A 144,179-nucleotide genomic window follows, 5' to 3' on the forward strand; every position below is an offset into this window, starting at 1 on the left:
CGCGAGAGATTGTTCAGGCCCGGGATGGGCCAAGGGGGTTAGTGATAGCTCCTGAGCAGGTGAACAGAGGAGTTTTCTAAAAGGTTGTATAGGACGGAGCCCTTGGAGGATGAGTTGGATATGAGGGATTTCTTGGGAGGGGGAGGAGGTGTGTCTTAAAGTAGGAGAGGAGGAGGGGGCTGATGTGTTAGGCAGGTCGGTTCGGTATGGACTGCACTTGATGCAGCAATGCGAAAAACAGACCTCTAACACTGTAGAAGATCCAACACGGTTTTATTGAACAATAGAACTAACATACATATTTAACTGTGGGTCGACACTATACTGAACTGACTGGAGACCTTGTACTAGCCTGACCAGACTTACTAGCTACCGCATGGTGTTTGCACTGTGCTAGTTCGTGGACTCTGACTGTCTCAGTGGCTGGGTCCCGAGAGAGCGGGAAACCTAGTGTCCTCTGGCTTTATAGTGGTGGAGTCCTGTCTGGTGATTGGCTGCACTGTGCTGTGTGCTTACTGGCCATCCTGTGTGTCAATCACTGCCTGTCTGCACTTCATTATATACATGCATGGATATTATGACAAGGGCAGGGTTGATGGGGCCAGTGAGGATTGAGGAGGATTGGACGACGGTAGGGAAGATGCAAACGGGTAAGGCACCGGGGGCTGGAGGGATTCCCGGTGAGATTCTATGAGATGTTTTTAGATACGTTGGTGCCGCCGTTTGAGGTTGGGGTGGCTAAGGGGACGCTCCCAGAGACGATGAGACAGGCATCTATTTCGCTGTGGAGTGTGGGTCATATCGACCAATATCCCAGCTAAATGTGGATGTTGAGATTCTTGCCATGGTGTTGGCGCTGAGGTTGGACGGGTGCCTTCCGCAGGTGATTGGGGAGAGTCAGACAGGGTTTGTAAAGGGTAGGCAGTTCTCCTGAATGTGCGGCGCTTGTTAAACGTGGTCCTCTCCCCATCAGAAGATGGGGAGCCAGAGGTGGCGGTGACGCTGGATGCGGAGGAGGCGTTTGACCGAGCAGAGTGGAGTCATTTGTTTGCGGTATTAGAGCGGTTTGGGATTGCGCCTAAGTTTGTGGCGTGGGTCTAATTGTTATATAAGGATCCTAAGGCGAGTGTTTATACGAATGAGGTGAACTGGGGATAATTTCAGCTGCATGGGGGAACAGGGTAGAGGTGTCCCATGTCCCCCCCCCCTTGTTTGCACTGGTGGTAGAGCCCTTGGCCATTGCGCTGTGGTGTTCAGATAAGTGGAGGGGAATAGAGAGGGGGAGTGTGCATAAGGTGTCCCTGTACACCAATGATCTTTTGTTGTATATTTCTAACCCGGGTGTGACGGTGGGGGGGTATAATGGGGCAGCTCAAGAGGTTTGGAGCATTTTTGGGAGATCATAGATTATCATAGAATTTACAGTGCAGAAGGAGGCCATTCGGCCCATCGAGTCTGCACCGGCCCTTGGAAAGAGCACCCTACCCAAGGTCAACACCTCCACCCTATCCCCATAACCCAGTAACCTCACCCAACACTAAGGGCAATTTGGACACTATGGGCAATTTAGCGTGGCCAATCCACCTAACCTGCACATCTTTGGACTGTGGGAGGAAACCGGAGCCCCCGGAGGAAACCCACGCAGTCACGGGGAGAACGTGCAGACTCCACACAGACAGTGACCCAAGCCGGAATCGAACCTGGGACCCTGGAGCTGTGAAGCAATTGTGCTAACCACCGTGCTACCGTGCTGCCCCTGCAGATAAACTGAATTTGAAAAAGAGCAAGTGTTTTGTTGTTTCTTTACCGGGGGCGGGAGCCGGCTTGGGGGGGCATTGCCGTTTCCTGTGGCGACCACTCACTTCAGGCACTTGGGGGTGTCGGTGGCTGGAGACTGGGTGTTTTGTGGGAGGATTTTGGAAGAGGATGTGGCATCGCTGGAGGGGGTTAAGGCCAAGTGGGAGGAGGAGCTGAGGGTGGCGCTGGAAGAGGGGTTGTGGTGTGAGGTGTTGTGGAGGGTGAATGCTTCAATCTCTTGAGTGAGGCTGGGGTTAATACAGATAAAGGTGGTGCACAGGCCCGACCTGACGAGGTCGAGGTTGTTTGAGGGGGTGGAGGGCATTTGTGAGCGGTGTGGGATGGATCCGGTCATATGTTCTGATCCTGCCCAAAGTTGGAGAAATTTTGGAGGTTGTTTTTTAGCACCATAGATTATCATAGAATTTACAGTGCAGAAGGAGGCCATTCGGCCCATCGAGTCTGCACCAGCTCTTGGAAAGAGCACCCTACCCAAGGTCAACACCTCCACCCTATCCCCATAACCCAGTAACCCCACCCAACACTAAGGACAATTTTTGACACTAAGGGCAATTTATCATGGCCAATCCACCTAACCTGCACATCTTTGGACTGTGGGAGGAAACCGGAGCACCCGGAGGAAACCCACACACACACGGGGAGGATGTGCAGACTCCGCACAGACAGTGACCCAAGCCGGAATCGAACCTGGGACCCTGGAGCTGTGAAGCAATTGTGTTATCCACAATACTACCGTGCTGCCCACCATGTCGCCGATCCTGCAGGTGGACATGGGGCCCAGTCCCCTGGGAGCGCTGGGGCAGATGTTTTCGCCTTCGCCACACTCATCGCTCGCAGGCGCGTACTGTTGGGGTGGAGGTCAGCTTTCCCCCCCCCCCCCCACCCTGGGCCTCAGTTTGGCTGGGGGACCTGATGGAGTTCCTATTTGCCCTTGGCCTGCTGCAATGTTCCAGTGAAGCCCAACACAAACTGGAGGAACAGGAACTCATCTTCTGATCAGGCACGTTACAGCCTTCCGGACTTAACATTGAGTTCAACAACTTCAGACTGTCTCCTTTTCCCCCACCCCGTCCCACGTGGGCCGTGTTCCCGGTTCCTACTTGTCTTTTGACACACTGCACACCTTTGTTCTGCTATTAACACATTCTGATCTCCTAATGTGCCACTTTCAGCACCTTCCCAGCCTTAATCACCTGCATTTACATTCCTTTTGTCTTTATGTCCACGACATCTTTGTCAATCTCCACCTATCGCTGGCCCCATATCCAACCCCACCGCTCCACACCTCCCCATCCTCCACAACTCCCATCCTGTCCCCAACTTTGACAAAGAGTTATCCAGACTCGAAACGTGAGCTCCCTTCTCTCTCCACAGAGGCTGTCAGACCTGCTGAGATTTTCTGTTCTTGTTTCAGATTCCAGCATCCGCAGTAATTTGCTTTTATGTTGTCCCGACATTATTGGTTGTCAGTGAAGCCCGAGGAGGTTACCTGTTGGAAGTCAAATATTCAACCACCGTGTTCTGGCAGCTTTCATACGTGTGGCTCTGTTGGCAGCAGCTCCAAGGCTGTGTATGTGACAGGCTGCCCCCTTCCCCTAGAATCCCTACGGTGCAGAAGGAGGCCATTCAGCCCATCGGGTCTGCACAGACCATCCGAAAGAGCATCCTACCTAGGCCGACTCCCCCACCTTATCCCCGTAGCCCCACCTAACCTGCACATCTTTGGACTGTGGGAGGAAACCGGAGCACCCGGAGGAAACCCACGGGGAGAACTGGGCATTAAAGAGTTTGCCAGATTTCAAGACACTCTACCTGTATGGCCAGAAAACCCAGAAACCTGACTGGAGTAGTCACATAAATACTGCGGCTACAAGAGCAGGTCAGAGGCTGGAATCCTGCGGAGAGTAACTCACCTCCTGATTCCCCAAAGCCTGTCCACCATCTACAAGTCACAAGTCTGGAGTGTGATGGAATACTCTCAGCTTGCCTGGATGAGCACACTGTGTGTGTGTGTGTGTCTCTCTCTGTCTTTCTCTCCTTGTCACTATACACAGTAAGAAGTCTTACAACACCAGGTTAAAGTCCAACAGGTTTGTTTGGAATCACTAGCTTTCGGAGCGTAGCTCACCTGATGAAGGAGCTGCTCTCCGAAAGCTAGTGATTCCAAACAAACCTGGTGGACTTTAACCTGATGTTGGAAGACTTTTTACTGTGCCCACCCCAGTCTAACGCCGGCATCATGCCTGGGTGAGTGCAGCTTCAACAACACTCAAGAATCTCAGTACCATCAAGGACAAAGCAGCCCTGCTCGATTAGCACCCCATCCCCAAACTCCCAGCACCACCTTCGATATTCACTCCCTCCACCACCGACGCACAGTGGCAGCCGTGTGTACCATCTACAAGATGCACCGCAGCAACTCGCCAAGGTTCCTCAGACAGCGCTCCCCCAACCCCCGATCTCTACCACCTAGAAGGACAAGGGGCAGCAGATACCTGGGAACCCCACCACCTGCAAGTTCCCCTCCGAGTCACTCACCATCCTGACTTAATAATAATAATCTTTCTGTCACAAGTAGGCTTACATTAACACCGCAATGAAGTTACTGTAAAAATCTCCTCGTCGCCACACTCCGGCGCCTGTTCGGGTACACAGAGGGAGAATTCAGAATGTCCAATTCACCCAACAAGCACGTCTTTCGGGACTTGTGGGAGGAAACCCACGCAGACATGGAGAGAACGTGCAGACTCCGCACAGCCAGTGACCCTATTGGCCGTTCCTTCACTGTCGCTGGGCCCAAATCCTGGAACTCCCTCCCTAACAGCACTGTGGGTGTACCTACCCCACGGGGACTGCAGCGGCTCAAGGCGTGGCTCAACACCGCCTTCGCAAGGGGCAATTAGGTGAGCGACGCCCACATTCCTTGAATGTTTTTTTTTAAACCCACACACTCACCTCTCCTCTCACAGTGCACAGAAATCCAAGGAAAAGTAGCCAAACTTAACAAAGAAAAGCAAGCTTTATTATACAACCATGTTTCTGGGGGTTTTTTTCTAAGACAAGTTATTTTTTTGACAGATTTGTGTCCAGCCTCCTTCCACTGTCCAAAATAAAAGCTGACCGACCATCGACATCAATATAAATAAACGTAAAACTATCCCCCTGTTCCATGGGAGAAGTCCCTCAGAAACCTATCCCTATTATAAACATTATTATCTTCGCCATTACTATCTACAGATATTATTTTACATCTGTACATTTAGCCAAAAGTCTTCTTGTCCTCCTTACGTCGCACTCCGCACTTAGCGCCTCGGTTTCTTGCCCACTGAGTTGCGCCCATTGTTACGATACAGGGACTGCTTCTCCGGGTTGAAGCCGCAGTATTTCAGGGTGTGGGCGCCGTCGCCGTGGCCCGGCAGAGCGGGCAGACGTAGTTGCGCAGGATGGGGCACAGCACCCTCCCGCCCTCCGCCTTCAGCGTGTGCGAGGAGTACACCTTGCGCGACTCCCCGTTGTGCTTGCAGAAGGTGCAGATGCCACTCGCCTTCCTGGGCGGCTGCTCCGGCCCCGCGCTGCTCCCGTCCGAGGAGGGGGTCCCCCTCCTCCACCACCAGCGGCCGGAAGGCACCTCCGCCGGGCGGGCCGACCCCGCCGTGCTCCTGCCCGCCGCTGCCAGGTCGCCAGATCTCCTCGACCCTCATCGACAGCTGCAAGTAGTCCTTCCATAGATCGAACTCCTGGTCTGCAGGAGGGCGTTTGTGGTGAATTTCTCCATGGCTACTCTCCAGCTGCAAGCACTTTTTAAACAGTTCTCCACCACAAATCATTAAAGGTGGAGAAGGGAGGGGTTCTGGCACTGAAATAACAAGGGGGTGTGTGTGTGCACAGGAGTATTTTAATTTTAAAACCCAGCTTGTTGTATCTTCTAGTCCCAGGATACTAGACAGATGACAGGTTGACAGACAGATAATTCTGCACACTCTCTCTCTACACACCTCCCCAAGCCCCTGACATAAGTGCCAAGCTAATACATTATTAAATTGAATAGAAGTGCCTTGTTTTCTTGCATTTCTTCACGTTGTGAATGCAGAATCAAAAATAAGACAGCGAGATTCATGTGCAATGAATTGCATTCGCACATAAATCTGCAGAGCAGACTGCACGTCTGCTGAGGTTGCACTGTGCAGTTGTGTGTGTGTGTGTTGGGAGAGGGAGGTGGGAGCTCGGATTAGGCTGCAGGAAGGGAAAAGCAGCAAACAATGTAATCCCTTAAATATCCACGGGGCTCGCAAGCACAGAGCCACCTCGTCTGACTGTTTCACCCGGACCCAAGAGCAACCCTGCCACGCACTGAACAGCGGACAGGGCGGCGCCAATTCCGTCAGCCCACGGCCAAAGCCAATGGAAGAGCATGCCAAGTGCGGCCGCCGCCAATTTGCGCACAGCAAGATCCCACAAAACAGCAAGGCGATCACGGCCGGAGAATTTCTTTTATTTCCCGGCCGCATTGGTTGAAGGATGGGCCAAGGACACTGGACGGAGGACTACCTCCCCTCCCCCTCCTCAACTCGCCACGGGATCTTGTCCTGAGGGTGGCCGGACAGCGGTTAAAGTCTCATCGTTCCAAAAGACAGCACATCCGAGGGCGCAGCACGCCCTCAACTCCCGGGTGCCGTGCTCCAGTCTCCCGAACGGGACTCCATTCCCTTGCGTAAGGGGCTCTCAGCAGGCCCGAGAAGGTGAATTCAAACGGCAATTTATTTTAAGCCAGAAGGGAAGGCCGCAACGCGACGTACAGCACAAAGGCCCCAACCGGGACTACCGATCAAGCCGGTCCCAATCCGGGCCGGCTTTCATGAGGCGATTACACCGAGCCCCGGCTAATGGGCCGTCGCCTATTGGCGGAAGAGCTCGCGTTCCACGAGCCCCACGGGGAGATCAATCAGGCCGTCCCCGTGAGTCTCGTGAGGGTCATTAAACCTCGGAGCTGTGGGCCCACTGCAGCTTCAGTTCCTCATAACTGAACTCCCCTCCTTGGTAAACACCCTCTCCCCCTGGCCTGGCCATTCTTCCCATGCAGCATTGTACATCACGGTTGCCACTTCAGGCACATGTGGCAAGCTGGTTCTATTCCTGCTTAATACATTGAAAAACGATCAACGTCATACGCCCTGATGTGGCCGACATTCACCTTCATCTCACGGAGCGTGCATGTGAACTTTAAACATTTTTAGAGCATGAGGACTTAAGAAATGGGAGCAGGAGCAGGCCATTTGATCCCTCGAGCTTGTTCAATAACGTCATGGTTGATGTTCGGCCTCAATATCGGCTGCTCCGCACGTATCTGCGGAATACCTTAAGGGTCATAAATCTATCCATCTCACTCTTGAATATATTCAATGGGTATCTCCACCTCTCTGAGGTGGAGAATTCCAAAGATTCACAGGCCTGTGCGTGAAGAATTCTCTCCTCACCTCTATCCAAAATGGCCGACAATCCTGGGACTCAAAATGGCCGACAATCCTGGGCCTCAAACCTCCAGTTCTAAACTCTTCAGCCAAAGATCGAGTCACTCGGCATGTTTGGTTTAGCACAGGGGCTGGTTTCGCACAGTGCTAAATCGCTGGCTTTGAAAGCAGACCAAGGCAGGCCAGCAGCGCGGGTTCAATTCCCGTACCAACCTCCCCGAACAGGCGCCGGGAATGTGGCGACTGGGGGCTTTCCACAGTAACTTCATTTGAAGCCTACTTGTGACAACAAGCGATTTTCATTTCATTTTCATTGTGGTAAAATGGTACCGTGAACAGCAGAGTGTGGGTGTTTTTGACTGTTGAGAGGTGTTAGTTCATTTGTCGATGGTTAAGTAAATATTCACCAGTAAAGTTAATCCCTTTACCTGCATGTGTGTGTCGGTGTTTTCAACGGAACTTGGTGCATGTGACAGTCACCGACTGTAGCAACACCTAGTCAGTGACTTCCATCTCTTGCTATCGCGAGCTCCTGTTTTCTTAATATCTCAAATGGCCGATGTTCCAGTGGAGGATACGGGCGGCACGGCGGCGCAGTGGTTAGCACTGCTGTCTCACGGCGCCGAGGACCCTGGTTCGATCCCGGCTCTGGGTCACTGTCCGTGTGGAGTTTGCACATTCTCCCCGTGTCTGTGTGGGTCTCATCCTCACAACCCAAAAGATGTGCAGGGTAGGTGGGTTGGCCACCTTTAATTGGAAAAAAAAAAGAATTAGGTACTCTAAATTTAAAAGAAAAGTTCCAGGGGATGATGAAGGAAACGCTTCAAAGACACTCTGAAGCTCGCCTCGAAGCATTGACATCAATGACTGGGAGGAGGTTTCGACAACCGTTCAAAATGGTGACAACTTCGTTGTCCATCAAGCTGACTTTCAGTCACTCACAACGTCTCCAGGATGAGGCAGAGAGGAGGCAGTGAAGGCCAAGAAAATGGAAGCCGTTATATATAACCCCCACGAGACCCACTGGGGGTGACCTGATTAATCTCCCATGAGCCTAGTGGAATATAAGCTCACCCCTCGAGGTGTGGTGACCCTCAGGTTAAATCACCACCAGTCAGATCCCCCCCCCCCCCCCCCCCCCTCAAAGCAGCCTCTGGTCATCTGGGACTAGGGCGACTTTATCCAGGAACAATATAATCTGATTAGGGCAGCACGGTAGCATAGTGGTTAGCACAATTGCTTCACAGTGCCAGGATCCCAGGTTCGATTCCCGGCTTGGGTCACTGCCTGTGCGGAGTCTGCACGTTCTCCCCGTGTCTGCATGGGTTTCCTCCGGGTGCTCCGGTTTCCTCCCACAGTCCAAAGATGTGCAGGTTAGGTGGATTGGCCAGGCTAAATTGCCCTTAGTGTCCAAAATTGCCCTTAGTGTTGGGCGGGGGGGGGGGGGTTTGCTCGGTTACAGGGATAGGGTGGAGGTGTTGACCTTGGGTAGGGTGCTCTTTCCAAGAGCCGGTGCAGACTCGATGGGCCGAATGGTCTCCTTCTGCACTGTAAATTCTATGATCTATGATCAAGCAGCGGTGGTGGTGGTGTTGGGGGGGGGGGAGCCCTTTAAGATTAAATTGGGGGTTCGAATGTCTGGATCAGTTCAGGTAAAGGTTAAATTGTATTCAGTCCTGGAGACCAGAGCCTTGGCCCTATCCTCTGAGAGGGGCAGGTTCAGTGAAAGCCTCCAGACTTCACGGCTCCGCACTGCCTCGTCCCTGGAGAGGTATTCTATACATTGTTGCTTTGCGTACACTTCAGTTTCAAACAAAACTTTCCTCCAACTTTGCACCAGCAAAATTTCAATTCTCTTAACAATTCTATCTGAGCAAGGCACGGTTTTCGAGAGTGGGGTGGCCGGGGGAGGGGTGGGGGGGGGGAGGGGGGCAGATAATTTGAAATGAATTAAAATTAATCGGTGGACCACTTTCGAAAATGTGATGCCCAAGTTTGAATTTGACAGAGGAAGGGCACAGACTGTTCACCTTTCTAATGAGCTCATTCATATTAACTGCTTCTATTTTAGCTGATAGATATTGGCTGGGGTATCAGTGGGAACTTCCCCCCCACCCCCCCCCCCCCCCCCCCCCGCCCCCCCCACCCCTACTCGTCTCTGAATTGACGCCAAAGGATTTTCTAAATCCAACTGAGTGCAGTTGAGGTGTTTAACGCCTCCCCCAAAACTGGGCCCAACAGTGCAGCACTCCTTCAGTACTGTGTTGGGGACACCAGTTTAGATTTCCTGCTCAACTCCTGGAGCAATGATACTGTTACTTTTCGTAATCCCAGTTCCTATTTTAATGGTCCCATTTCTTTTTAAAATTTAGAGTACCCAATTAATTATATTTCCAATTAAGGGGCAATTTTAGCGTGGCCAGTTCACCCACGCTGCACATCTTTGGGTTGTGGGGGTGAGACCCACGCAGACACGGGGCAAATGCGCAAACTCCACACGGTCAGTGACCCAGAGCCGGGATCGAACCCGGGTCCACAGCGCAGTGAGACAGCAGTGCTAGCCACTGCACCACCGTGCCGCCTAATGGCTTCATTTTAAGCTTTTTCATTGAATCCCTACAGTGCAGAAGGAGGCCATTCGGCCTTTTGAATCTGTACCGAGCCTCTGAAAGAGTACCCTACCTGGCCCCACTCCCCTGCCCCATCCCCGTAACCCCAACAAACCCTTTGGGCACTAAGGGACAATTTAGCACGTCCAATCCACCTAACCTGCACATCCTTGGACCGTGGGAGGAAACCGGAGCACCCGGAGGAAACCCACGCACACACGGGGAGAAGATGCAGACTCCGCACAGACAGTCGCCCCGAGATGGAGGTGAATCCGGGTCCCTGGAGCAGTGCTAACCACTGTGCTGCCTGTGGTGAATGTATAATTACGGATAATTCACCAGTGCACTGTGTTATGTTATTAACCTTGTGGGTTCTACCTATGGGCCATTGTGTGGCTTCACCCACAGGGGATATGTTGGGGCATGTACGGGCTCCGCCCATGGCTCCACCCCCCTTTACAGGAAGTATAAGAGCTGCCGACCTGCGGGGCCGCCTTCAGTGTTGTACCGGTCGCAGGCAGGCTCAGTTCTAAGCTGATTAAAACCACGGTTTACTTCTCCACGTGTCTTCGAGTGAATTGATGGTCGCATCACTGCCCTTTCTGACTTAGAGTTATACCCCCTCCTACCCCACCAAGGTACTACAAAATGGCAATGTCATTTTACATTGTAATAGGTGGCCACATTTTTAAAAAGCACTTTGCTGGCTGCAATAAGCACTTTGGCAATTCCTGAGGTCATGAAAGGCGGTCACACTGTAATTAAACATTTCCCCTGTGGAGGTGCTGCAACGCCACCCATGGCAGGAGGCTAGAGCTGCAGTATGGGAAGTTTACATCGGACTTCCCATTACTCTACAAACGAGGAGGCATAGGAATTTAGAATGAAGGCGTGAAGATGGGAAATATATGCTCTGGACTGAAATACATATCCACAATTTACCATCAACAGCAACTTATACTTACGTGGCACCTTTAATATAATATAAGACCAGAAGATGGAGGAGCAGAAATAGGCCATTCGGCCATTGAGTCTGCACCGCAATTCAATGAGATCATGGCTGATCTGATATCATAAAATGACGCAAGGCTCTTCACAGGAGCGTTCTGACACAAAATGTGACACCGGGCCACGCCCAATCGGCAAGCCTCCTTCAACAGCGCCTCCCAAGCCCACGGACCGCGACCATCTAAAAGGGCGAGGGCAGCAGGCACAGGGGAACACCATCACCTGAAAGTCCCCCTGCAAGTCACACGGCATCCCGACTTGGAAATGCAACGGCCGCTCCTTCACCGTCGCTGGGTCAAAATCCTGGAACTCCCTCCCCAACAGCACGGTGGGTGCACCTACACCACACGGACTGCGGCAGCTCGCCCGCCACCTCAAGGGGGCAATCGGTTATGGGCAACAAATGCTGGTTGATGGCCAGCGACGCCAGGAAAGAATGAAAGAATGTGCGGGTGTTATCCATTGAGCAAGGCGACAGTGTGATGTAAAATAGAAAGTTTTCAGTCTTTCCGACTCGGGCAGCCTTGCTGCGTGTGCCCCAGCAGTCTCTGTACGACTCAAGCTTTGCAGTGTCCACATTTTCTCACTATCTCCGATAAATGAACACAATGTTTCATGGGCCACTTGGAACAGAAGACGTCACAACTACCTACGCCTGCTGCGATCCAAAACCTTTTTTCCAAACAAGGATCGAGGGAAAGAGACACACTGTGACATTAAAGTCACGCGGGCTGCGCAAAAAAATGAAGTTATATTTTTAATGCCAGCTCCGCCCGTGCTGCCTTTGGGCGGTTACATTTGTACTAGCGAGGAACACATTCATCCTCCCCTCTTCCTACATGTACAAGGATGGCCTGCCTCAAGGCCGCAGGCCACCCCTCCAGTCGGAAAGATCTGTTGCCAGTTTCCTGAGCTCCCAGGGATGGTGTTCTGCACGCGCAAATGCATCACTTCTCTCGGCTAAGCAGGAACCGCAGCGGAGATAAAATAATGAATGCCCAGTCCCACGGTTCATTTCAAACAGTTAAACGTGGATTTGAGTCCCACCACCGCAGATTGGTGAAATTTGAATTCAATAATAAACTCTGGAATCAAAAGTCTCAAGGTGACAGCCCAGGGCAGTGCGACAGCGCAGTGGTTAGCACAGTTGCTTCACAGCTCCAGGGCCCCAGGTTCAATTCCCGGCTTGGGTCACTGTTCTGTGCGGAGTCTGCACGTTCTCCCCCGTGTCTGCGCGGGTTTCCTCCGGGTGCTCCGGTTTCCTCCCACAGTCCAAAGATGTGCAGGTTAGAGTGGATTGGCCGTGCTAAATTGCCCGTGGTGTCCAAAAACGATTGGGTGGGGTTACTGGGTTACGGGGATAGAGTGGAGGTGTGGGCTTAGGTAGGGTGCTCTTTCAGGGGCCGGTGCAGACTCGATGGGCCGAATGGCCTCCTTCAGCCCTGTACAGTCTATAATTCTATGAATGAAACCATTGTCGATTGTCGTAAAAACTCATCTGGTTCACTAATGTCCCCTTTAGGGAAGGAAATCTGTCGTCCTTACCCGATCTAGCCAACATGGACTCCAGACCCTCAGCAATGGGGTTGACTCTTAAATGCTCCTCTGATGTAGCCCCAAGCGAGTCACTCAGTTCAAGGGCAATTAGAGATGGGCAATAAATGCTGGCCCAGCCCAGCGATGCCCACATCCCATGAATGAATGGAAAAAAACATAGAGTTACATCAAATTTGAAAGCACGGTGTGTTGTCCTTGAAGGGGCAGGTGTGGTGATTGTCTCTTTAAGGGCATCACAACAGATTAAGGGTCACATGACCTGTGCTGTCCTTAAAGAGACAATCACCGCACACGGCAAAAATCTTGCTCCAACAAACGTTGGAGCTCCAAGCTTCCTGCACCTTACTCTATCTAACCCTATCACCATAACCGTGCAATTCTTTCTCCCTCACATAACCATCCAGTTTCTTCTTCAATGTATTGGTAGTAATCGCCACTCTATATGGCAGCACGCTGGCATACTTGAGTCAGTCTCGACTCCAGTGGCTGGGTTATACAAGTCAAATGGACGATGACTGCATTAATCCTAAAGAGATGCCCATGATAAGCTTGCTATGGGCATGGGGCCAACCGGTTGCCCACATCTGCAATACAAGGATGCCCAATACAAGCGAGAACTCAGGCTAACCGGGACCGCATTCGTTATGTGGGAACTGTTTCCTGCTGACTGGGGTGTCATAGTCTCATAAAGTTTTGCAGCACAGAATGAGGCCCTTCGGCCCATCGTCTCTGCTCCGGCCGTCAAGCACCTATCTATTCTAATCTCATTACCCAGCACTTGGTCCGCAGCCTTGTGTGTTGTGGACATTCAAGTGTTTCTTCAATGTTGTGAGGGTTCCCGCCTCCACCACCCTTTCAGGCAGCGAGTTCCAGATTCCCACCACCCTCTGGGTGAAAAGGTTTTTCCTCAAATCCCCGCTAAATCCCTTGCCCATTACCTGAAATCTATGCCCCCCCCTGATTATTGATATCTCTACTAAGGGGAATAGTTCCTTCCTATCTACTCCAAGTAAGTCCCTCACAATTTTCTGCCTCTCGATCAGGTTCCCGCCTGAGCCTTCTCTGCTCCAAGGAAAACAACCCCAGCCTAACCAGCCTCTCTTTGGTCTGGAGGCCAGCCAGGGAGGGGGTGTAAGAGGAAGAGGGAAGAAGAACCTACCAGATGGTGGAAAAGAGAGTGTGGCAGAAGGGTAAAACATCAGTCGATCTCAGGCCGATGCTATCCCATCCGTGCCAGCCTCAAGGAGGGGCCTGCCATTCACAAATTGGCCTCGATGGTCACAGGTGATGTTGAGTCCAGAAATTACGTACACCCCGGGCGCAGTCTTGGGAGGGATGGATGCCTGCATGAATGTGGCAGAGGGTGCCACTTGCAGTTTCTCCTCCGTTCTGCATGGGATTTTTTTTTTTTTAATATTTTATTGAAAATTTTTGGCCAACCATCACAGTACATTGTGTATCCTTTACACAGTAATATAACAATATAAATAACAATGGCCAGTTTTATAAACAAGAAATAAATAATATATAAACAAAAACAAAACTAAATGGCAACTGCCTTGTCCCAGATAAATATTCTCCAAAAATATGTTTTAACAGTCCAATATACAATTATCTATAACAACAACCTATACATATTATACTTATATATTAACATCCCTGAGAATCCCTCTGGTTCCTCCCCCCCCCTCCCCCCCCCACCCCCCCCCCCCACCCCCACCCCCACCCCCACCCCCACCCCCACCCCCCCCCACCCCTGGGCTGCTGCTGCTACCTTCTTCTTTTCCATTCCCTCTATCTTTCTGTGAGGTATTCGACGAACGGTTGCCACCGCCTGGTGAACCCTTGAGCCGATCCCCTTAGGACGAACTTAATCCGTTCCAGCTTTATAAACCCTGCCATGTCATTTATCCAGGTCTCCACACCCGGGGGCTTGGCTTCCTTCCACATCAACAGTATCCTGCGCCGGGCTACTGGGACGCAAAGGCCAAAACATCGGCCTCTCTCGCCTCCTGCACTCCCGGCTCTTCTGCAACCCCAAATATAGTCAACCCCCAGCTTGGTTCGACCCGGACCCCCACTACCTTCGAAAGCACCTTTATCACCCCCACCCAAAACCCCTGTAGTGCCGGACATGACCAGAACATGTGGGTGTGATTCGCTGGGCTTTTCGAGCATCTCGCACACCTATCCTCTACTCCAAAAAATTTGCTAAGCCGTGTTCCAGTCATATGCGCCCTGTGTAACACCTTAAATTGTATCAGGCTTAGCCTGGCACATGAGGACGATGAGTTTACCCTACTTAGGGCATCAGCCCACAGCCCCTCCTCAATCTCCTCCCCCAGCTCTTCTTCCCATTTCCCTCTCAGCTCGTCTACCATAATCTCCCCCTCGTCTCTCATCTCCCTATATATGTCTGACGCCTTACCGTCCCCCACCCATGTCTTTGAGATCACTCTGTCCTGCACCTCCTGCGTCGGGAGCTGCGGCAATTCCCTCACCTGTTGCCTCGTAAAAGCCCTCAGTTGCATATACCGGAATGCATTCCCTTGGGGCAACCCATATTTTTCGATCAACGCTCCCAGACTGCATGGGTTTTATTAATGACGACCTTTTATTTATGATAACTACTGTCGGATGCCCCCACAAGTCAAAACATCTCTATGTCTACCGTCTCAAGCCGTCTTTTGGTAAGACTTCCTGAGAAGACGAAAGGCCGGATATAAATGCGAGGTATTTAGGTCTGCAGAGGTCAGTTAAATGCCACCCACGGTAGATTGCACAGCATGGATTTTGGAGCTTGTCACCCATAAATGGGCGGCACGGTGGCACAGCGGTTATCACTGCTGCCTCACGGTGCTAAGGACCCGGGTTCGATTCTGGCCTTGGGTGACCGTTTGTGAGGAGGTTGCACATTCTCAGGGTGCTCCGGTTGCCTCCCACATTCCAAAGATGTGCAGGTTAGGTGGATTGTCCCTCAGAGTCCAGGGATGTGGGGGTATGATGACAGGGTGGGGGAGTGGGCCAACGTAGGGTGCTCTCTCAGAGGGTCGACGCAGACCCGACGGGCCGAATGGCCTCCTTCTGCACTGCAGGGATTCTATGGTACTGTTGAAATTACTCTTCGATGGGTCAACAAGGATTAGGCCTAGTCTTTAATGTCTCAATGGGGTGGGCACGGTGGCATAATGGGGTGCCTCACGGTGCCGAGGTCCCATGTTCGATCCCGGCTCTGGTTCACTGCATGTGTGGAGTTTGCACATTCTTCCCGTTGTTGCGTGGGTTTCGCCCCCACAACCCAAATATGTGCAGGCTAGGTGGACTGGCCACGCTAAATTGCCCTTAATGTAAAAAAAAAATGATTGGACATTCTAAATTTAAAATCAGAAGAGAAAATAAAATTAATAGCTCAATGGCAGTGGGTGGACTACAATTCCCAGAAGCCAATGGGAGATGAACTACGACCCCCAGAAGCTACCGCGGGTCACGCCCCGCCCACTGCTGGACGTCATGACGTTTTGTGTTTTGAACGTGGCCCGGAAGTGGGGGTTAAAGGCCCTGCATGGGGAGGAGCTGAGCTGGAGCTACAGGTAAACACCTCACCTGTTACACCTGGGCAGCAGGACAGGGAGAGAAACACATTTACAAACTCTGCTTTCTTTCAGAAGGAGCTGAGGGAATTATCCATTTAATTAAATTAGATTAAATTATAATTCAGGAGGAAATTGAAACTGTGACAAATCAGACTGCTAAGTCAGCAACAGAGGGGTGTAGCCTTGCTAACTACTGCCAGCAGACTCGGGCCTGATCACAGTCTGTGCCGAGTCTGCTAGTTGCTGCTTCGCCGAGATGATTGTCTGATGTGGCACCTCACGCCGCCGAGGACCCAGGTTCGATCCTGACTCCGACCCCGGGTCACTGTCTGTGTGGAGTTTGCACATTCTCCCCGTGTCTGCGTGGGTCTCACCCCCACAAACCCAAAAAGATGTACAGGGTAGGTGGATTGACCACACTAAATTGACCCTTCATTGGAAAAAAAAAAGAATTGGGTACTCTAAACCCTGCTGCCCTTCGAAGTGCTGCATGGGGATCTGAGAGACTCCCGGGACTCCCGTGCAAATAGCAACATACTTATGGGAGTCCCTGCGTGTGCTCACCCATCCCTGTAGTACTGAACAATCCTTGGATATCTCAGTAAGCTCCAGGGACTTGTTAAACAGCCCTCTAAGTACTGGCACTCTCCTGGGGATCCCCTATAAATATTGACACACTCCTCGAGACTCCATGTCAATATTCACACACTCCCAGGGACCCTCTGTAAATACTGATGCACTCCTGGGATCGGCTGTAAACAGTGACACACTCCCAGACACATCCTGTAAATGCTGCCACACTACCCGAGATCCCCTGTAAATGCTGACACACTCCCCGGGGACCCCCTGTAAATACTGACACACTCCCCGGGACCCCCTTTGAATACTGACACACTCCCCATGGACCCCCTTGAAAATACAGTCACACTCCCCGGAGACCCCCTGTAAATACCGACACACTGCCCAGGGACCCCTGTAAATACTGACACACTCCCCGGGCACTCCCTGTAAACACTGACATACTCCCCGGGGATCCCCTGTAAATACTGACACACTCCCCGGGGACCCCCTGTAAATACTGACACGCTCCCCGGGACCCCCTTTGAATACTGACACACTCCCCGGGGATCCCCTTGAAAATACAGTCACACTCCCCGGAGACCCCCTGTAAATACCGACACTGCCCAGGGACCCCTGTAAATACTGACACACTCCCCGGAGACCCCCTGTAAATACCGACACACTGCCCAGGGACCCCTGTAAATGCTGACACACTCCCCGGGGACCCCCTGTAAATACTGACACACTCCCCGGGCACTCCCTGTAAATACTGACACACTCCCCGGGGACTCCCTGTAAATACTGACACACTCACCGGGGACCCCCTGTAAATACTGACACACACCCCGAGGACTCCCTGTAAGTACTGACTCACTCCCTGGGGACCCCCTGTAAATGCTGACACACTCCCCGGGACCCCCTGTAAATACTGACACACTCCTCGGGGACCCCCTGTGAATACTGAGGCACACCCTGGGGACCCTCTGTAAATACTGACACACTCCCCGGGGACTCCCTGTAAATACTGACACACTCCCCGGGGACCCCCTGTGAATACTGAGGCACACCCTGGGGACCCTCTGTAAATACTGGGTGAAATTCTCCGCCTCGCGACGCTGCAAACACAAACCCCTCTTGGGCGTAGAATCAGACGTCCGGCCAAAATCGAAATCTGCACCCGGCGGCGATTCAGGCGCCACGCTCCGGTCCCTCACTGGTGCCGATAACGGGATTTGCGCCCCGTGCCGGGGGCGGCATGCAAAACCGGCATTTGCATGCATTTAAATGTGATTGGCCCTTTTGTCCCAGTTTTCTCCGGGCCTTCGCGATGCTCCGTCTTTCTCACGTGGCGCGGTTACCTACGGGCATTGACAAATGGGGACTGGGGTCCATGGCTGCAGAGGGGGAAAGAGAAGGTGAGCAAAGTTCGAAAAAATGTTTAAAACTTGCACTACATGCTGGGGGTGGCTGCCGGGGCTGGGAGGGGTGGGGGTGGCTGCCGGGGGTGGGCGGGGCGCGGGAAGAGTAGCCAAGAGAGCGACGTGGTGACAGCTCGGAGGATTCGGGGTGTGTCCCTGGCATTGGGGTGGCCGGGCTTAGGTCGCCGTTGCTGCAGGATTTGTTTTAAACGCACCCTTGGTGCCCGTTACAGGTCTCTGGCTGACTGCTCACTGTGTGTTCTGTAAATGTTCACAGAGCCTCTGATCATTTGAGGCCCACCCAGGCCGCCCCTGTGGAAAGCCTCAGACCCCAGCTGACCCATCACCGGGATGGGTGTGGCCAAGTTCAATCAGTGTCGACCAGGGTCTGCCACTCCTCACTGCACTCGTCAGAGGCGCAGCCCCACTGCAGAGGAAGCAGGGGAATAGCAGAGCTCACCCCAAACAAAGGACACAAGCACCGTGGCTGCTGGCACCGTCCTTGGCACACTGCCCCTCTCAGGGCAGAGGCCTCGCCAGTGACACTACCAGCTAGCGCCCACCCCTCAGGACCACCAGCAGTCCCCAAGCCCTGCCTGTCCACTGCGCCCCTGCCCCGGTCAGGTTGTCAAAACTTGTGTGTCACACCCAGGGCCCACATCACACGGCAGCTACACTCCCAGCAGACGCATAAGTCCCTTCCTCACCCCCCCTCTGTAGGACCTGCCCACTCACAAGCCCGAAGCATGGAGGCGATTGGTGGCACACAGTGTAGCCATCTGGGATGGCCACGTCCCGATTACAAAATGGACACTCACAAAGAATGCAGGGAAAATTGGACAATCCTAAGAAACAAGCAGGTGCAAGGTCTGTCTGTTGATTAGAACCTTAAGCTCTCAGACAGGACAGAAACTGCTAGAAACTGCTAAGCAATCTACATACTAATGAGCCATCTCCGGGGACAAAAGGGAAACATTTAGATACACAATGTTAAGGCAGACACCCCGGCGCCAGAAGAGGCTAAAACAAAGCAGACCAACGGTCACCGGGACACGCCCAGCGATCAGGGAACCACCCCTCTATTGGAGGAAGATCGATACAAATGGGAAAGGCCCAATTAATTGAGGCCAAGTTCAAGGCCCGCCCAAAAGCGCACAAAGCCCTTTTTAGTACAAAAGGTATTCCCCAAGAGAGAATCTTTCTTCTTTGGCTTTGGCTCTCAGCGAAGAGAGACCTGCCTAGCAGCTACAGCAGACCAAGTAAGTTCCAAGTCAACGCACGCTACGAGATAGACGCTCCTAGTTGCTACCCTGGAAACAGCTCAACCCAGCAGCCTCAGAACCGAGCAGCGGCCATTGTTCCTCTGACTGAGTGGGCACCCGAAGCTAAGTATAGGCTTTAGTAATAGTGATAGTTTAGTTTGTAGAGTTTATGCATGAGTAGATTTGACTGTGTGTAAATAAATGAGCATTGCTTTTGAACTTACTAACTGGTGTATCGAGCCATTGATCAGTATTCGGTTCTGAACCTTGTGGCGGTGTCGAAAGATACCTGGCGACTCTTGAGCAAACGTAATTAAACAGAGCCAAATTAAGAGACGACAGCCAAGATTAGCAACAACGGTGACCCTCTCCACCCCACAACCAGGTGCCACCCTGCTGGCGAGATAACACACGGCCCCCCCATTGAGGACACCCACAGTAGACGGCACTGGGGGAACCAGGACAGGGGTGGCAGAGCCTATCGCTAACACAGGTTGCAGCAGCCACCGGTACTCCTGGTGACAGGGACGGTGGTGAGGGCAGAGGCTCCCACATCACAGGCCCGGTGCCACTCACTGCTGGGACGGGTGTAGTGTGGAAGGTAACATATTGGGGGGAAAGACTGAGGGGTGCAGGTGGGTTTGGGGGGACATGTGGAGCTGGAGTGTAACTCAGGGTGACCATATGGCCTGTTGGATCTGGGTGGGCGAGGGAATACTCATCTTGCTAGCATGCCTTCACTTTCCCCCCTCTGCAGAGAATGGATTTCGGAGTACACCCAGCAGTACTCACTATTTACCTGGCCGCAGCTGCAATTGTGGACGCACGGAAGCTGGAGACATAGGGCCTGTTCCGTCCGGGAGGACCCTGCACAAGAGCAGCCTGCCCCAGGAGGACAGGGACCAGCCGGTGAGGCTCCAGTGCCGGCTGTCCAACAGGCCGAGGAGGAGATGTGAAGGAGACGCCGCCTGAGAGCAGGTATATACCGCAGGCACCTGCCCTTCAAGGAGATGCCAGACCGCCTGTGCCACCAAAGACTTTGGCTGACCAGGGACGCCCTGGTGCACCTGGCATAGTGGGGGTCTGGAGGGGGACACCAGCTCCCGGTGACCGGCAAGGTGACGGTCACCCTGAGCATTTATGCCTCTGGGCTTTTCCAGGGTCTAAGCAGGGCAGTCTGGGACCTCTCAGACATGAAATGAAATGAAAATCGCTTATTGTCACAAGTAGGCTTCAAATGAAGTTACTGTGAAAAGCCCCTAGTCGCCACATTCCGCCGCCTGTTCGGGGAGGCTGGTACGGGAATCGAACCGTGCTGCTGGCCTGCCTTGGTCTGCTTTCAAAGCCAGCGATTTAGCCCTGTGCTAAACAGCCCCTGTTTGTGCGAATGCCCCAGACATTCGCACACACGGGCATCCGCGCTGTGACGGATGCCCTATGCGCCCAGGCGTCAGATTATATAATCTTCAGACTGGACCAGGCACACCAGGATGCCCGGGCAGCAGGATTTGTTGCCATCCCAAGCATGCCCCAGGTCCTGGGTGATTGATGGCACACATGCCCCCTACGAGCACCAGCTGATCAGTCAGAAAGTCTTCCAACTCCCCAAATGTGCATTGGTGGGTGACCACCAGCTGCACGTCTGCACCCGATATGCAGGCAGCACAACACATGCATCCTGGCGCACACATCGATTCCCGGCACCTTCTAGGCGCTCCCTCGGGTGAGGGGTTGGCTCTTGGGTGATGAGTGTCACCCACTGAGGCCATGGCTAATGACGCCTGTCCGGAGACGCCAGGAGACCCGTTGTAACGACGCCCATGCGGTAAACAGGAACATCAATGAGCGATACACAGCCGTGCTCAGGATTCACTTCCGATGCCTGGAACGCTCCGCTGGGAAGCTCCAATGGAGCCCCAGGGGGGTCTCTCACACCGTGCTGGCCTGCTGCATCCTGCACAACATCGCGCAGCAGAGGGGGACATGCTGGGGGAGGAGGAAGAATGCCAGGCCTCATTTGACGTGGAGGGTGAGGAGGATGGCCAGGGAAAACTGGGCATGGAGCCTGGGCTGGCAGGGCAGGCTGCCCAACGTGTGCCCCAGGGCCACTACACACAGGACAACCTCATCACCTCCAGATTTGCCAACTAAGAGGCCTGGCCTCGGGCAGTTCCGTTGCCCTGTCCCATCTTTCCATACTCCCCATAGCCCCACCCCCTTTCAAGTGGTGCCCCCTCCCCATAGCCGCTCTCACCTTCCCCGTCTCTCCTTCCTTCACTCCATCCCATCACCCCCACCGGGGGTCCGACCAGAATCACCACAGGGCGTTGGCCCTGGGTTGGCAGTAACAGCCGGTCTTGTCCACGGGATGGAGGATGAAGGCGACTCGCTCTGGGGTGAGCTCTGGTGCTCCTCATCGTTTGACAAAGTCTGACTCCTACCTTCAGGATCGCATTCCACTGTCCGCCCAGACGTCCCCTGCACGTGCGCTGGCCAATCTGTCTCAGGGGCCCAAATATTCTTTGAGGTGGTGGGGGCCGGGGCGGGGGCGGTTATGGAGATGGTGAGTGGTGATGGGTCACTCACTGGGTAAGCTGTCCGACAGGGCGGCCTCGCCCTTCTAGCCCCGTTCCCTGCCGCCTCTCACGCACTCCCCAGAGACCCACCCCCGATAAATACTGACACATTCCCCTGGGGGGTGTCCTGTAAATACTGACACACTCCCCGGGGACCACCTGTAAATACCGACACACTCCCCGGGGGCCCCTGTAAATACTGACACTCCCCGGGGACCCCCTGAAAATACTGACACACTCCCCGGGACCCCCCTGTAAATACTGACACACTCCCCGGGGACCCCCTGTAAATACCGACACACTCCCCCGGGAACCCCCTGTAAATACTGACACTCCCCCGGGAACCCCCTGTAAATACTGACACACTCCCCGGGGACCCCCTGTAAATACTGACACACTCCCCTGGCACACCCTGTAAATACTGACATACTCCCCGGGGGCCCCTGTAAATACCGACACACTCCCCGGGGGCCCCTGTAAATACTGACACTCCCCGGGGACCCCCTGAAAATACTGACACACTCCCCGGGACCCCCCTGTAAATACTGACACACTCCCCGGGGACCCCCTGTAAATACCGACACACTCCCCCGGGAACCCCCTGTAAATACTGACACTCCCCCCAGGGACCCCCTGTAAATACTGACACACTCCCCCCCGGGGACCCCCTGTAAATACCGACACACTCCCCGGGGACCCCCTGAAAATACTGACACACTCCCCTGGCACCCCCTGTAAATACTGACACACTCCCCGGGGGCCCCTGTAAATACCGACACACTCCCCGGGGGCCCCTGTAAATACTGACACTCCCCGGGGACCCCCTGAAAATACTGACACACTCCCCGGGGACCCCCTGTAAATACTGACACACTCCCCTGGCACACCCTGTAAATACTGACACACTCCCCGGGGGCCCCCTGTAAATACTGACACACTCCCCGGGGACCCCCTGTAAATACAGACACACTCCCCGGGGACACCCTGTAAATACTGACACACTCCCCGGGGGCCCCTGTAAATACCGACACACTCCCCGGGGGCCCCTGTAAATACTGACACTCCCCGGGGACCCCCTGAAAATACTGACACACTCCCCGGGACCCCCCTGTAAATACTGACACACTCCCCGGGGACCCCCTGTAAATACCGACACACTCCCCCGGGGACCCTCTGTAAATACTGACACTCCCCCCAGGGACCCCCTGTAAATACTGACACACTCCCCCCCGGGGACCCCCTGTAAATACCGACACACTCCCCCGGGGACCCCCTGTAAATACTGACACACTCCCCGGGGACCCCCTGTAAATACCGACACACTCCCCGGGGGCCCCTGTAAATACTGACACTCCCCGGGGACCCCCTGAAAATACTGACACACTCCCCGGGACCCCCCTGTAAATACTGACACACTCCCCGGGGACCCCCTGTAAATACCGACACACTCCCCCGGGGACCCCCTGTAAATACTGACACTCCCCCCAGGGACCCCCTGTAAATACTGACACACTCCCCCCCGGGGACCCCCTGTAAATACCGACACACTCCCCCGGGGACCCCCTGTAAATACTGACACACTCCCCGGGGACCCCCTGTAAATACCGACACACTCCCCGGGGGCCCCTGTAAATACCGACACACTCCCCGGGGGCCCCTGTAAATACTGACACTCCCCGGGGACCCCCTGAAAATACTGACACACTCCCCTGGCACCCCCTGTAAATACTGACACACTCCCCGGGGACCCTCTGTAAATACTGACACACTCCCCGGGGACCCTCTGTAAATACTGACACACTCCCCGGGGACTCCCTGTAAATACTGACACACTCCCCGGGGGCCCCTGTAAATACCGACACACTCCCCGGGGGCCCCTGTAAATACTGACACTCCCCGGGGACCCCCTGAAAATACTGACACACTCCCCGGGGACCCCCTGTAAATACTGACACACTCCCCGGGGACCCCCTGTAAATACTGACACACTCCCCGGGGTCCCCTGTAAATACCGACACACTCCCCGGGGACCCCTGTAAATACTGACACACTCCCCGGGGGACCCCTGTAAATACTGACACACTCCCCGGGGACCCCTTGTAAATACTGACACACTCCCCGGGGACTCCCTGTAAATACCGACACACTCCCCGGGGACCCCCTGTAAATACCGACACACTCCCCGGGGACCCCCTGTAAATACTGACACACTCCCCGGGACCCCCCTGTAAATACTGACACACTCCCCGGGGGCCCCTGTAAATACCGACACACTCCCCGGGGGCCCCTGTAAATACTGACACTCCCCTGGCACACCCTGTAAATACTGACACACTCCCCGGGGGCCCCCTGTAAATACTGACACACTCCCCTGGCACCCCCTGTAAATACTGACACACTCCCCGGGGGCCCCTGTAAATACTGACACACTCCCCGGGGACCCCCTGTAAATACTGACACACTCCCCTGGCACACCCTGTAAATACTGACACACTCCCCGGGGACCCCCTGTAAATACCGACACACTCCCCGGGGACCCCCTGTAAATACTGACACACTCCCCTGGCACACCCTGTAAATACTGACACACTCCCCGGGGGCCCCTGTAAATACCGACACACTCCCCGGGGGCCCCTGTAAATACTGACACTCCCCGGGGACCCCCTGAAAATACTGACACACTCCCCGGGACCCCCCTGTAAATACTGACACACTCCCCGGGGACCCCCTGTAAATACCGACACACTCCCCCGGGGACCCCCTGTAAATACTGACACTCCCCCCAGGGACCCCCTGTAAATACTGACACACTCCCCCCCGGGGACCCCCTGTAAATACCGACACACTCCCCCGGGGACCCCCTGTAAATACTGACACACTCCCCGGGGACCCCCTGTAAATACCGACACACTCCCCGGGGGCCCCTGTAAATACCGACACACTCCCCGGGGGCCCCTGTAAATACTGACACTCCCCGGGGACCCCCTGAAAATACTGACACTCCCCTGGCACCCCCTGTAAATACTGACACACTCCCCGGGGGCCCCTGTAAATACCGACACACTCCCCGGGGGCCCCTGTAAATACTGACACTCCCCGGGGACCCCCTGAAAATACTGACACACTCCCCGGGACCCCCCTGTAAATACTGACACACTCCCCGGGGACTCCCTGTAAATACTGACACACTCCCCGGGACCCCCCTGTAAATACTGACACACTCCCTGGGACCCTCTGTAAATACTGACATGGTCTTGGGAGTTGGATATTCTGAATTCTCCCTCCGTGTACCTGAACAGGCGCCGGAGTGTGGCAACTAGGGTTTTTTCACAGTAACTTCATTGCAGTGTTAATGTAAGCCTACTTGTTACAATAAAGATTATTATATTAAAAGTCCTTCAGTTAGATCACTCCTCATTCTTCTGATCTCCACAGAATGTGGACCTTATTTTGTCAACCTCTGACCCTCGGACATTCCCCCTCAACCCAATTTAGTGAATCTTCGCTGTACCTTCACCATGGTAAGTAAATACTTATGAAATAAAATAACAGGCTAGAATCTAATCAAGGGGATCAGTGTGGTTTATATATAGAATAACAGATACCCGGGAGTGGGTTACAGACTGGAATCTAATCGAGGGGTTCGGGGTGGTTTATTTATAGAATAACAGATACCTGGGAATGAGTTACAGACTGGAATCTAATCGAGGGGTTTGGAGTGGTTTATATATAGAATAACAGATACCCAGGAGTGAGTTACAGACTGGAATCTAATCGAGGGGTTCGGGGTGGTTTATATTTAGAATAACGGATACCTGGGAGTGAGTTACAGACTGGAACCTAATCGAGGGGTTCGGGATGGTTTATATATAGAATAACAGATACCCGGGATTGAGTTACAGACTGGAATCTAATCGAGGGGTTCAGGGTGGTTTATTTTGGAATAACAGATACCCAGGAGTGAGTTACAGACTGGAATCTAATCGAGGGGTTCGGGGTGGTTTATTTTGGAATAACAGATACCCAGGAGTGAGTTACGGACTGGAATCTAATCGAGGGGTTCAGGGTGGTTTATTTTGGAATAACAGATACCCAGGAGTGAGTTACAGACTGGAATCTAATCGAGGGGTTCGGGGTGGTTTATATATAGAATAACAGATACCCGGGAGAGAGTTACAGACTGGAATCTAATCGAGGGGTTCAGGGTGGTTTATATATAGAATAACAGATACCTGGGAGTGAGTTATAGACTGGAATCTAATCGAGGGGTTCGGGATGGTTTATATATAGAATAACAGATACCTGGGAGTGAGCTACAGACTGGAATCTAATCGAGGGGTTCGGGATGGTTTATATACAGAATAACAGATACCTGGGAGTGAGTTACAGACTGGAATCTAATCGAGGGGTTCGGGGTGGTTTATATATAGAATAACAGATACCTGGGAGTGAGTTACAGACTGGAATCTAATCGAGGGGTTTGGAGTGGTTTATATATAGAATAACAGATACCCGCGAGTGAGTTACAGAGTGGAATCTAATCGAGGGGTTCGGGGTGGTTTATATTTAGAATAACGGATACCTGGGAGTGAGTTACAGACTGGAACCTAATCGAGGGGTTCGGGATGGTTTATATATAAAATAACGGATACCCGGGAGTGAGTTACAGACTGGAATCTAATCGAGGGGTTCAGGGTGGTTTATTTTGGAATAACAGATACCCAGGAGTGAGTTACGGACTGGAATCTAATCGAGGGGTTCAGGGTGGTTTATTTTGGAATAACAGATACCCAGGAGTGAGTTACAGACTGGAATCTAATTGAGGGGTTCGGGGTGGTTTATATATAGAATAACAGATACCCGGGAGAGAGTTACAGACTGGAATCTAATCGAGGGGTTCAGGGTGGTTTATATATAGAATGACAGATACCCGGGAGAGAGTTACAGACTGGAATCTAATCGAGGGGTTCGGGGTGGTTTATATATAGAATAACAGATACCCGGGAGAGAGTTACAGACTGGAATCTAATCGAGGGGTTCAGGGTGGTTTATATACAGAATAACAGATACCCAGGAGTGAGTTACGGACTGGAATCTAATCGAGGGATTCGGGTGGTTTATATACAGAATAACAGATACCCGGGAGTGAGTTACAGACTGGAATCTAATCAAGGGGTTCGGGGTGGTTTATATACAGAATAACAGATACCCGGGAGTGAGTTACAGACTGGAATATAATTACAGTGTTTATTACTGTGTTAATTACAGAGAATAACACTTGAATCCAATGAGGGAGAGGGATTGATTTTACTAAAAGAAACTGATAGATAAGAAAACCTTTCCAGCTCCCCAGAGGATAGGGTGTGGGTGGGTGGAAGTTAGTGATGATCCCAGTGTCTTTCCAATGGCCCTTGGTTGGAAAGTGTGCGTGCCGCGGCACTTTGGGCATTGGTTTGAACTGTGATGCCCCCCGTAGTGGAATAGCATGCCGACGCACACACCGTCTGAGCCCAGAGGCAAAGGGGTGCAGAGCCGCGGAGCAGTTTGAACTCCGGAGCCATGAGAGAGAGAGAGATGCCGTACAGATTTTGGAACACAAAAAACCCCCAGCTTGTTCTTCAGTTTTCTTTCTTTTAATAAATTCAGAGTACCCAATTCATTCATTTTTTTCCAATTAAGGGGCAATTTAGCGTGGCCAGTCCACCTACCCCAGCACATTTTTGGGTTGTGGGGGCGAGGCTCACGGGGAGAATGTGCAAACTCCACACGGACAGTGACCCAGGGCAGGGATTGAACCTGGGACCTTGGCGCCGTGAGGCAGCAGGGCTAACCCAATGCGCCACCGTGCTGCCCGTTCTTCGGTTTTCTGTTGGACGCGCTGTTCGTGCCCAGATACAGATGGCAAATCAGCAGCTCCCTCACAATCCTCCAACTGTTAACGTACACGATCCGGAGCTGACCTTGCTATCAATACCTTGTATCCAGTATTCAAGAACACCAGAAACTTGCCTTCGTGTGGTCCCTTTCACAACCTTGGAACGTTCCAAACTGCCTTCACACCCAGTGAAGTACTCTAGAAGCCCAGTCACTGTCACAACGCAGGGGACGCCTGGAGCTAACTTGTGCACAGCAAGCTCCCGCACGCCAGCCCAACGGCCTCCCTTCTGTGCGGTAACCAGCCTGCGAGGGACAGAACCAGCCTCACAGGGCCGAAGGGCCTCCTGCTCTTCCTGTATTGCTTGCATTATGTGAGCACAGCCTCCCCTGTGTAGGGGAGAGGTGGTTAACAGGCAAGAATGGGTTAATGTCTCAAAGCGAGTGTCCCTCACTCCACACTCTGTAGCTATGTTGAGCTTTTTATTCTCCCTAACAAGCCCTGGCAGATCAGAGTAACTCTGCCGTCCATATATAGGCATGCCGTGAATTCTGCCTCATGATAGGCTCTTGGCGTCTCGTAAGTGCCTGTCAACAAATGGCCTACCTCCCCTTTAGCTTTTGCAGATATTGTTAAACCAGGAAGGGTACTACAGTATTCCGGCTTTCCAAATGCAGAGCCTCCCTGGCCACTTTCACCTTGAACGGGGGGCGAAGGGGGAAGGATTTATAGTCGGAAAGATGTTACGGGAAGCAGTTTGCCGCAGAATCTGAATCATTTCGATCTCCCTCCTTCCCCTGCTAATCTGTGTGTGTGTGCGCGCACATATGTGTGTGTTTAAGACCTTCCCACTTGTGGCCTGCAGCAGATGGCAAAGCAGGGGCCTAGATTAACAGCAACCCTGGACAGGAGTCACCGCACTCTGCTACCTACTTCTGTGTGATGAAGGTAAGAAGGGGAGTACCGGGGAGGGGTTAGAAAGAACTCGCAAGTTAAAATCAGGAAGGGGACAGCTTTCGGTGCGTCCCAAATTTATGATTCTGTTGCCACTAGTAGCTCGGCCCCCAAGCTGTTTGTTGTGGGATGCTTAACTCCCAGTCCCTTTCCAGAACTGGCTTGCATCTCCCTTTATATTTCTGTGTGTAGCGTGCCCCCCCCCCCACTTCCCTGCATCACCTCACACCAACCCCACCCCCCACCCCCCTCCTGCCTCCCCTCCCCCATCGCCACCTTGAAAAAGAAAATGTCACTTGTTTTAAACATGTCTCGTTCCTCGGCTGTGCGCAATATTTCTGACCTATCTCTTCTGGGCTCCCCCCCCCCCCCCGCCCGGTCAAACCCCAGTGTTGGCATCTCTCCCTCTGGTCCTGGCCTCAAGTGAGTGGGGTCTACTGCCAGTCTTCTCGACGTGCACCTGACTCCAAAATGGCACAGACACTGCAGCCGGACTTTCTTGAGGGTCGGAGGGGTTTTACGCCTCGACGGCCCGCCACGGGGGAAAAAACTACCCCGAACCAAGCTCCAAGTCACTTCTAATTGGAAAATAAAACCTCTTGAGCGCACAGATTGTAATTCTTTGACGCAATGTGCTCCTATTTATAATCATCTTTATTATTGTCACAAGTAGGCTTACATTAACGCTGCAATGAAGTTACTGTGAAAAGCCCCTCGTCGCCACAGTGCGGCGCCTGTTCGGGTACACTGAGGGAGAATTCAGAATGTCCAATTCACCCAACAAGCACGTCTTTCGGGATTTGTGGGAGGAAACCGGAGCACCCAGTGGAAACCCACGCAGACACGGGGAGAACGTGCGGACTCCACACAGACAGTGACCCAAGCCGGGAATCGAACCTGGGACCCTGGCACTGTGAAGCAACAGTGCTAACCACTGTGCTACCGTGCCGTCCCCTCACCGTTGCTTTCCCCCTCTACTTGTGCCGAGGGGGGGCGGGGGAATAAATAAAAGGCTTCTTCCCATTGGAGCTGAAGGGGCAAGTCTAGGGAGGGAAGGCGATGATTAATTGATGCTCAGTTTGGAAGTCTCAGGGTGGCGAGGGGGCGGGCACTGGGAGAGATGTCACCATCTCGCTAACGTCCTGGGAAGGCAAAGCTGGATGCAGTTTGGGCGGTGGGGGTGGGGGCGCGGAGAGAGAGAGAGGCTAAATAACACAGAGAACTACACTAATCGATCTACCCAGAGAGACTGTGTCGGAGGTGATGACTGTGCTCGAGGCTGAGATTTCAAGATGGCCCCTTCGTCCTGGGTTGAGCGAGGGATTGTTAAGGTGGGGGAGGGGGCGGGCGTTGTGGAGTCTGAAGTGGGGAAATGACCTTTGCATTTAACCCTTGCAGAAGACACCCCCGGCGTACTTCAAATACTGACCCCCCTGAGGCTCCACTGGGCTGACCCCCCCCCCCCACTCTGGAGAAGTGGCAGTTTGCAGCAGGAGATAAACAGGGGTCTGGTAATCTTTCCCCCCCCCTCCCCCGCCCAAACCCCCGATGGTCCATTGTGGTAACAAGCCCAATCCAAACCCAGGTCACAACCCCTCCCGGCAAGGATTGCAGCTTCTAAATCGAAAAGAAGAAATGTTTGCATTTATATAGCGCCCTACATCACTGACAAATACCTCGGAGCGCTTTCCAGCCATTGAGGTCCCTTTCGAAATGTCGCCGCTGTTGTAATGCGGGGATTACGGCCAATCTACACACAGCAAGATCCCACAAACGGCAATGTGGTGATGACCAGACGAACCTTTGTTTTGCGATGGTGATTGAGGGATAAGGATTGGGCAGGACGGAGAGGGGGGAGATCTTGCCCCATCCTCCTTCAAAATGGCGCCATGGGATCTTCAACCGCCTGAGCGGGCAGACAGGGCATCGGTCTAACATCTCATCCAAGATGTATTTCATCCGAAAGACAGCACCTATGACGGCGTAGTTGCCCCAGCCCTGTCTCCTGTTGGGGTACAGTTCCCCAGGCCCTGTCTCCTGTTGGGGTACAGTTCCCCAGGCCCTGTCTCCTGTTGGGGTACAGTTCCCCCGGCCCTGGCTCCTGTTGGGGTACAGATCCCCCGGCCCTGTCTCCTGTTGGGGTACAGATCCCCCGGCCCTGTCTCCTGTTGGGGTACAGATCCCCTGGCCCTGTCTCCTGTTGGGGTACAGATCCCCGGCCCTGTCTCCTGTTGGGGTACAGATCCCCCGGCCCTGTCTCCTGTTGGGGGACAGTTTCCGAGGCCCTGTCTCCTGTCGGGGTACAGTTTCCCCAGGCCCCGTCTCCTGTCGGGGTACAGTTTCCCCAGGCCCCGTCTCCTGTCGGGGTACAGTTTCCCCAGGCCCTGTCTCCTGTTGAGGTACAGTTTCCGAGGCCCTGTCTCCTGTCGGGGTACAGTTTCCCCAGGCCCTGTCTCCTGTTGGGGTACAGTTTCCCCAGGCCCCATCTCCTGTTGGGGGACAGTTTCCGAGGCCCTGTCTCCTGTCGGGGTACAGTTTCCCCAGGCCCTGTCTCCTGTTGAGGTACAGTTTCCGAGGCCCTGTCTCCTGTCGGGGTACAGTTTCCCAGGCCCTGTCTCCTGTTGGGGTACAGTTTCCCCAGGCCCCATCTCCTGTTGGGGTGCAGATCCCCGGCCCTGTCTCCTGTTGGGGTGCAGATCCCCCGGCCCTGTCTCCTGTCGGGGTGAAGTTCTTCAGGCATCGCTTGCGCACCACCAACTCCGGCCATTCTTCACACCAGCGCAAACAGCAGTCAGAGGGGAGGAGGATAAAGCCTAGATTCAACCTCACGATTCCATGCACTGAGCTCACAGTCTTCGAGCTGAAATCAAAGGGGCAGGATCAGACTGAGCGCAGACACGTATACTCCTTACCCCCATCCCACAGACAGCGAGAGGAAAATCAGGGTGAGGGAGATGCACGAGCCACCCCTCCCCTCCCTCACACCAATCGAACAGGAGCCAGAAAATAAGTTACCACTTCCAATCCCAAACCCACGTCCTATCAGCCAGAGATGGGTAAAGCAGGTTTTCTATTCCCACACCAACATTTCCTTGGCTTTAAGGGGAAATGTTTCCTTCATTGAACCCCTCTGCATTCTCTACAGTTTGATTGACATCCCATTCGTTTCCTCCACCACCGACGCACAGTAGCAGCCGTATGTACCGTCGACAAGTTTCACTGACAAGACTCCCCAGTCTACAATTGTGATCAAGAACCCCAATTTCTGTTCCCCTCCCTGGGACACCACGACATCTGCACCCCCCCCTATCCGCAGCCCAGCCATGGCCAGCTAGCTCAGGACAGACAGGGATCTGGACTGGTTGTTTCCAGCTCTGTATGACTCAGCTACCCATTAGATGATGGACGTCACGGCAGCACAGTGGTTAGCACTGTCACCTCACAGTGCCAGGGACTCGGGTTCGATTCCGATCTTGGGTAACTGTGGAGTTTGCCCCTTCTCCCTGTGTCTGCGTGGGTTTAATAATAATAATCCTTAATAGTGTCACAAGTAGGCTCACATTAACACTGCAATGAAGTTACTGTGAAAAGCCTCTCGTCGCCACATTCCGGCGCCTGTTCGGGTACACAGAGGGAGAATTCAGAATGTCCAATTCACCCAACAAGCGCGTCTTTCGGGACTTGTGGGAGGAAACCGGAGCGCCCGGAGGAAACCCACGCAGACACGGGGAGAACGTGCAGACTCCGCGCAGACAGTGATGCTCCGCGAATTGAACCCGGGACCCCGGCGCTGTGAAGCAACAGTGCTAACCACTGTGCTAACGTGTCGCCCACGACCTTCCAGAGGATTCCGTGTGTCCTCCGGTTTCCTCGCAGTTCAAAGGTGTGTAGGTTAGGTTAGGTGGATTGACCATGCTAAATTTTTCCCTTAGTGTCCAAAAGGTTATGCAGATAGGGAGGGGGCACGGACCTGGGTAAGGTGCTTTTTTGGAGCGGTGGTGCAGACTCGATGGGCCGAATGGTCTTTGCACGGTGGTGATTCTATGATTCTATTCAATAAATGCTGCAGGACCAATCGGGAATCCAAATAAATAAGTGTCTGCTCCTAAACTGGAATCTAAATTATTTTAGTCTTCTTATCCCACACCTAATTGTTTCCCTCCTTTTCTAAGGGGGGTGTTTTTTTATTGGGGTACAGTGGTGATGTTGCTGGATTAGTAATTCAGAGACCCCAGGCTAATTCGCTGGAGACATACGTTCAAACCCATAATGCTGGTGGAATTTAATTCAATTAATTTAAATTTTAAAAATTTAGCGTGCCTAATTCATTTTTTCCAATTAAGGGGCAATTTAGCGTGGCCAATCCACCTACCCTGCACATCTTCGGGTTGTGGGAGCGAAACCCACGCAGACACGGGGAGAATGTGCAAACTCCACACGGACAGTGACCCAGAGCCGGGATCGAACCTGGGACCTCGGCGCCGTGAGGCAGCAGTGCTAACCACTGCGCAACCGTGCCGCCCTAAATTCAATCAATTAACACTAGACTCAGTAATCACCAATTGGCCGTTAAAAACCCGTCTGGTTCACTAATGCCCCTTTAGGGAAGGAAATCTGCCATCCTTACCCGGTCTGGCCTACACGTGACTCCAGACCCCACAGCAATGTGGTTGACTCTTAGCTGCTGACCCAGCACTCAGCTCAAATGGACTCGGTTTTTTGAAGGACAGGGGACTTCTGCCCCAGTGCCCTGGCCTTGGATTGGGGTTGGGGGGCCGGGAGCAGGACTGGAAAATGGAAAAATCCCGCCCGATATAAATATAAGTCCTTCTTTTCCTGCCTGTTCATATGTGTGAATCGGTTTGAGGTTGAGGGAGAGGTGGGTACCCAGCACTGGTAGAATCAAACCCCAGCCAAGGGTCCATGCTTACAGGAAAGGGAGGGAGAACAAGGTAGGCCAAAAATGCCCTGGGTCTTGTTAACCCCTTGTGACCCTCGCGTGCATCCAGGATTCTCCACTGATTGCACGTACATAGAAACAATCACAGAAAATAGAAGCAGGAGGAGGCCATTCGGCCCTTCCAGCCTGCTCCGCCATACATTACGATCATGGCTGATCATCACATTCAATACCCTGATCCTGCCTCCCCCCCCCCATATCCCTTTATCCCTTTAGCCCCAAGAGCTAGATCCAATTCCTTCTTGAAATTAATGTTTTGGGGCAGCACGGTGGCGCAGTGGGTTAGCACAGCAGTCTCACGGCGCCGAGGTCCCGGGTTCGATCCCGGCTCTGGGTCACTGTCGGTGTGGGGTTTGCACATTCTCCCCGTGTTTGCGTGAGTTTCGCCCCCACAACCCAAAGATGTGCAGGTTAGGTGGATTGGCCACGCTAAATTGCCGCTTAATTGGAAAAAAGCAATAGGGTACTCTAAATTTATATTTAAAAAAAGAAATGTTTTGGCCTCAACTACTTTCTGTGGGAGTGAATTCCACAGATTCACCGCTCTCTGGGTGAAGAAATTTCTCCTCACCTCAGTCCTAAAAGGTTTACCCCTTATCCTCAAACTATGACCTCTGGTTCTGGACTCCCCCACCATCGGGAACATTCTTTCTGAATCTACCCTGTCTAATCCTGTTGGAATTTTATAAATTTCAGCAAGTTCCCCTCTCAATCTTCTGAACTCTAATCAATATAATCTGAACCAATTTAGCCTCTCCTCATATGACAGTCCCTCCATCCCAGGAATGGGGATAGGGTGGAGGTGTGGGCTTAGGTAGGGATGCTCTTTCCAAGAGCCGGTACAGACTCGATGGGCCGAATGGCCTCCTTCTGCCCTGTAAATTCTATGAAAATACCCTCTCCTTAACCTGGGGCTCCTCCAAAATTCTGCGACCCGTCTTCTGACTCACACCAAGTCCCATTCACCCATCACCCGGTGGCCAGAGACCAACAGGAGGTCCAGGTAGAAGAGAGTAGGGATAAATGGGGAATTTCTAAATTGGCGGGCTGTGACTCGTGGAGTGTGGCAGGGATCAGTGCTGACGCATCAACTGTTTACTATTTATATGAATGACTTAGATGAATAGGCAGAGAGTAACGTACCTACGTTCGCTGATGATACAAAGCTAGGTCGGAATGCAAGCTGTGGGGAGGACACAGAGAGGCTGCACAAAGATGTAGGCAGATTAAGTGAGTGGACAGCAACACAGCAGACGGAATCTAATGCTGGTGGGTGTGAGGTTATTCACTTTGGTCGTAAGAACAGAAAAGCAGAATATTTTTTTTTTTAAATTTAGATGCACAATTCTCTTTTTTTCCAATTAAGGGGCAATTTAGCGTAGTTCGATCCTGGCCCCGGTCACTGTCCGTGTGGAGTTTGCACATTCTCCCTGTGCCTGCGCGTGTCTCAGCCCCGCAACCCAAAAAAATGTGCAGGGTTAGATGAATTGGGCCTATTCCAGTGCTTCAGGTGACCCTTAAAGACTCTGGTCTGAACAATAACAGGGCGTTCTCTTGGGTTCCTGGCCAACATGCCTCCCTCAATCAATGCCAACAAGAACGGAGTGAGTGGTCATTTACATCCATGCAATAAGCAAAATTACCCAATTTTCCCCACCATAATAACAGTGGTTGTACTTCAAAGAGAAAAGCAATTCACTGTGTGCGCAGACCGGTGACATGCACGTTCTTCATTGCACTGTCCAGTGCAGTTAACCTCTGGAAACAGATATATCACAAAGGGCCATGGGGCTCACGATTAGATACATAGGCCAGCACTCAGTCCAATGTACATTATAAACACAGGCTCAAGCACAGTATACACTATATAAGCACAGATCCATACCCAATCTGATCTACATTGTATAAACCACTGGCCCATTCTCAATCTGATCTACAGTGTATATACACAGGCCCAATTCTCAATTCAATCTACACTGTATAAACACAGGTCCATTCCCAATCCGATGTGCACTGTACAAACACAGGCCCATGCTTAATCCAATTACAGTATATAAACGCAGACCCATTCTCAATCCGATCTACACTGTATAAACGCAGGCCCATTCTCAATCTGATCTACGCTGTATAAACACAGACCCACACTCGATCCAATCTTTACTGTCTAAATGCAAGTGTATTCTCAATTCGATGTACACTATAAACACAGGCCCACACTCAATCTGATCTATGCTGTATAAACACAGACCCACACTCAATCCGATCGATACTGTATAAACACAGGCTCAAACCCGATCCAGACTACACTGCATAAACACAGACCCACACTCAATCCATGCTACACTGTATAAATGCAAGTCTATTCTCAAGCCGATGTACATTGGAAAAACACAGGCCCATTCTCAATACAATCTACACTGTATAAACACAGGCCCATTCTCAATTCAATCTACACTATAAACACAGGCTCTTTCTCAATCCGATGTGCTCTGTACAAACACAGGCCCATTCTCAGTTCAATCTACACTGTATAAACACAGGCCCACTCTCAGTCGAATCTACACTCTGTAAACGTAGACCCCCACACAAGCAGATCTACAGTGTGTAAAAATATCAGTACCCAGTCTGACACACACAGGATTAACAATGTCCGGTTGAACATGTAGAAGATCAACATTGCAAAGCACAGTATAAATGTTCCAATCGATGTTCTTAGTCTTTAAGAATACCTTCTATCTATCGGATTCTGGCCTCCATCATGTAAAGGAATAAAGACCGGCTATTTATTTAGCACCCTCCATGAACTCAGGGTGTCCCATAGCGCTTTACAATCAATTAAGTCATTTTTTTTGTGTGGTCTGTAGGAAACATGGAAACTAATTTACGCACAGCAAGCTCCCACAAACAGCAATGTGATAATGATCAGAGAATCTGTTTGGTGAAGTTAGAATCCTTTATATTTAACATGAAGAGAGGTTCAACTCAACAGCTCACCTGAAATGCTTCACTCCTTTTTAAAAAAATGTATTTTATTACAAACATGTATCAAAACAGGTTGCAGCAAATAAAACACCCTGGGAACCATATTTCCCAACAATCAACTAGACTTTTCCCCTTTTCACCCCCCCCCCTCCCCCCGACCCCCCGCAACGAACAGCTCCTCAAACACGGTCAAAAACATCCCCCACTTTTCCGGCTTGGGTCACTGTCTGTGTGGAGTCTGCACGTCCTCCCCGTGTGTGCGTGGGTTTCCTCCGGATGCTCCGGTTTCCTCCCACAGTCCAAAGATTTGCAGGTTAGGTGGATTGGCCGTGATAAATTGCCCTTAGTGTCCAAAATTGCCCTAAGTGTTGGGTGGGATTGCTGGGTTGGAGTTGTTGTGGAGGTGTTGACCTTGGGTAGGGTGCTCTTTCCAGGAGCCGGTGCAGACTCGATGGGCCGAATGGCCTCCTTCTGCACTGTAAGTTCTATGTAAATTCTATGATCTGTAAGCCTTGAGTGTAATGATAAGTGGCATTTGATCTGGGTGTGTGGATTTATACTGCGTGAGAAGAGAGAGTGCTGCTTGGTGGGCAAGTGGACTCTGATTGGTAGAGGAGTTGACATGGAGAGGGCATCAGGGAAGAGTTAACTGCCAAGCTGTTGCCTGAATTCAGAGCAGGCAGGTCGACTCTGATTGGTCAAGCCAGCACCCTGAAGAATGACCCAGAGAATGGCTGTCCCCCAAGCTTTTGTTTAATTGGAAGAGGTGCAATGTGTGGCCGTGTTATTTCTGTTAGCGCAGGGCAGGGGCCCTGTGTGTGAATATATATAGCTTCCTGTATGTGGACCACAGTCTTAGCCCGACAGATAATCTCAAACTGATTGCCAGTGTAATTCTCAGCCCAGTCAGGATTCTTCAGCAAGTGCTGGTTTGTGCCAATGTTTATGATCCACAAGAGCCTCCTCCAATTTTTTTTTCTCTTATCCTATCAACATATTCTTCTGTTACACTCTCCCTCCTTAATGTGTGTCTCTGGCTTCTCCTGAAATGCATCAGTCACTCCCTGCGTGTGAGTTCCAAATTCCCTGGATGAAGACATTTCTCTCGAGTCCTTTGTTGAAGTTACTAGTGACTATCTAAGTCTTACTTCAGGACTTCTCTCTCTCTCTCTCCCTCCCTCTCTCTCTCTCTCTCTCTCTCTCTCTCTCTCTCTCTCTCCCCCCCCCCCCTTCTCTTTCCTGGAGGCATGACGCCCTGGCCGATTCCAGCCTTTCATGATAGCTGTAACCCCTTGGTTCTGCCCTCACGCTCGTGAATCCTGTTTGCACCTTCTCAAGTGCTTTTGTATCTCTCTGGCGACCAAAACCACGCACAGAAGGGCAACAGGGTAGCCCAGTGATTAGCACAGTTGCTTCAGAGCTCCAGGTCCCGGGTTCAATTCCTGGCTTGGGTCACTGTCCGTGCGGAGTCTGCACATCCTCCCCGTGTGTGCGTGGGTTTCCTCCGGGTGCTCCGGTTTCCTCCCACAGTCCAAAGATGTGCAGGTTAGGTGGATCGGCCATGCTAAAATTTCCCTTGGTGTCCAAAAAGGTTAGGTGGGGGTTACTGGGATAGGGTGGAGGTGTGGACTCTTTCCAGGAGCCGGTGCAGACTCGATGGGCCGGGTGGCCTCCTTCTGCACTGTAAATTCTATGATTCTATGACATTCCAGCCAAGGTTTGATGCATGTTTAACATAACTTCAACAAGGCCATTCAGCCCTTCAAGCCTATTGGGCCATTCGTTGAGATCTTGTCTGATCGTCCACCTCAGGGACTCCTTCCTGCACTATCCCAAAATACCTTGATCCCTTTAGTACAGGCAGCCCTCAGACATACGGCATAATTCAATGGGCCGAATGGCCTACTTCTGCTCCTATATCTTAAGGTCTACTTGGTTCCTGTCAAGTGACTCAGGCGACTGTTGATGCCTGCACGCCTTAGCGCAAGTTCCTCGGTTAGTGTGGGATACATAACAAAACCCCTTGATCACTATCCGTTGCCTGTTTAGCCTTGAATACCTGCGAGGCTGAGCACGTTTAAATAGAGTATAAATGCACTAAAATCGCAACGGTTATGTTAAAAATATTTAACAGAATAAAACACTTGGTTCGAACCCAATGAAGATTGGGGCTGGCTTAGCACAGTGGGCTAAACAGCTGGCTTGTAATGCAGAACAAGGCAACAGCGCGGGTTCAATTCCCGTACCGGCCTCCCCGAACAGGCGGCGGAATGTGGCGACTAGGGGCTTTTCACAGTAACTTCATTGAAGCCTACTTGTGACAATAAGCGATTATTATTATTAAGATGGTCAGACCTGTCCGGTCATACAGATGGACAGAACGCCGATGCGCCTGTACAAATGTCCTGGCGCGGCACGCAGAGTCAAAACCCAGGTTGTAACGTCGAAGTGGGGTGTCAATTTATAAACATGGCAAGTGCCACTCGGACGCCGTTAAGTTGAGGACAGCCTGTAGCCCGAAATCTGTTGATCGCTGTCTTGTCTTCTCAACAACTGAGCTCATGGGCTGGAGACTTCCAAAGATTCACAACCCTCTGGCTGAAGAAATCGCTTCAGAATTCAGTCCAAAATGGCCGCCCCCTCATTCTCACACCTCGAACCCCTAGGTTTAGACTCTCCATCCGAACTTGCGCACGGTGTGGGGGATTGTCAGTGGACTACTAAGCCAAAAAGCCAGGGTACACTCCTGGGGACCCAGGTTCGAATCCCACCACAGCAGATGGTGCAATTTGAATTCAGTAAACATCTGGAATTAAAAGTCTAATAATGGCCATGAAACCATCTGGTTTAATCTGCCGTCCTTACCCCAGTCTGGCCTACATGTGACTCCGGACCCTCAGCATCGCGGTCAACTCTTAAATTGCCCTCTGAAACGGCCGAGCAAGACGCTCAGTTCAAGGGGCAATTAGGGATGGGTCGAAAATGCTGGGGCCCGGGCCCAGCGACGCCCACATCCCACGAATGAATAAAAAACCAAATCCTCCCAACATCTGCCTTTAAGAATTTGATACGTTTCAATGGGATCGCATCTGCTTCCAGACGCCAGAGAACACAGGTCTCGTCAAACTCAACCTCTCCTTGTAGGATAATCCCCTCGCCCCAGGGACTCAGGCTCGGGGACCCTTTATTGTGCTCCACCCAAGGCGAACGCGTGCTCCCTTTATGGCTGTCAGCGCATTGCTGGTTGTGGGATCTTGCTGTGCGTTTAATTGGCTGCAACGTTCCCCTGTATTCAGCCTGCACTTCATTGTCTGCGTTTAAAATCGGTCTTTCTCATCAAGCTATTGAGTCCTCTGTCCTAATATCTCCTCAAAGTGGCAGTGCCAAGCGTTGCCTGATTATTCTCCTGTGAAGCAGATTGCGATGTTTTACTATGTTGAACGTGTTAGAAAAACACCAGCTGCTGTTGTTGTTTAAACAACTGATTTATTCTGTGGAGAATGTATCATTGATGTGTGTGTGTGCACGTGTGTGTGCGCGTGTGTGCATGCGTGCGTGCATGTATGTGTGCGCGTGTGCGTGGAAGGGGCTTTAGAATATTGCACCTGTGAAGTCAACGCTGATGCGTGAGCTCGTGGTGCCAATGCTTTGCTCAGGGTGGTACTGAGATTCATAGCCGGGATCAGCGTAGTGCTGCATCCCGAATCAGCTGACCACAGACAGGAGGACGGGGTGGGGGGGGGGTCTCCGTTTGGCCTCTCCGATAGGGAAAGAGGGGGAGGGGCATCACGATCGGTGTCAGGAACGTGGACTCAGTGACATAAGAACATAAGAACTAGGAGCAGGAGAAGGCCATCTGGCCCCTCGAGCCTGCTCCACCATTCAATGAGGTCATGCCTGATCTTTTATGGACTCAGCTCCACTTTCCGGCCCGAACACCATAAACCCTTAATACCTTTATTCTTCAATAAAACGATCTATCTTTATCTTAAAAACATTTAATGAAGGAGCCTCTACTGCCTTTGTCGAAGAGCGGCTGAAGGGCCAGCCCAGGCGACAGCCGTGACTCGATGGGCAGCCCCGCCCCCCCCCCCGGCCCCGCCTCAGTTAGAAGGTTGTGGCATCGAGTCCCACTCTAGAGACTTGAGCCCCCCCCCCCCCCCCCCCCCCCCCCCCCAACCCAGTGACCGCCAACGTCCCGTGAAATAAATTTTTAAAAGTAAAATAGAATCCGGGCTGGCAGTCCCAGTGTGGCACTGAGGAAGCTCTGCCCTGTCAGAGGTGCCGTCATTCAGGTGAGCTGTTAAACGGAGGCCCTCTCTGCCCTCTCAGGTAAGTGTTCAAATAAAGTCCCGGGACTCCACTTCACGTAGCATAGAATTTTCGGATTTACAGTGCAGAAGGAGGCCATTCGGCCCATCGAGTCTGCACCGGCTCTTGGAAAGAGCATCCCACTTAAGTCCACACCTCCACCCTATCCCCGTAACCCAGTAACCCCACCCAGCCTTTTTGGACACTAAGGACAATTTAGCAGCATGCCGATCCACCCAACCTGCACATCTTTGGACCTGCGGGAGGAAACCGGAGCAGCCGGAGGAAACCCACGCGCACACGGGGGGGGAGAACGTGCAGACTCCGCACAGACAGTCACCCAAGCCGTGAATCGAACCCGGGTCCCTGGAGCTGTGAAGTAACTGTGCTAACCACTGTGCTACCGTGCTGCCCGTGATCCCAGGGCAGACAAAGCTATGGGCCGAGTGCTGGAAAATGGGATCAAAATAGTTAAGTGGTTGTTTCTGACCGCGCAAATGGGATGGGCCGGAGTATACTGGAAGACCAGTATCGTTTTTAAAACATTTTTCCAATTAAGGGGCAATTTGGCGTGGCCAATCCACCTTCCCTGCACATCTTTGGGTTGTGGGGGCGAAAGCCCACGCATACACGGGGAGAATGAGCAAACTCCACACGGACAGTGACCCAGAGCCGGGATCGAACCCGGGTCCTTGCGCCGTGAGGCAACCGTGCTAACCCACTGCGCCCCCGTGAAGTCCTACTCCCCACCAACCTGACCAATATTCACCCCTCAACCGACATCATTTAAAGGGAGATTATCTGGTCGTAAAAACATTAGAAATAGGGGCAGAGTGGGCCATTCAGCCCTTCAAGCCTCCTTCTCTCCCCCCCCCCCCCCCCCCCCCCACCGTCAAACATTGGTGTTCGTGGGGGCTTGCTGTGCACAAATTGGAGTCACGTCACCAACACTACAACATGTGTTAGGGCAGCACGGCAGCGCAGTGGTTAGCACTGCTGCCTCACGGCGCCGAGGTCCCAGGTTCGATCCCGGTCCCGGGTCCCTGTCCGTGTGGAGTTTGCACATTCTCCCCGTGTCTGCGTGGGTTTCTCCCCCACAACCCAAAGATGTGCAGGGTAGGTGGATTGACCGCGCTAAATTGCCCCTTAATTGGAAAAAAATGAATTGGGTAGATTTATTTTTAAAAAATAAAATAAAATTTAATTTTAAAAAACATTCCAACAGTGCCGAAGCTCCAAGAGAGTTTTCTTGGCTGTCGGGATTTGGGATGTCGCGGGAAGACATAACTTAAATGCAAGTTTTTATTGCCCTTCAGTCTGAGTGAGGCTGTGGAGACCGATCGACATCCTTCTACAGCAGCGGTGGGTAACCTGCGACCCGGGGGGGGGGGGGGGGTGGGGGTCACAAGCAGCCCATCTGGGGTCTGAGTGCGGGCCCCACGAGACGTTTTGTTGACCGTTGTCGGTCCCCCCCACCCCCCCCCCCCCCCCCCCCCCCGGCAGGGTCGCCACATTCCGCTGATTTCCGTCCATGTTGTTTCTTTCCTACCAGTATGAGTCATCGAGGTCTACAGCGCGGAAAAGACCCTTCGGCCCATCACATCTGCTCCGGTCAGAAACAACCACCTAACTATTCTAAACCCATTTCCCAGCACCCGGCCCGGAGCCGTGTCTGCCCTGGGATCGCTAGCGCGCATCTAAATACTTCTGAAATGTTATGAGGGTCTCTGCCTCCACCACCCTTTCAGGCAGCGCCCCGGCGGCGCCCCCCTCAGTGGAATAGCCCCACCGCTGCTGAAGAGCAGAGAATTCAGGAGACCCCCCCCTGCAACGTTTTTAGGGCTTTATTTCCCCACTAAGAACCTGGAGACCCCTTTCATCCTGTAAAGACACCCGGAGAGGATTATTTATTTTGTAAATAGCAGATTTTTTTTTTTAATATATTTTATTCAAAATTTTTGGCCAACCATCACAGTACATTGTGTATATTTTACACAGTAATATAACAATATAAATAACAATGGCCAGTTTTTTAAACAAGAAATAAATAATATATAAACAACATCAAAATTCAAAAACAAAACTAAATGGCAACTGCCTTGTCCCAAATAAATACTCTCCAAAAATACAATTCAGCAGTCCAGTATACAATTACCTATGACAACAACCTATACATATTATACTTATACACTAACATCCCTGAGAGTCCTTCTGGTTCTTCCCCCCGCCCCCCCCCCCCCCCCCCCCGCCCCCCGCCCTGGGTTGCTGCTGCTGTCTTCTTCTTTTCCATTCCCTCTATCTTTCTGTGAGGTATTCGACGAACGGTTGCCACCGCCTGGTGAACCCTTGAGCCGATCCCCTTAGGACGAACTTAATCCGTTCCAGCTTTATAAACCCTGCCATGTCATTTATCCAGGTCTCCACACCCGGGGGCTTGGCTTCCTCCCACATCAACAGTATCCTGCGCCGGGCTACTAGGGACGCAAAGGCCAAAACATCGGCCTCTTTCGCCTCCTGCACTCCCGGCTCTTCTGCAACCCCGAATATAGCCAACCCCCAGCTTGGTTCGACCTGGACCCCCACCACCTTCGAAAGCACCTTTGTCACCCCCACCCAAAACCCCTGTAGTGCCGGACATGACCAGAACATGTGGGTGTGATTCGCTGGGCTTCTCGAGCATCTCGCACACCTATCCTCTACTCCAAAAAATTTACTGAGCCGTGCTCCAGTCATATGCGCCCTGTGTAACACCTTAAATTGTATCAGGCTTAGCCTGGCACACGAGGACGATGAGTTTACCCTACTTAGGGCATCAGCCCACAGCCCCTCCTCAATCTCCTCCCCCAGCTCTTCTTCCCATTTCCCTTTCAGCTCATCTACCATAATCTCCCCCTCGTCCCTCATTTCCCTATATATGTCTGATCCCTTACCGTCCCCCACCCATGTCTTTGAGATCACTCTGTCCTGCACCTCCTGCGTCGGGAGCTGCGGCAATTCCCTCACCTGTTGCCTCGCAAAAGCCCTCAGTTGCATATACCGGAATGCATTCCCTTGGGGCAACCCATATTTTTCGGTCAGCGTTCCCAGACTTGCAAACGTCCCATCTACAAACAGATCTCTCAATTGTGTTACTCCTGCTCTTTGCCATGTTCCAAATCCCCCATCCATTCTCCCCGGAGCAAACCTATGGTTATTTCTTATTGGGGACCACACCGAGGCTCCCGTCTTTCCCCTATGCCGTCTCCACTGCCCCAAAATTTTCAGAGTAGCCACCACCACCGGGCTTGTGGTGTATTTCTTCGGTGAGAACGGCAACGGCGCCGTCGCCATAGCTTGTAGGCTAGCCCCCCTGCAGGACGCCCTCTCCAATCTCTTTCACGCCGCTCCCTCCTCTTCTCCCATCCACTTACATACCATTGAGATATTGGCGGCCCAGTAGTACTCACTTAGGCTCGGTAGTGCCAGCTCCCCCCTATCCCTACTACGCTGCAAAAATCCCTTCCTCACTCTCGGGGTCTTCCCGGCCCACACAAAACTCATGATACTCTTCTCAATCCTTTTGAAAAAAGCCTTCGTGATCACCACCGGGAGGCACTGAAACACAAAGAGGAATCTCGGGAGGACCACCATTTTAACCGCCTGCACCCTCCCTGCCAGTGACAGGGATACCATGTCCCATCTCTTGAAGTCCTCCTCCATCTGTTCCACCAACCGCGTTAAGTTTAACCTATGCAATGTACCCCAATTCTTGGCTATCTGGATCCCCAAGTAGCGAAAGTCCCTTGTTACCTTCCTCAGCGGTAAGTCCTCTATTTCTCTGTTCTGCTCCCCTGGATGCACCACAAACAACTCACTTTTCCCCATGTTCAGTTTGTATCCTGAAAATTCTCCAAACTCCCCAAGTATCCACATTATCTCTGGCATCCCCTCCGCCGGGTCCGCCACATACAACAACAAATCGTCCGCATACAGAGATACCCGGTGTTCTTCTCCTCCCCTGAGTACTCCCCTCCACTTCCTGGAACCCCTCAATGCTATTGCCAGGGGCTCAATCGCCAGTGCAAACAATAATGGGGACAGAGGACATCCCTGCCTCGTCCCTCTATGGAGCCAAAAGTACGCAGACCCCCATCCATTCGTGACCACGCTCGCCATCGGGGCCCTATACAGCAGCTGTACCCATCTAATATACTCATCACCAAAGCCAAATCTCCTCAACACCTCCCACAAATAATCCCACTCCACTCTATCAAATGCTTTCTCGGCATCCATCGCCACCACTATCTCCGCTTCCCCCTCTGGTAGGGGCATCATCATTACCCCTAGCAGCCTCCGTATATTCGTATTCAGCTGTCTCCCCTTCACAAACCCAGTTTGGTCCTCATGGACCACCCCCGGGACACAATCCTCTATCCTCATTGCCATTACCTTGGCCAGAATCTTAGCGTCTACGTTCAGGAGGGAAATAGGCCTATAGGACCCGCATTGCAGCGGGTCTTTTTCCTTCTTCAGGAGAAGCGATATCGTTGCCTCTGACATAGTCGGGGGCAGCTGTCCCCTTTCCCTCGCCTCGTTAAAGGTTCTCATCAGTAGCGGGGCGAGCAAGTCCACATATTTCCTGTAAAATTCAACTGGGAATCCATCCGGTCCCGGGGCCTTCCCCGCCTGCATGCTCCTAATTCCTTTCACTACTTCCTCCATTTCAATCTGTGCTCCCAGTCCCACCTTCTCCTGCTCCTCCACCTTAGGAAATTCCAGCTGGTCCAGAAAACACATCATTCTCTCCTTCCCATCCGGGGGCTGAGCTTCATATAATCTTTCATAGAATGCCTTGAACACTCCATTCACTCTCTCCGCTCCCCGCTCCATCTCTCCCTTCTCATCCCTCACTCCCCCTATTTTCCTCGCTACTCCCCTTTTCCTCAATTGGTGGGCCAGCAACCTGCTCGCCTTCTCCCCATATTCGTACTGTACACCCTGTGCCTTCCTCCACTGTGCCTCTGCAGTACCCGTTGTCAGTAAATCAAATTCTACGTGTAGCCTTTGCCTTTCTCTGTACAGTCCCTCCTCCGGTGCCTCCGCATATTGCCTGTCCACCCTCAGAAGTTCTTGCAGCAACCGCTCCCGTTCCCTACTCTCCTGCTTTCCATTATGTGCCCTGATTGATATCAGCTCCCCTCTAACCACTGCCTTCAGCGCCTCCCAGACCACTCCCACCTGGACCTCCCCATTATCATTGAGTTCCAAGTACTTTTCAATACACCCCCTCACCCTTAGACACACCCCCTCATCCGCCATTAGTCCCATGTCCATTCTCCAGGGTGGACGCCGTTCTTTTTCCTCCCCTATCTCCAAGTCCACCCAGTGTGGAGCGTGATCCGAAATAGCTATAGCCGTATACTCCGTCCCCCTCACCTTCGGGATCAACGCCCTTCCCAAAACAAAAAAGTCTATTCGCGAATAAACTTTGTGAACATAGGAGAAAAACGAAAACTCCTTACTCCTAGGTCTGCTAAATCTCCATGGGTCTACTCCTCCCATCTGCTCCATAAAGTCTTTAAGCACCTTGGCTGCTGCTGGCCTCCTTCCAGTCCTGGACCTCGATCTGTCCAGCCCTGGTTCCAGCACCGTGTTAAAATCTCCACCCATTACCAACTTCCCCACCTCTAGGTCCGGGATACGTCCTAACATGCGCCTCATAAAGTTGGCATCATCCCAGTTCGGGGCATATACGTTCACTAAGACCACCGCCTCCCCCTGTAATTTGCCACTCACCATCACGTATCTGCCCCCACTATCCGCCACTATGGTCTTTGCCTCAAACATTACCCGCTTCCCCACTAGTATAGCCACCCCCCTTTTTTTCGCATCTAGCCCCGAATGAAACACCTGCCCCACCCATCCTTTGCGTAGTCTAACCTGGTCTATCAGTTTCAAATGCGTCTCCTGTAACATAACCACATCTGCCTTAAGTTTCTTTCGGTGTGCGAGTACCCGTGCCCTCTTTATCGGCCCGTTCAGCCCTCTCACATTCCACGTGATCAGCCGGGTTGGGGGGCTCTTTACCACCCCCCCTTGTCGATTAGCCATCCCCTTTTACCCAGCTCCTCTCCCGGTTCCCACGCAGCTGTGTTCCCCCCAGGCGGTGCCCTCCCGCCCCGCCCACCCCACCCCATACCAGCTCCCTCTTCTCCCCAGCAGCAGCAACCCAGTAAATCCCCCCCCTCCCACCCTCCCCGCTAGATCCCCCACTAGCGTAATTACTCCCCCCATGTTGCTCCCAGAAGTCAGCAAACTCTGGCCGACCTCGGCTTCCCCCCGTGACCTCGGCTCGCACCGTGCGACGCCCCCTCCTTCCTGCTTCCCTATTCCCGCCATAATTATCATAGCGCGGGAACAAAGCCCGCGCTTCCCTTTTGGCCCCGCCCCCAATGGCCAACGCCCCCAGCTCCTCCACCTCCCTTCCTCCTTCCCCCACAACCTGTGGAAGAGAGAAAAGTTACCGGATCGCAGGATTAACAACATAAAAATCATCTCTCCCCCCTTTTTCTCCCCTCTTCACCCCCCATATTCGCCCCACCGCTTTGTCTCAAACGTTCTTTTTTAATAACCCGCTTATTCCAATTTCTCTTCAACAATAAATGTCCACGCCTCATCCGCCGTTTCAAAGTAGTGGTGCTTCCCTTGATATGTGACCCACAGTCTTGCTGGCTGCAGCATTCCAAATTTAATCTTCTTTTTATGAAGCACCGCCTTGGCCCGATTAAAGCTCGCCCTCCTTCTCGCCACCTCCGCACTCCAGTCTTGATATACGCGGATCACCGCGTTCTCCCACCCACTGCTCCGAGTTTTCTTTGCCCATCTGAGGACCATCTCTCTGTCCTTAAAACGGAGGAATCTCACCACTATGGCTCTGGGAATTTCTCCTGCTCTCGGTCCTCGCGCCATCACTCGGTATGCTCCCTCCACCTCCAACGGACCCGTCGGGGCCTCCGCTCCCATTAACGAGTGCAGCATCGTGCTCACATATGCCCCGACCTCCGCCCCTTCTGCACCTTCAGGAAGACCAAGAATCCTTAAATTCTTCCTCCTCGCGTTGTTCTCCAGCACCTCCAGCCTTTCCACACATCGTTTATGGTGTGCCTCGTGGATCTCCGTCTTCACCACCAGGCCCTGTATATCGTCCTTGTTCTCGGCAGCCTTTGCCTTCACGACCCGAAGCTCCCGCTCCTGGGTCTTTTGCTCATCTTTTAGCCCTTCAATCGCCTGTAATATCGGGGCCAACAGCTCCTTCTTCATCTTTTTAAGCTCTTCCACGCAGCGTTTCAAAAACTCGTGTTGTTCAGGGCCCCATATTAAACTGCCACCTTCCGACGCCATCTTGGTTTTTGCTTGCCTTCCTTGCCGCTGCTCTAAAGGATGCACCGCAATCCGGCCACTTTCCTCTCCTTTTTCCATCCGTATCCAGGGGGGATTCCCTTCTGGTTTACCACACAGTGCTTTTAGCCGTTTAAAATTGCCGTTGGGGGCTCTTATAAAGAGCCCAAAAGTCCGTTCCACCGGGAGCTGCCGAAACGTGCGACCTAGCTGGTCATCGCCGCACCCGGAAGTCTAAATAGCAGATTTTGAGGTGGAATTGACGATGTTATATTATGTGTATTTTTTTTTTGGAGAAGTGGGGGGGGGGGGGGGGCAGAATAAATTATTTAAAAAGATATCTATCATATCAGTATTTCGACACCTTTATATTCCCTCTGAACGAGGTAATCTTTTACATGCTTAAGCCAAATGTTGAGTTGAAAATTAAATGGAATAAGATTGTGTGGCAACCTCATTGTTTGTTTTGTAATATTGGGATTAAAGTGTAGTATTAAACAGTAAACAGTTTACCGGTAATGTTTGCTGACAGCAGGCAGAGTTTTAACTTAAATAGAAGGAGAAAGAGTTTGATAAACTCAGCAGGTCTGGCAGCATCAGTGGAGAGGGAAACAGAATGAATGTTTCGAGTCCGTACGACCCTTCTACAGAACTCATTTAACTTGTTATTTTGCACCCGACCGTGGTGATCGATGGGGGGTGTCACATAGAACTCATAAAGTCAGTTTTACAGCACAGAAAGAGGCTCTTCGGCCCATCGTGTCTGTGTCGGCCGTCAAGCGTCTATCCATTCCAATCCCATTTCCCAGCACTTGGTCCGTAGCCGTGTGCGCTGGGGCGTTCCGAGTGCTGATCGAAATGCTTCTTAAATGCTGTGAGGGTCTCTGCCTCCACCACCCTATCAGGCAGCGAGTTCCAGATTCCCAGCACCCTCTGCGGGAAAGGGTTTTTCCTCACATCCTGTTGCTCTTTTTAACCTTAGTCTATTTGCTCTGTTTAGGACACCTTTGCTCATGAGTCGCCAGGTATCTTTATGATACCGCCACGTGGTTCAAGTTCAGGTTATGATTAATAACGCAGCATACCGCTTAGTAAGGATTAAAACAACGGTCATTTATTATATACAACAAGCAATATTAATACCCTAATACTACTATTTATATAATAAACCTATCACTACTGGCCAATACTTAACTTAGGAAGAGCCCACCAGGTCAGGGAAACAAATAGCTTGTCCAATCAAATCTGGCCCGCGGGATTCAAAAGGCTGCTACAGGTCGGTGGCTAGGTGTCTCGACCGGATAGCGATTGTTGGATTCAAACTTACACTTGCCGGTGGCTGGTCTTGCGAAGGTCTCGAGCAGGCGAAGAGGAGAGAGAGCGACATCTGAACTTGGACCTTCACTTTTATAGGGCCCAGGGGCTTCCCGCCTCCCGGGGCGGCCATTGACCCTGAGTCCCAAGTGATTGGATTCTGTCCCCAATCCCTGGGGTCGATGTGTCCAATGGTGAGGCGATTCCTCGATCGGGCGGTGGTCGCTCACCTGTCTTTGTTTCGGCCACTGCAGGTGCCGACAGGTCTGGCCCGGTATTCAATTGCTAATATGTTGCAATTGTTCCCGGGGATAGCCGATTTAACTGTGGATGTCTGAATAGATTAGGTGTAAACAGTCCTGAATGCAACTGCAGATACCTGGGTTGATGGGCTGTTGATAGCCCTGAGTATCGATCTGGGCTACCTTCCCAGAGCTGAATATGCAAAACTGTCTGCAGCTGCCTGCTTGTGTCTTCTTGGCTGCTTTTCCTAACAGTCTTTCGGGTTAGCCGTTTTAAACTGGGTTTTGGCCAGATTAATCGGAACGCAGCCATTTTACATGGCTACAATCCCCTCTAAACCTCCTGCCCCTTACCTTAAATCTCTGCCCCCTGGTCACTGACCCCTCTGCCAAGGGAAATTTCTTCCCTGCCCACTCTATCTATGCCCCTCATAATTTTATACATCTCAATCATGTTCCTCCCTCCCCCTCAGTATCCTCTGCTCCAAGGAAAACCCCAGTCTATCCAATCTCTCTTCATAGCTGAAACTCTCCAGCCCAGGCAACATGCTGGTAAATCCCCTCTGCACCCTTCCCAGTGCTGTTATATCCCTCCTACAATGTGGAGTCCAGAACTACACACAATACTCTAACTGCGGCCTAACCAACGTTTTATACAATTCCAGCATAACCTCCCTGTTCTTAAACTCTATCCCTCGGCTAACAAAGGCAAGTGTACCAGTTGCCTTCTTAACCACTGTATCCACCTGCTCTGCTACCTTAAGGGACCGGTCGGTGTACATGCACACCAAGGTCCCTCTGATCCTCGGTGCTTCCCAGGGTCCTGCCGTTTATCCTGTATTCCCTTGCCCTGTTTGTCCTGCCCAAGTGCATCACCTCACTTATCCGGATTGAATTCCATTTGCCACTGATCAGCCCGTCTGACCATCCGCCCTATATCCTCCTGTAATCGAAGGCTCACTATTTCCTCACTACTTACCGCCCCACCAATTTTCCTATCATTCGCGAACCTACTGATCAACTTTCCTACATTTTTTAAAATATAAATTTAGTGTACCTAATTATTTTCTTTTCCAATTAAGGGGCAATTTAGCATGGCCAATCCACCTAACCATCAGACAAGTAGACACGGGGAGAATGTGCAAACTCCACACAGACAGCGACCCAGGGCCGGGATTTGAACCCGGGTCCGCAGTGCTGTAGTCCCAGTGCTAACCACTGTGCCACCGTGCTGCCCTTCCCTTCCTACATTCATGTCTAAACCATTTATTTATTTATTTATTTTAAATTTAATGTACCCAATTCATTTTTTCCAATTAAGGGGCAATTTAGTGTGGCCAATCCACCTCCCCTGCACATCTTTGGGTTGTGGGGGCGAAACCCACGCAGACACGGGGAGAATGTGCAAACTCCACACGGACAGTGACCCGGGGCCGGGATCGAACCTGGGACCTCGGCGCCGTGAGGCTGCAGTGCTAACCACTGCGCCACCGTGCCGCCCTATGTCTAACTCATTTATATAAACCACAAACAGCAAGGACCCCAACACTGATCCCTGCGGGACCCCAACACTGATCCCCGCGGGACCCCACTGGACACAGGGATCCAGTCGGAAAAACACCCCTCGAACATCACCCTCTGCTTCCTGCCACTCAGCCAATTTTGGACCCAATCTGCCAAGTCTCCTTGGATCCCATGGCCTCCTACCTTCACCAACAGTCTCCCATGTGGAACCTTAACAAGAATCTTGCTGACGTCCAAGTGGACTACGTCAAATGCACTTCCCTCATCTACACACCTGGTCACCTCTTCGAAAAATTCAATCTCGTTGATCAGACATGACCTCTCCTTAACAAAACTATGCTGACTGTTCCTGATTAATCCCTGCCTCTCCAAATCCTACCAACTGTCCTGGTTTGAGACAATTCACACCTCTTTAACCTCTGATTATCCCTCTCTCCAGTCGCTCGGTCTGGACCTGTAAAGACTTAATCACCTGCAAAGACTCACATTCAAAGTATCATCTTGCATCATCGACGTTGTCTCTAGATGTAGTTGTGGAACCCACCTCTTCATTCACCTGAGGAAGGAGCAGTGCTCCGAAAGCTAGTGATTCGAAACAAACCTGTTGGACTTTAACTTGGTGTTGTGAGACTTCTTACTGTCTCCAAATGCAGATCAATTTTGTCTCTCAGAATTGCTTCCAATAGCTCCCCCACCACTGAGGTTAGACTGACTGGCCTGTAGTTTCCTGGTTTATCTCTTCTTGGAGACTGAAGCGATTCGCCCCAACAGCGAGGGTGAGTGAAGTGAGGGGCGAGTGAAGTGAGGGGCGAGTGAAGTGAGGTGCGTGCTGATTGCTCACAACATTGGCTGTGAGAGCCGTGCGCTTCCTCGGTGGCTAAAATGTAAACATCTCTTGTTTTTACCATTTGAAGTTGACAGTTCTAGAAGCGATTGAGGATTTTCTATAACTCGTTGTGAAATATTTGTGTTGAATGGGATCATGGTGAGCGGACAAGCTCAATTTCAGTCCTGAGGCCTACTCACCCTCCTAGGTGGCCCATCAGCGCTCTACAGGCAGGGCAGGCAATAGAGGTATGGAGGGGTCTTGGCGTATGGGTGAAGAACGAGCCTTCCTGCGGTTCAACAGCTCTGACACTCTCTCTTTTGTTTTGCAGACGAGGAGAAAATTGGAAAGATCTCCTTCGACGTGAATGACCCTGAAGCGGGCCAGTGAGAGCTGGGGCCTGGCGAACGCAAAGGATGGAGCAAAACACTTTTTCTCGCATAAGACTCTGGTGCCCCAGGCCTCTTGGCACCTACTCCCAGAGCAAGCAATGCTGCATCAGTGTCAAAAAGACGATGGGCGATCCCAGGTCCAAGGAGAATGAGGCCTCGTGCTCGGAGAACCTGCCCCCCGCTTCCGCCAACCCCGGTGGGGGCACGACCCCAGGGGACGGGCAAGGGGAGGAGGGGCGGGTCATGCTGGACACCTGGTACGTCATCAAGCCGGGCAACACCAAGGAGAAGGTCGCCTTCTTCGTGGCACACCAGTGCGGGGGCGGCGGTGGCCGGAGCAACGCGGTGAAGGTCAAAGGCAACTGGAGTATGGACGGGACGAAACCCAAAAGGAGGCGGAAGTCGCATGACCCGACCAAGGCCTGCCCAGCAAGGCCGAGGGAGCCCTGCAGGCTGGCCGAGAGGCTGTGCGTCTGCTCGGAACCCGTGGAGCCGCCCTGCGAGAAGGACCCGGTTTCGGTGGCGGAGATGGTGGCGCGGGTGGAGCAGCGGGCGACCGCCCCCCCGCGAGGGCAGAACTGGCCGCCCCCGGAGCCGTGCGAGGGTGCAGCGGTCGACACCTCGCCCCCACCGCCGCCAATGGTAGTCCCCGAGGAGCAGGAATCCGGCCGGGGGCAGGAGGGGTCCGCCGACACCCGGCGGGTGGCTGAAGCCATCGCCCGGATCGAGTCTGCCCAACGAGTGGGCGAGGAGGCCGGGGGGCGGCGGAACGGGCTGGCGAAGGGCGAGGGGGCCAACGGCGGGGGGCCGGCGGGGGGGGAGCGGACCACCTGCTCCGCCGGCGAAGTGCGCATCGCCTTCCGGGTCGCCAGCGGTGACGCCCGGTCGCCCGCGGAGGCCCAGTCTGCCGGAGGGGGGCCCGGCTGCATCTTCATGAGCTGTAACCACACCGTCTGCAGTGGGGCCATGGAAAAGATCACCTGTGACCTCTATCATATCGTCAGTCCCTCCTCCTCCTCCTCCTCCGCCCCTGACTTCGCACCCGGAGGCAGTGGCAACAGCAGCCTCGCCCGCTCCCAGTCAGATGTAGAGATGGCGACGTCCCACCCAGTTGAAGAGCCACGGAAGGACGGCCCACCTGAGGGCGCCGCCGCAGCCAGCCTGCCACTTCCCTCGGAGAAGAATGCGGCGCGGGACTGCCTGAATGGCTTCCACGTGGAGGTGGTGGTGACGGGCGGCGTGGACCAGTGCGTCTTCTTTGGCCGGGAGGGCTCCCCGGGTGACAAGGAGGACACGGTCTGCGTGACGGTCAGTGCCCCGAGCCAAGATTCCAAGTGTCTCGCCTGCGAGGACCCCCCGCCGGGACAGCTCTTCTTCCTGCATTCTCTGGCCCAGAGTCCCGAGGCTGACCCCTCAGGGGAGGAGCCCTCCGATAGGAAACCCTCCCCTGCCAGGTCGGCCCACCCGGAGACCAAGGAGAAGGCCGTCCTGCTGAGCCCCGATTCCGACCCGCAGGACGCCTCGCTCTACTGCCTTTACCGCCACGTATCGCACGACTTCCTGGAGATCCGCTTCAAGATCCAGCGGCTATTGGAACCCCGGCAGTACCTGCTCCTCCTCCCCGACCACGTGACCCTGAAGATCCTCAGCTACCTCCCCACCCGGGCCCTGGCCGCCCTCAAGTGCGTCTGCCACCACTTCAAGGCCGTCATCGAGGCCTACGGGGTGCGGGCCACCGACTCGCGTTGGAACCGCGACCCCCTGTACCGCGACGACCCCTGCAAACAATGCAAGAAACGCTACGAGAGGGGCGACGTCTCGCTCTGTCGCTGGCATCCTAAACCTTATCACCACGACCTGCCTTATGGACGCTCCTATTGGATGTGCTGCCGACGAAAAGACAGGGACACGCCAGGCTGCCGCATCGGGCTCCATGACAATAACTGGGTGCAGCCCAGTGACACATTAAAGAGGGAGGAGGGGAGGTAAAACGAACAATCCAAAATGGACGCCTGAGGAAAGCTTTTTTTTTTAAAATCCTCGCCCTCCCTCCCTCCTCCATCCTGTGATTGAACATTCTGGCTTCTTGTGTGCTAGATCTATTTAATTTTTGTTCTGTTCGAAGGGGGTTTGTGGATCGTATGGTTATGAGATTTAATTGTGGAGAGCATGATAAAGATTGTGTTTTTTTTTTTCTCTTCCCTTGTTATCCAAATATATTGAACCGTAATTTAAGATCAATGAAAGTGCAGCTTCGTTCATCCGCTCCTCCGCACCCGCCCACCCCCCCACCCCACCCACCAGGGGAAAATCCTCCTGAGCGGCCTCCTTTAACGACCACCTGACCACTCCGCCGGCCCCCACCCCGCTTCCTCTGGCGCCATCGGTGCACACGACTCGCGCAGGCGGAAACAAAGTTAGCGGATCCGAACCTTCCCTCTGCCGACCTCCCTGCTCCCCTCCCACCCACACCTCGCCCGCCCGCGGCGCAGCTTGTGCGCGACCAAAGACTGCAGGCCGTTCCGAGTCGGAAGGCCTGAGGCCTGGGCTCCAGGTTTCGAGTCCCACTCCAGGACCTGTAGCCACGGAGGAGTGTTCAGGACGAGGTTCGGCAGTTTGATCAGCGTCACTCGGTAATACAGAAGCTGAATATTGCTGAAAAGAGGGCCATGTTGCTGAAGTTTTCTGCATTGCACTCATCAGGACAAATCCTATAATTTCAATCTATAACAACAATCTATACTGCGGGAGACTGTTGTGATCCTTTGAAATTTGGTATTCTTGCATTAGTCTTGATGAGTGCGAGACTGAAAGCTTCAGCAGCACACCTCTTTTTAGCAATGATCCGGTTACCCATCCTTGTAACACTTGCCCACTCTTCGCCAGAGCGGGGGGGAGGGGGAAATGTGCGTGAAGATACGAATAAATCTGAGGTCAGTCCTTTCCCCATTGATAGTGGGCGCCAGGCGAGCATGGCATTAGAATCGGCCCTCCAGAACCCGTCAATGGACGCCTGCAGAGAATGGGAGGGGAGGGTTGGGTGGGTGCAACACTGGAAACCCCCCCCCAGCCCTCCTCAACCAGGAGGAAGAGAAACACCTTCAGAAAACGAGAACATGGGGCAGCACGGTGGCTCAGTGGGTTAGCCCTGCTGCCTCACGGCGCCGAGGTCCCGGGTTCGATCCCGGCTCTGGGTCACTGTCCGTGTGGAGTTTGCACATTCTCCCCCTGTTGCGTGGGTTTCGTCCCCACTACCCAAAGATGCGCAGGGTAGGTGGATTGGCCACGCTAAATTGCCCCTTAATTGGAAAAAATGAATTGGGTACTCTAAATTTATATTAAAAAAAAGAAAATGAGAACATGAGGGAACACGAGATAAACAAAATGTTTATATTTATTGCCCAGAATTGATTTGAAGTGAAATGGCAATCGGCATGAAACATGGGTCACAAACGCTTATTGCATCCAAACCATATTGGTCACCATAGGTCGGCCATTTTGGGGAAAATTCAGCTCGACAGATTATTTGAAAGGAATTATGAAAAGGTTGGTCTAAATTCAGCCAGTCAGCCAGAAACTAAATGGCAGCGGATTTGTCCTGGTGGGAATGTTTGACCAAGGCATTTGTTTACCACTGCACTCTCACCATCCTTTCCTAAGATCCACAAGTTAACAATTCCATAGTGGGGGCAGCACGGTGGCGCAGTGGTTAGCACTGCTGCCTCACGGCGCCGAGGACCCGGGTTCGATCCCGGCCCTGGGTCACTGTCGGTGTAGAATTTGCACATTCTCCCCGTGTCCGCATGCGTCTCACCCCCCCCCACAACCCAAAGACGCGTGGAGTAGGTGGACTGGGCACGTTACTTGGCCCTTAATTGGAAAGAAATAATTGGGCACTCTAAATTTATAAAGAAAAACAATTCCATGGTGGGAAGGGTGGGGGTGGGCCTCGCGTCGTCACCCTCGTGGTTGACCCAGCGCTGGACATTGGGCATTGCGGGGCCCTCTACTGCTGACCTGACTGGAGTTCACAGGCCAAAGGTCAGAGCTCGGGCCCTGTTGTCTGTTTTGTGTGTGTGTGTGGGGGGGGGGGGGGGGGGGGGGGGGGTGCGTGGGGAGCGCAAAACCTTTGCCGCCGAATTATCGAGGGCGCGCCCCTCTCCGTGCCCTTTCAGGCTGCCTGGCAAATCGACAATACAACACTTACCTCACCACTGAAACCACAATTAAGCACTACGAAACGAAATGAGACACTGTGCCACACACGGGGATGTCAGGTTAGATGACCAAAAGCCCGGTCAAAGGAGATGGTTTTGCGAAGTGTCTCGGATGGAGAAAAGAAGAGGCGGAGCGCTTCAGGGAGAGAACTCGAGAGATGGGGGGGGGGGGACTACACTACTGAGGGTGGAGAAATTAAAACCCAACAAACCGACTCAAAACGCTTACGTCCCCTATCCTTCTGACCCTAACCCGCCTCTAAAAACCCTCACTCTAAACACGGTGCGCCTGATTTTGGTCTTAGGCATGTAAAATATATTCTCTTGAAGGGGCATATGTGCTTTTGAGTTCCAATCAGAACTGCCAGGTGGGGATCGACAATGGAGCCGGATCAATCCAAACCATCAGTCAACGAAAATACATCACAAGTGTTACATCCAAATATCTCGGCACAGATTCCCTGGTTTGGCACAGTATCAGAAGTAGGCTCGAGTCAGTGGCCTGTCACTGGGAAGTTAAAGATTCCCTGAATGTTTTTTTAAAAAACATATCTGGTAATAAACTTATTTTGTTTTTGCAATGATGTAATGGTTGTATTGTTTAGGGTATTTAACCAGAATTCAAACAGGTTATCTGGCCACATGCACCAGTGCAATGGCGTAGGGAGATTGCTGCAATGCCAGGGGTTCAGCTAAGACGTTAAGCGTAGGCCGGAACGTTCTGGGGTCATGCCTCACTCCAGAGTCCTGATCATACCACCTCGGCGGACACTCCGAGCGTCACCCCCTGAGGGGATGCTGCATCGTTGGGTGTCCTGCCGGGGGGAGACACTAAACGGAGAGGCGTCTGCCCTCTCAGCCAACTGGCTGACGGCACGCGTGACCTCTACCGCCTGGAGGGGCAAGGGGCAACAGGCGCATGGGGGACCCCGCCACCCGCAAGCTCCCCTCCGAGCCACTCGCCGTCCCGACTTGGAAATATATCGGCCGTTCCTTCACCGTCACTGGGTCCAAATCCTGGAACGCCCTCCCGAACAGCACAGTGGGTGTACCTACACCACAGGGACTGCAGCGGCTCACGGAGGAGGCTCACCCACCACCTTCTCAAGGGGCCATTAGGGATGGGCAATAAATGCAGGGCCCGGCCAGCGACGCCCACATCCCATAAATGATTAAACATAAAATATTGGCATGCAAAGCGGGGTGGGGGGGCATTCTCCTCCGTCTCCTGACCAGAATTCCTCCCTCAACTAAACCCATCTCACCAAAAACAAAAACCAGTTGAACTGCCCATCAATCTTCTTGCTGCCTGTGGGATCTTGCAGTGCACTGAGTGGTTTGGCTACACAGCAGTTATTGCACTTTACGCGAGTGAGGGGATTCGAGTTAGAACATACAGTGCAGAAGGAGGCCATTTGGCCCATCGATTCTGCACCGACCCACTTAGGCCCTCACTTCCACCCTATCCCTGTCACGCAAAAACCCCTCCTAACCTTTTTTGATCACTAAGGGCAATTTATCACGGCCAATCCACCTAACCTGCACGTCTTTGGACTGGGAGGAAACCGGAGCACCCGGAGGAAACCCACGCAGACACGGGGAGAACGCGCCGACTCCGCACAGACAGTGACCCAGCCAGCAATCGAACCTGGGACCCTGGCGCTGTGAAGCCACAGTGCTAGCCACTTGTACTACCGTGCTGCCTACGGTTAGTTCAAGATACAATCTAATTGCTAACGTTTGATTATTCTTTTAATCCAATTTTGGTATCCGACTTGCCAGGTTGTGAAAATCGCTTTGGTGGGTGGAAGTGTCTGCGAGTGGCTCCCAATACTGTCTGCATTGCGACAAGGCCGAGATGAGGCTCTCGGGCGGAGCGGTGTTGCGGGCGGGCAATGGGGGGCTGGGGACTCGCCCCCATATTAATACCCTGCCGTACTAACCTCAAATGATGTGACGGTGGGTTGGAGTTGATTACAATTATTCCAAATGTTATTGAACAAAAGTGCTGAGCATCCCCATCCCCGGGTTCCTCCGTTGTGACAGAGGTGGATGCCGGAAAACCAGCTAAAGGTCTTTGACTCGGTGCAATGCAGGACTGGATGAGTAAAATAGTATGATGCATTTAAGGGGAAGCTGAAAAAACAGGTGAGGAGGGAAAGGAATAGCGGGATATGCTGATAGGATGAGTTTGTGGAAAGTGGTTCATGTGCAACATAAAAACCAGCATGGAGAACTTGGGCAGAATGGCCTTTTCTGTACGTTCTATGCAACACCAAACAATTTGCCTGAAGAATTGTCGTATCAGAATTGTTTGGAAGCTCATTTTTCACAGCCATATTTTGCTCACAGGATTTCAGTCCAGTGTCCCCATAACCTTTTCCATCATAGACTCTGTAACCTCTACCGCCTAGAGGGGCAACAGGCGCAGGGGGAACCACGCCACCCGCAAACTCCCCTCCGAGCCACTCGCCGTCCCGACTTGGAAATATATCGGCCGTTCCTTCTGTTAACTTTCTGGAGTTAACAGATTGTATGAGATGATTAAGTAATTTAATCGCTTCTCTCAGTAAATTTCTTCTCTCACGTTCCAGTTGCGAGCTTGGAACTACATCTCAGCTCCATCTAGCCACCTTTGTACCAATCCCTTCATAGTCTTGGCGTTTAAAAATAAACTAGCAATCACAGTTTTCACGTCTTGAATTGACGGGGTTAGAATTGGAGGAAAGCTCCCTCTACACTGTCCCCATCAAATACTCCCAGGACAGGTACAGCACGGGGTTAGATACAGAGTAAAGCTCCCTCTACACTGTCCCCATCAAACACTCCCAGGACAGGTACAGCACGGGGTTAGATACAGAGTAAAGCTCCCTCTACACTGTCCCCATCAAACACTCCCAGGACAGGTACAGCACGGGGTTAGATACAGAGTAAAGCTCCCTCTACACTGTCCCCATCAAACACTCCCAGGACAGGTACAGCACGGGGTTAGATACAGAGTAAAGCTCCCTCCACACTGTCCCCATCAAACACTCCCAGGACAGGTACAGCACGGGGTTAGATACATGGTAGGCCAGGTGTTAGATTTGGAGGTAGGTGAGCACTTTGGGGACAGTGACCACAATTCGGTGACGTTTACGTTAGTGATGGAAAGGGATAAGTATACCCCGCAGGGCAAGAGTTATAGCTGGGGGAAGGGCAATTATGATGCCATTAGACATGACTTGGGAGGGGTAGGTTGGAGAAGTAGGCTGCAAGTGTTGGGCACACTGGATATGTGGAGCTTGTTCAAGGAACAGCTACTGCGTGTTCTTGATAAGTACATACCGGTCAGGCAGGGAGGAAGGCGTCGAGCGAGGGAACCGTGGTTTACCAAAGAAGTGGAATCTCTTGTTAAGAGGAAGAAGGAGGCCTATGTGAAAATGAGGTGTGAAGTTTCAGTTGGGGCGCTTGATAGTTACAAGGTAGCGAGGAAGGATCTAAAGAGAGAGCTAAGACGAGCAAGGAGGGGACATGAGAAGTATTTGGCAGGTAGGATCAAGGAAAACCCAAAAGCTTTCTATCGGTACGTCAGGAATAAAAGAATGACTAGGGTAAGAGTAGGGCCCGTCAAGGACAGGGATGGGAAGTTGTGTGTGGAGTCTGAAGAGATAGGCGAGATACTAAATGAATATTTTTTGTCAGTATTCACTCAGGAAAAAGAGAATGTTGTGGAGGAGAATGCTGAGACCCAGGCTATTAGAATAGATGGCATTGAGGTACGTAGTAGGGAAGAGGTGTTGGCAATTCTGGACAGGTTGAAAATAAATAAGTCCCCGGGGCCTGATGGGATTTATCCTAGGATTCTCTGGGAAGCCAGGGAAGAGATTGCTGAGCCTTTGGCTTTGATTTTTATGTCATCATTGGCTACAGGAATAGTGCCAGAGGACTGGAGGATAGCAAATGTGGTCCCTTTGTTCAAGAAGGGGAGTAGAGACAACCCCGGCAACTATAGACCGGTGAGTCTCACGTCTGTTGTGGGTAAAGTCTTGGAGGGGATTATAAGAGACAAGATTTATAATCATCTAGATAGGAATAATATGATTAGGGATATAGTCAGCATGGCTTTGTGAAGGGTAGGTCATGTCTCACAAACCTTATCGAGTTCTTTGAGAAGGTGACTGAACAGGTAGACGAGGGTAGAGCAGTTGATGTGGTGTATATGGATTTCAGTAAAGCGTTTGATAAGGTTCCCCACGGTAGGCTATTGCAGAAAATACGGAGGCTGGGGATTGAGGGTGATTTAGAGATGTGGATCAGAAATTGGCTAGCTGAAAGAAGACAGAGGGTGGTGGTTGATGGGAAATGTTCAGAATGGAGTTCAGTTACAAGTGGTGTACCACAAGGATCTGTTCTGGGGCAGTTGCTGTTTGTCATTTTTATAAATGACCTAGAGGAGGGCGCAGAAGGGTGGGTGAGTAAATTTGCAGACGACACTAAAGTCGGTGGTGTTGTCGACAGTGTGGAAGGATGTTGCAGGTTACAGAGGGACATAGATAAGCTGCAGAGCTGGGCTGAGAGGTGGCAAATGGAGTTTAATGTAGAGAAGTGTGAGGTGATTCACTTTGGAAGGAATAACAGGATGCGGAATATTTGGCTAATGGTAAAATTCTTGGACGTGTGGATGAGCAGAGGGATCTCGGTGTCCATGTATATAGATCCCTGAAAGTTGCCACCCATGTTGATAGGGTTGTGAATAAGGCCTATGGTGTGTTGGCCTTTATTGGTAGAGGGATTGAGTTCCGGAGTCATGAGGTCATGTTGCAGCTGTACAAAACTCTGGTACGGCCGCATTTGGAGTATTGCGTACAGTTCTGGTCACCTCATTATAGGAAGGACGTGGAAGCTTTGGAACGGGTGCAGAGGAGATTTACCAGGATGTTGCCTGGTATGGAGGGAATATCTTATGAGGAAAGGCTGATGGACTTGAGGTTGTTTTCGTTAGAGAGAAGAAGGTTAAGAGGAGACTTAATAGAGGCATACAAAATGATCAGAGGGTTAGATAGGGTGGACAGTGAGAGCCTTCTCCCGCGGATGGAAATGGCTAGCACGAGGGGACATAGCCTTAAACTGAGGGGTAATTGATATAGGACAGAGGTCAGAGGTAGGTTCTTTACGCAAAGAGTGGTGAGGCCGTGGAATGCCCTACCTGCAATAGTAGTGAACTCGCCAACATTGAGGGCATTTAAAAGTTTATTGGATAAGCATATGGATGATAATGGCATAGTGTAGGTTAGAGGGCTTTTGTTTTTTGACTTCCCATGTCGGTGCAACATCGTGGGCCGAAGGGCCTGTACTGCGCTGTATCGTTCTATGTTCTATGTTCTATGGTGTCCTTGATATGTATGTCCCTGTCAGGCAGGGAAGAGATGGTCGAGTGAGGGAACCATGGTTGACAAGAGAGGTTGAATGTCTTGTTAAGAGGAAAAAGGAGACTTATGTAAGGCTGAGGAAACAAGGTTCAGACAGGGCATTGGAGGGATACAAGATAGCCAGGAGGGAACTGAAGAAAGGGATTAGGAGAGCTCAGAGAGGGCATGAACAATCTTTGGCGGGTAGGATCAAGGAAAACCCCAAGGCCTTTTACACATATGTGAGAAATATGAGAATGACTAGAGCGAGGGTAGGTCCAATCAAGGACAGTAGCGGGAGATTGTGTATTGAGTCTGAAGAGATAGGAGAGGTCTTGAACTAGTACTTTTCTTCTGTATTTACAAATGAGAGGGGCGATATTGTTGGAGAGGATAGTGTGAAACAGACTGGTAAGCTCGAGGAAATACTTGTTAGGAAGGAAGATGTGTTGGGCATTTTGAAAAACTTGAGGATAGACAAGTCCCCCGGGCCTGACGGGATATATCCAAGGATTCTATGGGAAGCAAGAGATGAAATTGCAGAGCCGTTGGCAATGATCTTTTCGTCCTCACTGTCAACAGGGGTGGTACCAGGGGATTGGAGAGTGGCGAATGTCGTGCCCCTGTTCAAAAAAGGGACTAGGGATAACCCTGGGAATTACAGGCCAGTTAGTCTTACTTCAGTGGTAGGCAAAGTAATGGAAAGGGTACTGAAGGATAGGATTTCTGAGCATCTGGAAAGACACTGCTTGATTAGGGATAGTCAGCACGGATTTGTGAGGGGTAGGTCTTGACTTACAAATCTTATTGAATTCTTTGAGGATGAAGGTAAAGCAGTGGTTGTAGTGTACATGGATTTTAGTAAGGCATTTGATAAGGTTCCCCATGGTAGGCTTCTGCAGAAAGTAAGGAGGTATGGGATAGTGGGAAATTTAGCCAGTTGGATAACGAACTGGCTAACCGATAGAAGTCAGAGAGTGGTGGTGGATGGCAAATATTCAACCTGGATCCCAGTTACCAGTGGCGTACCGCAGGGATCAGTTCTGGGTCCTCTGCTGTTTGTGATTATCATTAATGACTTGGATAAGGGAGTTGAAGGGTGGGTCAGTAAATTTGCAGACGATACGAAGATTGGTGGAGTTGTGGATAGTAAGGAGGGCTGTTGTCGGCTGCAAAGAGACATAGATAGGATGCAGAGCTGGGCTGAGAAGTGGCAGATGGAGTTTAACCCTGAAAAGTGTGAGGTTGTCCAAATTGGAAGGACAAATATGAATGCGGAATACAGGGTTAACGGTAGAGTTCTTGGCAATGTGGAGGAGCAGAGAGATCTTGGGGTCTACGTTCATACATCTTTGAAAGTTGCCACTCAAGTGGATAGAGCTGTGAAGAAGGCCTATGGTGTGCTCGCGTTCATTAACAGAGGGATTGAATTTAAGAGCCGTGAGGTGATGATGCAGCTGTACAAAACTATGGTAAGGCCACATTTGGAGTACTGTGTACAGTTCTGGTCACCTCATTTTACGAAGGATGTGGAAGCTTTGGAAAAGGTGCAAAGAAGATTTACCAGGATGTTACCTGGAATGGAGAGTAGGTCTTACGGGGAAAGGTTGAGGGTGCTAGGCCTTTTCTCATTAGAACGGAGAAGGATAAGGGGCGACTTGATAGAGGTTTATAAGATGATCAGGGGAATAGATAGAGTAGACAGAGACTTTTTCCCCGGGTGGAACAAACCATTACAAGGGGACATAAATTTAAGGTGAAAGGTGGAAGATATAGGAGGGATATCAGAGGTAGGTTCTTTACCCAGAGAGTAGTGGGGGCATGGAATGCACTGCCTGTGGAAGTAGTTGAGTCGGAAACATTAGGGACCTTCAAGCAGCTATTGGATAGGTACATGGATTACAGTAAAATGATATAGTGTAGATTTATTTGTTCTTAAGGGCAGCAGGGTAGCATTGTGGATAGCACAATTGCTTCACAGCTCCAGGGTCCCAGGTTCGATTCCGGCTTGGGTCACTGTCTGTGCGGAGTCTGCACGTCCTCCCCGTGTCTGCGTGGGTTTCCTCCGGGTGCTCCGGTTTCCTCCCACAGTCCAAAGATGTGCAGGGTAGGTGGATTGGCCATGATAAATTGCCCTTAGTGTCCAAAATTGCCCTTGGTGTTGGGTGGAGGTGTTGAGTTTGGGTGGGGTGCTCTTTCCAAGAGCTGGTGCAGACTCAGGGGGCCGAATGGCCTCCTTCTGCACTGTAAATTCAATGATAATCTATGATTAATCTAGGACAAAGGTTCGGCACAACATCGTGGGCCGAAGGGCCTGTTCTGTGCTGTATTTTCTATGTTCTATGTTCTATGTAAAGCTCCCTCTACACTGTCCCCATCAAACACTCCCAGGACAGGTACAGCACGGGGTTAGATACAGAGTAAAGCTCCCTCTACACTGTCCCCATCAAACACTCCCAGGACAGGTACAGCACGGGGTTAGATACAGAGTAAAGCTCCCCCTACACTGTTCCCATCAAACACTCCCAGGACAGGTACAGCACGGGGTTAGATACAGAGTAAAGCTCCCTCTACACTGTCCCCATCAAACACTCCCAGGACAGGTACAGCACGGGGTTAGATTACATGGTAAAGCTCCCTCTACACTGTCCCCATCAAACACTCCCAGGACAGGTACAGCACAGGGTTAGATACAGAGTAAAGCACCCTCTACACTGTCCCCATCAAACACTCCCAGGACAGGTACAGCACAGGGTTAGATACAGAGTAAAGCTCCCTCTACACTGTCCCCATCAAACACTCCCAGGACAGGTACAGCACGGGGTTAGATACATGGTAAAGCTCCCTCTACACTGTCCCCATCAAACAATCCCAGGACAGATACAGCACAGGGTTAGATATAGAGTAAAGCTCCCTCTACACTGTCCCCATCAAACACTCCCAGGACAGGTACAGCACGGGGTCAGATACAGAGTAAAGCTCCCTCTACACTGTCCCGTCCAGACGGTAAATCGTTTAGGAAACATTCTCCCCGTGTCTGCGCGGGTCTCACCCCCACAACCCAAAGATGTGCAAGGTTAGGTGGATTGGCCACGCTAAATTACTTCTTAATTGGAAAAAAAGAATTGGGTACCCTAAATTTTTTTTAAAATCGGTTTGGTTTATATACATTGGAGTTTAGAAGTGTGAGAGGGGATCTCATAGAAACTTGCAAAATTCTAACAGGATTAGACAGGGTAGATTCAGAAAGAATGTTCCCGATGGTGGGGGAGTCCAGAACCAGAGGTCATAGTTTGAGGATAAGGGGTAAACCTTTTAGGACTGAGGTGAGGAGAAATTTCTTCGCCCAGGGAGCGGTGAATCTGTGGAATTCGCTACCACAGAAAGTAGTTGAGGTCAAAACGCTGTGTAATTTCAAGAAGGAATTAGATATAGCTCTTGGGGCTAAAGGAATCAAGGGATATGGGGCGAAGGCGGGATCAGGGTATTGAACTTGATGATCAGCCATGATCATAATGAAAGGCAGACCAGGCTCGAAGGGCCGAATGGCCTCCTCCTGCTTCTATGTTTCCCTTCCCCCCTCATGTGGTCATATAAATATATCTATGCTATTGGCCTCAACTTGGCCACACAGTAGCGAGTTCAACATCCCCCCCACCTTTGATGGATCTACCCACCGAGTCTAGGTTGTAGACACGGGCTTTCCATTTGTCTGTGACGCCGCCCATGGTCGACACCACCTCGGCTCTCGCTTGAAGAATGGAGAGAGGATTAACGGGGGGAAGGCGAACGCCTCTTGGAATCGTACATAGCAAGAAGCAAAGTCTGTCATCCAGGTAGCAGAGAACCCAAATTGGCCACTCTACCTCATCCGGAGATGCTGATTACCCCTCATTCAATGGTATCAATGACTTGGCACTGTATCACTATCATTGGGTCAAAATCATGCAACTCCTCCCAGTGCATTTCTTATGGATCGGGGAGTAAACGATTTAAGGTAACCGACAAAAATAAATCTAAAGAGGATGGGGTGAATGGAGAAATAATACAGCGCATTATGATGGTCTGAAGTGTGGTACCAGAGAGGGTAGTGGATGCAGATCATTAATCATTATCGAAAGGCATTTAAGGCGGCACTGTGGTTAGCACTGCTGCCTCACAGCGCCAGGTTCCCAGGTTCAATTCCGGCCTTGGGTGACTTGTGGAGTTTGCACTTTCTCCCCGTGTCTGCGTGGGTTTCCTCCGGGTGCTCTGGGTTCCTCCCAAATGTGTAGTTTAGGTGGATTGGCCGTGATCAATTGCCCTTTGCTGTCCAGGGATGTGCAGGTTCGGTTATGGGGTTATAAAGAAAGGGCGGGGTGGATGGCTGGGTGGTAGGGTGCTGAATTGCCCCTTAGAGTACGAAGGTTGGGTGGGGTTATGGGGACAGGGTGGGGGGAGTGTGCCTAGGTAGGGTGCTCTCTCAGAGGGCCGGTGCAGACTCGATGGGCCAAATGGCCCCCTTCTGCACTGTAGGGATTCTCTGATTCTAAGAAAAAGTTAACATTTGCAAGGCTACAGGAAGGGGCGGAGAGATCTTTTAAGTGAGCAAATGCAGGCGGGATGGATGGCCACCTCCTGTGCTGTATGATTCCTATCACTCCCGACAGCACTCAGGTGTACCTACACCATAGGGACTGCAGCTGCTCAAGAAGGCGGATCACCTTCTCAAGGGACAATTAGGGATGACCAATCAATGGCAGCGAGTCCCCGATCCAAGAATGGATAAAGAAAAACAGCCAGGTATGTAACTATGAGTGCAGCGCTCTGCACAGACAGTGCCCCAAGCCGGGAATCGAACCCGGTTCCCTGGCACTGTGAAGCAACAGTGCCAACCGTTATGCTACCGTGCATTTAAGAAGTATTTAGATGTGAACCTGCGATCCCAGGGTGTACAAGAATATGGGGCCAAGTGCTGGGAAATAGGATTAGAACAGTTAGGTGGTTAGACATAGACATAGAATTTACAGTGCAGAAAGAGGCCATTCGGCCCATCGAGTCTGCATCGATCCTTGGAAAGAGCACCCTCCACTCTATCCCCATAACCCAGCAACCCCACCTACCCTTTTTGGACACGAAGGGCAATTTAGCGCGGCCAATCCACCTAACCAATACGTCTTTGAACGTCTGGGAGGAAACCGGGGCACCCGGAGGAAACCCACGCAGACACGGGGGAGAACGTGCAGACTCCGCACTGACAGTGACCCAAGCCGTGAATCGAACCCGGGACCCTGGCGCTGTGAAGCAACTGTGCTAACCATTGTGCTACCGGTGCAGACGTGATGGGCCGAAGGGCCTGTCCCGTTCTGTAGGCCTCTATGACTCTATAGGGATAGGTGATATTGTGACTGGACTGGCAATGCAGAGATCCAGGGTAACGCTGAACTGGGTTCGAAACCTGCCACTGTAGGGGGGGAGGGGGGGTGACATTTGAATTTGTGATGGAAAGACCATGGGTGGGTGGGAGTGGGACCCCCACCTGGTGACCCTTTAGGGAAAGAAATATGTAATTCTGGCCCACATATGACTCCAGATTCACAGCCCCTAGTCTGCCACTGTGGAGGTGCCATGAAAAGCCTATTTTGCAGCATTGCCCAAGTTGCAGTAAAGTCAGCCTTAGAGGAGGTGGTGCCTCGTGAAAAGTAGACAACACCCACAGTAAACTGTCATCATTCTGCGTCGATGCTTTGAACAGCATAAAGTGGAGGGGAGGATGTTTAAGAAGAGGTGGGGTTTTAAACAGAGAAATTGACATGAAATCAACCAGGAGGAACTGAGATCTGGGAACCACACTGAAAGAGAGAGATATTTTAAACGTTTGCCTGTTCCTTCCTGGGTGCGAGTGTGCCTTTATTTTTAAATTGCAGGTCTGATCCGATTCATTGATCGAGATGTCCAAGTCAACCAGGAATCAGCGCGCCCCCCGCACCGACAGGCGCCCCTATCTGGCCAAGATGTCCCGGCTCGTTCTCTGGCTCCTGGCTTCCTTCGCCCTGGCGGTGCTTTGCATCTTCTGGGGGCTTCATCTCACAACCGATCAGCCGGGAGAGCCACTGGAGGACTGGACCCGGAGGAAGGTACGTGGCTTCCAAGGAGGAGTTGGCAACATTAAAACTGCAACAATGTGACTCGGCCGAGATACACGTTTCATTAAGGAATGTTGCTCTGAATTTAAAATCCCAACCTTAAAACTCGTACACTTTTCTAAAATCAGTTTAATTTATATCATTCAGATTGTTAGTTTTTATTTTAAATAGAAGTTGCTTCAATTCTGTTGCAACATATGTTGTAACCTATTCCTAATTACACAGGGACATCTTTATGTCTTGTATGGTTTTCTTTTAATACATTTAGAGTATCCAATTAATTTTTTCCAATTAAAGGGCAATTTAGCGTCGCCAATCTACCTACCCTGCACATCTTTGGGATGTGGGGGCAAAACCCACGCAGACAGGGGGAGAATGTGCAAACCCCACATGGACCGTGACCTGGAGCCGGGATCGAACCTGGGACCTCGTTGCCGTGAGGCAGCAGGGCTAACCCACTGCGCCACCCATGTCCTGCATGTTTGAGGGTTATGGTTTGAATCTTCTGGCACCCTTATCTATGAGATAGAATGCCTACAGTGCAGAAGGAGGCCATTCGGCCCTTCAAGTCTGCTCTGACCCTCCAAAAGAGCATCCTGCCTAGACCCACTTCCTCCACCCTAATAATGTAACCCCACCATTTTTTAAATAATTAAAAAAATAAATATATTTAGAGTACCCAATTCATTTTTTCCAATTAAGGGGCAATTTAGCGTGGCCAATCTACCTACCCTGCACATCTTTGGGTTATGGGGGCGAAACCCACACAAACACGGGGAGAATGTGCAAACTCCACACGGAAAATGACCCAGGGCCGGGATTGAACCTGGGACCTCGGCGCAATGAAGGGTGGGTACTCAGTGGCCATGCCTGAAGGTGTGTACATGTACGCCTTCCAGATAAGGAAGTTAGGTGCCACTGTGTCTGGTAAACAAGTATGATTAACAGGACAGTTCTATTGATTCTGGAGATGGCCTTTTATTCATGTTATTTGCATCAACCTGTGAAATCGTTTGAAGTCTGTAAACCGTTTTGCTGCAACTTTGTTTGATCTGTTCTGCAGCCTGCTTGCCCATACCCTTGACCACCTTTCCCAGCATCCCTTGCTGGATGCCATTTTAGGTGGCCACACTGCTCTTCTATTCTAGCCCCTCTCGACATGAATGCTAACATTGCATTTGCCTTCCTAATTGCCAACTGAACTTGCACGTTAACCTTCAGAAAATCATGGATCATAGATCATAGAATTTACAGTGCAGAAGGAGGCCATTCGGCCCATCGAGTCTGCACCGGCTCTTGGAATGAGCACTCTACCCAAGGTCAACACCTCCACCCTATCCCCATAACCCAGTAACCCCACCCAACACTAAGGGCAATTTTGGACACTAAGGGCAATTTATCACGGCCAATCCACCTAACCTGCACATCTTTGGACTGTGGGAGGAAATCGGAGCACCCAGAGGAAACCCACGCAGACACGGGGAGAACGTGCAGACTCCGCACAGACAGTGACCCAAGCCGGAATCGAACCTGGGACCCTGGAGCTGTGAAGCAATTGTGCTACCCACAATGCTACCGTGCTTCCCAACAATGCTACCGTGCTTCCCAGGTTCCTGAACTAGGACTCCTGAGTCCCTTTGTGCTTCTGACTTCGGAAGACTTTTCCCCATTTAGAAAATGTTCTTTGCCCCTATTCTTCCCGTCAAAGCGCATAACCTCACACTTTTCCACATGGTATTCCATCTGCCACTTCTTTGCCCAATCTCATAGAATTCTTTCACAGTGCCGAAGAAGGCCAGAGGTAGGTTCTTTACGCAAAGAGTAGTGAGGCCATGGAATGCCCTACCTGCTACAGTAGTGAACTCGCCAACATTGAGGGCATTTAAAAGTTTATTGGATAAACATATGGATGATAATGGCATAGTGTAGGTTAGATGGCTTTTGTTTCGGTGCAACATCGTGGGCCGAAGGGCCTGTACTGTTCTATGTTCTATGTTCTAAGGCCATTCAGCCCATCGAGACTGCACCGGCCCTTGGAAAGAGCACCCTACCCAATCCACACCTCCACCCTATTCCCCAGTAGCCCCACCTAACCTTTTTGGACACTAAGGGCAATTTAGCATGACCAATTCACCTAACCTGCACACCTTTGGACTTTGGGAGGAAACCGGAGCCCCCGGAGGAAACCCACGCAGACACGGGGAGAACGTGCAGACTCCGCACAGACAGTGACCCAAGCCGGGAATCGAACCTGGGACCCTGGAGCTGTGAAGCAACTGTGCTAACCACTGTGCTACCGTGCCGCTGTCCTAGACTGTCCAAGTTCTTCGGGTTCCTCAACATTACCTGTCCCTCTACATATCTTTGCATAATTTGCAAGCTCAGCAATAATGCCCTCAGGTCCTTCTTCCAGGTCATTAATGTATACCATGAATAGGTGTGGTCCCAGCACTGATCCCTGCGGAACACCACTAGTCACCGGCTGCCATCCTGAAAAGGACACTGAAATGTTTTGTCCGATAATTCGCCAATGAAGTGCCTGGGACGTTTTACTATCTTTAAGGTGCTATATAAATGCAAGTTACAGTCCCCAATTCCTGTGTTTAGGTTGAATGAAAATTAAGTTCTTAAAATACTTTTCTTTTTTGAACAGTTTGAACACAAACCAAAGAATGTCATGTCAACTCAGGTGAGGCACCTCACCTCACTCATCGACTTCCAGCGCTTATGGAATGTTTTCTTGGTGCCAATGCTAATCGAGCGATACCCGGGGTCAAAGGGCATCGAATTTGTCCGACAGGTATGTTTGCAGCCAAAATGTTTCCTCCCTTTTTTGTTGTTGTTGATGTTTCAGAATCAACTTGACAATTTTCAAAGGGGCACCTGAAAGAGAGAGAACTCCGGTCTCAAACCAAGAGGAGATAAAAAGAAACTGGTGCAATTTTAGATCAATTTCCAATTCACCGCTTTATCATAGAATTTCATAGAATTTACAGTGCAGAAGGAGGCCATTCGGCCCATCGGGTCTGCACCAGCTCTTGGAAAGAGCACCCTCCCCAGGGTCAACACCTCCACCCAATCCCCATAACCCAGTAACCCCACCCAACACTAAGGGCAATTTTGGACACTAAGGGCAATTTATCATGGCCAATCCACCTAACCTGCACATCTTTGGACTGTGGGAGGAAACTGGAGCACCCGGAGGAAACCCACGTACACACGGGGAGGATGTGCAGACTCCGCACAGACAGTGACCCAATCCAGAATCAAACCTGGGACCCTGGAGCTGTGAAGCAATTGTGCTGTCCACAATGCTACCGTGCTGATGTGAGATTTCTACAATGAGTGGAACAACCGTGCGCCGATAGCCTCTGTTGCACATGTTTTCATATGTTAGATGCTATATCAATGCAAGTTGTTATGTGGTTCAGGCTAAATATTAAATTGAATTTACTGTAAAGAATAAAATTATACAGAAGCAAACAAAAATTTAAAAATAAAATTTAAAGTGCCCATTTTTTTTCCAATTAAGGAGCAATTTAGCGTAGCCAATCCACCTACCCTACACATCTTTGGGTTGTGGGGGTGAGACCCACGCAGACACAGGAAGAATGTGCAAACTCCACACGGTCAGTGACCCGGGGCCAGGATCGAACCCGGGTCTTCTGCACCATGAGGCAGCAGTGCTTACCACTGTGCCGCCCCGAAGTCGACAAAATTTTAATTTTTTTATTTAAAAAAAATAAAAAATTTTATTCAAATTTTCACAAAATATCAACAGCAAAATACAGAAAGCAAAGAACCCCCCCCCCCCCCCCCAGGTTGCTGCCGCTGCTGACCATCTTCTAACGCTCTGCCAGGATGTCTAGGAACTGTTGCCACCGCCTAAAGAACCCTTGTACCGGCCCCCTAAGGCAAATTTCACCCTCTCCAATTTAATAAACCCCGCCATATCGCTGATCCAGGATTCCACGCTTGGGGGCCTCGCATCCTTCCACTGAAGAAGAATCCTTCGCCGGGCTACCAGGGACGCAAAGGCCAGAATACCGGCCTCTTTCGCCTCCTGCACTCCTGGCTCCCCTGCCACCCCAAATATTGCGAGCCCCCAGCCCGGTCTGACCCTGGATCCTACCACCCTCGACACCGTCCTCGCTACGCCCTTCCAAAATTCCTCCAGCGCTGGGCACGCCTAGAACATGTGGGTGTGGTTTGCTGGGCTCCCTGAGCACCTAACACACCTGTCCTCGCATCCAAATAACCGGCTTATCCTTGCCCCGGTCATGTGAGCCCTCTGCAGCACCTTAAACTGTATGAGGCAGAGCCTTGCGCAAGAGGAGGAAGAGTTCACTCTCCCCAGGGCATCCGCCCACGTCCCCTCGTCAATCTCCTCACCCAACTCCTCTTCCCACTTACCCTTTAGCTCCTCCACCGAGGCCTCCTCCTCCTGATACGTTGCCGAGATCCTCCCCTCTCCAACCCACACCCCCGACAGCACCCTGTCCTGGACCCCGCGTGGCGGCAACAGTGGGAACTCCACCACCTGCCGCCAAACAAACGCCCTTACCTGCATATATCTGAAGGTGTACCCCGGGGGGAGCCCGAACTTCTCCTCCAGCTCACCCAGGCTCGCGAACTTCCCGTCCACAAACAGGTCCCCCATCCTTCTAATACCTACCCTGTGCCAGCTCAGAAACCCTCCGTCCATCCTCCCCGGGACAAACCGGTGGTTCCCTCGTATTGGGAACCACACCGAGGCCCCCACCTCCCCCTGTGACGTCTCCATTGCCCCCAAATTTTGAGAGTAGCCGCCACCACCGGGCTCGTGGCATACCTCATTGGAGGAAGCGGCAGTGGCGCCATCACCAGCGCCTCCAGGCTCGTGCCCACACAGGACGCCATCTCCAGCCTCTTCCATGCTGCCCCCTTCCCCTCCATCACCCACTTACGCACCATTGCACGTTGGCAGCCCAATAATACCCACAGAGGTTAGGCAGCGCCAACCCCCCCCCCCTATACCTGCATCGCTCCAGGAACACCCGTCTCACCCTCGGGGTCTTCTGCGCCCACAAACCCCATAAAGCTCCTATTAACCCGCCTGAAGAAGGCCTGAGGGATCAGGATGGGGAGGCACTGGAACAGGAACAAACATCTCGGGAGCACCATCATTTTAACTGACTGCACTCTACCCACCAGGGAGAGTGGCAGCAAGTCCCACCTCTTAAACTCCTCCTCCATTTGCTCCACCAGTCTCGTGAAGTTAAACTTATGCAGGGCCCCCCAACTCCTAGCCACCTGGACTCCCAGGTACCTGAAACTCCTCTCCGGCCTTTTGAGTGGGAGCTCACCACCTCTCCCCCGCCGACTAGCTATAGCCATTCCTAGGCTAGCCACGTGCCCGTGCCCCCCGCATGGCCCGTTCCCCACAGCGGCAGACCCCGCCCCGACCTCCTCTACCAACTCCAGCTCCCCCTTGGCCATTCCAGCAGCAACCCGGTTCCTCCCCCCCCCCCCCGCCATTGCCCACCAGCAGGCTCTCCCCCTCCCCCTTCCACTCCCAGTGCGGGAAAAAGCCAGCGCTTCCCAGCTCCGGCCCCGCCCCCTTCAGCTCTTAGCACGGAAAAAGCCCGCGCTTTCCACTCGCCCGGCCCTGCCTCCTCTCGCGCAGCTCCCTTTTCAAGCCCGGTCCCCTTGCCTCCACTCAGGCCTCTCCTCCCCCCCCCCCCCCCCCCGCGCGGGGCCATCCCCCCCTGCCAGGCAACATCCCCCCTGCCAGCCATCAACCCCCCAAGCCGTTTACCTGGCCCCCTCCACGAGCCCACCCGGCGGACCCAACCGAAACAGTGCCCAACCAACCCCCGAAAAACAAAGAACCAACAATGAAACAAAGAACCCCCCCCCTCAAAATACAACACAACAATCCCCAACCATCCGAAGCAGACAAAATTGACACCATAGATAAACATAAGAGATGCAGGCCCTGGTAATGTTGCTATTTCCGCCTTTTCGGAGAAACCAGAAATTACTGGAAAAACACAGCAGGGATGCCTGGTGTAACGGAAATTCTGTGTTTGTCTCCCTCAGCACATCAAGGGGCACATTGGGTCATTGCTCGCCCAGTGGACGGTGGACCTGGACACGTTTGAGGACAGCACTCCCCACGGCACGCGGGTGTTCTCCAACATTGTTGCCACGCTCGACCCCTCTGCCAGGCGCCGGCTGGTCCTGGCGTGTCACTATGACTCCAAGTATTACCCACGCGATGATCGAGGGCGGATGTACGTGGGAGCCACTGACTCCGCTGTGCCATGCTCTATGATGCTGGAGCTGGCCCACTCACTGGACAAGGAGCTGGTCAAACTCAAGGACAAGGTAAAAACCCTCAGCCAGGAAAGTGGGCCGTAGGAACTGGAGGCCACTTTTTAAAATGCTTATTCACAGGGCGGCATGTGGTGCAGTGGTTAGCACTGGGACTGCGGTGCTGAGGACCCGGGTTCGAATCCCGGCCCCGGGTCACTGTCCATGTGGAGTTTGCACATTCTCCCCGTGTTTGTGTGGGCTTCGCCGCCACAACCCAAAAGATGTGCAGGGTGGGTGGATTGGCCACGCTAAATTGCCCCTTAATTGGAAAAATAAATAATTGAGTATTCTAAATTAAAAAAAAAAAATGCTTATTCACTCACTGGACATGGGCAATGCCAGCATTTATTGCTCATCCTTAATTGCCCATGAGAAGGGGACGGAGAGCTTTCTGTCTTAAACTCAACCCGACAAAACACAGGAATGCCAAATTTCAAACAATCACGATAATGCATATTACAAGAGAAAAGGGGGCGGATTGGTTGGCAGGTCAGCTCTGGTCGACATGTCCATGGGGTAAGCAACAGTGAGCTATAGATTCCCCAAGTTCCCCGATAATTCGAAAATGTCACAAGGCTTGAACATATTCCTTTTGCTTGCGGAGGACCGGTCCCCTGTGTATGAATGTATACCGCTTCTAGCAAACGTAAAGGAGCCACGTTACGAGCTCAACTGATTATCTTAAATTGGTTGTTCGTGTAGCTATTAGTGCACTCAGGGTTGTTCAGTAAGTGTTGCCCAATCGTGGAATCGCATTGAACAGTTGACATTTTGTTTTTTGTTTTAGCAGCAGTGTGTTCATAATCAGGTTTGTGATGTTGTTTGAAGAATAAACCTTGGCCAGGGAACCAGGGAGAACGCCCTTATTCAACTTTGGGATACTGCCGTAGGATCTTTCGTGCACACGGATCCTTGGTTTAAGGTTTCATTCGAAGTTGGCACCTACAACTCTGCAGCACTCCTGAAGTACTGCAATGGGACTTTCAACCCATATGGTCAGATCCCGGAATAGGTCTTGAACACATGACCTTTGAGCTCAGAGACGCGGGTATACCCACCGAGCCAAGCTGTCACTAACAAACATTTCTCTCCTTTGTACAGAAACTGGATCTGACTCTCCAGATGTTATTCCTGGATGGAGAGGAGGCGCTTGTTCAGTGGAGCCCCACGGACTCCCTCTACGGCTCCCGCCATCTGGCTGAGCTCATGGCCAGAAAAAAACACCCAGGGAACACTGCCAGCACCACGCTGATTGACTCAATGGTGAGTTCCCGTTCATGAGAGAGGGAGGGGTAGTGATTGGCAGGTTGCCCTTGAGAGGTTGGTGATGAGCTGCCGTCTTTGACCCCCGCAGTCATGTGGTGTAGGTACACCCACAGTGCTGTTAGGGAGGGAGCTCCAAGAATTTGTCCCAGCGACAGTGAAGGAACGGCCGATATATTTCCAAGTCAGGGTAGTGCGTGACTGGGGGAAGAGGAGCTTGGAATCTAATCCCGTGCTGTACCTGTCCTGGGAGTGTTTGATGGGGACAGTGTGGAGGGAGCTTTACTCTGTATCTAACCCCGTGCTGTACCAGTCCTGGGAGTGTTTGATGGGGACAGTGTGGAGGGAGCTTTGCTCTGTATCTAACCCCATGCTGTACCTGTCCTGGGAGGGTTTGATGGGGACAGTGTAGAGGGAGCTTTACTCTGTATCGAACCCCGTGCTGTACCTGTCCTGGGAGTGTTTGATGGGGACAATGTAGAGGGAGCTTTACTCTGTATCTAACCCCGTGCTGTAACTGTCCTGGGAGTGTTTGATGGGGACAGTGTGGAGGGAGCTTTGCTCTGTATCTAACCCCGTGCTGTACCTGTCCTGGGAGTGTTTGACGGGGACAGTGTAGATGGAGCTTTACTCTGTATCTAACCCCGTGCTGTACCTGTCCTGGGAGTGTTTGACGGGGACAGTGTAGATGGAGCTTTACTCTGTCTCTATCCCCGTGCTGTACCTGTCCTGGGAGTGTTTGATGGGGACGGTGTAGAGGGAGCTTTACTCTGTATCTAACCCCGTGCTGTACCTGTCCTGGGAGTGTTTGATGGGGACGGTGTAGAGGGAGCTTTACTCTGTATCTAACCCCGCGCTGTACCTGTCCTGGGAGTGTTTGATGGGGACGGTGTAGAGGGAGCTTTACTCTGTATCTAACCCCGTGCTGTACCTGTCCTGGGAGTGTTTGATGGGGTCGGTGTAGAGGGAGCTTTACTCTGTATCTAACCCCGTGCTGTACCTGTCTGGGAGTGTTTGATGGGGATGTTGTAGAGGGAGCTTTACTCTGTATCTAACCCCGTGCTGTACCAGTCCTGGGAGTGTTTGATGGGGACAGTGTAGAGGGAGCTTTACTCTGTATCTAACCCCGAGCTGTACCAGTCCTGGGAGTGTTTGATGGGGACAGTGTACAGGGAGATTTACTCTGCATCTAACCCCGTGCTGTTCCTGTCCTGGGAGTGTTTGATGGGGACAGTGTAGAGGGAACCTAACTCTGTATCTAACCCCGTGCTGTGCCAGTCCTGGGAGTGTTTGATGCGGACAGTGTAGAGGGAGCTGTACACTGTATCTGACCCCATGCTGTACCTGTCCTGGGAGTGTTTGATGGGGACAGTGTGGAGGGAGCTTTACTCTGTATCTAACCCCGTGCTGTACCTGTCCTGGGAATGTTTGATGGGGACAGTGTAGAGGGAGCTTTACTCTGTATCTAACCCCGTGCTGTACCTGTCCTGGGAGTGTTTGATGGGAACAGTGTAGAGGGAGCTTTACTCTATATCTAACCCCGTGCTGTACTTGTCCTGGGAGTGTTTGATGGGGACAGTATAGAGGGAGCTTTACTCTGTATCTAACCCCGTGCTGTCCCTGTCCTGGGAGTGTTTGATGGGGACAGTGTCTCGGGAGCTTTACTCTGTATCTAACCCCGTGCCGTACCTGTCCTGGGAGTGTTTGATGGGGTCAGTGTAGAGGGAGCTTTACTCTGTATCTAACCCCGTGCTGTACCTGTCCTGGGAGTGTTTGATGGGGACAGTGTAGAGGGAACTTTACTCTGTATCTAACCCCCGTGCTGTACCTGTCCTGGGAGTGTTTGATGGGGACAGTGTAGAGGGACCTTTACTCTGTATCTAACCCTGTGCTGTATCTGTCCTGAAGTGTTTGATGGTGTTACTGGATGTTTGATGTCAGTTATGTTCCATTTGGAAAAGTGGGCAGCACGGTGGCTCAGTGGTTAGCACTCCTGCCTCACGGCGCCGAGGTCCCAGGTTCGATCCCGGCTCTGGGTCACTGTCCGTGTGGAGTTTGCACATTCTCCCCGTGTTTGCGTGGGTTTCGGCCCCACAACCGAAAGATGTGGAGGTGTAGGTGGATTGGCCGCGCTAAATTGCCCCTTAATTGGGGGGAAAAAAGATTTGGGTACTCCAAATTTAATAATAATTATAATAATAATCGCTTATCGTCACAAGTAGGCTTCAATGAAGTTACTGTGAAAAGCCCCTAGTCGCCCCATTCCGCCGCCTGTTCGGGGAGGCCAGTGCGGGAATTGAACCCACGCTGCTGGCATTCCCGTACCAGCCTCCCCGAACAGGCGCCGGAATGTGGCGACTAGGAGCTTTTCACAGTAACTTCATTTGAAGCCTACTTGTGACAATAAGCAATTTTCATTTCATTTTCATTTTCATTGTTCTGCCAGCTGTTTAGCCCACTGTGCTAAACCCGCCCCTCATTTTGAAATGGTGTTGCGCATTTATCAGTATTGAACACTGAACCGTGCGTTTTCTCCTGCAATCTTCATTGTGGGGGGCGGATCCTGTTGCTCGGCCTTTTTCTTGGGTGTCCCTGTGAATGCTTGATAAATCCTCTGTCTGTTTCAGGACGTGTTTGTGCTCCTGGACCTTCTTGGCACTGCCAAGCCTGTGTTCCTGAATCACTTCAAGGACACAGCCCATTGGTTTAGTCGACTGGGTGGCATCGGTAAGAAACTACCTCCTCAAATCTGGATGTCAAGACGAACAGCAATTTCTCCTGGGAAAAGTTTTCCAATCCCTGAGATTATGGGGACATGGGTTATGGGGATAGGGTGGAGGTGTGGACCTTGGGTAGGGTGCTCTTTCCAAGAGCCGGTGCAGACTCGATGGGCCGAATGGCCTCCTTCTGCACTGTAAATTCTATGGCGCAGATTCCGGAAGGGATGCCAGAGGATAATGGGCATTGAGCTCCACTGATGCCCAATTGGCCGCCCCTGGTGACTGAGCTCAAACAGCAAGCGCAGTCAGGTGGATTCACTAGAAAGGGCATCACCAACTGATCATGCCCTATTCTCTCTTTTACAGCACAGAAGGAGGCCATTCAACCCAGCGTGTCCATGCTAGCTCTCTGTAGAGAAATCCAGTCAGTCCCATCCCTCACCCTCACCCACCGCGTTCTCCCCACAGCTCCGCAAGTTTATTTTCCTCAATTGCCCATTCAATTTCCATTTGGCATCTCCGCTTCCTCCGCCCTGTAATTGGCTGGAGATTTGACCTCTGCCCCTCAGTGGGGTGGAGAACCCACCTCGGAGAGCTGCTGGGCCAGGCGCTCTGTCGTCCCAGCAGTGCTAGTGGCTACAGTGGACAGTGTTACGGACCAGGGTTTAGAGAACCCCAAAGTGTATTTAAGTTCACAAAGGCAATCCAATAGATAGCCATTTATCCCCCTCAAGCCCCCAATTTGTTATGGGCCAAGATTTAGAGAACCCCAAAGTGTATCATGGAGTTCACCTGATCCACAACTGTTAATAGATTGTGGTATGGGGAGCACACGGCCCACTCTACAGGTGTGGTACAGCAGAAATGGAAAAGTATTTTTTAAAGTAAAACAATGTTTATTCTATGAACTCAAGTTAACCTTTTTAAAACATACAGTGAACATCTTAGTAACCATCAATTCAAATACAACCCCCAAAGAATACAACACTAAGTAATCCTTAAGCTGTCCTTTTAACACCCATAAGACTTAAAAAAGAACTTTTAACAGAAGCACATCAGGTTAAAGTCACTACTGAGAGCAGTTTTTAGTTTTAAATCACCAAAGGATCGATTTACAGTTTTTAGATTACAGAGAGAGAGAAAGAGACTAATACCCCTTCTGGCTGTGACTGAAGCTATCCGGCTCTGAAAACAAAACTAAAACACACCCTGCAGCAAACAGCCTAAAACGAAAGTAAAAAGCTGACAGACAGCCCAGCTTCACCCACACTCTGACATCACTGATAAACACCCATTTCTTAAAGGAACATTTCTTAAACACCCATTTCTTAAAGGTACTATCACATGACACCCCCCCAAGAAAAAAAAATAAACCATCAACTTCAAGATGGTTTCACTTTTCACCTTTTCACTATCCTTTAAGAAATGCACACAGTAAATATACTTTTAGTTTAAAAAAAACAACGCCAACAGGTATAATAATATAGTCATTTTTTTGTTTTTCCTCCAACTGGAATCCTTCTCGATTGACAGTCTCTTTGAACAAGAAGGTCTCCACACGATCCGTCCATTTCTCTACGCCTCGGCATTTCTCTTTAAAGTCAGATACTTTAGTTCAATCTGATCACAGTCCCTTGTAATTCTCCAACACAGGAGCATTGGTTATCACAGCTTTCAGGCAGTCAAATGCCTGTTGAAAGTCCGCTGTCCACTGAAATTTTCGACGTTTCTTCAGCAAGTCCATCAGTGGAGCAATCACGCTACAAAACGTTTTCACCAATTTTCGATCAAATCCACTCATACCAAGAAATCGCATTATTTTCCTTCGTCTCGATGGTATCGGAAACTCCTCAAGGAAAGTGACTTGGGCTTTTCCAAATTCACTTTTGGCTAGGTTTATCATCAAACCCGCCTCCTGAAGTCGATCGAATAACTTCATCAGATGTTTTAAATGTTCTTTCCATATCTGGCTGAAAATTACCAGATCGTCGATGTATACTGCACAATTGGATAATCCTGAAACAACTTTGTTAGTTAACCGTTGAAATGTGGCTGGGGCGTTTTTCATGCCAAATGGCATAACTTTGAATTGGTACATACAACCTGGAGTCAGAAAAGCTGAAATCTCCTTTGCCCTTTCTGATAAAGGTACCTGCCAGTAATCTTTAAGTAAATCTATTTTGGAAATAAAAGCTGATTGTCCCACTTTCTCAATCCAATCCTCCAAACGTGGGATAGGATAAGAGTCTATTCTTGTAACTGCATTAACCTTTCTAGAGTCCACACACAACCATTGGGTACCGTCCGGTTTTGGTACCATCACTATGGGTGAGCTCCATTGGCTGCAACCCACTTCAATTGTGCCATTTTTAAGCACACTCTCAATCTCTTTGTTAACGTGTGCCAATTTTAACGGTTAAGTCTATATGGATGTTGTTTGATTGGAACAGCATTTCCCACATCTACATCATGTATAGCCATTTTAGTACTTCCCAATTTATCTCTACAAACTTGCCCATGTGATATCAATAACTCTTTCAGGTCAGTTTGTTTTCCCTCTGGAAGTTAACTCAACAATTTATTCCAATTTTTAAGAACATCCTCGTTTTCCAATTTAATTTGAGGTATGTCAAATTCACAGTCATCTGGATTTGGTTCATCAATTTGAGTTAGAATCATTAAAACCTCCTTTTTCTCTCCTTCCCTTTCAAAGTACCTTTTAAGCATATTCACATGACACACTCGGTGAGTCTTCCTTTTATCTGGTGTTTTTACCACGTAATTCACCTCACTTAGTTTCCTTTCAATCTGATAAGGTCCACAAAACCTATCTTTTAAAGGTTCACCTACCACTGGTAACAATACTAAAATTTTATCTCCATTGGCAAAACTACGAACTTTGGATTTCTTGTCCGCTACCCATTTCATCACATTTTGTGCAACTTTTAAATGTTGTCTAGCCAATTCACCTGCTCTATTTAATCGTTCCCTAAAATTTGACACGTAATCCAATAGTGTAATTTCCAATTTCTCACCCACCAATTTTTCCTTAATCAATTTAAGTGGTCCTCTTACCTCATGACCAAAAATTAGTTCAAAAGGACTGAATTTGGTTGACTCATTAGGTGCATCCCTAATTGCAAACAATACGAATGGGATTCCTTTATCCCAATCCTCTGGATAGTCGTGACAATACGCCCTCAACATTGTCTTTAATGTCTGATGCCACCTTTCTAACGCTCCCTGCGATTCTGGATGGTACGCAGTTGATTTAAATTGTTTTATTCCTTAGCTATCCATAACTTTTTTGAATAACCTCGAGGTAAAATTTGAACCTTGACCCGATTGAATTTCTGTGGGTAGTCCGTATCTAGTAAAGAATTTAAGTAATCCTCCACAATCTTTTTAGCTGAAATATTACGTACTGGAATGGCCTCTGGAAACCTAGTAGACACATCCATTATAGTCAAAAAATATTGATTCCCACTTTTTGTTATTGGAAGCGGTCCTATGCAATCAATTAGGACCCTTGTAAAAGGTTCCTCAAATGCTGGAATGGGTATTAAGGGCGCTGGTTTTATCACTGCTTGAGGTTTCCCTATCACTTGACATGTGTGACATGATTGACAAAATTTGACTACATCTTTATGTAGTCCAGGCCAATAAAAATGTTTCTGGGTTTTAGCTTGAGTTTTCCTTATTCCCAAATGACCTCCCACTGGTACCTCATGTGCAACTCACAACACCTCCTTTCTACACCCTACCGGCAATACTACTTGATGAACTTCTGCCCACTTTTCATCTGCCTGCATATGTAAAGGTCTCCATTTTCTCATCAAGACATTACTTTTACGGTAATAACACTCTGGTATACACTCAGATTCCTCTTCCATGTATGCTTTCTGATACATCCGTTTTATTTCTGCCTCTTTCTGTTGTAACCCCGCCAATTTTCCTGAACTAAAAATATCCACCACATTCTCTATCTGTTCTTGTTCATTTTCAACCATCTGATCAAAAATCGTTTCTGATAATTGCACTTCACCTTTATCTTCACTCTCTGATTTCTCCTCTTGTCTTAACCTGTGACTTTGCGACCTTGTTGCTATACAATCCGGAAAAATCCCAGGACATTCGTCCTTCAACACTTCAGTTGTCTGATTTTCTACTGGCTTATCAACCGCAGTAGGCATCACTCCCACCTGCGATCCAGCTATATCATTACCCAAGATAAACTGTATTCCTGGACAAGATAGTTTCTCTATTACTCCTACTTCCACTTCACCACTCTTCACTGGACTTTCCAACCTTACCTTTTTTAATGGAACACCTCTCACCCTGAATTCCACATATTACCACCTTTTCTGGCAATATTCTTCCCAAACTACATAACTCCTCATTTCATACCATTAAAGATTGACTAGCCCCTGTATCTCTTAAAATTATTACTTCTTTACCTGCTCCTCCTGATACACATGAGTAAACTTTACCCACACAAGTAAATTCTTTAAAGAGATCTGGCACCTTCTTAACAATTACTTCTTGAACAGGCTGTACTATCTTTTGCACCTCCTTCACTTCACTTGGGCTTTCCTTTACCACATCAGCCTTCCCAGTGCTTTTCTTCAACCACCAACACTGTGACTTTACATGGCCTAGTTAATTACAGTGAAAACATTTGAAACTTTTCATTTCTTTTCCACCGTCCTGGATTTCTTTTTTAATCTGAGGTACACGCCTTATTATCTCCCATCAGATCACCTTTACCTTTACCACTTGAGTATTTCTCATGTCCCCAGTTTCTATCCCTCACAGGCTGAAACTGATGTCGGAAACCAAACTTTGATTTATGAACTAATTCATAATCATCTGCCATTTCTGCTGCTAAACTCGCAGTTTTAACCCTCTGTTCTTCCACATGAGTTCTCACGACATCAAGAATTGAATTTTTAAACTCCTCCAAAAGTATAATTTCTCTGAGAGCTTCATACGTTTGGTCTATTTTCAAAGCCCTTATCCACCTATCAAAATTACTCTGTTTGATCCTTTCAACTCCATGTATGTTTGACCAAATTCTTTCCTTAAATTTCTAAACCTTTGTCTGTAGGCTTCAGGCACTAGTTCATATGCACCTAAGATGGATTTTTTCACCTCCTCTTACGACTCCAATACCTCCTCTGATAGCAATGCCTCACTAGCCCTGCCTACCAGCTTTGTTAGAATTAGTAATACCCACATGTCCTGTGGCCATTTCATTTGTTTCGCAACCTTCTCAAATAAAATGAAAAAGGCTTCTATCTCCTTCTCATCAAACCTTGGCAATGCTTGGACATATTTAAATAGATCCCCACCAAGCCTTTGACTATGATGCTCTTTTTCACTATCCTCATCACTATCATCCAACTGTACGTTTCCCTTTACGCCTGCCAATTTTAACTGACTGTCATGTTTCATGGCCATTTTCTGAAGTTCAAACTCTCTCTCTTTATCCTTTTTCCCTGATCTGTATCTCCCTTTCTCTTTCTTTTTCCTCTCTATCTCTTCCGTATTCAAGCTGCTTTAATTCTTTTTCATGTTCCATTTGTTTAATTTGTAACTGAATTTTTGCCATTCCCAATGAGTCAAACTGTATCTCAGGCAACTTTAAATGCTTAGCCACCGCCATAATGACCTCATCTTTTTGCATATTGTCAGGTAATGTTAACTGCAATATTTTTGCCAAATCTAACAGTCTGCTTTTAGTCTCTGTCCGTAAGGTACTTCGTGTGACCATCTCCACCCCCAAAAACTTCTGAGCCTCTTAAAGAGCCATTGTCCACAACACACTCTCCATTTAAACTAGAATACCACACCTGAATAGCAACCACAATATGCTCACCCCCTCACTGTCTTTAAGTTCACAAAGCCAATCCAATAGATAGACTTTTATCCCCTCAAGCCCCCAATTTGTTATGGGCCAGGATTTAGAGAACCCCAAAGTGTATCATGGAGTTCACCTGATCCACAACTTTTAATAGATTGTGGTGTGGGGAAACACACGGCCCACTCTACAGGTGTGGTACAGCAGAAATGGAAAAGTATTTTTTAAAGTAAAACAATGTTTATTCTATGAACTCAAGTTAACCTTTTTAAAACATACAGTGAACATCTTAGCAACCATTAATTCAAATACAACCCCCAAAGAATACAACACTAAGTAATCCTTAAGCTGTCCTTTTAACACCCATAAGACTTAAAAAAGAACTTTTAACAGAAGCACATCAGGTTAAAGTCACTACTGAGAGCAGTTTTTAGTTTTAAATCACCAAAGGATCGATTTACAGTTTTTAGATTGCAGAGAGAGAGAGAGACTAATTCCCCTTCTGGCTGTGACTGCAGCTATCCGGCTCTGAAAACAAAACTAAAACACACCCTGCAGCAAACAGCCTAAAATGAAAGTAAAAAGCTGACAGACAGCCCAGCTCCACCCACACTCTGACATCACTGATAAATACCCATTCCTTAAAGGTACATTTCTTAAAGGTACTCTCACATGACAACAGTACTGGAATTACAAGCAGTCCCCAGATTCAACTCACCGTCCAGCCCTTTCTACCAAACGCTGAACATGGAGACCAGCTGGTTGGGAGGGGAGATTGGTGTGTGTTTTGGGGGCGGGGTTGTGTCTGTGGGGGGGGGGGGGGGGGGGGGGGGATGTATTACGAGGGTGGAGATTGGATAGGGGGGGTGTATTTGCTTGTGTGGGTGTGTGTGCAGGTGGTGTACATGAGTGGGCAGGGATTGCATAGCTCTCGTGTGTGTGTGTGTGTTTGTGTGTAAACTCACCCGAGTCTTTGTCTGCAGAGAAGAGGCTTCACAAGTTGGGTCTGTTGCAACTGCATCCTTTAGAGGCGATGTACTTCAACGGAGACACTTACTACGGCCCCATTGAAGACGACCACGTTCCTTTTCTCAGGAAGGGTAAAGTGTGATCTGTACCTACATCTGCGGTTGGGGGAGCGAAGGATTGGGGGGGGGTTTCATATCTACCTCTGGCTGTGAATTGTGGGGAGGGCAATTTTATAAATCCACTTTTCATTCTGGAATCCTGATCCTGTTTACTTTCTGTGGTTGCGCTCTCTCTCTTTCACTCTCTCTCTCTCCCTCTCACACTCTCTCTTTTGTCTTCTCTCTCTCTCTCTCTCTCTCTCTCTCGTCTTCTCTCTCTCTTTCTCTCTCTCTCTCCCATCTCTCTCTCTCTCTCTCTCTCATCTCTCTCTCTCTCTCATCTCTCTCTCTCTCCCATTTCTCTCTCTCTCTTTCGTCTTCTCTCTCTCATCTCTCTCTCTCGTCTTCTCTCACTTTCTCTCTCGTCTCTCTCTCTCTCGTCTTCTCTCTCTCTCTTTCCTCTCTCTCGATTTTTCTCTCTCTCGTCTTCTCTCTCACTTGCTCGCTCTCACTTGCTCTCTCTCTTTCTCGTCTTTTCTCTCTCTCGTCTTCTCTCTCTCTCTCTCTCCCTCTCTTGCTCTCTCTCACTCATCTTCTCTCTCTCGTCTTCTCTCTCTCGTCTTCTCTCTCTCTCTTTCTCTCTCTCTCTCTTTCTCTCTCTCTCTCTTTATCTCTCTCTCTCTTGCTCTCTCTCATCCGTCTTCTCTCTCTCGTCTTTTCTCACTCTCTCTCTCTCTCTCTCTCTCTCTCTCGTCCTCTCTCTCTTTCTCTCCTCTCTCTCTCTTGTCTTCTCACTCTCATCGTCTCTCTATCCCTCCCTCTCTCGCCCGCTCATCTTCTCTCTCTCGTCTTCTCTCCCACTCTCTCTCTCTCTCTCTCTCTCGCCTTCTTCCAGGTGGCAGTGCTGTTTGGACACCTTGTCGGTGGTGGTGCTGCACAGCCTCCACTGGTGGGAGAGCGCTATTACACCGTGACATGTTTACGTAGGAGTTTTCCATTATCAACATGGGGTCTAGAAATTGAGTTGATAACTGTTATATTTTAATATTGCAGATGAAGAACTTATTTCCCCCCCTCGAAGCAGCTTTGGGCCTGCCCAGTTTTCATAGAATTTACAGTGCAGAAGGAGACCATTCGGCCCATCGAGTCTTCACCAGCTCTTGGAAATAGCACCCTACCCAAGGTCAACACCCCCACCCTATCCCCATAACCCAGTAACCCCACCCAACACTAAGGGCAATTTTGGACACTAAGGGCAATTTATCATGGCCAATCCACCTAACCTGCCCATCTTCGGACTGTGGGGGGAAACCGGAGCACCCGGAGGAAACCCACGCACACACAGGGGAGGATGTGCAGACTCCGCACAGACAGTGACCCAAGCCGGAATCGAACCTGGGACCCTGGAGCTGTGAAGCAATTGTGCTGCCCACAATGCTACGGTGCTGCCCTATTCCAAGTCGCTTCATGCATCAGCTCCCCTTACAGCCAATCGCTAACAGAAGCAGCAGACATCCTGGAAGCAGGCACAGTTTTGGGCGAGGGTAGCAGGGAGCAGCTGCTATAAGGAGCCACTCTGCTTTGTAGGAATTCCATTCTCTCCATTGGAGTCAATAACTCCAGGCTCAAGGTGGGATGGGGTACGACCAGGGGGAGTGCATCCTTCAGCTCACCCTGCCCAGCCCAAGGAGTACAAAGGCAGCCTCGCCGCAGCACAGGGAGTGGCGTCTTGCCTCGGGCGGGCCTGCAAGTCCCAGTCAGTCAGCACCTCAAACCAAAGCGCGAGCGTGCTCTGGGCGGGTTACGGCAGAGCTGAACGCGAGAGGCTCGAAGGTGCCCCATACCGACCACGCGAATACCAAATCGAGGAGGAAATAGTATGAATATTCTGGAATCAGAGACGGCATTCGGCAGTCCAAGTGGCACTGGAGAGAAATGATTTTGATGCCTCTGGTGTTTTGTTTCCAGGAGTTCCGATCCTGCACCTGATTCCCACCCCTTTTCCGTGGGTCTGGCACACGATGGAGGACACGGTGGATAATCTGCACCCGCCCACCATCGAGAACCTTTGCAAGATTGTGAGTGTGTTCCTCGCCGAGTACCTTGGATTGTAACGGCGAGGCAGACGGTGGGCACGGCGCCATGAGGTTCACGGTGGACATCGGAGTCGGTCACAGGAGAGTGACTCCCTGTACAGAAAGGGAAATTGTTCAGCTAGCCAGTCACGCACACATGGCGTACGCTGAATACTTGACAACCGAGTGTGAATATTCCCCCAATGATGCGCAGGATTCCGGCATCTGTCTGTGATGATATCAGTGATGCTGCTTTGTGTCTTTCGTGTGTCCATTGTTGTGTCGATCATTCCTCCCCTGTTATATGCGCCTGCTCCCCATGTGTCTGTCCCTTTCTCGCCCACAATCTGTCTCATTTTGTGACTTCTGTCTCATCTCTCTCTCTTTCTCATCCTCTCTCTCGCATCTCTCTCTCTCTCTCTTTCGTCACCTCTCTCTTTCTCACTCTCTTTCTCTCCCTGTCTCGTCTTCTCTTTTGTCTTCTCTCTCTCTCGTCTTCTCTCTCTTTCGCTCGTCCTTTCTCTTTCTCGCCTTCTCTCTCCCCGTCTCGTCGTCTCTCTCCCTGTCTCTTCTTCTCTCTCTCTCTCTCTCTCCTTCTCTCTGTCCTTGTCTCTCTCTCTCTCCTCTCTCTCTCTCCTCTCTCCTTCTCTCTCTGTCTATCAGTGAATAGTCCCTTCTTCATTACTTTCTGTGTTTAACGTACTCAGGTAGTGCTGCACTGTCAGAGGGTCAGCACTGAGGGAGTGTTGCACTGTCAGAGGATCAGTACTGAGGGAGTGCTGCACTGTCAGAGGGTCAGTACTGAGGGAGTGCTGCACTGTCAGAGGATCAGTACTGAGGGAGTGTTGCACTGTCAGAGGGTCAGTACTGAGGGAGTGTTGCACTGTCAGAGGGTCAGTACTGAGGGAGTGTTGCACTGTCAGAGGGTCAGTACTGAGGGAGTGCTGCACTGTCAGAGGGTCAGAACTGAGGGAGTGCTGCACTGTCAGAGGGTCAGTACTGAGGGAGTGCTGCACTGTCAGAGGGTCAGTACTGAGTGAGTGCTGCACTGTCAGAGGGTCAGTACTGAGGGAGTGCTGCACTGTCAGAGGGTCAGTACTGAGTGAGTGCTGCACTGTCAGAGGGTCAGCACTGAGAGAGTGTTGCACTGTCAGAGGGTCAGTACTGAGTGAGTGCTGCACTGTCAGAGGGTCAGTACTGAGGGAGTGCCGCACTGTCAGAGGGTCAGAACTGAGGGAGTGTTGCACTGTCAGAGGGTCAGTACTGAGTGAGTGCTGCACTGTCAGAGGGTCAGCACTGAGAGAGTGTTGCACTGTCAGAGGGTCAGTACTGAGTGAGTGCTGCACTGTCAGAGAGTCAGTACTGAGGGAGTGCCACACTGTCAGAGGGTCAGTACTGAGTGAGTGCTGCACTGTCAGAGGGTCAGTACTGAGGGAGTGCCGCACTGTCAGAGGGTCAGTACTGAGGGAGTGCTGCACTGTCAGAGGGTCAGTACTGAGGGAGTGCTGCACTGTCAAAGGGTCAGTACTGAGGGAGTGCTGCACTGTCAGAGGGTCAGCACTGAGAGAGTGTTGCACTGTCAGAGGGTCAGTACTGAGTGAGTGCTGCACTGTCAGAGGGTCAGTACTGAGGGAGTGCCGCACTGTCAGAGGGTCAGTACTGAGGGAGTGCTGCACTGTCAGAGGGTCAGTACTGAGGGAGTGCCGCACTGTCAGAGGTTCAGTACTGAGGGACTGCCGCACTGTCAGAGGGTCAGTACTGAGGGAGTGCTGCACTGTCAGCGGGTCAGTACTGAGGGAGTGCCGCACTGTCAGAGGTTCAGTACTGAGGGAGTGTTGCACTGTCAGAGGGTTAGTACTGAGGGAGTGCTGCACTGACAGAGGGTCAGTACTGAGGGAGTGCTGCACTGTCAGAGGGTCAGTACTGAGGGAGTGCTGCACTGTCAGAGGGTCAGTACTGAGGGAGTGCTGCACTGTCAGAGGGTCAGTACTGAGGGAGTGCTGCACTGTCAGAGGGTCAGTACTGAGGGAGTGCTGCACTGTCAGAGGGTCAGTACTGAGTGAGTGTTGCACTGTCAGAGGGTTAGTACTGAGGGAGTGCTGCACTGACAGAGGGTCAGTACTGAGGGAGTGCTGCACTGTCAGAGGGTCAGTACTGAGGGAGTGCTGCACTGTCAGAGGGTCAGTACTGAGGGAGTGCTGCACAGTCAGAGGGTCAGTACTGTGTGTGTGTTGCACTGTCAGAGGGTCAGTACTGAGTGAGTGTTGCACTGTCAGAGGGTAAGTACTGAGGGACTGCCGCACTGTCAGAGGGTCAGTACTGAGGGAGTGCTGCACTGTCAGCGGGTCAGTACTGAGGGAGTGCCGCACTGTCAGAGGTTCAGTACTGAGGGAGTGCTGCACTGTCAGAAGGTCAGTACTGAGTGAGTGTTGCACTGTCAGAGGGTTAGTACTGAGGGAGTGCTGCACTGACAGAGGGTCAGTACTGAGGGAGTGCTGCACTGTCAGAGGGTCAGTACTGAGTGAGTGCTGCGCTGTCAGAGGGTCAGTACTGAGGGAGTGCTGCACTGTCAGAGGGTCAGTACTGAGGGAGTGCTGCACTATCAGAGGGTCAGTACTGAGGGAGTGCTGCACTGTCAGAGGGTCAGTACTGAGGGAGTGCTGCACTGTCAGCGGGTCAGTACTGAGGGAGTGCTGCACTGTCAGAGGGTCAGTACTGAGGGAGTGCAGCACTGTCAGAGGGTCAGTACTGAGGGAGTGCTGCACTGTCAGCGGGTCAGTACTGAGGGAGTGCCGCACTGTCAGAGGTTCAGTACTGAGGGAGTGCTGCACTGTCAGAAGGTCAGTACTGAGTGAGTGTTGCACTGTCAGAGGGTTAGTACTGAGGGAGTGCTGCACTGACAGAGGGTCAGTACTGAGGGAGTGCTGCACTGTCAGAGGGTCAGTACTGAGTGAGTGCTGCACTGTCAGAGGGTCAGTACTGAGGGAGTGCTGCACTGTCAGAGGGTCAGTACTGAGGGAGTGCTGCACTATCAGAGGGTCAGTACTGAGGGAGTGCTGCACTGTCAGAGGGTCAGTACTGAGGGAGTGCTGCACTGTCAGCGGGTCAGTACTGAGGGAGTGCTGCACTGTCAGCGGGTCAGTACTGAGTGAGTGTTGCACTGTCAGAGGGTCAGTACTGAGTGAGTGTTGCACTGTCAGAGGGTCAGTACTGAGGGAGTGCTGCACTGTCAGCGGGTCAGTACTGAGGGAGTGCTGCACTGTCAGCGGGTCAGTACTGAGGGAGTGCTGCACTGTCAGAGGGTCAGTACTGAGTGAGTGTTGCACTGTCAGAGGGTCAGTACTGAGCGTTATTGCATTGCTGTCTGTGGGATCTTGCTGTGCGCAAAGTGGCTACTCTGTTTCCTACATCGCCACAGTGACTCTGCGTCAAACAGTGCCGCATTGGCTGTAAAGAGTGTCCGTTCAGACATATGGTGGTCATGAAAAGTGTTATATAAATATGAGTCTTTATTTTCATTTTGTCTGTTTCTGTGCATCTTGTATCTATAATAATAATCTTTATTATCACAAGTAGGCTTACATTAACACTGCAAAGCCGTTCTCTACGCACCTCACTCGCTCATTCGAAGATCCCTTTTTATGTGACTGTCTCAAGCTCCGTCTTACAGCGGGAGAATTGGCTGTGTGTCTGTGTGCGACGGTACATCTGATGACGCACATATGTGTGTGTCTGTGTGTGACGGTATGTCTGATGACGCACATGTGTGTGTGTCTGTCTGTGTGTGCCGGTACGTCTGACGACGCACGTGTGTGTGTGTGTCTGTGTGTGACGGCACTCTGACGACGCACGTGTGCATGTGTGTCTGTGTGTGACGGTATGTCTGATGACGCACATGTGTGTGTGTCTGTGTCTGTGTGACGGTACGTCTGATGACACACGTGTGCGTGTGTGTCGGTACGTCTGATGACGCACGTGTTTCTGTGTCTGTGTGTGCCGGTACGTCTGACGACGCACGTGTGTGTGTGTGTGTGTCTATGTGTGACGGTACGTCTGACGACGCACGTGTGTCTGTGTCTGTGTGTGACGGTACGTCTGATGATGCACGTGTGTCTGTGTGTGTGTGTGACGGTATGTCTGACGACGCATGTGTGAGTCCTATTTCTCACGCAAACCGATACATTGGTTCCTGGTAGGCTATTTGACTAGGTGAGGCATTACAGTACTGCCACATCCCACCTCTTCTCTCCGATGTCCATCTTCGCACGCACTCAATTGTGAGGCCATGGAATTAACCGTCTTAACGGTTGAAGCAGATCATGAATTAAGAGCAAGAGGATGCCATTCGGCCCCTCGAGCCCGCTCCGCCATACTATAAGATCATGGCTGATCTGAATGTGGCCGCATCTCCACATTCCGCCTTTCCCGCCCCCCATAACCTTTGACTCCCTTGTTAGTCAAGAATCTAACTACCTCTGCCTTAGAAACTCTACCTGCACCTCTCTCTGAAGAAGAGAGATCCAAAGTTTGGCACCAAAAAGAAAATGCTGGAAAATCTCAGCAGGCCTGGCAGCATCTGTAGGGAGAGAAAAGAGCTCACGTTTCGAGTCCGATGACACTTTGTCAAAGCTAACAGACAGAGAAAGCGGGAAATATTTATACTGTGGCAAACATCTGGGAGAAAAACATTTTTCTCATTCCTATCTTAAGTAGGAGATCCCCGGGGCGGCAAGGTGGCGCAGTGGTTAGCACTGCTACCTGAGGGCGCCGAGGACCCGGGGTCGATCCCGGCCCCGGGTCACTATCTGTATGGAGTTTGCACATTCTGCGTGCGTCTCACCCCCACAACCCAAAAAGATGTGCAGGGTAGGTGGATTGGCCACGCTAAATTGCCCCTTTATTGTAAAAAAAATAATAATCGGGTACTCTAAATTAATTTTTTTGAATTATTCTAATTTGCTTGCCAGCGGCTAAATGCTGGCCAGGGACAGGTTACATGGAACGGCTGACTTGGTTAGGTCTATGCATGTGACATCGACAGGTGAAGCTCTCTTTGCTGTTAGTCCTGCCACTGACCACTGGAGGGCAACGGTGTCCCAAAGGTGCGGCGCTACATTTAGACAGTGCTGTGGTTCTGTTACAAGACCAGTAATCCGGACACTTGGCTTTAACGAGCTGTCGGTTCAAATCCCACCACGGGTGATCAAGAGTTTTGATTGAAATCTTTTTTTTTTTTTTAATTTAGAGTACCCAATTCATTTTTTCCAATTAAGGGGCAATTTAGCGTGGCCAATCCACCTACCCTGCACATCTTTGGGTTGTGGGGGCGAAACCCACGCAAACACGGGGAGAATGTGCAAACTCCACACGGACAGTGACCCAGAGCCGGGATCGAACCTGGGACCTCGGCGCCGTGAGGCAGCAGTGCTAACCCACTGCGCCGCCGTGCTGCCCTATTTCGATTGAAATCTGCGAATTGCAATGCCAATTGTTTTTTTAAAAAATAAAGCAAAATGTGCTGAGATCACCCACCTGGTTTCACTTTACAACAACAACTTGCATTACACAGCGCCTCCGGCAGAACCGACCGTTCGCAGGAGGGGGGTTTACAGGGAGGGAAATCGATTCCGGGCCACACGAGGGACCTTAGAGCAGTCGGCCAAACGCTCGGACAAAGAGGTAGAATTTCAAGGGACGCCTTAAAGGGGAAGGGGAGAGGTTTTGGGGGAAGGAGTTTGAGAGCTTTGAGCCCCGGGTGGCTGGAGGTACGGCCGGAGGGGGGCGAGGCCATGGTGGGATTTGAAAACTAGGTGTTGCTTGACCGGGGACCATTGCAAGTGGGCGAGCACAGGGGGGGGTGATGGGTGACCCTGGCTCAGACCTCGGCCTATGTGTGGCTCCAGCCCCAGAAGCCAGTGCTTGACTAGCCTCCCTCTGAAGTGGCCTGGCATACCCCCTCGGTATCAAAAGAGGGCACCTAGGGATGGCCAATAGACGCCAGCCTTGGCAGCAGTGCCCATGTCCCATGGGCGAATTGGCTGAGAGTCTCGAAGGATCGGAGCCACAGGAAAACCAGTAAGGATGCACCGACATTGTTAAAACCCTGATTCTAACCTCCCACATCTCACCAGCGGAACCTGAGAGACACAAACTCAGGATCCTGCCGCCCGTTAAGACTGACCCCTATCCAGCATAAGCAGGCACCTAATGTTGTCACCAGGACTGAGTGGTGGGTTGGAAGGTTAGACAAAGAGTACTGCCCCCGGCATAGCAATCATTCTCTACCCCAGCAACGACCGATAGAGAAGGCAAGGAAATTGGAAAATTGTTGAAAAGGGAGACATGTTGCCGAAGTTTTTCATCCTGCACTCATCATGACAAACACAAGAATACCAAATTTCAAACTTTCACCACAATTTATACTACAGGAGAAAAGGGAGCTGATTGATTTGCAGGTCGTTTCTGATTGGTGAAAGTACTGCCATGGACCAAGCAAAGGAAAACAATCGGTTCCCCAAGCTCCCGGGTAATTCAAAAATGTTCCACAGCTTGACCAGATCCCTTCTGTTTGCAAAGGACCGGTCGCTGTGTATGAATATACGTCACTTCTAGCCAGCGTAATTCAGCAGCGGCACCAGCGCGACTGATTATCTGAAATTGGCCGTTAGTGTAGCTATTAGTACACTCAGGATTGTTCAGTAAGTGCTGCCGGATTGCGGAAATCACATCTACACAACAGACATTTTGTTCTTGGACAAATTAGGCAATTAGAAATTGTGTTCGGAAGTAGTATTTAGTTACAGAATGGAGTTATGGAAGGGGTGCAACGCAGAAGGAGGCCATTCAACCCATTGAACCAATGCTGTTCCTCTGCAAATTGTTGCCCTTCAGTTGCTTACCCAATTTCCTTTTGAAATCCCCGATTGAATCAGCCTCGGGATTCAGAAAATCCTGGAAAACTGGATCTGGGAATTTCACTGAACTCCGAGACATAGAACATAGAAAATACAGCACAGAACAGGCCCTTCGGCCCACGATGTTGTGCCGAACCTTTGTCCTAGATTAATCATAGATTATCATTGAATCCACAGTGCAGAAGGAGGCCATTTGGCCCCCCGAGTCTGCACCGGCTCCCGGAAAGAGCACTCCACCCAAACCCAACACCTCGGGCAATTTTGGACACTAAGGGCAATTTATCATGGCCAATCCACCTAACCTGCACATCTTTGGACTGTGGGAGGAAACCGGAGCACCCGGAGGAAACCCACGCAGACACGGGGAGGACGTGCAGACTCTGCACAGACAGTGACCCAAGCCGGAATCGAACCTGGGACCCTGGAGCTGTGAAGCAATTGTGCTATCCACAATGCTACCGTGCTGCCCTTGAGAACAAATAAATCTACACTTTATCAGACAGGATGAATTCTGAGTTTTTGTCAATTTCCCCTCGTTTCCTGCGGCGAGCGTACAAAGGGGGAGTTTGCGGATACGGATCTGACCGCGATCGCTGTACGAGGGCCGGTTTGCGAGCACCTTAATTGGGAAAGAAAAACGAATTAGGTGTTTTAGATTTTAAAAAAGATGCCAGAATTTGAGGAACACAAAGATCTTGGGAGAAATAAAAATGAGAGCGAAGGAGAGGAGAGAGATTGGGAAGGAAGGTGTGAGTGTGGGAGGAGAGAGAGAGAGTAGGAGGGAGGGGGAGAGAGAGTGGGTAGGAGGGAGGAGGAAAGAGAGAGTGGGAAGGAGGATGTGAGAGGAGGAAAGAGAGTGGGAAGGAGGGAGGGAGAAGAGGAAGAAAGAGGGGGGAAGGAGGGAGGGAGAAGGGGAGGAAAGAGAGTGGGAAGGAGGGAGCAGGAGAAAGAGTGGGAGGAAGGGAAGAGGGAGAAAGAGAAAGAGAGGGAAGGAGGGAGTGAGGGGGAGGAAGAAAGCGAGGAGGGAGGGGAAGGAGGCAGCAAGAAGAGGAGGAACGAGAGAGAGTGGGAAGGAAGGAGGAAGGGAAGGGAGAAGGGGGAAAGAGAGAGAAAGTGGGAAAGAGGGAGGAGCAGGGAGAGAAAACAAAGAGAACATGGAGACCAGTAACACTCAGGGTGAGTCTATGTACTTGCTGCTGCTGAGTTGGGGGGGGGGGGGGTTAAATTATATTGAAAGCGAAATCCCCAGCCATCGGGATGTTTTCTATCCCCTGTTTAAGTCTCCACTCCATGGACGGGATTTCAATGTATTCCTGCGTTGGTGTTTGGAATCCTGTTGACCCATTTTGATCCTAAATTCGAGCCTTAGGGGATGGTAGTGAGTTTGGGGGGGGGGGGGGGGGGGGCAGCTCCTCTGCTGTCCCAGCCTCCCACACATTCCCAGTAAACCAGTAACTGCTCCTGTGTAAGTCAATTCCTTTCAAATGCTGGATTGATATCCATAGACTGGCCACAGAATCTGTCCCAAACTTATGTAATGCAGGGACGCTGGCAGCTTGTAAGGGCAGAGAAAGAGAGTTTCCACCTCCAAACAGCCTGTTTGCATTTTTAAATGTACAAACCACCGGCACTTTTCTCATTATCTTCATTGTTGTTTTTAAAAAATAAATTTAGAGTACCCAATTCTTTTTCTTTGCAATTAAGACGCAATTTAGCATGGCCAATCCACCTAACCTGAACATCTTTGGGTTGTGGACAGACATGGGGAGAATATGCAAACTCCACACTGACCGTGACCCGGGGCTGGGATCGAACCCAGGTCTTCGGCGCCGTGAGATAGCAGTGCTAACCACTGTGCCACCGTGCCGCCGATTGTTGGTGTGCTGACTAACCGGTTCTGTATCAGTTGTGTCTGACAGTTTAGTCATCTCCCAAAATTGAAAAATGTAAAAAGATTCAGGCATTTCACTGCCCAAGTGGAGCAAAGACCCCTAGAAGCAGGTTAAAACCAGGGTGGCGGAGGAGGACAAGGTCAGTGGACTAACATGGGGGACTCTGGAGCTGTGAATGTGTTTGTAATTTTTTTGAATATACCTATATAATTACTGGGATTAGAGTTTGCTGCCCATCGCTTCCCACCTCTTTTGGGAATATGACAGACTCCAAGACCAATCGACCTATCCTGAGGTGACCCTGTACAGAACTTTATAAAGCATCCTTCAGACACAGGACTATTCTGACAGTCAATAAAACTCTGAACAAACCCATCTGTTGCCTCGCCCTGTCGCAATCACGCAAAATAAACCTCAAAACCACAGCCCTTCACAGAAAAAAGAACATAACCCCGGTTTAACCTCATCAGATTATTCAATTTGCAATTAAAATTGTGCAATAGCACATATTGCCGCTAAATTCTGCTTGGTTGTTTGAGCCATGCAAACCTTATGAAATATCGAATGAAATCAAAAATATAAAAGGAGCTTAAAAATATCAAATGGAATTAAAATGTCAAGTGAATTTTAAAACATTTGATGGAATTTAAAATCTCAAATGAAATTTAAATTTAAATTTAAAATTTATATTAGCAAATTAAATTGAAAATGTCAAATGAAATTTAAAATATTGAATGAAATTTAAAATATCGAATGAAATTTAAATTAGAAGATTAAATTAAATTTTAAATATTTAATGAAATTTGAGATAGCGAATGAAATTTGAATTATCGAATTGAATTTAAAATATCAAATTAAATTTGAATTATCGAATTAAATTTCAATTATCAAATGAAACTTAGATTACCGAATTAAATTAAAATACTGGATGAAATTAAAAATATTGAATGAAAGTAAAAATATCAAACCAAGTTAAAATGACTGAAATAAATTGAAAATATTGAATGAAATTCAAATTACCAAAGGCAATTAAACATATCAAATCAAAATTTTAATTATTGAATGAAAGTTAAATTTGCTAATGAAATTAAAAATATAAAATGAAGTTAAAAACAGCGAATGGAGTTTAAATTTGCTAATGAAATTAAAATTTTCAAATTAAATTTAAGTTTGCAAATGAAATAAAAAATATAGAATGAAATTAAAAACAGCAAATGAAAGTTAAATGATTGAACAAAATTAAAAATATCGAATTAAAGTAAAACATATTGAATGAACTTAAACGGGAATGGGTTTAAAATTAAACCAGACAAATTTATTAAAAACTAATGTCTAAATATTGTGCTTTAAAATAAATATTAAACCGCTTTATTAAATTAAATGTAGAAGATAACCTGTATAGAATCGGAGCAGGGGAAAACATAACTGACCACACTGTTAATTGTTTTCTGTTGGACGATATGTCCAATGTTGGAATAGGATGGAATGTGTCAACTACTTTAAATGTCCTTCTTACTTCAACGTTGAAACCTTCCGCATATTTCCACCTTCTAACTGGATGGAACCCAAAGGCTGAAACTAAACTATTCAACTTTTGCCCGGAGGAAAACAACAGAGTGGGGGATTTCAGGTGGTGTATATCTGAGGGTGAAATAGATACCAACATCTGTGGTTTCAAGAAAAAAATATTTCCCCAAGAAACAAACAAAAGATTGTGATGTGTAAAATGTCTCCTGGCGTTTGGGAGGAGGCAGAGTTTTAAAAAGACTCTCTCCACCAAACGCTAACAACACAATCCAGAATCAAATACAGTCAGAGAAATCGATTTGAATCGCCCGATTTTAAATAAATCTTTCCCTTAAATTCAATGGGGGAGGTGAAGGAGGGAATGCTCGGGAGGGGGGGGGGGGGGCGGTCAGACGATTGGGTTAATAAAACGCTGGTGGATTTCTTGGGTGGATCAAATCAGCAGTTGATCTCCCCGGGACAAACATTTATTGGGACATTTGCGTTTCCAGAGACATGGGGAGAGGGAATATTTCAGCTTAAGGCAGCAGGATTTCCTTCTGCTACAAGACATTCGTGAATCTTCGTGGAGAGGGGCGGCAGCCCAACTTTATTGAAGTATTTTCTTTTTTTTAAATGCATCCGAAAATACTCATAATCTATCGACAGATCGATTGGAACAGAGGGGAGTGGGAGGCAGCGAAAGACAGGGGGACTCCAGAAAGCAAGTAGCAGATTTGCACAGGCTGCTACTTAAACGAATCAGCGATGTAACCCTGGGTTTAAAACGGACGAAACCGTTTCTGGACATTCCCCTGCGATGGAATGATCCAACATCGATGAAAAAATAGTGACTCTTTAGCTTTATAAACAACAGAAGTTGTTTAAACTCCCCTACTCATCTCGCCCTTGCAGAGAATTGATATTCTGGTAACCCTAGGGCTGGGCAAGGAGAGTGGAAATCTAGAAATGTAACGTGAAATATTAAAAATAATACAATAGGAAACGATTAAATAATATGGCATGAAACTATAAAACGATAAATGTAGTATGAAGGTATGATAATATGTGAAACTATAAATTGCTAAATGCACTGAAAGCAAAATTCAAAAAGTGTTTTTGTTTAATGCGATTGTTTTTTATGTTATTGACGATGCTGAAACTGTGAATTCGTGAAAACAACACTTAAGGATATATCACAATAAACACAGACGCTGGGGTGGAGAATTCAGTAGAATTTGTGTCTCCCATTGCACCTCCAAGTTTAAATGTGCACCAGAAGGTTATAAACACGCCGCGTGTCTGTCTGTCCGCGGTGCCTGTTAAGACTGGGCTGGGGGAGAATTTGTCTTTGAGAATGAGCTTCTTTAAGACTGAGATGAGAACTGTTTCTCTCTCTCTCTATTCAGAGGCTGACCAGTCCGTGACAGAGAAGACAGGGCCATTTAATATATTCACGATTGTTCATTGGGCAAAATTGGGATGGGGAGGGTGGTTGCTCAAAGGTTATTGGGGGAAGGTTGAGGTCACAATCTCATCGAATGACGGAATAGGATCGAAGGGCTGAAGGGCCTGCTCCTGTCCCTAATTGTTGTGTTCTAGGATTTAAATGAAATGAAATGAAAATCGCTTATTGTCACATGTAGGCTTCAAATGAAGTTACTGTGAAAAGCCCCTAGTCGCCACATTCCGGCGCCTGTTCGGGGAGGCTGGTACGTGAATTGAACCGTGCTGCTGGCCTGCCTTGGTCTGCTTTAAAAGCCAGCGATTTAGCCCAGTGTGCTAAACTAGCCCTGTATCTATATGTCTGAGGTTTGTGTGTGTTTGACTTTGAGTGTATATCTGTCCAGGTATGCCCCTGTGCATGCCCCTGTGTCTACGTGTTTGCCCCTGTCCCTGTGTGTGTTTGTGTTTAAGTTTGCCTGCACGTTAGAAATATTCGAGAGTCTGTGTATGGGCTGAATCTGCCTTTCCTTGTCAGTTAGTGTGTGTATGTTTGAGTCTGGGTTTGTGTCTGTATCAGTGTGTTTTGAAACTGTGCATGTTTGTGCTGAAGCTTGTGTGTGTTTGAGTTTGTGTGTGTTTGAGATTGTGTATCTGTTTGAGTTTGTCTGTGTTTATCTCTGTATCTGCATATTTTGAAACTGTGCATGTTAAGCTTGTGTGTGTTTGAAACTGTGCCTATTTGAGTTTGTGTATATGTTTGAGATTGTGTTTATGTCTAAGTTTGTCTGTGTTTGTGTCTGCATCCGCATATTTTGAAACTGCGTGCTTATGCTCAAGTTTGCGTGTGTTGAAACTGTGTTTGCATTTGAGATTGTGTTTAGGTTTGAGCCTGGCTGTGTTTGTGCCTGTATCAAGGTGTTTTGAATCTGTATGTTGTGTGTGTTTGAAACTGTGTCTATTTGAGGTTGTGTATGTGTTTGAGATTGTGTTTATGGTTGAGTATTTCTGTATCAAGGTGTTTTGAATCCTTACATTTGTGTGTGTTTGACACTGTGGGTGGGTGTTTGAGTTTGTATGTGTGTTCCTGTCTGAATTTGGTATGTGTTTGAGTCTGTGTGTGTTTCGAATCGAAATGTGTGTTTCTTAAGGCTGTGTGTGCGTTTGTGTTTGAGATTGTGTTTCTGTTTGAGCCTGTCTGTGTTTGGCTCCATAGCTGCGTGTGTTTTGAATCGGAATGTGTGTGTGTGTGTGTGTGTGTGTGACCCTGGTTTAAAACTCAAAACTGGACTTTTCGTTTAATAAAAGCGAGGCAGGAATCAGGAACACCCCATGGGTCGGGAGAGATTGGCACTGGACTCTAAACTGTGGGAGAAACTTTCCTTGTGGGAGAATGATTTTACCAGAAAGCTTCAAATATTTTCTGTGGATCTCGGAGGCTGGATTTGAATGAATGGGAGGGGGGTGGGGGGGGGGGGGCGGTGAATGGAGAAGGATAGAATCTGATTGGATCAGTTAGCAGGGAGCTGGGAGGTGATTGGCTTTGATAGGGGGGGGGGGTGAGGGAGGTGGGAGGAGGCGCCTGTCTAGCTTATTTGGGGAGATTTCTCAATGGGACAGCAAAGCGGTTTGCTGTGTGCTATGTATGTGGGTGCTGGTGGGTGATGGCAGATCTGAAAAAGGCCACGGTGACCCCCAAAAGGTCCTTCAGCATCCAGAGCCTATTGCCCGAGGAGGTTTTGAGTGGAGAGGGGGCGAGGGAGCCTCTGAGGCAGGAGAAGGGGAAGAGCGCAGCAGCGGCGGAGCAGGAGGCAGAACTTGCGAGCCAGGAGAGGCGGAGGGCGCCGGGAGGGGACGCAGAGGAGGAGAAGGGGCTTGGCAACCCCGAGAAGCCCCCTTTCAGCTACAACGCCCTGATCATGATGGCCATCCGCCAGAGCCCCCAGAAGAGACTGACCCTCAGTGGCATCTACGAGTTCATCGTGCAGAATTTCCCCTACTACAAGGAGAACAAGCAAGGCTGGCAGAATTCCATCAGACACAACCTGAGTCTCAACAAGTGCTTTGTCAAGGTGCCCAGACACTATGATGACCCTGGGAAAGGCAATTACTGGATGCTTGACCCCTCCAGCGATGATGTCTTCATTGGGGGCGCCACAGGCAAATTGAGGAGGAGATCCACCCCAGTCCGGGCGAAATTGGCTTACAAGAGGGGGGCGAGGCTGGCGTCCACGGGGTTGGCATTGGCCAGCTCTCTCTACTGGCCCTTGTCCCCCCTCCTATCCCTGCAGCAGCCTCACCTCCAGGGCGCGCACCCCCTGAGTTACAGCCCAGCCTCGCCCTACCCGGCACCCCCTTACACCGTGTCCCTCCTCTGCGCCCAGCCCGGTGCCCACATGCCGGAGGTGCCCGGCTACGGCGGAAGCCAGCATCTCAGCCCCACCACCCTGGCAGCCTCGCTGCCCCGCGGGCTCTCCCCCTCCTCCTCCTCCTGCACCTCGTCGCCCCCCTGCAGCCCGTGCGCCCTCAACCTCCTGGCCGGCCAGACCACCTACCTCTTCTCGCAGCTGTCGCCTCTCGCCGGCCCCGGCGGCGCCCCCCTCAGTGGAATAGCCCCACCGCTGCTGAAGAGCAGAGAATTCAGGAGACCCCCTCCTGCATCGTTCCCAGGGCTTTATTTCCCCACCCAGAACCTGGAGACCCCTTTCATCCTGTAAAGAAACCCGGAGAGGATTATTTATTTTGTGAATAGCAGATTTTGAGGTGGAATTGACGATGTTATATTATGTGTATTTTTTTTTGGAGAAGTGGGGGGGGGGGGGGGGGGCAGAATAAATTATTTAAAAAGATATCTATCATATCAGTATTTCGACACCTTTATATTCCCTCTGAACGAGGTAATCTTTTACATGCTTAAGCCAAATGTTGAGTTGAAAATTAAATGGAATAAGATTGTGTGGCAACCTCATTGTTTGTTTTGTAATATTGGGATTAAAGTGTAGTATTAAACAGTAAACAGTTTGCCGGTAATGTTTGCTGACAGCAGGCAGAGTTTTAACTTAAATAGAAGGAGAAAGAGTTTGATAAACTCAGCAGGTCTGGCAGCATCAGTGGAGAGGGAAACAGAATGAATGTTTCGAGTCCGTACGACCCTTCTACAGAACTCATTTAACTTGTTATTTTGCACCCGACCGTGGTGATCGATGGGGGGTGTCTCGTAGAGCTTATAAAGTCAGTTTTACAGCACAGAAAGAGGCTCTTCGGCCCATCGTTACTGTGCCGGCCCTCGAGCCCCAATCTATTCTAATCCCATTTCCCAGCACTTGGTCCGTAGCCGTGTGCGCTGGGGCGTTCCGAGTGCTGATCAAAATGCTTCTTCAATTCTGTGAGGGTCTCTGCCTCCACCACCCTTTCAGGCAGCAAGTTCCAGATTCCCACCACCCTCTGGGTGAAAGCTTTTTCCTTACATCCCCTCTAAATCTCCTGCCCTTTGTCTTAAATCTATGGTTATTGACCCCCCCCTACTGAGGATGGCACGGTAGCACAGTGGTTATCACTGTGGCTTCACAGCACCAGGGTCCTGGGTTCGATTCACGGCTTGGGTCACTGTCTGCGCGGAGTCTGCACGTTCTCCCCGTGTCTGCGTGGGTTTCCTCCGGGTGCTCCGGTTTCCTCCCTCAAGTCCTGAAAGACGTGCTTGTTGGGTGAATTGGACATTCTGAATTCTCCCTGTGTGTACCCGAACAGGCGCTGGAATGTGGTGACTAGGGGCTTTTCACAGTAACTTCATTGCAGTGTAAATATAAGCCTACTTGTGACAATAAAGATTATTATTAAGTTTCTTCCTATCCACCCTATCTGTGTCCCTCATAATTTTGTACACCTCAACTTGACCCCCACCCTCCCTCAGCCCTCTCTGATCCGAGAAAAACGATCCCAGCCTAAACAACCTCGCTTCATTGCTGAAACACTCCAGCCAAGGCAACGCCTCCTCTGTGCCCTCTCCAGTGCAATTACAGCCTTCCTGTTGCTGTCTGTGGGATCTTGCTATGCCCACCTCTCTCGCATTACAACAGTAAGTGCAATTCAAAAGCACTTCACTGGCTGTAAGGTGCTATAGAAATGTAAGTCTTTTTAGGCAGCACGGTGGCGTAGAGGCTGGAACTGCTGCCTCACGGCACCGAGGTCCCAGGTTCAATCCCGGCTCTGGGTCATTGTCCGTGTGGAGTTTGCACATTCTCCCCGTGTTTGCATGGCTTTCGTCCCCACAACCCAAAGCTGTGCAGGGTAGGTGGAATGGCCACGCTAAATTGCCCCTTAATTGGAAAAAATCAATTGGGTACTCTAAATTTAAAAAAAAAAGAAATGTAAGTCTTTTAAAAACCATTTTAAAATACTATGCACAGCGAGGGATAATTTTTCGGAATCTTACTTGAATCTGATAAGACTTTGCCATTTTTTTCTCTGTTAAGCGACCCCGCCTCCGATTATGTAAATAAGACCAGGGCATTTCAAGGATTTGCATTTTGTCCATCTGGAAAGGTATGTCTGAAAGGACAATGGAAATAGACTCAAAGTGTTGCAATTTTGCGAAGGTGAGCAAGGCGGGGGAATACACAATGAATGGTAGGATGCTGGGAAGTACAGAGGACCAGAGGGACCTTGGGGGGCATGTCCAAAGATCCCAGAAGGCAGCAGGACAACAGGGGGTTAGGGTGGTTAAGAAGGCATGTGCGATACCTGCCTCTATTAGCCAAGCATAGAGTAAAAGATCCACTCGTTAGGCCACAGCTGGAGTACAGTTCTGGACGTCACACTATAAAGAATGATATGATTGCATTGGAGAATGTGCAGAGGAGACTCACCAGGATGTTGCCTGGGCTGGAGCATTTCAGCTATAGAGAGAGGCTGGTTAGGCTGGGATAAGGAGAGAGAGAGAGAACATCAACTCAAAATGTTGATATCAAGGCAGAAGTCGAGGAAAGTTTAAAGGGAGGAGTAACCCCTCTTATTGAAAAGCCTAGTGGGGATATATTTAAAGATATTCAAGCACTGCCCCGATTTGATGAGGAAGATGTGGAAGCCTTTTTTAAATCTCATTTGAGAAAGTGGCTAAACAATTGAAGTAGCCAAGTTTGCACATTCTCCCCATGTCTGTGTGGGTCTCATCCCCACAACCCAAAGATGGGTTGTGCAGGGTAGGTGGATTGGTCACGCTAAATTGCCCCTTAATTGAAAAAAAATAATTGGGTACTCTAAATTTTTTTATTTTTAATTTAAGTAGCCAAAATGAATGTGCAGAATGTCCAAAGTGAATGTCCAGAAGATGGCGCTGGAGCGAGGCAGCTCTCTGCGAGCTCTCCCCAACAGATCCACTTTTTACTTAACTTATACTCGTTCTAATCTTTTAAAATGTATTTCCCTATTTATGTATTTTCTTTTCTTCCCATGTACTTAATGATCTGTTGAGCTGCTCGCAGGAAAATACTTTTCACTGTACCTCGATATACGTGACAATAAACAAATCCAATCTAATCCAATCCAAAAGCCATGTGGCCATTGTTGGTTCAAACAAAGTTATTAGGTAGAGCCTATGAAGTGTTGCATCACTATCAGAGGAGGTATCTCGGGATCATGATGAGGTGAGGGAAAAACATTTTAAATGCATGTGAACTACTGCCAGAAGCCTACACACAGAAGTTTAGAAATCTAAGGAAAGAACCAGATCAGACATTGTAGGATTCAAAAGAATCAAATAAAATGATTTTGATAGATGGATTGGAATAAAAATAGACCTAACATAAGGATCTCTTAGGGAAATAGTTATTTTGGAGGAATGTAAAGATTCACTTCCCGCAGTAGTGAGAACTCATGTAGAAGAGCAAAGGGTTAAAACTGCTAGAGAGGCAGCAGAAATGGCACATGATTTTGAATTGGTTCGTAAATCAAAGTTTGGCTTTTGACATCAATTTCTATCTATGAAGGATAGAAACTGGGGAAGTAAGACATCCATTGGGTGGTCAAGGTGAGGGAAATCTAGTTGGAGATTTAAAAAAAAAAAAAATTAGTGTACCCAATTCATGTTTTCCAATTAAGGGGCAATTTAGCGCGGCCAATCCACCTAGCCTGCACATCTTTGGGTTGTGAGGGCGAAAGCCTCGCAAACTCGGGGAGAATGTGCAAACACCCCACGGACAGTGACACAGAGCCGGAATCGAACCTGGGACCTCGGCGCCGTGCGGCAGCAGTGCTAAACGCTGCGCCACCGTGCTGCCCCTCTAGTTGGAGATATTAAAGAGATTTTGCCTTGGATTAAAAAGGAAACTAATGGGGTGGAAGAGATTTAAGCAAACTTCAATGTGCAAACTCCACACGGACAGTGACCCGGGGCCGGGATCAAGCCCGGGTCCTTGGCGCCGTGAGGCTGCAGTACTAACCACTGCACCACCGTGCCGCCCAAGGGGTTAAGATCTTAAGGGATACAGGAGCAAGTCAATCTTTATTGAGGGATAAGGAGCTATGTCATTTCAGACTATTACCAGAAAAGGTTGTGATATGTGGGAGTACTGGTAAAGTGAGTAGTATTCCATTATGTAAGGTAAGGTTAGAGAGTCTGGTGAAGTGGTGTCTCACAGCATCAGGGGCCTGGGTTTGATTCCGCCCTTGGTGACTGTGTGGAGTTTGCACGTTCTCCCTGTGTCTGAGTGGGTTTCCTGAAGATGCCCCAGTTTCCTCTCACAGTCCAAAGATATCCAGGTTAGATGGATTGGCCTTGCTAAAAATTGCCCATGGTGTCCACAGATGTGCAGGTCAGGTGGGGTTGTGGGGATAGGGCAGGGAAGTGGTGAGACTGATGCCTACTGTGGTTGAAAAGCTGGTGGAAAGTCAAACAACTGGATATCCTGGGGTGTTTCCAGATTGTGTGGGAACAAGATCATTAAACCACAGGTTGAGTCAGACGGAGGAGGAATCAAGGAGCAGAGAAAGGGAGGCCAAGGTTCAGTTATCAGAAACAATCTTTGACCAGATGGCTTCAAAGAAAAAAAGAGCAAGTGGAGGATGAACTGGATATCTTCAGAATTTCAACAGAAGGATTCAGAGATAAAGCAGCTGTGTCAGAAAGCATACTCAGAAATAGAATCTGAGTGTATACCGGATTGTTATTACATTAGGAGACTGTTACATATTCAGGCAGATGAGAAACGGGCAGAAGTTCATCAAGTTGCATTACTGGTGGGTTATAGAAAGGAGGTTTTGTGGGTGGCGCATGAGATTCCAGTTGGGGACCATTTAGAAGTTAGGAAAACTCAAGTAAAAATACAAAAATATTTTTATTGTCCTGGACTGCATAAGTATGTAGTTGAATTTTGCCATACATGTCACACATCAGGTAATAGGGAAACCTCAAGTGGTAATCAAACCAGCACCTTTAATACCCATTCCAGCATTTGAGGAACCTTTTACTCGGGTGCTAATTGATTGTGTGGGACCCTTTCCTAAGATGAAAAGTAGGAATCAGTATTATACCATAATGGACGTGTTGACTAGATTTCCTCAGCCATTCCATTACAAAATATTTCAGCTAAGAGGATTGTAGCGGAGTTATCAAAATTTAAAAAAAAAAAATTTAGAGTTCCCAATTCATGTTTTCCAATTAAGGGCAAATTTAGCATGCTCAATCCACCTACCTTGCACATCTTTGGGTTGTGGGGGCGAAACCCACGCAAACACGGGGAGAATGTGCAAACTCCACACGGACAGTGACCCAGAGCCGGGATCGAACCTGGGACCTCCGTGCTGTGAGACTGCAGTGCTAACCACTGCGCCACTGTGCTGCCCACTAATTTTTTTTTACCGGATACAGACTACCAAAAGAAATCCAATCAGATCAGGATCCCATTTGATGTCAAAGTTATTTAGGGACGTTATGGATAGCTTAGGAGTAAAGCAATTTAAATCAACTGCATGTCATTCAGGGTGCACAAGAAAGGTGACGTCAAACTTTGAAGACCATAATGAAGGCATATAATCAGGATTGGGATAAAGAAATTCCATTTGTACTGTTTGTAATTAGGGATGCACCTAATGAATCAACTACATTCAGTCCATTTGAATTGATTTTTGGTCATGAGAGGGATAGATAGAGTGGATGTTCAGCGACTTTTTCCTCGGGTGGATGTAGATGTTACAAGGGGGCATAACTATAAGGTTCATGGTAGAAGATATAGGAGGGATGTCAGAGGTAGGATCTTTACTCAGAGAGTGGGTGGGGTGTGGAACACACTCCCAGCTATGGTAGTGGAGTCGGACACTTTAGGAACTTTCAAGCGGTTATTGGATAGGCATATGGAGTGCACTAGAATAATTGGGAGTAGGTTGATTTGATCTTAGTTTCAGACTAGTTCGGCACAACATCATGGGCCGAAGGGCCTGTACTGTGCTGTACAGTTCTATGTTCTATGAGGTAAGAGGACCACTAAATGATCAAAGGGAAATTGACGAGTCAGCATTCTGAGACCACCCTGTTGGACTTTGTGTCAAACCTTAGGGAGAGATTGAATAGGAATGGTGAGTTGGCTAGAAAGCATTTTAAATTGTCACAGCATGTGATGAAAAAAAGAAGTGGATAAGAAATCGAAAATTCGTAGTCTTGTTCGTGGAGAGAAAGTATTAGTATTATTACCAGTGGTAGGTGAACCATTAAAAGCAAGATTTAGTGGGCCTTATCAAATCAAAATAAAATTGGGTGAGGTGAATTATTTGCTAAGAATGCCAGATAGAAGGAAAGCTCACAGAGTGGGTCATGTTAATATGATCAAAGGGTATTTTGATAGGGAAGGAAAGCAGGAGGATGTGTTAATCATGATAACTCAAGGAGAAGTGATAAATCCAGATGATCTGAATTTGACATTTCTCAAATTAGATTGGACAATGAGGAAGTAATAAGAAATTTGGATAAACAACTGAGGTGCCTTCCAGAGGAAAATCAGAGTGACCTGAAAGAGTTATTACAGTAATGTGGAGCTACATGTGGGAACAAATTAGGAAGTACAAAGGTAATTATACATGTTGTAGATGTAGGGAATTCTATTCCAATTAAACAACATCCATATAGACTCAATCCTCTAAAGTTGAAGATTGAAGAGATTTAAAGCTTGTTTAAGAATGATCTCATTAGGGGCAGCACGTTGGCGCAGTGGGTTAGCACTGCGGCCTCATGGCGCCGAGGTCCCACGTTCGATCCTGGCTCTGGGTCACTGTCCGTGTGGAGTTTCCACATTCTCCCCGGGTTTCGCCCCCACAACCCAAAAGATGTGCAGGTTAGGTGGCCATGCTAAATTGCCCCTTAATTGGATAAAAATGAATTGGGCATTCTAAATTTTTTTTAAAAAGGAAAAAAAAAAGAATGATCCCATTGGGCTGGCATGGAGGTGCACTGGTTAGCACTGCTGCCTATGGCGCCGAGGTCCCGGGTTCGGTCCCGGCCCTGGGTCACTTCAGTATGGAGTTTGGACATTCTCCCTGTGTCTGCGTGGGTTTCATCCCCACAACCCAAAGATGTGCAGGGTGAGTGGATTGGCCATGCTAAATTGCAGCAGGGGCTGGTTTAGCACAGGGGTAAAGAGCTGGCTTTTAAAGCAGACCAATGCAGGCCAGCAGCACAGTTCAATTCCCGTACCAGCCTCCCCGAACAGGCGCCGGAATGTGGCTTTTCACAGTAACTTCATTTGAAGCCTACTTGTGGCAATAAGCGATTTTCATTTTCATTTCATTTTCAAATTGCCCCTTAATTGGAAAAAAATAATTGGGTACTCTAAATTCATAAAAATAAAAGAATGGTCTAATTGAAGTGACTTGTAGCGATTGGAGTTCACCTATTGTGATGGTACCAAAACCAGGTGGGATGTAACTATTGTGTGTGGACTAGATGAAAGTCAAAGCATTTACAAAGTTAGATTTGTATCCTAGTCCTCATTTGGAAGATTGTGTTGAAAAGGTGGGACAAGCAAATTTTATTACCAATATTGACTTGCTTAAAGGATGCTGGCAAATACCTTTATCAGAAAGGGCGATGGAAGTCAGGCTTTTGTAACGCCAAATGGTCCGTATCAGTTCAAAATTATGCCATTTCGAATGAAGAATGCTCCAGCAACATTCGAAAGACTAACCAACAAGGTCATTTCTGGACTAAACAATTGTGCAGTGTGTATAGGCGATCTGGTGGTTTTCAGTCAAACATGGAATGCACATTTGGAACATTTAAAGGAATTGTTCAATCAATCACAGGTGGCTGACTTGGTGGTAAGCTTGACTGAAAGTGAGTTTGCGAAAGTCCAAGTCACATTCTTAGGCCATGCTGTTGGACATGGTGCGATAGCACCATGGAATGTGAAAACGAAAGCAATTGGGGAGTTTCCAATACCATCAACGAGGAGACAAGTTCTGAGGTTTCTTGGCATGAGTGGTTTCTACAGTAAATTCATGCCAAATTTCCGTAGTGTGGTTGCTCCACTAACTGACCTCCTGAAAAAGCACAGGAAACTTCAACGGATGTCAGGAGGCATTTGACAATCTGAAAACTGTGTTAACCACCACACCAGTTTTAGCGACACCAAATTACGTCAAGCAATTTAAGGTGGCAATTGACGTGAGTGATGTGGGCACTGTTGCTGTACTGTTACAGGAAGACGACGAAGGTATAGAAAGGCCTGTTGGTTATTTTTCCAGAAAACTAAATATTCACCAAAAGAAGTATTCAACAATCGAGGAGACATTGTGCTTGGTATTGGCATTGCAACATTTTGACATCTATGTTGCTAACAATTCATCAGAGACAATACGGACCACAATCCATTAACATTTCTGGGGAAATTAGAAGATCAAAATGCAAGACTGTTTCTAGGTGGAGTTTATTACTACAACTATCTAACTTGAAAATTATACGTGATTGCCAATGTTTTATCATGACTTTCAGGTGTAAGAAGAATGGAATATTGAAAGTTCGGAAAGAAAGACTGAGATGGACTACACTTATGTTTAAATCTGCATGTATAAATATGATGAGATATATATCATATAGTGTATAGTAACGAGTGTTTAAGTTGAAAAGACTTTGAAAAATTAAGGCAGTGTTTCATGTTGCTGATGCTTTTTTTTCATGGGGGAGATGTGATGATGAACGTTGAAACTGATATATATTATATTTTATATTTGTGGCAGTAATATTATTAAAAGCCCTGGTTTAAAATGCATACAAGCAGTGAATCTACTAAAGCTGCGATTAAGAAGGCGTATAAGGTGAGGCAATCATTGATTTGAGCCATTTACTTGTTTACATATAGATGGCAACTGGAACATTGATTTGATTACAGGAAATTCCCTTGGGTGTAGATAATTTGAGGGATTGTGTTTAGTCCTGGCTAAGCAGGTCATTGGACAGCTTAGTAGGATATAGATGGGGTAATTAAAGGGAGGAGCCAGGTCTGTGTGTCATTTTGAAGTCTGGTATATGATTTTAAGTTGAACAGCAGTTTGCCATAAGATTTGAGTCTGACAAGAGAGAGGATTTTCAGGTTGTTCTTGAAAGGTTCTTGCTGCAAAGATCTGCACAAAGAATAGCAAGTACCCAGACTGCTAACTTTATTTATGAGTGGATTTTGAACTCATACTTTGTTAGTGTATATATAGTGGCAGGTGTAGATAGTGAGTTAAAGTTTTTCCTTTTATTTAAGAGCTGTTTAACCATTAATTGTAAAGCTATTTCTTCGATGTTAATGTGGTTAATTCTGTGTTTAAATTAAAGTTTGTTTTAATAATAAAAGATTCCTATTGGTCAGAGTCATCACTCCTGGGGTGAAGTATCCTTTGCTCACAGTTTTACAAATTGAAAAATAGTTTGGGGTTCTCATCCCGGTATCCGAACAAAAGTTGGGGTCTGGTCCGTATCCCTTCAGATTTGAGGAAAAACCTTTTCACCCAGAGGGTGGTGGGAATCTGGAAGGGTGGTGCAGGCAGGAACCCTCTTAACATTTAAGGAGCATTTAGATGAGCACTCAGTATGCCACAGCACCAAGTGCTGGAAAATGGGGTTAGAATAGATAGGTTCCTGATGGCTGGCACAGACACGATGGGCCGAAGAGCCACTTTCTGTGCTGTAAACTTCTGTGACTCTATGACTCATGGTAACTTTCAGAAGGGAACTGGGTAAAGACTTGGGAAAGTGGCAAAAATGGGAGCGTTTGGGGAGGTTTCCGATTCCTGGCTTCGGTCACTGTGTGAGTTTGCACGTTCTCCCCGTGTCTGCGTGGGTTTCCTCCGGGTGCTCCGACTTCCTCCCACCGTCCAAAGATGTGCAGGGTAGGTGATAAAATTGCCCTTTAGCGTCCAAATGTTTAGGTGGGGTTATTGGGTTACGGGGATAGGGTTGAGGCATGGTGCTTTGTCGGAGGATCGGTGCAGACCCGATGGGCCGAATGGCCTCCTCCTGTACTATGATTCTCAGTGGGACTAATTGGACATTCCATTCAGAGGGCCTGCAGTGAGCACGACGGGCAGAGCGGCCTCCGTCTCTGCTGGAATGGTTTCACCACCCGCAGACTACACTGTCTGATTGGCCAGCAGGGTGGCGCGTCAGATGTCAGTGACAGCACTCGCTCTGCGACTTGCCCTGACTGCTGGCACGTTGCCCGCCCCTGGTTCTTTGGCCAAACACGAAACTGAGCCACATGTAGAAGCAGCAGCCGGCTGCAAGTGGTGAACTTGCAGCCGGCTGCTGCTTCTACATGTGGCTCAGTTTCGTGTTTGGGCCCTGCTCTCGAGAGGTTTGAGGTGTCCGTCGGTTCATGTGCATTGCTCACCAGGTGGAACGTTCGTTTAGGTAGCGGGGCGAGAGTTAAAAAAATAGAAATCCTTGCATTTACGTAGCACCTCTTACCATCTCAGGGCGCCCCCCAATGAAGTGTGGCCACTGTTGTAATGTGGGAAATGCAGGAAAGCAACCTGCACACAGCAAGATCCCACAAACAGCAATACGATCATCTGTTTCTGTCGAGGGATACATTATTTTTTTTAATGTTCAATTTTATTTTAAATTTAGAGTACCCAATTCATTTTTTTCCAATTAAGGGGCAATTTAGCGTGGCCAATCCACCTACCCTGCACATCTTTGGGTTGTGGGGGTGAAACCCACGCAGACACGGGGAGAATGTGCAAACTCCACACGGACAGGGACCCAGAGCCGGGATCGAACCTGGGACCTCAGCACCGTGAGGCAGCAGTGCTAACCCACTGCGCCACCGTGCTGCCCCTCAAAAAATGTTCAATTAAGGGGTAATTTAGCGTGGCCAATCTACCTAACCAGCACATCTTTGGGTTGTGGGGGTGAGACCCACGCAAACACGGGGAGAATGTGCAAACTCCACACGGACAGTGACCCAGAGCCGGGATTGAACCCGGGACCTCGGCGCCGTGAGGCAGCAGTGCTAACCACTGCGCTACCGTGATCCCCCCCGATAGATAAATATTGGCCGGGAGATACCAGAGCTCACTAAACATGGTAAGAGTTAAAGCTGGAGGATTTAATAAAATAAAAGTTACATTTGTTTATTCGAGCGGGCAAGGATTCATTTCTTAAACACCGGCATCTTCGAAGCAATCTTTAGCGTGGGCAAAGATGACCCCAGAGCCTTGCAGACTAGGCTTTACAGTGAGGGGCCGCCCCCGGAAACTGGGATTGAATGATAATTATCGGTTTCTCCATTGGCAACGAATCCATTTGAGCGACTCGAACGAGAATGATAAAATCTCGGAGCACAAGAGACAAAGGAGGTCCTGTCGTTGAATCGGAAAGGACCCAATCGTCAGGTGGTCGTGCTACACCTGGCTGCAGGATTTTACTTCATCACCTGACCCGCTATTGCGTTGTCCACTCGATCTTTGCATCTTACCCCCAGTAGAACAGTTACAGAATTCTCAAGCTTATGGTCGGCAAGGAGCGTTTTGAGGTGGATAACACCAGCAGTGAATGTTTGTCACTGTGTAACACTGGGGTACAGTACTGGTCGGGGCGGGTCTGTCACTATAACACTGGGGTACAGTACTGGTGGGGACGGGTCTGTCACTGCGTAACACTGGGGTACAGTACTGGTGGGGACGGGTCTGTCACTGTGTAACACTGGGGTACAGTACTGGTGGGGACGGGTCTGTCACTGTGTAACACTGGGGTACAGTACTGGTGGGGACGGGTCTGTCACTGTATAACACTGGGATACAGTACTGGTGGGGACGGGTCTGTCACTGTGTAACACTGGGGTACAGTACTGGTGCGGACGGGTCTGTCACTGTATAACACTGGGGTACAGTACTGGTGGGGACGGGTCTGTCACTGTATAACACTGGGGTACAGTACTGGTGGGGATGGGTCTGTCACTGTATAACACTGGGGTACAGTACTGGTGGGGACGGGTCTGTCACTGTATAACACTGGGGTACAGTACTGGTGGGGACAGTCTGTCACTGTATAACACTGGGGTACAGTACTGGTGGGGACGGGTCTGTCACTGTATAACACTGGGGGACAGTACTGGTGGGGACGGGTCTGTCACTGTATAACACTGGGGTACAGTACTGGTGGGGACGGGTGTGTCACTGTATAACACTGGGGGACAGTACTGGTGGGGACGGGTCTGTCACTGTATAACACTGGGGGACAGTACTGGTGGGGACGGGTCTGTCACTGTATAACACTGGGGTACAGTACTGGTGGGGACGGGTCTGTCACTGTATAACACTGGGGTACAGTACTGGTGGGGACGGGTCTGTCACTGTATAACACTGGGGTACAGAGGGACGGGTCTATCACTGTATAACACTGGGGTACAGTACTGGTGGGGACGGGTCTGTCACTGTATAACACTGGGGGACAGTACTGGTGGGGACGGGTCTGTCACTGTATAACACTGGGGGACAGTACTGGTGGGGACGGGTGTGTCACTGTATAACACTGGGGGACAGTACTGGTGGGGACGGGTCTGTCACTGTATAACACTGGGGGACAGTACTGGTGGGGACGGGTCTGTCACTGTATAACACTGGGGTACAGTACTGGTGGGGACGGGTCTGTCACTGTCTAACACTGGGGTACAGTACTGGTGGGGACGGGTCTGTCACTGTGTAACACCGGGGTACAGTACTGGTGGGGACGGGTCTGTCACTATATAACACTGGGGTACAGTACTGGTGGGGACGGGTCTGTCACTGTATAACACTAGGGTACAGTACTGGTGGGGACGGGTCTGTCACTGTGTAACACTGGGGTACAGTACTGGTGGGGACGGGTCTGTCGCTGTATAACACTGGGGTACAGTACTGGTGAGGATGGGTCTGTCACTGTATAACACTGGGGTACAGTACTGGTGGGGACGGGTCTGTCACTGTATAACACTGGGGTACAGTACTGGTGGGGACGGGTCTGTCACTGTATAACACTGGGGTACAGTACTGGTGGGGACGGGTCTGTCACTGTATAACACTGGGGGACAGTACTGGTGGGGACGGGTCTGTCACTGTATAACACTGGGGGACAGTACTGGTGGGGACGGGTCTGTCACTGTATAACACTGGGGTACAGTACAGGTGGGGACGGGTCTGTCACTGTATAACACTGGGGTACAGTACTGGTGGGGACGGTCTGTCACTGTATAACACTGGGGGACAGTACTGGTGGGGACGGGTCTGTCACTGTATAACACTGGGGAACAGTACTGGTGGGGACGGTCTGTCACTGTATAACACTGGGGGACAGTACTGGTGGGGACGGGTCTGTCACTGTATAACACTGGGGTACAGTACTGGTGGGGACGGGTCTGTCACTGTGTAACACTGGGGTACAGTACTGGTGGGGACGGGTCTGTCACTGTATAACACTGGGGTACAGTACTGGTGGGGACGGTCTGTCACTGTATAACACTGGGGGACAGTACTGGTGGGGACGGGTCTGTCACTGTATGACACTGGGGTACAGTACTGGTGGGGACGGGTCTGTCACTGTATAACACTGGGGTACAGTACTGGTGGGGACGGGTCTGTCACTGTCTAACACTGGGGTACAGTACTGGTGGGGACGGGTCTGTCACTGTGTAACACCGGGGTACAGTACTGGTGGGGACGGGTCTGTCACTATATAACACTGGGGTACAGTACTGGTGGGGACGGGTCTGTCACTGTATAACACTAGGGTACAGTACTGGTGGGGACGGGTCTGTCACTGTGTAACACTGGGGTACAGTACTGGTGGGGACGGGTCTGTCGCTGTATAACACTGGGGTACAGTACTGGTGAGGATGGGTCTGTCACTGTATAACACTGGGGTACAGTACTGGTGGGGACGGGTCTGTCACTGTATAACACTGGGGTACAGTACTGGTGGGGACGGGTCTGTCACTGTATAACACTGGGGTACAGTACTGGTGGGGACGGGTCTGTCACTGTATAACACTGGGGGACAGTACTGGTGGGGACGGGTCTGTCACTGTATAACACTGGGGGACAGTACTGGTGGGGACGGGTCTGTCACTGTATAACACTGGGGTACAGTACAGGTGGGGACGGGTCTGTCACTGTATAACACTGGGGTACAGTACTGGTGGGGACGGTCTGTCACTGTATAACACTGGGGGACAGTACTGGTGGGGACGGGTCTGTCACTGTATAACACTGGGGAACAGTACTGGTGGGGACGGTCTGTCACTGTATAACACTGGGGGACAGTACTGGTGGGGACGGGTCTGTCACTGTATAACACTGGGGTACAGTACTGGTGGGGACGGGTCTGTCACTGTGTAACACTGGGGTACAGTACTGGTGGGGACGGGTCTGTCACTGTATAACACTGGGGTACAGTACTGGTGGGGACGGTCTGTCACTGTATAACACTGGGGTACAGTACTGGTGGGGACGGGTCTGTCACTGTATAACACTGGGGTACAGTACTGGTGGGGACGGGTCTGTCACTGTATAACACTGGGGTACAGTACTGGTGGGGACGGGTCTGTCACTGTGTAACACTGGGGTACAGTACTGGTGGGGACGGGTCTGTCACTGTATAACACTGGGGTACAGTACTGGTGGGGACGGGTCTGTCACTGTATAACACTGGGGGACAGTACTGGTGGGGACGGGTCTGTCACTGTATAACACTGGGGTACAGTACTGGTGGGGACGGGTCTGTCACTGTCTAACACTGGGGTACAGTACTGGTGGGGACGGGTCTGTCACTGTATAACACTGGGGTACAGTACTGGTGGGGACGGGTCTGTCACTGTATAACACTGGGGTACAGTACTGGTGGGGACGGGTCTGTCACTGTGTAACACTGGGGTACAGTACTCGTGGGGACGGGTCTGTCACTGTATAACACTGGGGTACAGTACTGGTGGGGACGGGTCTGTCACTGTATAACACTGGGGGACAGTACTGGTGGGGACGGGTCTGTCACTGTATAACACTGGGGTACAGTACTGGTGGGGACGGGTCTGTCACTGTCTAACACTGGGGTACAGTACTGGTGGGGACGGGTCTGTCACTGTATAACACTGGGGTACAGTACTGGTGGGGACGGGTCTGTCACTGTCTAACACTGGGGTACAGTACTGGTGGGGACGGGTCTGTCACTGTATAACACTGGGGTACAGTACTGGTGGGGACGGGTCTGTCACTGTCTAACACTGGGGTACAGTACTGGTGGGGACGGGTCTGTCACTGTGTAACACTGGGATACAGTACTGGTGGGGACGGGTCTGTCACTGTATGACACTGGGGTACAGTACTGGTGGGGACGGGTCTGTCACTGTGTAACACTGGGGTACAGTACTGGTGGGGACGGGTCTGTCACTGTATAACACTGGGGTACAGTACTGGTGGGGACGGGTCTGTCACTGTGTAACACTGGGGTACAGTACTGGTGCGGACGGGTCTGTCACTATATAACACTGGGGTACAGTACTGGTGGGGACGGGTCTGTCACTGTATAACACTAGGGTACAGTACTGGTGGGGACGGGTCTGTCACTGTGTAACACTGGGGTACAGTACTGGTGGGGACGGGTCTGTCGCTGTATAACACTGGGGTACAGTACTGGTGGGGATGGGTCTGTCCCTGTATAACACTGGGGTATAGTATTGGTGGGGACGGGTCTGTCACTGTATAACACTGGGGGAGAGTACTGGTGGGGACGGGTCTGTCACTGTATAACACTGGGGTACAGTACTGGTGGGGACGGTCTGTCACTGTATAACAGTGGGGGACAGTACTGGTGGGGATGGGTCTGTCACTGTATAACACTGGGGTACAGTACTGGTGGGGACGGGTGTGTCACTGTGTAACACTGGGGTACAGTACTGGTGGGGACGGGTGTGTCACTGTATAACACTGGGGTACAGTACTGGTGGGGACGGTCTGTCACTGTATAACACTGGGGGACAGTACTGGTGGGGATGGGTCTGTCACTGTGTAACACTGGGGTACAGTACTGGTGGGGACGGTCTGTCACTGTATAACACTGGGGTACAGTACTGGTGGGGATGGGTCTGTCACTGTGTAACACTGGGGTACAGTACTGGTGGGGACGGGTCTGTCACTGTATCACACTGGGGTACAGTACTGGTGGGGACGGGTCTGTCACTGTATAACACTGGGGTACAGTACTGGAGGGGACAGTCTGTCACTGTATAACACTGGGGGACAGTACTGGTGGGGACGGGTCTGTCACTGTATAACACTGGGGTACAGTACTGGTGGGGACGGGTCTGTCACTGTCTAACACTGGGGTACAGTACTGGTGGGGACGGGTCTGTCACTGTATAACACTGGGGTACAGTACTGGTGGGGACGGGTCTGTCACTATATAACACTGAGGTACAGTACTGGTGGGGACGGGTCTGTCACTGTATAACACTGGGGTACAGTACTGGTGGGGACGGGTCTGTCACTATGTAACACTGGGGTACAGTACTGGTGGGGACGGGTCTGTCACTGTGTAACACTGGGGTACAGTACTGGTGGGGACGGGTCTGTCACTGTATAACACTGGGGTACAGTACTGGTGGGGACGGGTCTGTCACTGTATAACACTGGGGTACAGTACTGGTGGGGACGGGTCTGTCACTGTCTAACACTGGGGTACAGTACTGGTGGGGACGGGTCTGTAACTGTGTAACACTGGGGTACAGTACTGGTGGGGACGGGTCTGTCACTATATAACACTGGGGTACAGTACTGGTGGGGACGGGTCTGTCACTGTATAACACTAGGGTACAGTACTGGTGGGGACGGGTCTGTCACTGTGTAACACTTGGGTACAGTACTGGTGGGGACGGGTCTGTCACTGTATAACACTGGGGTACAGTACTGGTGGGGACGGGTCTGTCACTGTATAACACTGGGGTACAGTACTGGTGGGGACGGGTCTGTCACTGTGTAACACTTGGGTACAGTACTGGTGGGGACGGGTCTGTCACTGTATAACACTGGGGTACAGTACTGGTGGGGACGGGTCTGTCACTGTATAACACTGGGGTACAGTACTGGTGGGGACGGGTCTGTCACTGTATAACACTGGGGGACAGTACTGGTGGGGACGGGTCTGTCACTGTCTAACACTGGGGGACAGTACTGGTGGGGACGGGTCTGTCACTGTATAACACTGGGGTACAGTACTGGTGGGGACGGGTCTGTCACTGTATAACACTGGGGTACAGTACTGGTGGGGACGGTCTGTCACTGTATAACACTGGGGGACAGTACTGGTGGGGACGGGTCTGTCACTGTATAACACTGGGGTACAGTACTGGTGGGGACGGTCTGTCACTGTATAACACTGGGGTACAGTACTGGTGGGGACGGGTCTGTCACTGTGTAACACTGGGGTACAGTACTGGTGGGGACGGGTCTGTCACTGTATAACACTGGGGTACAGTACTGGTGGGGACGGTCTGTCACTGTATAACACTGGGGGACAGTACTGGTGGGGACGGGTCTGTCACTGTATGACACTGGGGTACAGTACTGGTGGGGACGGGTCTGTCACTGTGTAACACTGGGGTACAGTACTGGTGGGGACGGGTCTGTCACTGTATAACACTGGGGTACAGTACTGGTGGGGACGGGTCTGTCACTGTGTAACACTGGGGTACAGTACTGGTGGGGATGGGACTGTCACTGTATAACACTGGGGTACAGTACTGGTGGGGATGGGTCTGTCACTGTCTAACACTGGGGTACAGTACTGGAGGGGACGGTCTGTCACTGTATAACACTGGGGGACAGTACTGGTGGGGACGGGTCTGTCACTGTATAACACTGGGGTACAGTACTGGTGGGGACGGGTCTGTCACTGTCTAACACTGGGGTACAGTACTCGTGGGGACGGGTCTGTCACTGTATAACACTGGGGTACAGTACTGGTGGGGACGGGCCTGTCACTGTATAACACTGGGGGACAGTACTGGTGGGGACGGGTCTGTCACTGTATAACACTGGGGTACAGTACTGGTGGGGACGGTCTGTCACTGTATAACACTGGGGGACAGTACTGGTGGGGACGGGTCTGTCACTGTATAACACTGGGGTACAGTACTGGTGGGGACGGGTCTGTCACTGTGTAACACTGGGGTGCAGTACTGGTGGGGACGGGTCTGTCACTGTATAACACTGGGGTACAGTACTGGTGGGGACGGGTCTGTCACTGTGTAACACTGGGGTACAGTACTGGTGGGGACGGGTCTGTCACTGTATAACACTGGGGTACAGTACTGGTGGGGACGGGTCTGTCACTGTATAACACTGGGGTACAGTACTGGAGGGGACAGTCTGTCACTGTATAACACTGGGGGACAGTACTGGTGGGGACGGGTCTGTCACTGTATAACACTGGGGTACAGTACTGGTGGGGACGGGTCTGTCACTGTCTAACACTGGGGTACAGTACTGGTGGGGACGGGTCTGTCACTGTATAACACTGGGGTACAGTACTGGTGGGGACGGGTCTGTCACTATATAACACTGGGGTACAGTACTGGTGGGGACGGGTCTGTCACTGTATAACACTGGGGTACAGTACTGGTGGGGACGGGTCTGTCACTATGTAACACTGGGGTACAGTACTGGTGGGGACGGGTCTGTCACTGTGTAACACTGGGGTACAGTACTGGTGGGGACGGGTCTGTCACTGTATAACACTGGGGTACAGTACTGGTGGGGACGGGTCTGTCACTGTATAACACTGGGGTACAGTACTGGTGGGGATGGGTCTGTCACTGTATAACACTGGGGTACAGTACTGGTGGGGACGGGTCTGTCACTGTATAACACTGGGGGCAGTACTGGTGGGGACGGGTCTGTCACTGTATAACACTGGGGGACAGTACTGGTGGGGACGGGTCTGTCACTGTATAACACTGGGGTACAGTACTGGTAGGGACGGGTCTGTCACTGTATAACACTGGGTACAGTACTGGTGGGGACGGGTCTGTCACTGTATAACACTGGGGTACAGTACTGGTGGGGACGGGTCTGTCACTGTATAACACTGGGGTACAGTACTGCCGGGGATGGTCTGTCACTGTATAACACTGGGGTACAGTACTGGTGGGGACGGTCTGTCACTGTATAACACTGGGGGACAGTACTGGTGGGGATGGGTCTGTCACTGTATAACACTGGGGTACAGTACTGGTGGGGACGGGTCTGTCACTGTATAACACTGAGGTACAGTACTGGTGGGGACGGGTCTGTCACTGTATAACACTGGGGTACAGTACTGGTGGGGACGGGTCTGTCACTGTATAACACTGGGGGACAGTACTGGTGGGGACGGGTCTGTCACTGTATAACACTGGGGTACAGTACTGGTGGGGACGGTCTGTCACTGTACAACACTGGGGGACAGTACTGGTGGGGAAGGGTCTGTCACTGTATAACACTGGGGTACAGTACTGGTGGGGACGGGTCTGTCACTGTGTAACACTGGGGTACAGTACTGGTAGGGACGGGTCTGTCACTATATAACACTGGGATACAGTACTGGTGGGGACGGGTCTGTCACTGTATTACACTGAGGTACAGTGCTGGTGGGGACGGGTCTGTCACTGTATAACACTGGGGTACAGTACTGGTGGGGACGGGTCTGTCACTGTATAACACTGGGGGACAGTACTGGTGGGGACGGGTCTGTCACTGTATAACACTGGGGTACAGTACTGGTGGGTAGGGTCTGTCACTGTATAACAGTGCGGTACAGTACTGGTGGGGACGGTCTGTCACTGTATAACACTGGGGGACAGTACTGGTGGGGACGGGTCTGTCACTGTATAACACTGGGTGACAGTACTGGTGGGGACGGTCTGTCACTGTATAACACTGGGGTACAGTACTGGTGGGGACGGGTCTGTCACTGTATAACACTGGGGGACAGTACTGGTGGGGACGGGTCTGTCACTGTATAACACTGGGGTACAGTACTGGTGGGGAGGGTCTGTCACTGTATAACACTGCGGTACAGTACTGGTGGGGACGGTCTGTCACTGTATAACACTGGGGGACAGTACTGGTGGGGACGGGTCTGTCACTGTATAACACGGATACAGTACTGGTGGGGACGGGTCTGTCACTGTATAACACTGGGGTACAGTACTGGTGGGGACGGGTCTGTCACTGTATAACACTGGGGGACAGTACTGGTGGGGACGTGTCTGTCACTGTATAACACTGGGGTACAGTACTGGTGGGGACGGTCTGTCACTGTATAACACTGGGGTACAGTACTGGTGGGGACGGGTCTGTCACTGTATAACACTGGGGGACAGTACTGGTGGGGACGGGTCTGTCACTGTATAACACTGGGGTACAGTACTGGTGGGGAGGGTCTGTCACTGTATAACACTGCGGTACAGTACTGGTGGGGACGGTCTGTCACTGTATAACACTGGGGGACAGTACTGGTGGGGACGGTCTGTCACTGTATAACACTGGGGTACAGTACTGGTGGGGACGGGTCTGTCACTGTATAACACTGGGGTACAGTACTGGTGGGGAAGGGTCTGTCACTGTATAACACTGGGGTACAGTACTGGTGGGGACGGTCTGTCACTGTATAACACTGGGGTACAGTACTGGTGGGGACGGGTCTGTCACTGTATAACACTGGGGGACAGTACTGGTGGGGACGGGTCTGTCACTGTATAACACTGGGGGACAGTACTGGTGGGGACGGTCTGTCACTGTATAACACTGGGGTACAGTACTGGTGGGGACGGGTCTGTCACTGTATAACACTGGGGGACAGTACTGGTGGGGACGGGTCTGTCACTGTATAACACTGGGGTACAGTACTGGTGGGGAGGGTCTGTCACTGTATAACACTGCGGTACAGTACTGGTGGGGACGGTCTGTCACTGTATAACACGGATACAGTACTGGTGGGGACGGGTCTGTCACTGTATAACACTGGGGTACAGTACTGGTGGGGATGGGTCTGTCTCTGTATAACACTGGGGTACAGTACTGGTGGGGACGGTCTGTCACTGTATAACACTGGGGTACAGTACTGGTGGGGACGGGTCTGTCACTGTATAACACTGGGGGACAGTACTGTTGGGGACGGGTCTGTCACTGTATAACACTGGGGTACAGTACTGGTGGGGACGGTCTGTCACTGTATAACACTGGGGTACAGTATTGGTGGGGACGGGTCTGTCACTGTGTAACACTGGGGTACAGTACTGGTGGGGATAGGTCTGTCACTGTATAACACTGGGGGACAGTACTGGTGGGGACGGGTCTGTCACTGTATAACACTGGGGTACAGTACTGGTGGGGAGGGTCTGTCACTGTATAACACTGGGATACAGTACTGGTGGGGACGGGTCTGTCACTGTATTACACTGAGGTACAGTACTGGTGGGGACGGGTCTGTCACTGTATAACACTGGGGTACAGTACTGGTGGGGACGGGTCTGTCACTGTATAACACTGGGGGACAGTACTGGTGGGGACGGGTCTGTCACTGTATAACACTGGGGTACAGTACTGGTGGGTAGGGTCTGTCACTGTATAACAGTGCGGTACAGTACTGGTGGGGACGGTCTGTCACTGTATAACACTGGGGGACAGTACTGGTGGGGACGGGTCTGTCACTGTATAACACTGGGGGACAGTACTGGTGGGGACGGTCTGTCACTGTATAACACTGGGGTACAGTACTGGTGGGGACGGGTCTGTCACTGTATAACACTGGGGGACAGTACTGGTGGGGACGGGTCTGTCACTGTATAACACTGGGGTACAGTACTGGTGGGGAGGGTCTGTCACTGTATAACACTGCGGTACAGTACTGGTGGGGACGGTCTGTCACTGTATAACACTGGGGGACAGTACTGGTGGGGACGGGTCTGTCACTGTATAACACGGATACAGTACTGGTGGGGACGGGTCTGTCACTGTATAACACTGGGGTACAGTACTGGTGGGGACGGGTCTGTCACTGTATAACACTGGGGGACAGTACTGGTGGGGACGTGTCTGTCACTGTATAACACTGGGGTACAGTACTGGTGGGGACGGTCTGTCACTGTATAACACTGGGGTACAGTACTGGTGGGGACGGGTCTGTCACTGTATAACACTGGGGGACAGTACTGGTGGGGACGGGTCTGTCACTGTATAACACTGGGGTACAGTACTGGTGGGGAGGGTCTGTCACTGTATAACACTGCGGTACAGTACTGGTGGGTAGGGTCTGTCACTGTATAACAGTGCGGTACAGTACTGGTGGGGACGGTCTGTCACTGTATAACACTGGGGGACAGTACTGGTGGGGACGGGTCTGTCACTGTATAACACTGGGGGACAGTACTGGTGGGGACGGTCTGTCACTGTATAACACTGGGGTACAGTACTGGTGGGGACGGGTCTGTCACTGTATAACACTGGGGGACAGTACTGGTGGGGACGGGTCTGTCACTGTATAACACTGGGGTACAGTACTGGTGGGGAGGGTCTGTCACTGTATAACACTGCGGTACAGTACTGGTGGGGACGGTCTGTCACTGTATAACACTGGGGGACAGTACTGGTGGGGACGGGTCTGTCACTGTATAACACGGATACAGTACTGGTGGGGACGGGTCTGTCACTGTATAACACTGGGGTACAGTACTGGTGGGGACGGGTCTGTCACTGTATAACACTGGGGGACAGTACTGGTGGGGACGTGTCTGTCACTGTATAACACTGGGGTACAGTACTGGTGGGGACGGTCTGTCACTGTATAACACTGGGGTACAGTACTGGTGGGGACGGGTCTGTCACTGTATAACACTGGGGGACAGTACTGGTGGGGACGGGTCTGTCACTGTATAACACTGGGGTACAGTACTGGTGGGGAGGGTCTGTCACTGTATAACACTGCGGTACAGTACTGGTGGGGACGGTCTGTCACTGTATAACACTGGGGGACAGTACTGGTGGGGACGGTCTGTCACTGTATAACACTGGGGTACAGTACTGGTGGGGACGGGTCTGTCACTGTATAACACTGGGGTACAGTACTGGTGGGGAAGGGTCTGTCACTGTATAACACTGGGGTACAGTACTGGTGGGGACGGTCTGTCACTGTATAACACTGGGGTACAGTACTGGTGGGGACGGGTCTGTCACTGTATAACACTGGGGGACAGTACTGGTGGGGACGGGTCTGTCACTGTATAACACTGGGGGACAGTACTGGTGGGGACGGTCTGTCACTGTATAACACTGGGGTACAGTGCTGGTGGGGACGGGTCTGTCACTGTATAACACTGGGGGACAGTACTGGTGGGGACGGGTCTGTCACTGTATAACACTGGGGTACAGTACTGGTGGGGAGGGTCTGTCACTGTATAACACTGCGGTACAGTACTGGTGGGGACGGTCTGTCACTGTATAACACGGATACAGTACTGGTGGGGACGGGTCTGTCACTGTATAACACTGGGGTACAGTACTGGTGGGGATGGGTCTGTCTCTGTATAACACTGGGGTACAGTACTGGTGGGGACGGTCTGTCACTGTATAACACTGGGGTACAGTACTGGTGGGGACGGGTCTGTCACTGTATAACACTGGGGGACAGTACTGGTGGGGACGGGTCTGTCACTGTATAACACTGGGGTACAGTACTGGTGGGGACGGTCTGTCACTGTATAACACTGGGGTACAGTATTGGTGGGGACGGGTCTGTCACTGTGTAACACTGGGGTACAGTACTGGTGGGGATAGGTCTGTCACTGTATAACACTGGGGGACAGTACTGGTGGGGACGGGTCTGTCACTGTATAACACTGGGGTACAGTACTGGTGGGGAGGGTCTGTCACTGTATAACACTGGGAGACAGTACTGGTGGGGATGGGTCTATCACTGTATAACACTGGGGTACAGTACTGGTGGGGACGGTCTGTCACTGTATAACACTGGGGGACAGTACTGATGGGGACGGGTCTGTCACTGTATAACACGGATACAGTACTGGTGGGGACGGGTCTGTCACTGTACAACACTGGGGTACAGTACTGGTGGGGACGGGTCTGTCACTGTATAACACTGGGGTACAGTACTGGTGGGGACGGGTCTGTCACTGTATAACACTGGGGTACAGTACTGGTGGGGACGGTCTGTCACTGTATAACACTGGGGTACAGTACTGGTGGGGACGGGTCTGTCACTGTGTAACACTGGGGTACAGTACTGGTGGGGATGGGTCTGTCACTGTATAACACTGGGGTACAGTACTGGTGGGGACGGGTCTGTCACTGTATAACACTGGGGTACAGTACTGGTGGGGACGGGTCTGTCATTGTGGGGGGGTTTAAACTAATGCAGCAGGGGCATGGGAACCTGGATTGTAGTTTTAGGATAAGGGAAAATGAGAGTATAGAGGTCAGGAGCACAGATTTGACGTCGCAGGAGGGGGCCAGTGTTCATGTACGTGGATTGAAGAGTGTCTACTTCAATGCCATGAGTATACGAAACAAGGTAGGGGAACTGGCAGCATGGGTTGGTACCTGGGACTTCGATGTTGTGGCCATTTCAGAGACATGGATAGAGCAGGGACAGGAATGGATGTTGCAGGTTCCGGGGTTTAGGTGTTTTAGTAAGCTCAGAGAAGGAGGCAAAAGAGGGGGAGGTGTGGCGCTGCTAGTCAAGAGCAGTATTACGGTGGCGGAGAGGATGCTAGATGGGGACTCTTCTTCCGAGGTAGTATGGGCTGAAGTTAGAAACAGGAAAGGAGAGGTCACCCTGTTGGGAGTTTTTTATAGGCCTCCTAATAGTTCTAGGGATGTAGAGGAAAGGATGGCGAAGATGATTCTGGATATGAGCGAAAGTAACAGGGTAGTTATTATGGGAGACTTTAACTTTCCAAATATTGACTGGAAAAGATATAGTTCGAGTACAATAGATGGGTCGTTTTTTGTACAGTGTGTGCAGGAGGGTTTCCTGAAACAATATGTTGACAGGCCAACAAGAGGCGAGGCCACGTTGGATTTGGTTTTGGGTAATGAACCAGGCCAGGTGTTGGATTTGGAGGTAGGAGAGCACTTTGGGGACAGTGACCACAATTTGGTGACGTTTACGTTAATGATGGAAAGGGATAAGTATACACCGCAGGGCAAGAGTTATAGCTGGAGGAAGGGCAATTATGATGCCATTAGACGTGACTTGGGGGGGATAAGGTGGAGAAGTAGGCTGCAAGTGTTGGGCACACTGGATAAGTGGGGCTTGTTCAAGGATCAGCTACTGCGTGTTTTTGATAAGTATGTACCGGTCAGACAGGGAGGAAGGCGTCGAGCGAGGGAACCGTGGTTTACCAAGGAAGTGGAATCTCTTGTTAAGAGGAAGAAGGAGGCCTATGTGAAGATGAAGTGTGAAGTTTTGGTTGGGGCGATGGATAGTTACAAGGTAGCGAGGAAGGATCTAAAGAGAGAGCTAAGACGAGCAAGGAGGGGACATGAGAAGTATTTGGCAGGAAGGATCAAGGAAAACCCAAAAGCTTTCTATAGGTATGTCAGGAATAAGCGAATGACTAGGGAAAGAGTAGGACCAGTCAAGGACAGGGATGGGAAATTGTGTGTGGAGTCTGAAGAGATAGGCGAGATACTAAATGAATACTTTTCGTCAGTATTCACTCAGGAAAAAGATAACATTGTGGAGGAGAATGCTGAGCTCCAGGTAAATAGATTAGATGGCATTGAGGTACGTAGGGAAGAGGTGTTGGCAATTCTGGACAGGCTGAAAATAGATAAGTCCCCGGGGCCTGATGGGATTTATCCTAGGATTCTCTGGGAGGCCAGGGAAGAGATTGCTGGACCTTTGGCTTTGATTTTTATGTCATCATTGGCTACAGGAATAGTGCCAGAGGACTGGAGGACAGCAAATGTGGTCCCTTTGTTCAAAAAGGGGAGCAGAGACAACCCCGGCAACTATAGACCGGTGAGCCTCACGTCTGTAGTGGGTAAAGTCTTGGAGGGGATTATAAGAGACAAGATTTATAATCATCTAGATAGGAATAATATGATCAGGGATAGTCAGCATGGCTTTGTGAAGGGTAGGTCATGCCTCACAAACCTTATTGAGTTCTTTGAGAAGGTGACTGAACAGGTAGACGAGGGTAGAGCAGTTGATGTGGTGTATATGGATTTCAGCAAAGCGTTTGATAAGGTTCCCCACGGTAGGCTATTGCAAAAAATACGGAGGCTGGGGATTGAGGGTGATTTAGAGATGTGGATCAGAAATTGGCCAGCTGAAAGAAGACAGAGGATGGTGGTTGATGGGAAATGTTCAGAATGGAGTACAGTCACAAGTGGAGTACCACAAGGATCTGTTCTGGGGCCGTTGCTGTTTGTCATTTTTATCAATGACCTAGAGGAAGGCGCAGAAGGGTGGGTGAGTAAATTTGCAGACAATACTAAAGTCGGTGGTGTTGTCGATAGTGTGGAAGGATGTAGCAGGTTACAGAGGGATATAGATAAGCTGCAGAGCTGGGCTGAGAGGTGGCAAATGGAGTTTAATGTAGAGAAGTGTGAGGTGATTCACTTTGGAAGGAATAACAGGAATGCGGAATATTTGGCTCATGGTAAAGTTCTTGAAAGTGTGGATGAGCAGAGGGATCTAGGTGTCCATGTACATAGATCCCTGAAAGTTGCCACCCAGGTTGATAGGGTTGTGAAGAAGGCCTATGGAGTGTTGGCCTTTATTGGTAGAGGGATTGAGTTCCGGAGTCGGGAGGTCATGTTGCAGCTGTACAGAACTCTGGTACGGCCGCATTTGGAGTATTGTGTACAGTTCTGGTCATCGCATTATAGGAAGGACGTGGAGGCTTTGGAGCGGGTGCAGAGGAGATTTACCAGGATGTTGCCTGGTATGGAGGGAAAATCTTATGAGGAAAGGCTGATGGACTTGAGGTTGTTTTCGTTGGAGAGAAGAAGGTTAAGAGGAGACTTAATAGAGGCATATAAAATGATCAGGGGGTTGGATAGGGTGGACAGTGAGAGCCTTCTCCCGCGGATGGATATGGCTGGCACGAGGGGACATAACTTTAAACTGAGGGGTAATAGATATAGGACAGAGGTCAGAGGTAGGTTCTTTACGCAAAGAGTAGTGAGGCCGTGGAATGCCTTACCTGCTACAGTAGTGAACTCGCCAACATTGAGGGCATTTAAAAGTTTATTGGATAAACATATGGATGATAATGGCATAGTGTAGGTTAGATGGCTTTTGTTTCGGTGCAACATCGTGGGCCGAAGGGCCTGTACTGCGCTGTATTGTTCCATGTTCTATGTTCTATTGTATAACACTGGGGTACAGTACTGGTGGGGACGGGTCTGTCACTGTATAACACTGGGGTACAGTACTGGTGGGGACGGGTCTGTCACTGTGTAATACTGGGGTACAGTACTGGTGGGGACGGGTCTGTCACTGTCTAACACTGGGGTACAGTACTGGTGGGGACGGGTCTGTCACTGTATAACACTGGGGTACAGTACTGGTGGGGACGGTCTGTCACTGTATAACACTGGGGGACAATACTGGTGGGGACGGATCTGTCACTGTATAACACTGGGGGACAGTACTGGTGGGGACGGGTCTGTCACTGTATAACACTGGGGTACAGTACTGGTGGGGACGGGTCTGTCACTGTCTAACACTGGGGCACAGTACTGGTGGGGACTGGTCTGTCACTGTGTAACACTGGGGTACAGTACTGGTGGGGACGGGTCTGTCACTGTATAACACTGGGATACAGTACTGGTGGGGATGGGTCTGTCACTGTATAACACTGGGGTACAGTACTGGTGGGGACGGTCTGTCACAGTATAACACTGGGGTACAGTACTGGTGGGGACGGGCCTGTCACTGTATAACACTGGGGTACAGTACTGGTGGGGACGGGTCTGTCACTGTATAACACTGGGGTACAGTACTGGTGGGGACGGGTCTGTCACTGTATAACACTGGGGTACAGTACTGGTGGGGACGGTCTGTCACTGTATAACACTGGGGTACAGTACTGGTGGGGACGGGTCTGTCACTGTATAACACTGGTGTACAGTACTGGTGGGGACGGGCCTGTCACTGTATAACACTGGGGTACAGTACTGGTGGGGACGGGTCTGTCACTGTATAACACTGGGGTACAGTACTGGTGGGGACGGGTCTGTCACTGTATAACACTGGGGTACAGTACTGGTGGGGACGGTCTGTCACTGTATAACACTGGGGTACAGTACTGGTGGGGACGGGTCTGTCACTGTATAACACTGGGGTACAGTACTGGTGGGGACGGGTCTGTCACTGTATAACACTGGGGTACAGTACTGGTGGGGATGGGTCTGTCACTGTATAACACTGGGGTACAGTACTGGGGGGGACGGGTCTGTCACTGTATAACACTGGTGTACAGTACTGGTGGGGACGGGCCTGTCACTGTATAACACTGGGGTACAGTACTGGTGGGGACGGGTCTGTCACTGTATAATACTGGGGTACAGTACTGGTGGGGACGGTCTGTCACTATATAACACTGGGGGACAGTACTGGTGGGGACGGGTCTGTCACTGTATAACACTGAGGTACAGTACTGGTGGGGACGGGTCTGTCACTGTATAACACTGGGGTACAGTACTGGCGGGGACGGTCTGTCACTGTGTAACACTGGGGTACAGTACTGGTGGTGATGGGTCTGTTACTGTATAACATTGGGGTACAGTACTGGTGGGGATGGGTCTGTCACTGTATAACACTGGGGTACCGTACTGGTGGGGGCAGGTCTGTCACTATAACACTGGGGTACAGTACTGGTGGGGACGGGTCTGTCACTGTATAACACTGGGGTACAGTACTGGTGGTGATGGGTCTGTTACTGTATAACATTGGGGTACAGTACTGGTGGGGATGGGTCTGTCACTGTATAACACTGGGGTACCGTACTGGTGGGGGCAGGTCTGTCACTGTATAACACTGGGGTACAGTACTGGTGGGAACGGGCCTGTCACTGTATAACACAGGGATACAGTACTGGTGGGGACGGGTCTGTCACTGTATAACAATGGGGTACAGTGCTGGTGGGGATGGGTCTGTCACTGTATAGCCCTGGGTACAGTACTGGTGGGGGTAGGTCTGTCACTGTATAGCCCTGGGTACAGTACTGGTGGGGATGGGTCTGTCACTGTATAGCCCTGCGTACAGTACTGGTGGGGGTAGGTCTGTCACTGTATAACACTGGGGTACAGTACTGGTGGGGACGGGTTTGTCACTGTATAACACTGGGATACAGTACTGGTGGGGACGGGTCTGTCACTGTATAACACTGGGGTACAGTGCTGGTGGGGACGAGTCTGTCACTGTATAACACTGGGGTACAGTGCTGGTGGGGATGGGTCTGTCACTGTATAGCCCTGGGTACAGTACTGGTGGGGGTAGGTCTGTCACTGTATAACACAGGGTACAGCTGTCATTCCAGATAACATTTGGGTGCGAGTGTTACAGTACAAGAGTATCCCTGGAGATGGCAGCATTGACACCATTGGAAATAATGAATTAAAAATATCAGACAGGATGGGATTGGGAGATTTACTGATGTCTTTGGACTTGTAATTTACAGATACTTATATTCTCTGTCCGCCTGTTGACGCAATGTCTTTCACACACTTTGCCTAAAGAATAGCCATAAGCTATACATCGGTTCTGTAAATGTGATTACAATTTACCTGTCAAGCAAGATTTTGATGTTTCTGTCCCTATTGTACTTTTGTAATGAATTTTCACATGCAGCTTGTCACGCAAGCGAAACTGTTTCCTACATCTCCTTGCCGAATAGCTTCCAATTTCCCCATCTCCCTGAGTTGATTGCAAGACTCCGTTCCAAAAACCTGACTAACCTCAGCGTCTTCAGGTTGGGATGGCCTGGGGGTGATTCATGGGTTTAAATGTGCCTTTAGCTGAAGGGTTGCAGTGGTAATATCAAACCCACCAGACCTTATGCACCCATTGGCTTCTATTTAAAAAAAAGCCTTGCATTTACATAGTGCCTTTCTTGACCTCACGCCATCCCAAAGTCTTTCCCAGCCACGTAAGTACTTTTCTTTGAAGTCGAGTCACTGTTGTAACGCAGGAATTTGTGCAGAGCAAGAGCCAACGAGCGGCAATATTTTACTGGCAACATCATCTGCATTTTCGCATTAGTAGGGAGTCGAGGGATTGGATTTGTTTATTGTCACATCTACCGAGGTACAGTGAAAAGTATTGTTCTGCGTGCAGCTCAGGCAGGTCATTCCGTACATAAAAGAAAACACATAACAGGGCAAACATAAAATACACAATGTAAATACATAGACACAGGCATCGAGTGAAGCATAGACGAGTGTCGTATTACTCGGTAGAGAAGATGTGTGAAGAGATCAGATCAGTCCATAAGAGGGTCATTTAGGAGTCTGGTAACAGCGGGGAAGAAGCTGTTTTTGTGTCTGTTTGTGCGTGTTCTCAGACTTTGGTATCTCCTGCCCGATGGAAGAAGTTGGAAGAGTGAGTAAGCCGGGTGGGAGGGGTCTTTGATGATGCTGCCCGCTTTCTCCAGGCAGAGGGAGGTGTAGACAGAGTCAATGGATGGGAGGCAGGTTCGTGAGATGGACTGGGCGGCGTTCACAACTCTCTGTAGTTTCTTATGGTCCTGGGCCGAGCAGTTGCCATACCAGGCTGTGATGCAGCCCGATAGGATGCTTTCTATGGTGCACCTGTAAAAAGATTGGACATGCTGAATTTCTTTAGTTTCCTGAGGAAGTATAGGCGCTGTTGTACTTTCTTGGTTGTAGATGTGGGTGGGCCAGGACAGATTTTTGGTGATGTGCGCGCCTAGGAATTTGAAGCTGTCAACCATCTCCACCTCGGCCCTGTTGATGCTGACAGGGGTGTGTACGGTACTTTGCTTCCTGAAGTCAATGACCAGCTCTTTTGTTTTGCTGACGTTGAGGGAGAGATTGTTGTCGCTGCACCACTCCACTAGGTTCTCTATCTCCCTCCTGTATTCTGACTCATCGTTGTTCGAGATCCAACCCACTACGGTCGTTTCAGCAACAAACTTGCAGATGGAGTTGGAGCCAAATTTTACCGCGCAGTCGTGTGTGTATAGGAAGTACAGTAGGGGGCTAAGTACACAACCTTGCGGGGCCCAGGTATTAAGGACTTTCGTGGAGGAGATTTTGTTGTTTATCCTTACTGATTGTGGTCTGTTGGTCAGAACGTCGAGGATCCAGTTGCAGAGTGAGGAGCCAAGTCCTAGGTTTCGGAGCTTTGGTATGAGTTTGGCTGGGGTTATTGTGTTGTTGGGGGGTAGTGCATGGGGTGGGGGTGGTAAGTAAACACCCAGAGCATCAGAAAAACCAAGTCTGCCAGATCGTCAGCAGTAAATTTTATAATGGCAATTGTAAGGCACAACCCAACGTAAAAATGCCTATTTGGAGCGGCACGGTGGCGCAGTGGGTTAGCCCTGCTGCCTCATGGCGCCGAGGTCCCAGGTTCGATCCCGGCCCTGGGTCACTGTCAGTGTGGAGTTGGCACATTCTCCCCCTGTCTGCGTGGGTTTCGCCCCCACAACCCAAAGATGTGCAGGGTAAGTGGATTGACCACGCTAAATTGCCCCTTAATTGGAAAGAATTAATTGGGTACTCTATATTTATTTTTTTTAAATAAAAATGCCCATTTGCTGTAAAGGTTTGTTTAGATTCTCACTAAGAGGTCTTAAGGCTTATGCGTTTAAAAGATAAACTATTTATTGTCAACCCCATATCCGCCGCTGGTTGGTTGGGGTAACTGCAGCGTGATGTGTTTACATGGGAAGTTTTCCATTACGAGTGTGGGACACAGAAATTTATAATAGCGGAAGGCGCAGGAAGCCCATGCAGGCATGAGAATTGTAAAGTATTATCACTCGATCTCCTGTTGCATTAAACACGGGAGGTTGAGGACAGTTGGACCAGTACTCACAGATGAACAACAAATGGCCTATCCCACCCCTCTTGGGGAATCAGATGCTTGCATTTGCAGTTGTTCTGAATGCTATGCCGTGTAAGGTTAATCAAGGTTAATGCACCGAACACTGTATTCATAGATCAAATAACATTTGCACCACACAAGTGCCAGGCAATGACCATCTCCAATGACAGAGAATCTAACCATCGCCCCTTGACATTCAATGGCATTACCATTGCTGAATCCCCCGCTATCAACATTCTGTGGGGGTTACCATTGACCAGAAACGCAACCGGACGAATCATATAAATACTGTGGCTTCAAGACCAGAGGCTGGGAATCCTGCGGAGAGTAACTCACCTCCTCACTCCCCAAAGCCTGTCCACCATCTACAAGGCACAAGTCAGGAGTGTGATGGAATACTCTCCACTTGCCTTGGTGAGTGCCGCTCCAACAACACTCAAATAATAAGGACAAAGCAGCTCCGCTTGATTGCTACCCTTTCCACAAACATTCGCTCCCTCCACCACCAACGCACAGTGGCAGCCGTGTGTACCATCTACAAGATGCACCGCAGCAACTCGCCAAGGTTCCTTAGACACAACCTTCCAAACCTATGGCCACTACCATCTAGAGGGATAAGAGCAGCAGATACCTGGGAACCCCACCACCTGGAGGTCCCCACCAAGTCACTCACCATCCTGACTGGGAAATATATCGGCCGTTCCTTCACTGTCGCCGGGGCAACATCCTGGAACTCCCTCCCTACACCTCAGGGGCTGCAGTGGTGCAAAAAGGCAGCTCACCCACCACCTTCTCACGGGAAATTAAGGATGGGCAATAAAGGCTCGGCCTAGCCAACGATGCCCACAAAATAAAATAAAGTCAGAGTGCACAATTCTTGCCAATCTGCCTCATTTTACCCATGGGACACTGGTCTTGATCAAAATGCCTCAGCCCAGAAAACCAGCAACAATACTTTATATACATATAGTGATAAAAAAATTCTCGAGGTTAAGTGGCTGGGGGAGCAGGGAGGCGAGCGGGTGGTGAAGATCAAAGAGAAACGGGAAGCAGAGTTGGGAGGGGAGATCGATTGGGGAGTATGGAGTGAGACACTGCGAAGGGCAAACGGGACCTCCTCTTGTGAAAGGATGAGCCTGATACAGTTTAAGGTGGTGCACAGGGTGCATGTGACTCGGGCGAGAATGAGTGGGTTCTTTCAGGGGGTAGCAGATGAGTGTGAGAGGTGTGGGCGGGGGGCCAGCGAATCACGCGCACATGTTTTGGGGTTGTGAAAAATTGGGAAATTCTGGGCGGGAGTGTTCGCGGTCTTAGCCAGGATAGTGGAGGAGGAGGTGGACCCGGACCCTTTGGTGGTTCCAGAGAAGCCGGAGCTCATGGAGAGGAGGAAGGCCGATGTCTTGGCCTTCGCCTCTCTGATTGCACGGCGGCGAATTTTACTGGAGTGGTGGTCGGCATCGCCACCGGGGGTAGCGGCTTGGATGGGTGACCTGTATGACCTCCTGTGGTTGGAGAAGATAAAGTCTGAGTTAAGGGGCTCAGCAGGGGAGTTTGAGAAAAGATGGGGGATGTTTGTGACCGTGTTTGAGGAGCTGTTCGTCACAGGGGGTGTGGGGGGGGGTGGGGGGGGGGGGGGAGGGGGTCATGGGGAGGGGGGGGGGGTTAAAAAGGAGAAAAATCTGTACAAACTGCACAGTTGATTGTTGGGAAGAATGTTTCCCGGCGTGTTTATTTGCTGTAACCTACTTTGATACAAGTTTGAATAAAATGCGTTTTTTAAAAAAAAAATTCTCAAGGTGCTTCAAGGGGGGTTATATAAGAAAATTTGACACCGAACAATGTGAGGAGTTATCAGGTCAGATGACCTAAGAACCATCTTAAAGGAGAGAGAGGGGGAGGGGGGGGGGGGCGGCGGAGAAGTTTAGGGAGGGAATTCCAGAGCTTGGGAACCAGGAAGCCAAAGGCACGGCCGCCAATGGTGGAGCGATTATAATTTGGAAAACACGAAGGGTGAGGATTAGAGAAGCGTAGGTATCCGGGAGGGCTGTGGGATTGGAGGGGATTGCAGAGGTCGGGAAGAGGGTGAAGCCATGGAGGGTTTGAAAAACAAGGATGAGAATTTTCAAATCAAGGCCTTGCGTTGGTTAGGGAGCACGGGGCTGGGGGGGGTGGGGGGGGTGATCGGGGAACGGGACATGGTACGGATGAAGGTGCGGGCGGCAAGTTTTGGAGTGTGTTGCAAGACTTTCTCTCAGGCAGTCCCTCTGATTTGAGGAATCTCGCTTCCTCACTAAGGTGACTGAGGAGTCCAACGCGCGACCTACCTTCTCTGCCACTGGGAGGAGTGGTTGGGGTACCCTGGTTGCCGATGTCGACGCTTGGCTTCTGATTGGTTCTTGCCGATGAAACCGGAGGTCTTTACCTCCATCCCGGTTGCTCTTCCTCCATTTTGGGCGGGCTTGGGTCCTGGGTTCGATCCTGGCCCGGGTGGAGTTTGCACATTCTCCCCGTGTCTGCATGGGTTTCGCTCCCACAACCCAAAGATGTGCAGGGTAGGTGGATTGGCCACGCTAAATTGCCCCCTAATTGGAAAAAAATAATTGGGTACTCTAAATTTATATTTAAAAAAAGAAAAAGAAAAAAAAGAAAGAGAAAAATGGCCTAGCAAACAGGGATTGTCAATAAATGCTGGTTCAGCCAATGATCCCATGAGTAAAGTTAAAATAAAACTTCTCCTTCCACCTTCAAAGCTCCCAGGGTCCCTTTGCTCCTGGTGCCCTTAATTTACATTGCCTGTCCATGTTCTTCCGACCAAAATGCATCACCCCACACCTCTCTGCAGTCAGTGGACATTTGAACGGATTGCTGGATTATAAAGCACTGCATCCCCCCCCCCACCCCCTGTTGCTATCTTTACTTGCTCTAAATATGGCAGTCAATAAGGTTGCCCTTCTTTTATCTAGATAGTGATATGATATGCTCTCAGAGTCGCCAGGTATCAAATGCCACAAGGTTCAACAGGGTATCGATCAAAGAGCCAAACAACCAGTTAGTTAGTTCAAGTTCAATAATACTTTATTTACGCACAAGATTGACTTACACATGCAACATAAACACTACGAGCTAAACTACGCCTAACAACTATGACAACCTGTACTTAACTTCAGGCACCCGGCTTAGATCAGAGGAACAGTGGCCTTTGTTCGAATCTGGATCGGCTGGATCTGAAGAAGTAACTGCTGTTCAGCTGGGCTCATCCGTCTGGTCACGAGCGTTGAACTTGCTTCTGGCCGTGGTGCTGCGATTGGAGATGGACGTTGCCGGAGCGCCCGGTCCAAAAGAGGTCGAACACATGGCAGTGCCTCTCTTCATCCTTGGGGGGTTTTGCGCTCTTTTGGGCAGTCCTTAGGTTTGGATCCAATTAATTGGGCCGTTCTCGATCACTGCGTTCGATCTGAGCCAATAAAGGGGCAGGTGCTTGATGGCTGGGCGTGTCCTAAGCGGTCATTGACCTTGTTGTTTATGTTTCCTGAGTAAAGGGAGTGGCACCGAAATGTCTGGACTTGTATCGGTTACCTGAGTATCAATCCTTACGGAGATCGGCCATTAAATGCTAATCGGGTAGGGGTTTTGATGCTGTCTGGATTCTCTGCTCCCGAATATACATTGAGGCTCTGTGCCTGCCTGAATCTTGCATTGTCCACATTTCCCTTTAGGCTTTGCGAACGTCCATGTTTCTTGTTGTAAGTGGCCATCCCAGATGACTACACCCCCACTGTGACAGTGCTGTAAAATCCCACCCACTGTTCCGGAGCGTAGTTCCCGGTTCTAGATTATTGTACAAGTGCATAGCAACTGTCCCAGGTGAAGGCAGTTCAGCTTGGCGAATTGGAACACTGCACAGCTTACCTCTAATTGTTTGAGGTCAATGAGATTTGAATTTGATATCAACCTTGTTGCAAAATATGTTTTGACAGACAGCGCATTGTATGAGACCTAATAGGGATAGTTTAATTATGTTTCTGTGTTGGTGCGAGGCTGCCAAAATTCACATGCAATCTGCACCTCATTCTCCTGTGACAGCCAACAATTTGGCAGGTTGCAACAAGTGGATGTCAGTAAATGTCATATTACATGGAATAACATGCAACACGGAAACATCAGGCACCCAGATATATCACCTACACAACAGAATGTCGTAATTGAGAGGTTCCTAGTGAGGGTGTGGTGTTTACAGAGGGAGTTCGAACTGAGACTGTTTTGGATGAAACATGACATCAAGGCCCCCCTGAGTGGACATGAAAGATTCCATGGCTCCATTTCGAAGAAGGGAGTCATTGTTAATGTATCAATGTATCAGCAATTGCATCCTTTGGCAATTTCATTGTTAAGCTATTTTTTAAATGTAATCATTTTTATTGTCATAAGTAGGCTTACATTAACACTGCAATGAAGTTACTGTGAAAAGCCCCTAGTCGCCAAACTCCGGCGCCTGTTCGGGTACACGGAGGGAGAATTCAGAATGTCCAAATCATCTAATCTTTCGGGACTTGTGGGAGGAGACCGGAGCGCCCGGAGGAAACCCACGCAGACACAAGGAGAACGGGCAGACTCCACACAGACAGTGACCCAAGCCGGGAATTGAACCTGGGACCAAGGCGCTGTGAAGCAACAGTGCTAGCCACAGTGCTACCGTTTGCATTATTAGATATGTGATGAGCATTGATTCAACGTCCAAGAATATAAATGGACACAGCTGGAACAGTTGGGGTTGGGGGGAGCTGTAAGGAAGTTGTAGCTCCAATGAACTGCATGTAGAATAAACTTGCTGAAGGTAAAAGACAGGCTGCTGTATTATTCCTCCTACCATGTGCTATTATTGATCTTAACAGTTGTCCCCGGTTTCTTAGGGTCAATATTTATCCCCCAATCAGTGTCACAAGAACAGACTATCTGGTCATTATGTGTTTGTTGTTTGTGGGAGCTTGCCGTGCACAAATTGGTTGCCTCCCTTTCCCACTTTACAAACCTCAGTTTTAAGCCTTTTAATGAAGGTTGCGGCAGTTCCAAGAAACCTGATTCCCCAACATGCTTCATGTGCGACTCACAAAGCTGATGATCATTATCCAATCATGTTGAGAAATGCATCCACTGTGCGTTGGTGGTGATGGAGGAAGTGGATGTTGGAGGTGGTGGATGGGGTGCCAATCAAGAGGGGCTGCTTGGTCCCGGATGAGGTCGAATTTTCCGAGTGTTGTTGGATTTCCACCCATCCAGGCAAGTGGAGATTTCATCACACTCCTGGCTTGAGCGTCGTAGATAGTGGACAGGGTTTGGGGATATACCAGTTGAGGTACCAGTTGGGACCCTACCCATCCATCGCCATTAGTATTGGGGAAATTCTATTTTGCTCCATTATTGATCCGAGTCATTGATTTTGGAGGGTGTCCCTCATCCCATAATCGTAGCCTGGACTCATTCAATTTTTTTTAAATTTTAGAGAACCCAATTCTTTTTTTCCAATTAAGGGGCAATTTAGCGCGGCCAATCCACCTACCCTGCACATCTTTGGATTGTGGGGGCAAAACCCACGCAAAGACGGGGGGAGAATGTGCAAACTCCACACGGACGGTGACCCAGAGCTGGGATCGAACCCGGGACCGCGGCGCCGTGAGGCGGCAGTGCGCCTTGTCTCATTCCTGTCGCACCATCCTCAGAAGGTCCCCATGATGAGATCGCCAAACTCCTTGACATGATGAGAAAGGGCGAGTTGAACGCAGTTTGACCTTCAGTGTGATTTGTTTCCACTTAAAGGAAATAAGCTAATGAAGTGACTGCATTCACGGTGTATCATACCTGCCGAATGAGGCATTGCCAGTGCTGGGAGCCTTAGGGGAAAACTCTACACCGATTGGCTTCAAACCATACACTAAATCATTGTAATGAACAACAGGCGGTTGTAACACTGAAACTCAAATCCACACAATATATAATTTGCAAATCAAATACATAAGTTACCCAGGGCGTCTAACAGGCAGGTTCAAGGTTATTGTCCTTCTTCAAAGCTCTGCTACATCCGTCAACTTCAAGCTAAGGTGTCGATTTGAGTTTATGCGTCAGAGTTGGCAACTATTTAATTGGCCCCCCCCCACCCACCCACCCCTCCCCGGGCTAGGGTGGAGAGAACATTAACTCCATCAACCCTGTTGCCGTGTCTGAGTGTCGAGGGTTGTCTTGTCTCCCTGTCTAATTGGACAGCAGAAGAATGGCTAAGGGAGTGGAGCCCGCTGGGTAACAGCGAGACCCAGGCTCCAGTGCGAGTCCCTATTTTCAGGAAAGGAGGGGCCTCTTCAACATCCCTGATTTTAATTGCTCCCCCAGTGGTCAGCACTGCTGCCTCACGGCGCTGAGGTCCCGGGTTCGATCCCGGCCCCGAGTCACTGTCCGTGTGGAGTTTGCCCATTCTCCCCGTGTCTGCGTGGGTCTAAACCCCACAACCTAAAGATTTGCAGGGTAGGTACATTGGCCACGCTACATTGCCCCTTAATTGGGGAAGAAACATTGGGTACTCTAGATTTAAAAAAAAGATATGTTAAAGGTGCTTTGTGAATGCAGGTTGCTGCTATCGCTGTTACCCCCCTCTTTAAGAGGGGTTGAATCATACAAAGTGCCCGAGAATCAGCGTAACTGCAATCCAGTGCAAATCACTGCCTGTAGAATAAGACGGATTTCACAAAACAAAGTAACAAAGGACTCCAATCGAGCGAAGGTGAAGCTGGCACACAGGCTAGAGTGCCACCCTCAGATCTGGTTGTGGTGAAGAATTTGGCTCCTTCTCACCACAGTGCGCAGATAAACATCATTGTGTTTTTCCCAGACAACGATTGCACAGGAGCGAGCTAGTATGTACCACCCTCCAAGATCACTCGTGAACCAGGCTTCCTGATAAATCTGGCCCCATTTAACCCCTGGGGTATCGGGGGAGAGGGGTAGCACTGCATTACAGAGAAAAGGGAGGAATTGGTTAGGAAGGAAGTTATGCAAAAACATTTATTGAGAACCAGTTTGGCTCCGCCCCCCCCCCCCCCCCCCCCCCCCCCCGCAGCCGAGGAGGAGACGACAAGTTGTGGGCGTCACTGGCTAGGCCCGCTTAGTAGAAGGTAGCCGTGAGTTGCCTTCTTGAACCGCTGCAGTCCCTGTGGTGTCGATGAACCTACCGTGCTGTTGAGGGTGCTAATGCCTCTATTGGTTGAGGGAGAACTATTGATCCCCGAAGTTAATCGTCTAAACGGTTTTGCAGGTACCAACCAACCTTGTCCAAACATTGTCGCCCTTGAATCCGAAACCTAGTGGTGGGATTTCCCAGTCCTGCCCCGGGACCGGACATGCCCCCACCCGAGATCAACAGGCCTTTGGTTTCTCCGCGATTTTCACCGCCCCGCCCGTGGCGATTCCCATGGAGGGTAGGCCCAGAGGATTTAGGCCCTAGGCTCAGCCAACTGATCTTCGAAGTTGGAATATTTCTATTGCGCATGGCACAACGCCACACCCTGATAGAAGGAGCATGGCCCAATAGATTCAAGCGATAGGTTACAGCAACTGGGACGTGAATTCCATTTACTGGTTCCAACACTAATCTCCCTGTCAGTAGCTTGTCACGTTGTGATTCGGTAAGGATGGCGCCTACAAACGTTTCAACAGTGGCCAGCCTCTGCCAGCGGGTTGGCAGTAGCTAACAGGAAGTAGCCGCGCGGATAACGCTGATTGCTGTGGTGGTAAGCTAACCGCTGGATCTCGACTGAGTAATTTATCAGCTGGAGTTTAGTGCCCTGCCAGGTGGCTAGTTTGGTGCACGGCGGGGAGGTTGCATTGATAAAGATGGGGATGGTAACGGGTGGGGATTCTCGCCATCTTCCGTTCTCCACCCCCGATCAAGCCCCTGGTGGGAGGGCCAGTGGACGGGCATCCCGCCTCACCGCCAAATGAGGCTCTGAAGATTGAAGCCCTAGCATCCGGTAGCGGAGGCAGTGGTTTCTGGTCTTTCTGTGTGCTGAAGGTGAAGGTTTTCTAACGGGGGGGCGGGGGGGGAGCAGTAGGAATGCACAAGATCAGGTTACCTGGGTTCAAAGACATGGGTTCTGTAAACCCAAAAACAGTCACCCAGGAAGGTAGGAAGAAGGACTTAATTACACATTTCAGAATAGTACGAAGTCTTACAACACCAGGTTAAAGTCCAACAGGTTTGTTTCGATGTCACTAGCTTTCGGAGCGCTGCTCCTTCCTCAGGTGAATGAAGAGGTCTCCACATCACATTTCAGAATGTCAGCAGATCCCTGAACCCATTACCGCCAATGAAATACTTTACCATAAGACATCGGAGCAGAAGTAGGCCATTCGGCCCATCGAGCCTGCTCCATTCAATGAGACCATGGTTTCCTCCCACAGTCCAAAGACGTGCAGGTTAGGTGGATTGGCCGTGATAAATTGCTCTTAGTGACTAAAAAAGGTTTGGAGGGGTTATTGGGTTACGGGGATAGGGTGGAAGTGAGGGCTTAAGTGGGTCGGTGCAGACTCGATGGGCCAAATGGCCTCCTTCTGCACTGTATGTTCTATGTTCATGACTGATCTGATGTGATAAACTGCAACTCCACTTTCCCGCCTTATCCCCATAACCCTCGATTCCCTCACTGATTAAAAATCTGTCTCAGCCTGGAACACACTTAGCGACCCAGCCTCTACAGCTCTCTGCGGTAAAGAATTCCACAGATTCACTCCCCTCTGAGAGAAGAAATTCCCCCTCATCTCTGTCTGAAATGGGCCACCCCTCGCTCTGAGATTCTGCCCTCTGGTCCTAGACTCTCCCACAAGGGGAAACAACCTCTCAGCATCGACCCTGTCAAACCCCCCGAGAATCCGATACGTCTCAATAAGGTCGTCTCTCATTCGTCTAAACTCCAATGAGCACAGGCCCGACCTACTCAACCCCTCCTCATCAGAAAATCCTTCCATACTCGGGATTGACTGAGTGAACCTTCTCTGGACTTCCCCCAAATGTTAATATATCTTTCCTTAGATAATGGGACCAAAATATTCCAGGTGTAGTAGGATCGTCACTGTTGCAATAGGTGGTGTAGCAGTTTGGTTATGTTGCTAGACTAGACTAATAATGACGAGACTAATAATTCAGAGGCCTGGACATATGATCCAGAAATTCAAACTGCCCAGGAATTTAAATTTAATTGATTGAATATATCAAGAATAAAACGTTAGTCTCAGTCATGGTGACCAAGAAATCAATATCCTAAAAACCCATCTGGTTCACTCGGGAAGGAAATCTGCCGTCCTTCCCCGGTCTGGCCTACACGTGACTCCAGACCCACGGCGAATGTGATTAACTCTTAACTGTCCCTCTGGAAAGAGCTAATGGCTGGTATTTAATGGTTTCACCCATTTGCCAGAGATCCGGTGAGAACCCTTTCCGATAGGGCCGCCAAATCAAGCTCCCCCGGGATTAAGGAGCCGGGTTGGGTTGTCCCACCCGCCGACAGTTGAACAGCAGCACCACTGGGAGGCGTTGGTTGCTGCCGGTAGGACACCCACTCGAGGCCAAGGATCATCGGACCCAGGCTAGAGATGTGAGATAGGGGGATGGAGGCCGCAGGGTGGGGAATCATGGTTGGGGGTTCTATTCCCCGCTGGGTCACTGGTGCTCCGGTTTCCTCCCACATTCCAACGATGCTCAGGTTAGGTGGATTGGCCATGATAAATTGCCCCTTAGTGTCCAAAAGGTTAGGTGGTGCTGCTGGTTACGGGGATAGGGTGGAGGTGTGGGTTTAAGTAGGGTGCTCTTTCCAAGAGCCGGTGCAGACTTGATGGGCCGAATGGTCTCCTTCCGCACTGTAAATTCTATGACGCTATGAACTCTGCTTGTCAGATTGCGGATGTCGAGCCCATGCCTACTATTCCAGTGGCGGTGGTCTGAGGCCCGCTTAAAGGCCTCAATTGGAGGTGGTGGGATGAGGCTGGGTGGGAGAGTAAGATGCCCACCAACCGGCCTGCCGCCAGGAGTTTGATCAGGGTGAAGGAGGTAAGCCTTGTACAAATGTCCTCACCACCACCAAACTAGGCACCAGACAAGGCATTAAAT

The 144,179-nt window shown here is 50.3% G+C and overlaps 3 protein-coding genes across 4 annotated transcripts; all 3 read left to right on the plus strand.

Moving 5' to 3' along the window:
• The first annotated feature begins 20,033 nt into the window (after positions 1-20,033).
• On the plus strand, positions 20,034-54,873 carry fbxo46 (F-box protein 46). 2 transcript variants are annotated; one of them, XM_072490103.1, is made up of 3 exons: positions 20,034-20,272; positions 25,306-25,391; positions 52,567-54,873. In XM_072490103.1, exon 3 carries the CDS (start codon positions 52,652-52,654, stop codon positions 54,614-54,616), a length of 1,965 nt encoding a protein of 654 aa, XP_072346204.1. In that variant the 5' UTR covers positions 20,034-20,272; positions 25,306-25,391; positions 52,567-52,651; the 3' UTR covers positions 54,617-54,873. The 2 variants fall into 2 exon arrangements, with proteins under 2 accessions (XP_072346204.1, XP_072346202.1); XM_072490101.1 differs by lacking the exons at positions 20,034-20,272; positions 25,306-25,391 and adding an exon at positions 28,235-28,693.
• Positions 54,874-67,946: 13,073 nt separating this feature from the next.
• On the plus strand, positions 67,947-91,219 carry LOC140402368 (glutaminyl-peptide cyclotransferase-like). Its single transcript, XM_072490104.1, has 7 exons — positions 67,947-68,350; positions 71,013-71,159; positions 74,441-74,728; positions 75,818-75,979; positions 78,607-78,706; positions 85,543-85,659; positions 87,595-91,219. Exons 1-7 carry the CDS (start codon positions 68,165-68,167, stop codon positions 87,738-87,740), a joined length of 1,146 nt encoding a protein of 381 aa, XP_072346205.1. The 5' UTR covers positions 67,947-68,164; the 3' UTR covers positions 87,741-91,219.
• Positions 91,220-101,084: 9,865 nt separating this feature from the next.
• Positions 101,085-102,255, plus strand: LOC140402369 (forkhead box protein G1-like). The gene has a single exon (XM_072490105.1). It carries the CDS (start codon positions 101,121-101,123, stop codon positions 102,171-102,173), a length of 1,053 nt encoding a protein of 350 aa, XP_072346206.1. The 5' UTR covers positions 101,085-101,120; the 3' UTR covers positions 102,174-102,255.
• The last annotated feature ends 41,924 nt before the right edge of the window (positions 102,256-144,179 follow it).

The sequence above is a fragment of the Scyliorhinus torazame genome, chromosome 25 (assembly GCF_047496885.1).
Source record: "Scyliorhinus torazame isolate Kashiwa2021f chromosome 25, sScyTor2.1, whole genome shotgun sequence".
NCBI classification, from domain to species: domain Eukaryota; kingdom Metazoa; phylum Chordata; class Chondrichthyes; order Carcharhiniformes; family Scyliorhinidae; genus Scyliorhinus; species Scyliorhinus torazame.

What these genes read in the sequence shown, in the direction of transcription:
- LOC140402368 (XM_072490104.1), top strand. Translation starts at nt 68,165, where the DNA reads ATGTCCAAGTCAACCAGGAATCAGCGCGCCCCCCGCACCGACAGGCGC. An exon ending in AGGACTGGACCCGGAGGAAG is followed by an intron (nt 68,351 to 71,012) that starts GTACGTGGCTTC and finishes TTTTTTGAACAG; the next exon opens with TTTGAACACAAACCAAAGAA. An exon ending in GCATCGAATTTGTCCGACAG is followed by an intron (nt 71,160 to 74,440) that starts GTATGTTTGCAG and finishes TGTCTCCCTCAG; the next exon opens with CACATCAAGGGGCACATTGG.
- LOC140402369 (XM_072490105.1), top strand. Translation starts at nt 101,121, where the DNA reads ATGGCAGATCTGAAAAAGGCCACGGTGACCCCCAAAAGGTCCTTCAGC.
- fbxo46 (XM_072490103.1), top strand. Translation starts at nt 52,652, where the DNA reads ATGGAGCAAAACACTTTTTCTCGCATAAGACTCTGGTGCCCCAGGCCT.